The sequence below is a fragment of the Pseudoliparis swirei genome, chromosome 4 (assembly GCF_029220125.1).
Source record: "Pseudoliparis swirei isolate HS2019 ecotype Mariana Trench chromosome 4, NWPU_hadal_v1, whole genome shotgun sequence".
Classification (NCBI taxonomy): Eukaryota; Metazoa; Chordata; class Actinopteri; order Perciformes; family Liparidae; genus Pseudoliparis; species Pseudoliparis swirei.
In genome coordinates, this window is record NC_079391.1 from 25,703,803 (window position 1) to 25,847,981 (window position 144,179).

General features: G+C 41.8%; 6 protein-coding genes, 1 long non-coding RNA gene and 2 other non-coding genes across 15 annotated transcripts in view; 3 read left to right on the forward strand and 6 right to left on the reverse strand.

Moving 5' to 3' along the window:
* Window positions 1-3,788: 3,788 nt before the first annotated feature.
* Window positions 3,789-19,023, forward strand: zgc:158785 (uncharacterized protein LOC791214 homolog). The gene is given in 4 exon segments (XM_056413679.1): window positions 3,789-3,816; window positions 6,006-6,241; window positions 18,141-18,347; window positions 18,865-19,023. Coding segments are annotated over 4 exon segments (630 nt in total).
* Window positions 8,800-10,308, forward strand: LOC130192565 (calcineurin B homologous protein 1-like). Its single transcript, XM_056412648.1, has 2 exons — window positions 8,800-8,886; window positions 9,638-10,308. Exons 1-2 carry the CDS (start codon window positions 8,800-8,802, stop codon window positions 10,076-10,078), a joined length of 528 nt encoding a protein of 175 aa, XP_056268623.1. The 3' UTR covers window positions 10,079-10,308.
* On the reverse strand, window positions 9,051-9,122 carry trnam-cau (transfer RNA methionine (anticodon CAU)). Its single transcript has one exon. It is a non-coding gene; the product is annotated as a tRNA-Met (tRNA).
* Window positions 9,326-9,397, reverse strand: trnam-cau (transfer RNA methionine (anticodon CAU)). Its single transcript has one exon. It is a non-coding gene; the product is annotated as a tRNA-Met (tRNA).
* Window positions 19,024-19,479: 456 nt separating the features above from the next.
* lmnl3 (lamin L3) lies at window positions 19,480-32,223 on the reverse strand. 4 transcript variants are annotated; one of them, XM_056412603.1, is made up of 12 exons: window positions 30,902-32,219; window positions 29,375-29,531; window positions 28,628-28,753; window positions 28,333-28,503; window positions 27,987-28,112; window positions 26,826-27,046; window positions 26,507-26,726; window positions 25,554-25,661; window positions 25,305-25,421; window positions 24,655-24,765; window positions 24,476-24,527; window positions 19,480-21,282 (listed from the first exon to the last, which is right to left on the reverse strand). In XM_056412603.1, the coding sequence occupies exons 1-11, from the start codon at window positions 31,264-31,266 to the stop codon at window positions 24,489-24,491; spliced, it is 1,761 nt and encodes a 586-aa protein (XP_056268578.1). In that variant the 5' UTR covers window positions 31,267-32,219; the 3' UTR covers window positions 19,480-21,282; window positions 24,476-24,488. The 4 variants fall into 4 exon arrangements, with proteins under 4 accessions (XP_056268578.1, XP_056268579.1, XP_056268580.1 ...); XM_056412604.1 differs by lacking the exon at window positions 24,476-24,527 and having other exon boundaries at window positions 30,902-32,220; XM_056412605.1 differs by lacking the exon at window positions 30,902-32,219 and having other exon boundaries at window positions 29,375-29,961.
* A 3,802-nt stretch (window positions 32,224-36,025) lies between these two features.
* adamtsl3 (ADAMTS-like 3) lies at window positions 36,026-84,514 on the forward strand. Of its 4 annotated transcripts, XM_056412510.1 has the most exons (13): window positions 36,026-36,257; window positions 43,591-43,696; window positions 65,133-65,343; window positions 65,463-65,641; window positions 66,078-66,231; window positions 66,674-67,408; window positions 71,844-72,084; window positions 72,718-72,845; window positions 73,264-73,401; window positions 73,564-73,656; window positions 74,058-74,223; window positions 74,364-74,489; window positions 76,262-76,366. In XM_056412510.1, the coding sequence occupies exons 5-13, from the start codon at window positions 66,216-66,218 to the stop codon at window positions 76,284-76,286; spliced, it is 1,668 nt and encodes a 555-aa protein (XP_056268485.1). In that variant the 5' UTR covers window positions 36,026-36,257; window positions 43,591-43,696; window positions 65,133-65,343; window positions 65,463-65,641; window positions 66,078-66,215; the 3' UTR covers window positions 76,287-76,366. The 4 variants fall into 4 exon arrangements, with proteins under 4 accessions (XP_056268485.1, XP_056268486.1, XP_056268488.1 ...); XM_056412511.1 differs by lacking the exon at window positions 73,564-73,656; XM_056412513.1 differs by lacking the exons at window positions 73,264-73,401; window positions 73,564-73,656.
* Window positions 81,263-81,702, reverse strand: LOC130192490 (uncharacterized). The gene is made up of 2 exons (XR_008831395.1): window positions 81,622-81,702; window positions 81,263-81,524 (listed from the first exon to the last, which is right to left on the reverse strand). It is a non-coding gene; the product is annotated as an uncharacterized LOC130192490 (long non-coding RNA).
* A 2,450-nt stretch (window positions 84,515-86,964) lies between the features above and the next one.
* tollip (toll interacting protein) lies at window positions 86,965-93,220 on the reverse strand. The gene is made up of 6 exons (XM_056412516.1): window positions 92,779-93,220; window positions 90,596-90,754; window positions 89,273-89,455; window positions 88,483-88,635; window positions 88,242-88,326; window positions 86,965-88,076 (listed from the first exon to the last, which is right to left on the reverse strand). Exons 1-6 carry the CDS (start codon window positions 92,809-92,811, stop codon window positions 87,853-87,855), a joined length of 837 nt encoding a protein of 278 aa, XP_056268491.1. The 5' UTR covers window positions 92,812-93,220; the 3' UTR covers window positions 86,965-87,852.
* Window positions 93,221-100,404: 7,184 nt separating this feature from the next.
* The window catches only part of celf1 (cugbp, Elav-like family member 1), a 44,172-nt gene continuing 397 nt past the window's right edge, over window positions 100,405-144,179 (reverse strand). Inside the window, exons 1-15 of the mRNA XM_056412518.1 lie at window positions 140,627-144,179; window positions 134,913-135,026; window positions 126,647-126,834; window positions 125,884-125,966; window positions 122,208-122,256; window positions 120,902-121,036; window positions 118,046-118,125; window positions 117,648-117,809; window positions 117,468-117,537; window positions 113,895-114,026; window positions 113,428-113,541; window positions 112,978-113,163; window positions 112,104-112,124; window positions 106,282-106,425; window positions 100,405-105,346 (exon numbers count right to left, since the gene is read on the reverse strand). The exon at window positions 140,627-144,179 is cut by the window's right edge and continues 397 nt beyond it. Of these exons, the coding sequence (XP_056268493.1) occupies window positions 105,219-105,346; window positions 106,282-106,425; window positions 112,104-112,124; window positions 112,978-113,163; window positions 113,428-113,541; window positions 113,895-114,026; window positions 117,468-117,537; window positions 117,648-117,809; window positions 118,046-118,125; window positions 120,902-121,036; window positions 122,208-122,256; window positions 125,884-125,966; window positions 126,647-126,834; window positions 134,913-135,010 (1,590 nt within the window). The 5' untranslated portion in view covers window positions 135,011-135,026; window positions 140,627-144,179 and the 3' untranslated portion in view covers window positions 100,405-105,218. The remainder of the gene's footprint in view (window positions 105,347-106,281; window positions 106,426-112,103; window positions 112,125-112,977; window positions 113,164-113,427; window positions 113,542-113,894; window positions 114,027-117,467; window positions 117,538-117,647; window positions 117,810-118,045; window positions 118,126-120,901; window positions 121,037-122,207; window positions 122,257-125,883; window positions 125,967-126,646; window positions 126,835-134,912; window positions 135,027-140,626) is intronic.

The following is a 144,179-nucleotide window of genomic DNA, read 5'->3' on the forward strand; positions in this document are numbered from 1 at the left end:
ATTTGGCGCACTCACTCCTCTTCAGTCTTTGGGATCCATTTTAAAACAGAGACCGTACCCTTACTCTACTGGAGGACATGCTGATAGTGCAGACTGATAGAGCATTCTTCACACATTAGTGCTCTTCCTTTAATGGAGCAGCATATTCTGAATGATGATCAGTGCAGAAGAGTATGTCCATTGCCAAATTGTGTATAACACATGCTGGACAGTGTTATAGAGAGAAAGAAGAGGTGAAGAAACCCAGCTGTGAAAATTAATTAAGAAACCAGGTTTGGTGGAAATAAAATATTTTATAGTTCAGTCGAGTTTCTAGTAAGGTTTTCTGTTCCAGGGCTTGTTTTGACTGCTCCTCTCCAGCCACTTGTCAATCCTCTTATCTGTGTTTTAAAAAAAGACCCTTGAAAGGTCTGCGAACATCAAATCGTTGTGTCCCCAGATAAAACAATCAGTGACCCCTTTCCTTACTTCAAACAGTCCTGGCAACAGTCGAGTCTCCGTCTCAGAGCTCTGCCCTCAGGCTATTTGTGACATGACCAGAAACATTTGGTGCAGATAAAAATAACATTTAACTCACAATACACACTAATTATTGTCACGGCCTCAAGAGGCTTCAAACAAAGTGCTAGATGTATATTTTAGCAGCTGGTGGCAAAATCAGATAGGTTGAAACAGACAATTCTTGGAACAATCCTAAATAGGTGTTTAGAGGTGTTTCTGTATATAGGTGTGTTTTTATCTTTCACTACTTCATCACTGATTAGTGCACCACATGTGTCTCGAAGGGGAGACTGTCTGAAAGGGCCCATTCAACCCGGTCTTCAATAAAATCATATTCCCATACAACTGAACTATATTCTCAATTACTTTATGTTTCTCCCATATAACATAAGCAGTTTTTAAAGTTTGGTAATTGTTAAAGAGAAACAAAACAACAAAATGGCCTGATTATTTTATTGGCAACAAAACTACTACTAAACATCATGGTTTGGCTGACAATGAGTACCCTGTTTTTATTACGTTATTAATTTCTTTAAGTTCTCGACGAAAATTTGAAAAAATATAAAGTTGACTGACGGGACACATTATTAGAAAAGTATTTGTGGAAACGTAATCCCTCGAAACATAATTGATAATGATGTTTCGTTGTATGGGAACATAATTCTTAGGAGACCATGCTGTCCAATTGTTATGATTAATTTCGGCATCACAACAAAGCCTACTAATGTAGAAATGTAACTTGCTTCAGCCTTTTCCGACTTATATATGCAAAGTTGTGTCATTATGTAGACCTGCAAACATGCACATACACAAAGTGCAAATCATTGCCTTCCTTATCGCCTCCAGAGGTCAGGGTGAGGCTGTGTGTGCCTGAGTAACTGGGTGGGTGAGCACATCTGTGTCTATCTATCTCATTGTGCTGCAGCAAACTGCACATATTGTTGGTGCCCTCTTGTGCTTCATGCTCAAGGCCCTCTCGTGGTTGCCTTGACTCCCGTTCTCTCATTATACCTTTTGGACCTGTTTTACTGCCACTGCCTGCCTGCTTATTGCTCACACTACTGTATGTATAGCACCCAGGATGGTACAGAAATGGATTATATTCACTTAAAGTATACAATCTGTTCTTGACAAGAAAATAAGATTAAATGGAATATATTTATTTAAGGGAAACCACTTCATTGTTTGATTTTTGCTTTCTGGTATGTCAATTAAATCAATAATATCTGACAACTACTGATACATTTGATTTGAAGACACCTCTGACTATATTCAGACACAAAATCAAGAATTCTATAAATTCAGAGATTTTCCAATGTATAAGGGACAGAAGCAATATGTTTTATACTTGTTAATATAGTTCAGTTGATATTATTTGTATATGTATTTTACACATACCCTTGTTAGTATCTCCAAGGAACAGCTGTTGCAGTATCTACAGCAAGATGGTAATGGCGTACAGGTAAAGCATAAAGCATATGTAAGAGTTAATGTCCAGAAAGCTTCCAACAGTGCTTTTGTCCACGATCGATCCAGACCGAGGCAAACGCTAGATTAACATCTTTTAATGGCTGTTCGGGAACCTGATGAAGTGAGGGATCGATAGACTGGAAAGTGGCCCCTCGCTCCTCCTAGGATTAGAGAGGGCCCCAGTCCCATCTAACACAATGCAAATGGAGAAGGCGGGGTTAAAGAGTCCGCCGACCCAAACAGACCTTGACTAAATCCCAGACACAACATCAGCCGACCCAAACCTGCAGCCACAGGCAGCTTCAAACAGGCGGCGGCCGCAGAGATGACAGGAAGTTGCTTTCCTCCAGAGGTGACATATCGGGGGCCCAGTGCGTTTACGTTTTCACCAGCACGTCTGGGGCTCTGCTCGCTGCTGGCCCCTCAGTGTCAAAGAAATTATTCACCCTCTCAGTCTGTTCATGAAGAAATTCCCAGTGATGTGCGTTCCTTGTGGGCTTTGTCAGGAGCAGCTTGGGAATGAATAACAGACAGGATTAGAGGCAAGAGAGAAACTCGTTGTTTCTCCCCTTTTATCTGAGCTTATGTGTGGAACAGACTATAAATATGAATGGAAGTCTGAACCTGCTCCACACAGACATGTTTTAGTCATTGTAACTCAAAAACAGTTTATTTAATTTCATGATCTAAAATAATGATTGCTGTGTAAAGATATCACCGTTTTAATTTTAATGTGGCGGATTATGTCTCGAAGGTAAAAATATTTGTAGGAAATGCTTACAATAACCCAAATTAGGCCTGGTAAGACACTGGGATTCAGCCTTGTATGAGATGTGGAACATGATTGGGGACAGCCACACAAGTTTGTTCCAGGATTCTGGGATAAAGACCGGTTCAGAGCTACTGCTCCAGTTTGTTGTATTCAGGGGGGCAAAATAGGCCAAGACTTCAATAAGTAAATATGGCATTAGCAGGCAGTGAAGCATGATTCACTGCAGCACTACTCTCTCTGAAATCTGAAGACAACAAACTTTGGAAGTGAAATACGTTCAAGAGAAAAACCAGCGCCGGGAAGAACAATATCCAGGGCACCTTAAACTGAGGAATGGTGATTGAAACATTTCTATTTGTATACAATCCTGTAAAGTTCATTATTGAGTGAACCCAGAATGCAGCACACAGCCTCTGAGAGCAGGTAAAAAGGTTTATTGACTTCTTGTGCATTCTAATAATTCCCATACTGCAATATTATTTTGTATACAAGGACAATATTTAGTATGTCCCCGTGTCTAATGCAGTAATGGCAATAACCAGAATGTTCTACTACATCCGGACGCAATTTTGCAGTATGCAGGGAGAGCATTCTTTCCTGGCTATTCTGTCCCATAATCGACGGCGTGGCAGATATATTAGCAAGAGGATCAAACTTAAAGGGGTGATGATTGTCACAATAAAATGCTACTTCATGACTTAGGGTGTAATTTGTGAGGTCAGCTGCAGTACGCAGTAAGAGAGAAGAGAAAAATGTTTTCAGAGATAAGGATAGATGAGGGGCGAGTTTTGAGAGCAAGAAGCTGCATTTGTCAGCTAAGAGGGAGCAGAGAGGCAGGAGACTGGGAATCCAGCTGCAAGAGTTTGATCTGAGAACAACACTCCATAATACCAGACAATACTTGTGATGTCTGCAGCTATCAACCTAGTAGATGGAAAGTTCTGGCAAGGACTTGAGGGAAAGCCAAGCTTGATATATTGCAGCAGTTGATTAGATGATGAGCCTGAGGTGTGCCAGCTGATGGAGCCGAGGAGCAGGAGTAGCCATGCCCACATATGATACACAGGAGACAAGTAGTGGCAGAAAACACACAGAAAAACATAAGAAAGAGGCCATGAGAAATCCATAGGAAAATAGGAACCAGAAGGGCAGCGTACATTTACCGATGCTTAAATTACCTTAGAACTCTAACAAACTAAAAGTGAGAAATTCAGAGAATTCTTTAATAAAAGAAAAGTTAGAGTGTGTGTATGTGCATATGTGTTTGTGTGGGGGGGTACTTATCATAAAAATGATCAATTAATCTAAAGAAATGCATTCAAGAAAGTACAAGGACATTTGAAATAATCTACTTGTATCTCAGCCAGCCCAACTCCATGAACTGATTGTTGAAAATAATGCATGCGTTTCATTTTACGCCACCTGGTCTTATCCAATTTTCTGTAAATGTAACCAGGGGTGTTACGGACCCAGATGCAGTACGACAGTATTCCAGAATAGTTACGATTCATTTTATTCCAGGAAGATTCAACGAAATACAAACAGTCTCTAGACCTGCAGTCAAACATGATGGGGAAAATCTGAGGCAGCTCTGTGATTAGGTGAGTTCAGCAGGTGAAAATGATGGAGCTGACGAGGTGGGTGTGACTAACAGGTGCACTGAGCTCTGATTAGGTGAGTGCAGCAGAGTGGGCAGGTGAGAGTGATAGAGCTGTTGAGGTAATACAGAACGGACTGACAGCTGAACTGTGACAGTAAACATAAATAAAGGTATTTGCTAGAGCTATGACTTGGTTCTTCTCCACGGTGCCACTCCACCACCCTTTTACAAATAGGTCAACAAGGAAGAATGTTGGTCGTGTGCAACATACAAATCTTGCTTTCTCACATTATCCGCCATTTTCATTCTGTATATTAATTGTTGTATTTAATACAACAAAAAGACCACGCTACTACCACCAGCATCAGCAATGACCACAATAATCATATTTATGATGGTGAAGAAGAATGTAGCGCAAAGTTCTTCACACACAGGAGAATGAAGAAACACTTGGAGTTTAGTGAGCTGGGTTGAGAATCCCTATCAATATTGGAAAATAGCATATTTACAAACATGGTTCAGGCTTGTAATTCAATTCAATTCAATTCAGTTTATTTGTATAGCCCAATTTCACAAATTACAAATTTGTCTCGGAGTGCTTTACAATCTGTACACATAGACATCCCTGCCCCAGAACCTCGCATCGGATCAGGAAAAACTCCCAAATAACCCTTCAGGGGGGAAAAAAGGGAAGAAATCTTCAGGAGAGCAACAGAGGAGGATCCCTCTCCAGGATGGACAGGTGCAATAGATGTAATGTGTACAGAAGGACAGATTTAGAGTTAAAAAATACATTCAATGAATATGACAGAGTGTATGAATAGTTCATAGTAGGCATATTCCACGATGGAGACCTCCACGATCCATCAGGCAGATGGCGGTGGGGAGGAGGAGTGGGCGGAGTCTCAACAGTGATGAAAGGGAGTCCACACAAACATGTCAACAGCCAAATAAGTTAATTTAATTAAGCTTGATGGGATGGTCTAAATTACGTGTGGATGAATGTCAATCTGTAACCCACACACATTTACATCAGCTTTCCTGTGTATTCACTGACTGTGGTGCTGCTCCACTATTCACCAGTTCATTTCCCACATAGTAAAACTGAAAGTGAGCTTGAACCCACTTCAGTGAATGTTAGGTTTATGTTTTTGGTTTGTTTTATGTTTACTAATATATCAGTTGATATATATATATATATATATATATATATATATATATATATATATTTAGTAGTTCATATTTCTCTCCCTATGAAATGAGACATGAACCTGTGTACATGTGGCCATGTCTGTGTTCTCTGGGATTGTAAATGTCTTAGTAGTGTGCTTTTGTTTTGTTGAAAGGGTTTTTATTTCCATATGAATAAAGTATCTGTGCGATGATGTATTATCTGATTGTGGAGGAGTTATATTGAAAGGACAGTGCTCAGTGATTGCTTCACTAGGGGCTCAAGGGACCTCAAGGGGTGACCCTGTTGTTATTTCACAGACATTTGAATCAATTAGAATTGAATCCAGTGAGTGCACATACACATCTTTCTGCTATGGGCCCCCTATTAGTCATATCAAATTGGAGGCCTTGAGTCTTTCTGAAAGAGATCACTGACATGGAAACATCTGAGAAGGCTTCTCATAGAGCTAGCATCGCAACACTCTTCAGGGAAATGTTTACAGAAGGGAAGCTGTCTCTCTCTGTGCAGGGAGGAGCCGTTTTGTAGGATCTGCCACGAATGCAGCGCTTCAGGGGAGCTGCTGTCCCCCTGCCAGTGCTGCGGTAGCCTGGCCATGGTGCACCGGGCCTGTCTGGAGCACTGGCTCACCGCCTCCAACAGCAGCCACTGTGAACTCTGCCGCCACCAGTTTGCATTCTAGCGCCTGCCAAAGCCCCTTACTGAGGTCGGCCCTTTTCTGACCATGCAGCTCATAAACAATGAAAAGGATGTATTTGTCATATTTAGAAAACGGTCTATGACGTCTTTGAGCTTTCTTCCTTCGCCCATGTACAATGAGCAATGTGTCAAAACCCACCCATGATGAATAAAAGAGGCTCGACACACAGCCGGGATGATGTAAAATTATAAACTGTACCTGTTCATATTGTTTTCATAAATTGTCGTTATTTAAGATGATCAAACGTTCCGCTTTTCATCGTTAGTAAGCCGTTAAGAGAAGATCTAACCACATTTCACCTTGATGACATTTCATCTTGGTGTTACCTTTTATTATTTATTTTTGTTTGTATGTATATATATACATATATATATATATGTATATATATATTATTTTTTATTTCAATTACTATAACTGTAACACTATGTGTATAAGTGCAAACAGCAACTTGCTGTTCTTAAATTATATCAAATATACACGTGTATATATATAGATACCTATATAAATATACTGTGTATATATACACTACCGTTCAAACGTTTGGGGTCATCCAGACAATTTCGTGTCTTCCATGAAAACTCACTTTTATTTTTCAAATGAATTGAAAATTGAATAGAAAATATAGTCAAGACATTGACAAGGTTAGAAATAATGATTCATATTTGAAGTATTAATTTTGTTCTTCAAACTTCAAGCTCAAAGGAAGGCCAGTTGTATAGCTTATATCACCAGCATAACTGTTTTCAGCTGTGCTAACATAATTGCACAAGGGTTTTCTAATCAGATATTAGTCTTCTAAGGCGATTAGCAAACAATTCAATTCAATTCAGTTTATTTGTATAGCCCAATTTCACAAATTACAAATTTGTCTCGGAGTGCTTTACAATCTGTACACATAGACATCCCTGCCCCAAAACCTCACATCGGACCAGGAAAAACTCCCAAATAACCCTTCAGGGGGAAAAAAAGGGACATGTCAGTACACACTGTAGTGGTCGTTGATGGAAATGGGCCTCTATACACCTATGGAGATATTTCATTAGAAACCAGGCGTTTCCACCTAGAATAGTCATTTACCACATTAACAATGTATTTTTGATTAATGTTATCTTTATTGAAAAAACAGTGCTTCTCTTTGAAAAATAAAGACATTTCCAAGTGACCCCAAACTTTTGAACGATAGTGTATATATATATATATATACACTTTTATTAATCCCCAAGGGGAAATTAGTTCTCTGCATTTAACCCATCCTTAGTTATTAAGGAGCAGTGGGCTGCAGTGATGCGCCCGGTAAGCAACTGGGGGTTCAGTGCCTTGCTCAAGGACACTTCGACTTGCAACTAATGTGGAGAGCGGGGATCGAACCGACAACCTTGGGGTTGCAGGACGGCCCTCTTACCCCACTGAGCTACATATATATGGAAACTAAACCATGTCACTGTTGTGTTATATTTTTGTTTTGACGGCTGTGAATAATTTGTGTGATATGTAAATATAGTTATTATTTTTGTATTATGGTATGCAAGTCTGAATATTATTTATAAAAGCATCGCTGAATATGTTTGGAAGCTTTAATATCCGCCCGAGGCAACTCGTTGTTTCAAATCCCTGACACCAAACAGTTCACTGGACACGAGATGTGACATTAAGAATAGCTTTTTAAATGTCTTATACTTTTGTGTTTACTCGTGGTGCAATCAGAAGCACCAGCGATGAGGAGGACATCAGCTTTTTTGCTCGACAGAGATCGAATCCAGGTCGTTGCGATCTTTCATAAAAATACGTTCCTACATGTGTTTCGTCATGTGTGATGTGGTGCTTACTTGCACAACTGTAAATAGATGTGACATGTGGCTTCAAGAGCTCCAACAATATGTTCTACATTGTTTTGTAGATAGAACATTACTAGTATTCCATTCTTCCTGTTGCTCAGTGTTCGCAATGTTTCAAATTTATTTTCACAGTACCATCGTCATTGTATACTCGTCACGAAAGTCAATTAGTTGTTGTCAAAATGCGTCGGTATTGTGTGGTTGTTGCGTTGCGAACAAGCATCGCTAAACATGTTTCAAAGTGGACATATCCGCTCAAGGTAACCAGTTGTTCCAGATCCCTTCGACCAAACTGTTCCCATGAAAACATAAGAAATGTGACTTAATGGATCAATATATAAATTACTTGACTTGAAACTAAAATCTGGTGGCACAGTGCACAGACTACGCGTCTTTGAGTGCAGTCTCCTTTTGCGTAAAAGAGATCGAAACCAGGTCGGGCGATATTTTTATTTTTTCGAAAATGTATTTCTTCATACGTGGCTGTGATGCACTGCTCACTTATACAATCGTAATCGCCGAAATGGATATGAACGGTGGCTTGAAGATCTCCAGCAATATGTTTGTGAATGTGTGACGAATCTGGTGAGCGAGACAGAGCCCCGCTGCAGATGTTAAGAGAACACAACGCACGCACGCGTAGGGAAACCAGTAGGTTTGAAAACCAGTAGTGGTGTAACACCGGCAAGTTTCCTTTCGCGTTATAACTCCGACTGACATTATTCCACCATGGGATCCAGAGCCTCCACGTTACTCCGAGATGAGGAAATCGAAGAAATTAAGAAGGAGACCGGCTTCTCGAACCCACAATCCCTGGCTTAGGAGGCCAGTGCCTTATCCATTAGGCCACTGGGGCTTCATGTTCATTGAAAGTGAGGCCATGTTTGCATTATCGACCTATGTTACAAAATTCTACAGTGTATACTGACATAATTAAAGAAAATAACCCATGTCACTGTAAAGCGCCATTACATTTCTTTTAGCAGAGGATGGTTTCGATCCATCGACCTCTGGGTTATGGGCCCAGCACGCTTCCGCTGCGCCACTCTGCTGTAAATCACCCCAGACGGGACTCAAACCCACAATCCCTGGTTTAGGAGGCCAGTGCCTTATCCATTAGTCCAATGGTGCTTCATTTTTCTTGAAAGTGAGGCCATGTTTGCATTATCGACCTATGTTACAAAATTCTACAGTGTATACTGACATAATTAAAGAAAATAACCCATGTCACTGTAAAGCGCCATTAAATTTCTTTTAGCAGAGGATGGTTTCGATCCATCGACCTCTGGGTTATGGGCCCAGCACGCTTCCGCTGCGCCACTCTGCTGTAAATCACCCCAGATGGGACTCGAAACCACAATCCCTGGCTTAGGAGGCCAGTGCCTTATCCATTAGGCGGCTGTAGCTCAGTGGGGTAAGAGGGCCGTCCTGCAACCCCAAGGTTGTCGGTTCGATCCCCGCTCTCCCCATTAGTTGCAAGTCGAAGTGTCCTTGAGCAAGGCACTGAACCCCCAGTTGCTTACCGGGCGCATCACTGCAGCCCACTGCTCCTTAATAACTCCATAAGGATTTCCAGAAGATCCCGGAGTTGGCCATCAATCCGCTGGGAGACAGAATCATCAACGCGTTCTTCCCTGTGGGAGAGGACCAGGTGAACTTCCGGGGCTTCATGCAGACTCTGGCTCACTTCAGACCGATCGAGGACAACGAGAAGAGCAAAAACGCCGCCGTCAGCGAGCCGCTCAACAGCAGGACCAACAAGCTGCTCTTTGCTTTCCGTCTGTATGACCTGGACAGAGATGACAAAATCTCCCGGGACGAGCTGCTGCAGGTCCTGCGGATGATGGTCGGCGTAAACATTTCAGACGATCAGCTCGGCAGCATCGCCGACCGGACCATACAAGAGGCGGACACGAATGGAGATAACTCCATTTCCTTCACTGAATTCATCAAGGTCTTGGAAAAGGTTGACGTGGAGCAGAAAATGAGCATCCGGTTCCTACACTAAGTATCTTTAAAAAAATATATTATTATTAGTCATCATTTCTTTGAGTTGAGCTTCAACATGTCAGTTGATTTCAGAACACGACCCCGTCCAGCCTGCCGGCTGCTGTGGCCCGCACGCCGAGAACACGCCGCCAGACCGGGCGCTGCGTAGATAACGTCAGTTTCTGCCGCTGCTCCCAAAACAAAAGGGGGAAGCCGCGTGCCTCGGGTTGTTTTTTTGCACCGTCACTATGAATTTGTTCTCCTCCGCAATGGGACGTTATTTATTTGAAAATTTTTAGGGGGTCACAGTCGCCGCCGCCGTTGTTCCACTTTTCTCGTGAAAATGTGGTTTTCCAGCCTCGGTACATGAAAGCGTTTTGCTTTTACCGTAAGTACGTCTATTTTATGTTCACTCGTGCCGTCTGATGGAGAGATGGCACATGATGTGTCCTTGTCGATGTGAATATGCAATGGCTCAAGGCAAAATTTGTGAGGTGTTTTGATTCCACTTAAAAAAACAGTGTTTCTCACGCCAACCGGATCTCACGACGGAAAAAGTCGGACCCGTCGGCTCTAAGTTTGTCTCTTGGAGCAAAGCCGGACCTGCTCTACAGATTTTTGTTTCACTCACTGAAGTGCCATGGCTTTGGTTCCCCCTTTGTAAGTTATTGTCTCAACCGTGTACCAGAACCTCTCTCTGTGTTTGTGTGTTTTTATTTTCCAAAGGAGCTAATGTAGCTACTGCCAATATGTTGTAATTACCCGTTTCATTTGTTGGCCTTGAACCAAAGTGAGTTTCAAAGCCAATCGCGCCAACACGTGTATATTGTGATATTTAAAGAACTCCTTATTCAGTTACAACAACAAAACTGGCGGTAAGAATGAAGATTTCACCAAAAAAATGCTGCCGTTTCTTTGGCCCGTGGGCGTGTGCGTCTTCTCTCGCACACGTTCTTGCTCATTTGCGAAATGGTATTGCTAGTATTTAGCTGCCACCGTGGCCTGCTTTCCAGATTTAGTCTTGTCGCCCTGGCGAACGGCGCCAGGCCCTGTGATGGAAATTGTGCTGTCGATTTGTTAGTTCGTAGACTTAGAATGGGTAAACTTGTGATTTTGGGGTGGCTGTAGCTCAGTGGGGTAAGAGGGCCGTCCTGCAACCCCAAGATTGTCGGTTCGATCCCCGCTCTCCCCATTAGTTGCAAGTCGAAGTGTCATTGAGCAAGGCACTGAACCCCCAGTTGCTTCCCGGCACATCACTGCAGCCCACTGCTCGTAACTAAGGATGGGTTAAATGCAGAAAACTAATTTATTTATATATATACAGTCAGGACCATAAATATTTGGACATTGACACAATTTTCATCCTTTTGGCTCTGTACACCACCACAATGGATTTTGAATGAAACAATCCCGATGTGCTTTAAGTGCAGACTTTCAGCTTTAATTTGAGGGTCTTTACATCGCAGATGGACAATGACCCGAAGCATACTGCGATAGCAACCAAAGAGCTTTTTAAGGCAAAGAAGTGGAATGTTCTGCGATGGCCAAGTCAATCACCTGACCTGAGTCCAATGGAGCTGCATTTCACTTGCTGAAGACCAAACTGATGGAAAAATGCCCCATGAATCATCAGGAAGTGAAGACAGTGGCAGTAGAGGCCTGGCAGAGCATCACCAGGGATGAAACCGAGTGCCTGGTGATGTCTCTGGGTTCCAGACTTCAGGCTGTCATTGACTGCAAAGGATTTCCAACCAAGTATTAACATTGACAATTACAATGATGATTATGTTAGTTTGTCCAATTACTTTTGATCCCTCAAAAAGGAGGGTCCACATATAAAATGTATTGTAATTCCGACACCATTCACCTGATGTGGATTTAAAGACCCTCAAATTAAAACTGAAAGTTCAGGATGAATTTTCATCTCTCAATCACACGTTACTAACTCTGCTTTCTCCCCGGAGTCCTTTTGACTTCACGTCTCATGGGGTCATCGGACCCTATGAGACGGCATAGATCCTATCTGCCTGATGGATCATCGAGGTCTGGGTCGTGGAATTCCTGCTCCTGACTACGCCACTGTCCTGTTGAGACTCCGCCCACTGTTGAGACTCCGCCCACTCCTCCTCCCCACCGCCATCTGCCTGATGGATCGTGGAGGTCTCCATCGTGGAATATGTCTACTATGAACTATTCATACACTGTCACATTCATTGAATGTATTTAAACTCTAAATCTGTCCTTCTGTACACATTACATCTATTGCACCTGTCCATCCTGGAGAGGGATCCTCCTCTGTTGCTCTCCTGAAGGTTTCTTCCCTTTTTTCCCCCTGAAGGGTTATTTGGGAGTTTTTCCTGGTCCGATGCGACGTTTTGGGGCAGGGATGTCTATGTGTACAGATTGTAAAGCATTCTGAGACAAATTTGTAATTTGTGAAATTGGGCTATACAAATAAACTGAATTGAAAAGTCTGCACTTAAAGCACATCGTGACTGTTTCATTCAAGTCTACACAGAAGCTCGCTGTGCATCAACCACTTCACGTTTCCAACCAGTTTTCCCTGCTCAGCGACACACCCGCTGAGGAACACACCCTGGTTATCGGGAGCTCGATTGTCAGGAACGTGAAAATAGCGAAGCCGCGGACCACAGTCGTGTGCCTCCCGGGGGCCAGAGCGGGCGACGTGGAGTCTTGTTTGAAACTGCTGGCTAAGGACAAGCGGAGATACAGTCAGATTGTAATACACGCCGGTGGTAATGACGCCCGAGCCCGCCGCTCGGAAGTCACTAAAATTAATGTGGAATCCGTGTGTGCTTATGCCAAGACGTTGTCGGACACCGTCGTTTTCTCTGGCCCTCTCCCAAATTTGCAGACAGACGAATTGTATAGCCGAATGTCGTCTTTCAACCGTTGGCTGTCGAGGTGGTGCCCAGCGAATAATGTGGGCTACGTAGACAACTGGAAGACTTTCTGGGGAAAGCCTGATCTGATGAGGAGAGACGGCATCCATCCCACGTTGGACGGAGCGCGTCTCGTTTCTCCAAACATAACCAAGTTGATCAACAGACAGCCATATCTGTGACAACGCAGGGTTAATGTCATAAAGCAGAAACAGAGTAGCCCCACGCCCCTGTCATCCCTGTCACCCAATGTCCCCCATAGCACATCCCTCCCCGGGGCATCCGCCCCCTCACCCAGTCCCTCCCAGAGCTCCATAGAGACTGTGTCTGTCCCACGGCCACTTAAACTTAAATTAATTCTATCAAAAGAAAGCAGAAGAGGAGTCGTACACAATAACCTTATTCAAGTTAACACCATTATTTCAGCAGTGCAACAAAACAGGACTATTAAATGTGGTCTCCTAAATATTAGATCTCTGTCATCTAAAGCTGTGTTACTAAATGATTTAATATCAGATAATCACATTGATTTATGTTGTCTAACTGAAACCTGGCTGAGCCATGAAGAATATGTCTGCCGAAATGAATCGACTCCTCCAAGTCATATTAATACTCACATTCCTCGAGGCACCGGTCGAGGAGGTGGAGTAGCAGCCATCTTTGAATCGAGCCTATTAATTAATCCTAAACCTAAATTACACGACACCTCATTTGAAAGCCTTGTTCTTAGTCTTTCACATCCAACCTGGAAAACACTACAGCCAATTCTATTTGTGATTCTGTACCGGCCACCAGGTCCATATTCAGAGTTTATATCTGAATTCTCAGAATTTATATCAAGTTTGGTTCTTAAAACTGATAAAGTTATTATTGTAGGAGATTTTAATATCCATGTGGATGTTGATAATGATTGCCTAGGTGCTGCATTCATCTCATTGTTGGACTCGATTGGCTTCTGCCAGAGAGTACAGAAACCCACTCACAGCTTTGGCCACACGCTTGATCTTGTTCTTACCTATGGCGTTGACATTGAGCATTTGAAGGTCTTCCCACAGAAACCTCTTCTGTCAGACCACAACCTCATAACTTTTGAATTTATACTACCGGAGTGTACTCCGTGAGTCAAAAGTTTCTACACCAGATGTCTAACTGACAGTGCTGTAGCTAAATTTAAAGAAGCGATTCCTTCTGCATTTGATTCAATACCACGTCTCAATATAACAGAGGACTCCTGGTCTAACTTTAGTCCGTCCCAGATTGATCATCTTGTTGACAGTGCCACAGGCTCTCTGAGAATGACACTGGACTCGATAGCCCCTCTGAAGAAGAAGACAGTGAGGAAGAGGAGGTTTGCTCCCTGGACCCTCAGACCCGCAAACTAAAGCAAACATCACGAAAGCTTGAAAGCATATGGCGTTCAACTAATCTGGAAGAATCCCGCTTAGTTTGGCGAGATAGTCTTAAAACTTATAAGAAGGCCCTCCGTAATGCCAGAGCAGCCTATTACTCATCAGTAATAGAGAAAAATAAGAACAACCCCAGGTTTCTCTTCAGCACTGTAGCCAGGCTGACAGAGAGTCACAGCTCTGTGGAGCCGAGTATTCCTATAGACCTCAGTGGTAATGACTTCATGAACTTCTTTAATGAAAAGATTTTAACTATTAGGGACAAGATTAATAATCTCTTGCCCTTAACCAGTGCCAATCTGTCCTCAAGTGGAATGGCCTTGGAAACCGCTGTATGCCCTAGTGTATATTTGGAGGGCTTTTCTCCCATCAACCGTGACCAATTATCTTCAACGGTTTCTACTTCGAACACGCCTACCTGTCTCTTGGACCCCATCCCGACAAGGCTGCTTAAAGACGTTTTGCCTTTAATTGGCAGCTCTCTATTAGATATTATCAATGTGTCTCTGCTAACAGGCCACGTACCACACTCCTTCAAAGTGGCTGTTATTAAACCTCTCCTGAAGAAGCCCACTCTGGATCCAGAGGTGTTGGCTAACTACAGACCGATCTCTAACCTCCCTTTCCTCTCCAAGATCCTTGAGAAAGTGGTCGCAAATCAGTTGTGCGACTTTCTACATCATCATAGTTTATTTGAGAAATTTCAATCAGGATTTAGAAAACACCACAGCACCGAGACGGCACTGGTGAAAATTACAAATGACCTCTTAATGGCAGCAGATAAAGGACTCCTCTCTGTCCTGGTCTTGTTAGACCTTAGTGCTGCATTCGACACCATTGACCATGACATCCTATTACAGAGACTGGAGCAGTCGATTGGCATTTCAGGCACGGCACTAATTTGGTTTAAATCCTATTTATCAGATCGATCTCAGTTTGTATTTGTAAACGATGACGCCTCGATAACCACCAACGTTAATCACGGAGTTCCACAAGGTTCTGTGCTTGGACCAATTTTATTTACCTTATACATGCTTCCTTTGGGCAATATTATCAGGAAACACTCCATAAACTTTCATTGTTATGCAGATGATACTCAACTATATCTATCGATAAAACCAGAGGAGAGCAACCAACTCTGTAAAATTCAAGCATGTCTTAAAGACATAAAAACATGGATGACCTGCAACTTCTTGATGTTAAACTCAGACAAAACCGAAGTAATTTTAATCGGCCCTGAGCACCTCAGAGATCAATTATCTGGTGATGTGGTTTCTATAGACGCCATTGCCCTGGCATCCAACACCACTGTAAAGAATCTTGGCGTTATCTTTGATCGGGACTTGTCCTTTAACTCCCACGTAAAGCAAATCTCATGGACTGCATTCTTTCATCTACGTAATATTTCAAAAATCAGGCATATCTTGTCTCAAAAAGATGCAGAAAAATTGGTTCACGCGTTCCTTACTTCGAGACTGGATTACTGCAACTCCTTATTATCAGGCTGCTCTAATAAGTCTATTAGGTCCCTCCAGTTGATCCAGAATGCTGCAGCTCGTGTTCTCACTAAAAGTAAGAAAAGAGATCACATCACTCCTGCACTAGCTGCTCTGCACTGGCTACCCATAAAATCAAGAATCACTTTTAAAATTCTTCTCTTAACCTACAAAGCCTTGATTGGTGATGCACCATCATATCTTAAGGAGCTTGTTGTACCATATTGCCCCACTAGAGAGCTACGCTCACTAAATGCGGGACTACTTGTAGTTCCTAGAGTCTTAAAAAGTAGAATGGGAGCCAGAGCCTTTAGTTATCAAGCTCCTCTTCTATGCAACCAGCTTCCACCTTCAGTCCGAGAGGCAGACACAGTCACCTCATTTAAGAGTCGACTTAAGACTTTCCTCTTTGACAGAGCTTATAGTTAGGGCTGAATCAGGTTTGCCCTGGTCCAGCCCCTTGATATGCTGCTATAGGCTTATAGCTGCCGGGGGACGTTTTAGGATGCACTGAGTACCTATCTCCTCTTTTTTCTCTCCTTAAGGATGAATTTTCATCTCTCAATCACACGTTACTAACTCTGCTTTCTCCCGGAGTCCTTCTGACTTCACGTCTCATGGGGTCATCGGACCCTATGAGACGACATAGATCCTATCTGCCTGATGGATCATCGAGGTCTGGGTCGTGGAATTCCTGCTCCTGACTACACCACTGTCCTGTTGAGACTCCGCCCACTGTTGAGACTCCGCCCACTCCTCCTCTCTACCGCCATCTGCCTGATGGATCGTGGAGGTCTCCATCGTGGAATATACCTACTATGAACTCTTCATACACTCTGTCACATTCATTGAATGTATTTAAACTCTAAATCTGTCCTTCTGTACACATTACATCTATTGCACCTGTCCATCCTGGAGAGGGATCCTCCTCTGTTGCTCTCCTGAAGGTTTCTTCCCTTTTTTTCCCCCTGAAGGGTTATTTGGGAGTTTTTCCTGGTCCGATGCGAGGTTTTGGGGCAGGGATGTCTATGTGTACAGATTGTAAAGCACTCTGAGACAAATTTGTAATTTGTGAAATTGTGCTATACAAATAAACTGAATTGAATTGAATTGAATTCAAAATCCATTGTGGTGGTGTACAGAGCCATAATGATGAAAATGTTGTCAATGTCCAAATATTTATGGTCCTGACTGTATGTATATATATATACAAACTGAGGGATGGTAGTCCTCTGATGTTTCTCAATGAGCCAGCAGAAGTCAGTGGGAGGAGGCCTGCTGCTTTCATGTTGGAGGACCTGCTTGTACCCCTGAAGCCACTTAGCTTGGGAGTCAGATTAGATGGTATTTCCTTCCCTCACTGCTCTGCAGTGCACAGTGCAGGAGAGCGTATAAATATGCCTTGTCGTCTTCCTGCTGCACGTGTGGTCACAGCCAGTAATCTGCTCATGAAGCAGCATGCTCTCAACCAGGTTAAGCGTAAGCCTGCTGTGATGCAATGCTGGACACATGCGCTCTCATGCACAGAAACACACACACCATACTTTACATTACTAATACAGCAGAACGTGTCGGCTGTGAAGGGCGTTAGACGCTTCTCTCTGAGTCCATCTGAACAGCAGGCCTGTTGGTTTGGGCGTTTTGTCATGAAATACATGGGCTTGGCGACTTCACTCCTACCCGCCCTCAAGTAAAGTCCAAGTCTAAACAGGTCAAATAATTTGTTTTGTCTTTAATATTGGTCATCAAACAAAAGCGTTCTCACACTGCAGGTCCCTTGTCATAGCCAATTGTAATTATTGGACTCGGGCTGTCAATATTTCTATCATCTTTGTTATGGACCGGTTTGATATTACTATGCAATTATATCATGATATATAATAATAATGTTTTATCTTTTTTGGGGGTTATGGGTTGTAAAGTAAAATTATTAAAAGCCAAAATGCTTGAATAAATTATACATTTGTCTGATATAACATAATGGAATAGTCATGCAAATGCTATTGACATATGTGAATTGTATAATACGATAGTAATAAAGCATTTCTTTACAAGGTATTTTAGGGATCTTAATTGTGTTTATTACTAGTTTTTTGCAAATGCTAGTTTCTGAAACTAAGGCTCTCAAATAGATACTGTAATTTCCACCCCAGCTGTACCTACATGTCCACATTTGGGTCAAATCGCCCCACCTACAGTGTGCACCATCATGCTCCTGGGTTGTGCTTTAACATGTTTTTCACCAGCTTTTCCCTCTCTTCCTTCTTCCCTTCCAGTGGTTGTGTTCTCCATCCGTGCAGCAGCAGAGGCGGACGGTGTGTGGTGATGCCGTGTGTTTCCTGTTCATCACACCACTGGCCAGCCTGTCAGGATGGCTCTGTGTTCAGGGCGCCTTGGACCTCTACTACACCAACGGCATGGAGGCCTTGGGGCTACTGGTCCTCACACTGGCCCTCTTCACCATATACGTCTTCTGGACCCTGGTACGTTTAGGGTCTACACTTGTCATGGTTCTGCTTATTTTACCCTCTATAACTTTAAATGCAATCAGCCTTGTGTAAAAACATGTTGACGATAGGTCTCTGAAGACGTTTTCTTTGATTTGGTTAACATGAATATGTTGGTTAGCAACTTTAACTTTCTAGTTTGTTAGCTTTGAATTACAAATGAATCACCCAAAAAATGTAAAACTAACTTTGAGTGGAAGTGCTTTTTGGGGGGGGGTCAGCCACTTACAATCTTATATTCTACATGGCATGGTCTTCCTCAGCCAGTGGACCTAATGGCTCATTTCCAATGCATGGTCTAGCTCAGCTCGCTTCAACTTTTAGTACCAGGTCCTTTTTCGATATTGTGACATTGTCAACGTAACTCTTGCTATCAACAACCAAACAAAAGTTGAGCCGCATTGTAAATACAGCATGTATGAAACTTTGATCACATTAGATTTGACCATTAACGATTACCAGCTGCACTAAAACATGCTTATTTGGTTCTCAGGTATCGGTGCGCTACCATATGAATTTGTTCCAGACGTGGAAGACCACCAACAACAGAGTGCGATTGCAGATTCCATTGCCTGCCCACAGCACTCTGACCCAACAGACCCTGCCCATAAAGACCTTCTGCAAAGGCACCAACAAAGAGACTATAGTGTAGACTACAGGCTCTACCAGTCAACTCCTTCAAAAGCTGGAGGATTGTCGCCTTTTGTCACTCTCCGAATCAGAAAGGTCATCTTGGCAAGTGTGGACATTAATATTTATCTGATTTATTGAAGGGACGGTAATGTCTAGGTTCCGGCAAAACATCAGAAGAGACGGCACTTTGCCTGTGAGGAGACAGAGATATTGTGTCTGCAGCTCAAGGGTAGCTACACGCCTGACAGTATTCAACCTTCACACGTTATCAGTATTTACACATACCAAGAGGGGCGCACGGCCAACAGACAGCCCCCACCCGGGGGTAAGAGTGAATTCTCATGAGAAGATAAGTCAAGGAGATCTCAGGGGGGGTGGGATATGCACCTGTGACGAGATCTGTGTATAAAAGATTGAATCGTGTTGTGCTAATGTAACGGATGTGAAACGGGCATAGAAGAACTTGACTCCGATGGTGGATTTTCCCAGCATTTATTTATGCTGCAGAAGACAATGAAACACACTTATTGCCTTCTGGTCCGTCTTTGCACTTCCGTCAGCAATACCAGACCATTGTGTGGGAGACAGGACCACACTCAACACAAATAACAATTTATCAAAAACATGTAACATACAAGGGGAAAACAGCGACCCCCAATGGACAAAACAAATAACTGCATGAGCTAAAGTAATTTAAACAGAACCAACGAAAATTCCAACCTTGAACAAAAGGGAAACACATACCTGCAGAAGACAATGAAACACACTTATTGCCTTCTGGTCCGTCTTTGCACTTCCTATACAAACAAAACAACATTTATACAGGGAAAACAGACGTCGGGGCGACCGGATGTGGCCAGACAAACGGCGCCAAAGTGGCTCAATGAGACCGTCACAAAACGTTTACTTTGACCGTTCAAATCACACAACAGCTGGACACCGTGATCGTATCAGCGACCGTTAACGTGTGTAACATAACTGGTCACTTTTCATTAAAGAACAGAGCCAAAACAGTGCGACAATTTTCCACTCGACTCACCGTCAGCAATACCAGACCATTGTGAGGGAGAGACGGACTCAGGAACAGGAAGTGCAATAGATGGAAAGCAATTTCCGCAGGTAACAGAATTGTAAAAATACCGCTAAATTAAATAAAAATGGCTCATTAAAATAAAATTCACAAACACTCAACAATATTGTTGAACAACAAACAAAAATACAACACATTGAAAACAAGAAATAACAATGTATTTCTAACTCCGTTACACTAAGGAGGAGTGTGGGTTTCTGGGCCTCTGTTGAGAGCTCCCCGTGTGATCGCAGGTGAGCATTTGTACTTTGCTTGTGATCAGTGAATAAACGTCTCCCTAATGGAGAGAACTACAGCAGACTCGTATTATTGTAGAAGCTCTTCCAGGCTGCCAATTCTGAATTACGTAAAGTACTTTTTTATTCTACATTTAGAATAAGTATCATTTCCTGGACAAAGCATTTTGGACGATGTGGCGATCCAGGTATTTATCCGAATGGCTTGTTGAATCGCCTGTTTTCTGATCATGGGGAGCTTGCGTTTACAGATTGTGGGTTGGTAGGCACTCCAGAGTGTGACAGCACATGTCTCTTTTAATGAATTGCTTTCATCCACATGAAGCACAGTTGCACGAAAGGCTCTAAATGGTACAGAAATGCATCCTTTCTCAAGCATAAGTACACCAGACTCCTTGGAGACTTAAATGTTGCCGCAACTGTGGAAGGAATAAAAACACACTTTACACAGCGTCAAGCGTGTCACTGCTCATTATCTACACGTTAAATCGATTAAAAAAACAAAAAGTGTCACGTCATTTAAGTGCAGTGAAATTCTCATCTTTTCCATCCTACTTCCTCCTGCTATTAAATTGGTATATCAAGTGTCATTGTTCCTGTCAAAATGCATTTTGTAATGAACAGTCTTAATACTTTGAGGCAGGTGCCTGACAGCACCATGTTAATAACTTTATTATGTCAACAGTTTTATTTCAGACAAAACACATTTAAAATTCGACCAAATCAAGGCAAAGCCCACATCTCGTCTTCTGCAGAAGAGCCATAAAAACAGATAGGAATACTGAGGTTGATACTGTTGCTCCAAGGCATCCAAGCACTTCACAGGCAGCCCACCGTGTTAAAGTCCTGCTGTAGTTTGGCAGAGAGGAGTTTGTGGTTTAGGCCGATGCTGGAAGGTCAGAGCGGACGGCAGCAATCACATGACGGCACAGCTGGCCTCCTTAGACAGATCCTGAAAGCCAATAGCAGCAGTGTCATCATATTTATCAAATGTACAATTATAGTCACAGCATACATGCTAGTCCGTTTAGTGCTCAACATGCAGTGAGGGGAAAGTATGACAGTCTGGAGCAGGAGGTTACTGATGAGCAATAAACATGGTAGAACACAGGAACTCTAGATTAGTGGATTTTGATGTTTTCCCTTTCAATTGAAGGATTGTTGTTTGGTTGTCAAGTAATGAGTCTCATGCATTTTAAACCGAGGGGGGGGAATTAAAAACATGGTAGTTAATTAGTACGGCACATTTCTTTGACATTGCTGCATCCTTTGTGAGTTAAACATTAAAACACCAAGTTAAACATTTCGCCCAATGGTTTCTAGAGCTGCATCTTGTGTGACGAGTGCAGTGATTCTCAACCATCAGGCCACGCCCCCCTGAGTGGGCAGCGACCACCACCTAGAGGGCTGCAAACAACTACAGCAGGACTTTAACACGGTGGGCTGCCTGTGAAGTGCTTGGATGCCTTGGAGCAACAGTATCAACCTCAGTATTCTTCTCTTAACCTACAAAGCCTTGATTGGTGATGCACCATCATATCTTAAGGAGCTTGTAGTACCATATTGCCCCACTAGAGAGCTACGCTCACTAAATGCGGGACTACTTGTAGTTCCTAGAGTCTTAAAAAGGGGACGGCATAGATCCTATCTGCCTGATGGATCATCGAGGTCTGGGTCGTGGAGTTCCTGCTCCTGACTACGCCACTGTCCTGTTGAGACTCCGCCCACTCCTCCTCCCCACCGCCATCTGCCTGATGGATCGTGGAGGTCTCCATGGTGGAATATGCCTACTATGAACTATTCATACACTGTCACATTCATTGAATGTATTTTAACTCTAAATCTGTCCTTCTGTACACATTACATCTATTGCACCTGTCCATCCTGGAGAGGGATCCTCCTCTGTTGCTCTCCTGAAGGTTTCTTCCCTTTTTTTCCCCGTGAAGGGCTATTTGGGAGTTTTTCCTGGTCCGATGCGACGTTTTGGGGCAGGGATGTCTATGTGTACAGATTGTAAAGCACTCCGAGACTAATTTGTAATTTGTGAAATTGGGCTATACAAATAAACTGAATTGAACTTTCAGTTTTGCACTCGTGGGCCGCGAGACACCAGCGATATTACTGGTTATCTATTACACTCAGTTATGGGTTCTTACATTTTGACCAATACATTTCCATGACCAAACTGAAATCTCGGTGTAAACATGAAAAAGTGAGAACATTTTTTGTTTAAACAATGAGAATTCCAAAGCATACCTTAAATGAAACAAATTAGACAATAGTTTGATTAAGAACAAACATTAATATACATGTTTATTCTTATAAACATGTATATATTCTTCTAATCAAACCATTGTCCTTTATGTGCAAATCCATCCGTTTGGACTGTGAATAGAGGTTTAGGCTGTGTCACACAGAAAGACATCGGCCCTTCAACACGTCGACACCCTGAGACTCTTGAAGTAACGGAGCCCCGATGAGCAGAGAGATGAGCATTTGCTTTCAACACAAGCGTCGAAATAGCGGGCTGGCATCTTCGGATGATTTAAAATAATACTGAATTGGCAACCTTCAGTGGCCACATTACCTCCACAGGTAGAGCGTCACTTTGTTACAGCATCGGTTATCAACGCTTGCTTGTCTAAGGAAAGAGAGACGCGCTGCTCGGAGCAGTTGCCCTCGCTGTGGCGAGTTAGCCGGTGATGGAGGAGCCGTAGCTCAGCGTTTTGATGTCCGCTTCCTTTAGCAAGGCTCGGTAATGTCGCCTCTCCCATGTTTGACACGTCTCATGTTTCGCCACCACACAGAGTAGCCAAATCTAGAATATCCCGACGGCTTCCCGAGCTACTGTTGCTATGGCCAGCGAACTCTTCACTTAAGGTGCAACTTGCAACGTGAAAACAATAATTGCACCGCTAGTATGAGAGCGTATGCTGGCTTATATTTTGAGCATCATGCTTTCAAAAAAATATATTTTTAAAACTCTGCGTAAAAGAACATGCGAATATAACGAATTTCCATGACTTTTCCAAAACTTGAGATTTAAGCCTTTTCCAGGCCTGGAAATAACCATTTTAAAATGCCACTTTTCCAGGTTTTCCATGAGCGTACGAACCCTGTCAGTTACAATATAGCTTCCCACCACTTGGTGTCAGTCAGTTGTTTTACAAGCTCTAATAAGCAGAAGACGACTGCCAGTATTAAGCATTAAAATGATTTTTCAAGAGTCAGGAAAATGGGCTCCAGATGGGTCCATGTACGTTTTGTTAGTTTGGTTCATTCAAAAATACCATAGTTTTTTTTCTCTTGTTTGAAACCACACAAAAAAAAAACTCTAGCTGTCACAGATATGAAGGGCAACTTCCATTTCTGCCATGCTGAAGCATTTTATTTAGCAGATAAGGCTATATTTCATTTGCACATTTAATTGTATTTAATTTGAAAGTATTTTGAACGTATGCTCTTTTTTCTCTAGTAAAACCTGTTTTTTAATATGCCCGACTAGAGCCTTTATTCTTGTGAGCTTGATTTGTTCGCCTGTTGGGCTTCTCGTCATCGTGCAGATTTACATACACATGATGAACACACGTCTTGATGATCACATAGTCACGTTTTTGCTTGTTCAACTGTAAGTGGATTTGATTCATTTAATACAAATCAAACGGGAGATCAATTTAGTTAAACCAATAAGGTATTGGCATTTTGCCCCGAGGCCAAACGGTAAGTACCCCTGGTCTAGTGGATATATTTAACCACCATGAACGGGTTTGTTACCTTAAATGTGTACCGTTTCCTCTCCCATCAAGGACTCAACCCATTGATCTGATGAGGAAGCTTATCAGGATGCACGCTGTTGGGCTCAGTGAAGCTGGTTAAAGGGAAACCTTGGTATTGGTCAACCTGGACCCTATTCAACCATATTCTCAGGTCCAACCAAGTATTACTGAATTAATTGGGGCAAGCTTGCCCCATCATTTACATCCACTTTAAGTGCTCATAACACAAGTTCAAGGCATGTTTCTGACTAAACACAAAGGATGGCGCCAATCCAACACGTTTGGAAAAAGCCATGCATCTTTACACAGAGCCGTGCACACGAGGTTCAAGCGGACAAGCAGAGGGGGAAGCTGAACCACCCTCCTCACCTGTACAGCACGCTCACGAGATAGAACAACACTTCCTCTTCTTCCTCTTTGGCTTCAGTGGAGGCAGGGGAAATAAATGGAAGTCAAGTTTCATGTACTAAAGCATTTGAACCAGTTTCTGGAAGAGCACTTGACAATGAGGTTATGGAAGTCGAGTTGCTGGCCGTCATTGTCTTTACCTGTCTCCGAAAGTGCTGGATGTCACTGCCCACGACATATTCTTCATCAAACTCCAGGTCAGTCTCCTCTTCACCTTTGTCCTGCATATAGACCCTGTGCTCTGCCATTTCCTGGGAAGGGATCACATGGAGTTACATCCAACATTGGAAGATTATACAATTGTATTATATTCCAACATCTACATCCAAAGCAACATTTTGTAATTATTGTTTGACAAAACAGAAAGGAACATTTTAAATTGAGATTCAAGCCATAACATTTTAACATACCATTTAAAGTCTATTTCACAATATGCTTAAAGGTCCTCATCAAAAACTGAGCACAATTACTTCTCAACACAGTGCATCCTCTAGGTGGTAAAGTATCATCTGGTCATCATTGACATGAAATAAATGAATCAGTGGCCCTCGAGTTTATTAAGTTTTTTTTTTAGCTTTGATTGTAGAGATGAATTCTCTGCAGTGAAGGATTTGTGACACCATGAACCAAAGTAATCTCGCATCCATAAGAAAATGTGGACTAGTTTGAATTAATCGCAAGATTCATTTTCTTAAAAAATAAAAAAAAGCAACTCAAATGTATTTTTCAGTAGGGGGGGGGGGGGGGTATGTGCTTCCCAGAGACAGAATGCACAATATGCTCCACTAACCTCATGGTTGGGGTCAAAAAGAACCACCCTCACATCAGTGACAGGGCCCCAGCTCCTGTGGCCCTGCAGAACCAGGTCCCCAGAAACAGCCTCCGCCTCTTCACCTGCAGCCCAGATCTGACAAGCACAGCCTTTAATTCCATTTCACTTACACTCCCCGTTAAACTGGTCAACGATTCTTGTCGTCCGCCTAACAATGAGGCGTCTCTGCAGCAGGGCTGAGGGAAGTCAAGTTAAATAACTACTCACTGTCAGCGTCTGCCCACTAGCCAGGATGCAGGAGGAAGGGATGTTGAAGGAGAGGTCTCCCGAGTCTGAATACATCCTTCGTACCACCCAACCACCAAGCGGCTGCTCCTGGAACACAGAACAAGAAAATAAATTGGAGGAGCAAATCAAATGTTTGGCGTCATAGCTGAATAATTGGGGAAGAAAATTTAGGTTTTCTTGATCTTCAGACTTTTAAACTGGTGCAGTCATTCACTTTGTTTGGGAGTTGGTACAGTCATGTTTCACATTGGGGTTTTTGCTGTCAGTTTTAGAACGGATCTGGCCAAACGAATAAAGCAGAGTAGTCTTCTGTATAACAAAAATACTGTAGTTCAACGTCCGACTTTCTCAGCTCTTATGGACACAAGTCTGTTGTATAAACGATACGCATCCACAATAATAATGCAGACACCCTCTCATAAACGAGTGGGGAGAATGACAGCTGCTCTGCTGCTGTTGGAGAACTTTGAGGGGAATGGCACAGGACAGTTTCACAAATGGGCCGAATGAGGATCTACAATACATCATTCACGGCCAACTGTGGGAGAGGAAACATTCCACCATGATCGAGATTTGAAACAGAATAAGGCGTACAAACAACTTTATGAATCCGATGATTATACGTATGCATTCTGAGAAGTGGCCATTTGACTAGTAGGCGATCTTTATTGGCATTAAGAAAGAAAGTGAGATTACAGCGGCCACAACTCCGACAGACGGCTGGTTAGCACCGGCGCTGGTTCTTCTTTTCAATGGGAATCAAGGCCACCAGCCCACTGTCCGGCTTATTTTATGCAACCAGTGTAGTAAAGAGGAATAAACTATTCCTTAGTGGCATGATGAAGTGAAAGGCAAACAAATTATTGATACAGAAAAGAAAATCAAGTCAAACCTAAAAACAAAACCATGATCCAGCTGCATTACAGCCTTACCGCCTCAGAGTTGTTCTTCAGTCGGACATATCTACCGTCGATGTCGACCTCCGCCACGCTCACGGTAGCGTGCTCTGCCGAGCGGCTGGACATTTTATAGGCGGGCGAGTGTCCAGACGCTCCCTCGTGTTTCCGTTTCTTCCCTCTGAGCTTGCGGATGCCGTGTTCGTGAGTTCGAGATATAGCTGTGTGCTGGGAAGGGCTGGGTGACAGCTGCAATCTAAGAAAATGACATTTGGATTTTTATATAAAAAGTATTCACTACCAGAGATCCAGGTATCATGCCATGTGTGGAATTACAACCAGATCACCGCCCAACCTCTGCTCCTCGACCTCTAGCATCTTCCTGTAGGCATTGATCTCCATGTCCAGAGCTAGCTTCACATCCAGCAGGCTCTCGTAGTCCTCCAGCTGGGCGAACATCTGGCTTCTCAAAGTCAGCAGCTCCTGCTCCTTCTGACTGAGTCTCTGTTGCCAAACCTCCCGCTCCCCGTCAAGAGTCCTCTCCAGCTCTTGAAAGCGGCTCTCCAGGACCAGTTTCTGACAGAAAGAAGAAATGCTTTAAAGAAGAAACGGCTTTGAGCAAATTACCAATTTATCAACACAATAAGTGTTCAAAGAACAAGAAAAACAAGTTGGCTCAACATCAAAAACTATAAACAAATATTACCAACATGTAGCAATTTTGTTGACATGTCATACATATGGAATATTTATACCATATGAAGCAGACTGTTAGTTTAGCTAATCACAAAGATATAAATGCTCTCATTTATGGAGACTGATCACCTCTACGGACACTGACATGGTACAAACATTCAGGAAATTAGCAACACAGATTGTGAAGCGAAGCCACATTGTATAAATTAAATGCGAGAGGCATCAATGCAGGTATAATGTCTCACGTGCATGTTAACCTCATATCACATCAGACTTTAGCACTTTTAGATCCTCTTTACCATCAACATTCACACCAGCAGTGTTCTTTGTGCTCGTATGCCATAAATAGAAGCACATTTCAATTGCTAAAGATACAACATGCAAACCTCTAATCAAATTATTCCTAATCATGGTGCCATAAGAAAACATAAAATAAATAATGTTGCCCGATCAAACTTGCATAAACATTCTTTTTTTACCATAGTCATAATCATTTAGTGTGGATCAATCAGTCCATTTTAGAAATTAAACCCCAGAAGTTTAGAAGTTGAATCAATACCAGGAAAGTTTGAACCTTTAAAGTTATTTGAGGGTCCATGTGGACTGAAGAGGTATTGTTTCCCCTTTAGAAAACCTCTATTTTAGCGTAGCAGGTGTCCGATCCAGTCCGTCCTGGATGCTTGGACGACGACGCACAACACCTACCGCTTAATTTAAATGCATTGGAGTCGCATAATTGGAAACGTTGCCCCAGTCCAAATATTAACATAATGTTAAAGACACCGTGAAGAACCAATACGTTCATGTTTTCTGGCCTTACATCTTTCTGGTACTGCTGGAGCTGGGAGCTGAGGCTCTCCACTCTGAGCTTGGTGGTTTCCAGTTCGTCTTTGGTGGCTGATGCAACATTGTTGTTTTCCAATGCAGCCTGCTGGGCATTCTGCAACTGGAATGCAGAATAAGAAAAAAAGTCAATATCAGAAAAAGGAAATGGGCAATACGATATGATATTCCTTTATTCGTCCCACAGTGGGTAAATTTCAAAAATCACAGCAGCGTTGTGCAGAGTTGGCCAGGATCTCCAGCGATCTACTGCAGTGTGTTGCAGCCTGACAGAAGCAGGAAGGACTTGTGGTACATATGGAAACTAAGTTGAGCGGCAGTACCTTCGAACTGAAGGTCCTGTCGATCTCTTCTTTGTATTGGTGCACTTGAGACTCATGGTCCTTGCGTAGTTGCTGCATCGTCTCGGCCAGTTTACTCTCGAACTCTCTCCGCCGGCCAGAGTCCAGCTCCACTAGAAGACTCTCATGACGGCTTCGGCTCTCCAACAGCTCCTTCAAAACATAAATGAAAGCCATAGAGTTGTGCAAGCAACGCAAAAAAAAAAAAAAAACTTTAGAGAAAGTGCGCCGAGAATTATTTCTAATCAAGATGTTCATGGCATCGTGTGCGCTTTACCTGCTCACTGATATTCTTCTGGAGTCCCATCTGTTCTTTGAGTGTCTGCACCTGATTTTCAAAGTCCACCCTTCTCAGGATCTCACAGCTCAGCTGGTTCTTGGTGTCAGCCAGTGTTCCCTCTACCTAGTGAAACCGCCCCACCCCAGAAAGTTAAATAATCTGATTATATTGGCTTAATCTGTTAGTCATGCTTTGGAACAAGTGTTGCGTGACAGCGTGGAGCATTTAGGTGGATCTTCATCCTGCAAACACTCTGCATGCATCAGTCAAAGTGCCTCAACAGATGATCTTTTTATAGTGTGTAGGGATATTCTAGAGGGGAACAGACTCAATCACAAGACTGGTTCATTTATTTTCTCACTTGGTAAAATAAAAATGAAAAAACAGGGCCAGTCTGAGCAGTTTCCTTCCACCCGTGTAGGTAACCACTTGTGGGATGTCATACTTGCAGATATTGTAAAGCCTTTGCAGGCAAATTTGTAATTTCGGGCTATACAAAATAAACTCAATCGAGTCAGTTTATTTTGAGAATACAAACATTATTTCTGGGTCATTTTACTTAGCTGGGAACCTTCCTAAAAAAATTTTTTTTTAAGTGTTTGATGCAGCCATATTTCTTTACAGAAAATGTAATATGCCAGAACACTTTCTAATCCCAGAAATGGGGTTGGGGCTGTAAAGACCTCACACATGCACATTAGCTCTGTGTTTCACGCAGCATGTTAAGCCAGCCTCAGCTCATACGTTCTCCAGCTGTCCGTTCTGCTCGGTGAGGTCGTCTGTGAGCCTCCTGTTCTCAGACAGCATCTTGGTGAACACAGCATCCTTGGAGCTGAGGCTGGCCTCTGCTTTCCTCCACTGGGCCACCGCTGTCACCAGGTCACCCTCCTTCTTCTGGTTCCTGAGTGGGAAGAGCATCGGGACAATTCTGAGCATCACAGTAGACAACCGATGGTCCTTTTGCATCATGGCAAACGTCTAGGACTTTTCTTCAATATTACCTAAACCTTATTAGCTTATAAACCTAATGTCCCCAACCGTGTGGACTTGGTTGCAGTCTTTTTGCGTATTTTTTTTCACGTGAAGAAAAAAATAAAAAAGGAGGTAGGCCTACCTCACAGAGATCAACACGAAGAATACAACATGCATCTGCTGTGGGTAAAGTGGTACGGGGTAGAAGATGGAACAAAGTCATTAAGGACCAATGCTGCGTACGAAACGAATAAAGGCTTGGATTAAATGTGGAAAGAGAAGTTTAGGTATGCAAGTGAGCAGGGCTGGACTGGGACAACAATTAGGCCCTGGCATTTTTGGCCCAGACAGGCCCACCCCAATCGGTCGGACACCCACCAGCACAAAATAAATAATACTTATATATATACTATTATATATATAGTCATATATATAATATATATACAGTATTCCAAAACCACTACAAAAGATGCAGTACCAGTAGTGCATGGTACCAGTCAGTGCTAATCCTCACTCTTGACTCTCGGTGGTGGGTGGCGCGGTGGGGCCAGCGCCATAGTCTGTAGCTATATTTTCCTGCTATATATCAACTAAAGGATGACCGGGATCAGCTGAAGTCTGTCTGTGTTTGCTTCCTGCTTGCTCTGTACCCTGCTGCTCCTGCTCCTCTCCTGCCAGCTCCTTCAACCTGTGTTGCTGCTAACACGCAGCAGCAGCAAAACTTGTGGCAGCAGCACACACAAATGGCAGCATTAATGTTGACACTCTTTTCTTTTCTCTCTCTTTTTTTTTTTCTTTTTCTCCGTTTTTTCCTCCTTCCCCCTCATTTTTTTTTCCTCCCCTCTCAGCATCTCCAGTCAGCAGGAGGCTCAGACAGACCCCCCCCTCTCTCTCTCTCTCCCCAACCTCTCTCTCTGTCTGTACTGTAATGGACTGTGTCTGTATAGAAAATGGACCAATGGGCCGCTGTCCCCGATTATGGGCCATTCGGGGGTTGGTTTTTTCCGGGCCAACATAAAATTTTTTTTTTTTTTTTTTTTTTAAAAATTTTTTTTTTTGGGCCCACCCCAGCGGGCATTTGCCCGGTATGCCAGATGGCCTATCCAGCCCTGCAAGTGAGCCAGTTGTACTAGTTCTAATACAACGGAGACACCTGCCGCTTGGAATAGGACTGCGAGGAGGAGACCGGCAGATATGCGTCAAACAGAACTGCATCAAATAAGCCCTTTGAGCCGAGTCTGGCGTTAAGCTTCCCCGGCACCTGCGCGCTCGTGTGTGTCCGTGTCATCACGCTGCTACCTGGCTTGGAGCTTCCTGTAGTCATCGCAGATGTTTCCATAGTCGATCTGCAAACGGGCCCGTTCTCCGGCCAGGCCGTCCAGGGACTTCCGGACGTCGGCCAACTCCTCCTCGTACAGCCGCCGAACGTTGCCCATCTCCCGGCTTTTCGACTCTTCCTTCTCCTCTAGCTGAAATAATATGGAGGACCGTTCATTCTCCAGCTCCTGGACCCGCTGGATGTAGTTGGCGAGGCGGTCGTTGAGGCGTCGGAGATCATCCTTCTCCTGGATGCGGTACATGCGGGACGGGGCGGCTGGGCTGCCGCGGCGGCTGGCGGATCGGCGGCTGGAGGCAGCAGCGGGGGTCGAGGTGGCAGAGGCCATGCTGGTGCCCGCAGCTGGTCCAGATATTGTTCAGTCGCTTCTGTAACTGTGGGCCGCAGCTAGGTTATGTTAACGTGACTGCCGGCCACACGAGCCTATAGTGGTGGATGCGTTGATGTTTCGAACGCAAACAAGTCCCAGCGAGCCTCTCCTGTAAAGGTCCCCGGTCACCGCAGCAGATGGAGGACCTGGATCTGCAGGGGGCTTGTTAATGGGCTCTTTTTCCTGCGTTTGCGACGTCCACGGCTGAAAGTAATCACGTTTGATGAGTTGACGCTCTGAAAGTGGGGTGTAAAGAGCGCGACAATATATTTCATTACGCAATACATTTCCGGGTGAGATTTTCAAAATAAGATGACATTTTTGTATACGCGTGTAATACCCACCGAAGTAACAATTCATATTGTATTGAGGGAACATATATACACGGTTGATGCTCATTTGTTTGCAAACATTCTTATTGTCCCCATGGGCGTTAATGTCACCCTCCAGGATGTTTACAATCCTACTACTTTAAACATACATTGATGGTATTATTTTGCAAGTACATATTAATTCCTTAAAATCCAGTGGACATAACACACAAGTGTATGCTTCCAAATATGTGAAACTTTATGATACAATTACATAATTGTAGTGATATAGTAGCATATGAAATGATCACTATCACAAATAAATACCAATATCAAATACATACATGTGCCTTTATTATACTGGATAACATTTCAAAATAACAATTTAATTATGTTTCACACATAAAGGATGCATTGAGTGAGCCTAATCCTGTAAAATGTCATTACGTAATTGTGTTTGGTACAATATATATAGTGCTTTGTTTTTCAGTATGTGAGGTTTTGGGACAGGGATGTTTATGTGTACAGATTGGAAAGCACTCCGAGACAAATTTGTAATTTGTGAAATAGGGCTATACAAATAAACTGAATTGAATTGAATTGTATTGCTTTGGACCAGTATTGCTGCCTGTAAGTATACATAGTGTGTTCTTAAAACTTAAAAAAAGAATGTATTAATTATTTATTTATTTATTTGACAAAATACACACAGCACATGAGAAGAAAGACCAGGATATAACTGATGCGTTTAAAAAAAACTGTAAGCCTTTACAAAAGTAATACACTTTGCTTTTTTTTAATCAATTGATTTATAAGATAGATATTTAGAGAAAATAAACATGTCATGCACTGAGAAGAAGGAAGAACAAATGGTGGAAATTCGTGAGATTTTTTCCACACAAATTCAGTGGTTCCCATTTACAATACCAGATGTATTACAGGTTCAGTTATATATAGATTGATTTACAATATGACAAAGTAAACTGTATAAATGAGCGCAGTTCTAAATCTTGGAACATGTAACATATTTGGTATTGTAAATGGGAACCACTGCATTTGTGTGGAAAGAATGTCACGAATATCATTTTGTTCAAAGTAAAAAAGATTTCCTGGACGACATTTACTCTGAAGGCAGAAATGGACAGCTTCCGTTATTTTATTTGGTGTTCTTCATTCAAGCTTGATTTAAATGGGGCTCCTGCAGGACATCAGCTGATAGCGATGACTAGCCAAAAGTGTGTAGTTGATGTCACTCATTACAAGACGGCCTTTGTTGTTCTTCATCTTTTTAATCACAATATTCTTAACCCCATGTGTGTTAAATATAAACCGACACACGTTATGTTTAGGTCTGCCAAACTGAAAGGGCTCAGTAAAAACAGATGTGCGTGCAATCTGTGCATGCAATATTGTGACCAGATCAGCTCACAACATTTTCTGACACATTTCAAATTTGAAATAAAGTGAAATGTGTGAAGTCATGATTGTGGAGAGGATAATTGTCTCTTAAAATGCTGTTGCACGTGTCTGGATAAAAGTTGGGGCCAGACCTCCATCACACACGTTTTTTTACGAGCAGAATAATAATAATAATAATAATAATAATAACACATTGTATTTATATAGTGCTTTCAAGAAGACTACAATACACTTTACAGACATTAAAACCATAATAAAAGAGCTATACACTAAAAACATAGAACAAACATTATAGCCACAGATGGTGATTTGGTTTCTACATGTGGCATTCATCTGTTTATACTGATTAAACAATGAGCTATATTTACGGGCTGCCTCTGAGTGAGTATACTGGCTGTCATATTGACTGTGTGGTTTATAATCTATACCGTATAATTGCAAATACAACACCATTTTTCAATACAGGGCACAGTTGTGCACAGATGGGGACCTTGAGGTTATTTGCTGACTGAAGCTTTTTGATGTATTCATAAGTCAAAGTCCAAACCAGTCCCTTCATACACTGCCAGCTTCTATTCATCACCTCATAATAGACGCCTTGCAGTGGTGGTGTGTGAGTGTGTGTGTGTGTGTGCCACCCCAGTCCACACACACACACACTCACACTCACACACACACACACACGCACACACACACTTTGATCCCCCTCTCGATGGTGAGCTATATTATCAGGGCGTGTGTATTACACTCAGGTGAATGATGGAGGCTGACAGAAACCAGGCGACTGGATGTGAAACCGGTTCACTTGTGATGTTGAAAAGCTTGAACTCTGACTTCTATTTCAGCGCTCAGCTGTTTCTGCATTTCATGTTGTACATACATCTTAGTGTAAGTTACTTTTTAGACAAGGCTGGCCATATTCAATATTCATGGTATTGTCAACAATCCCGGAGTCTTTGTTCTTTGTCCCCTCACAGGTGTCCATGGATCGTGATTGTCTGCATGGAAGCAGATCTGCCTCTTGGGTCCTTCCTTCTGCCCTGGCCCTCCTGAAGCCCACCTTTCTTTATTTCCTTCTGTGTGAATTAATTACAAAATAAAATAAATTGAATTGGAGAACTCCCTCTCTCAATAAATGTTGTTTCCAACACTGTGTGTGGCACTTAGCCCGAAGCACATAGGTTCCTCCTGAAAATATTTACAAGAAATCAACTTTTCAAAAAAAAATTAACAACTGAAAATTGCTGATCGTTAATTGTAGTTTTCAGCAGATGGTACTCGAAGAAAATAAAGTAGTGCATTTCTTGACGTGGATGAATCCATATTTGGAGCTTTGAGTATTTGTGGCAGAAACTTGGATGGTAAATGATTAATTCAATTCATTTTATTTTATACAGCCCAATATCACATGTAATTCATCCATTCACACTCTACCATGCAAGGTGCCTCTATCCACCAGGGTCAACGAAGCACTCCAACCGCTGTTCTTCTGATTGAAAGACGGCCTGCTCTCACTCTGAGCCACAGTGCACATAAGGAATACAATATATCATGTTTCGATACATACACAGCAGCATTTTCCACGTTGTCATTGGTTGAGGTATAGCTTCACGACAAAGTATAATGCATATAAAATACAAATTATACATATATTTTTAACATTTTCTCTTTTTAAATTTACATTTTTAGTATTATACTATATTATGTTGTATTTGTATTTTTCGTTCTCTGTCACACCTCCTCTGCTCCTCCATATCACATGGCACAGGGGTTGGTCGTCAGACTCGGCTACGCAGTGATGCATCAAGCTACCAGAGACAGACCACGGCGCAGCCAGATATTAGTTGAATATCCCTTCAGAATTAAAGCATGTACATTACCATTAGAACATTTGGGATACACAGAAACAAAAATGTAATCTTAGATGCTTATTACAGCTGCTTAGTCAGTAGACAAACCAATTAATTTTCTTTTTTGATTCCCCAATAGAATCAGAGACATTGGCCTCCACATTGATGTGACGTGATAGTAAGCCAATTCAGACACATTTGAGCTCTACAGACTAACGTTAATGGTATGCTCCAGGCCACAACAGCTATCACTAATTTGGGGTCGGATTAGTTTATTTATCGTGACGCCTCTGAGACGTTCATTGTTCGGATATGTTTTTGTAACAGTAGGAGAAGGGAACACGATGAGTCTGTTCCCTCATCGAATAGCATTTCATTCCCCTCTGTGGTTTGGGTTAGATATAGGGTGAAGTGTAGTTCATGGGGGGGGGGGGGGGGGGGAGACATATCGATTGATAAAATACTTTTCAACACCTCGTCAGGAGGTTTTCCTATTGCTGCACAAGCATTTTCAAATCAACGTTTTTTTACATCACAAATGACAAAGAAAACAAAAAAATAAACCTGAGGATGCAGCTTGTTAGCTGTCTCACCACCAAACTGAATCGGCTAAGCCGCTGAGTAAACTATCCCTTCAATCAGCAGTGTACAGGTATGTATGACCCGAGGATGGAAATAGTTTTTCAACAGAATGTTGCCCTGAGCTGATCTATGACATACAAATGTCTCGTCTGAACCCACATTAATTCAATTAAATTCTATATATTTAGTATATCCAAAAGTCACAAACTACAAATGTGCCGCATGAAAGCTTTAAAATCTGCACACATCCGACATCTTTTGTCCCTAGACCTTATATCGGATCAGAAAAAACTCCCCAAAAATAACTATAACGGGGTGAAAAAGGGAAGAAATATTCGGGAGAGCATCACGATGGACACAAGTAAAAGAGTTTAATTTATTTAAATAAATAAATACATGTACGAATGAGAGTCATGTCAACAACAACAAAAGCGCGTTCGTTTTATTGTGTTTTACTTTGAAATGAATAACCGGAAGCTGTATATCTGTGTGTGACTTGATTGTAGACCCAAGTTGCGTGTCAGGCAGGCTGACGGGTTGTCCGCTGCCCGGAGCCTGGAGACACTTTACCGGAGAAACGCTGAATCTTCTGCGACGACACCGCGCCGGTATCTCTATATCACTTTTCGGACGCGTCTGTGTGTTTCACTCGGGGCGTGGACGCCGGGGGACCTGGGTTCGGTGGAGAACTGTACTGTTTGTGGAAACGAACTGATGTTGCATTTCCATACAAGCGCATAGGTAGCGCAGGACATCGCCCCTCCACCCCTCCTCGTCCCCTCTGAAGGTAAGGTGCTTATTTCGCTCCTTCACGAGCCCTCACGTAAGGCGGGAAGCGCACGGGTTCACGGCGGCTCCTTGTTGCCGCACTCAGCCCGCCGGGGCTCGGCGCTGCGGATGATTCCGCGAACAGCTGCGGCGCGTGCAAGGCGTAGAAACTTCGAAAGTCGCTGTGATCTCTGCACGCGCTTCATGGTAATTGGACGCAGGTGGATTCCTCGGCCACAATTATTTTGATTTCACCAGATGGCTGGGACTTTTCAATTGGTTCCATAAAAAAAAAAAAGCCTGAAAATAATGTAATCGAAAAGCCTGAAACCTGAAACATAATCATTCCAAATTGATGTTTTTTTATTCATAAGAAACAAAATAATAAAGTCCCCTCTATGACACTAACTATTTTTGATGTTGGCTTTTTCTTTTTCTTTGTTATGTTGTCGTCAATATGATGATTCATTGAGTTAGTATTCATTAACAATATAGGAGTAGGCTATAGTCTTGTTCGCCCTAACAGTGGCGGCTGGTGACATTTTTTTGGGGGGGGCGCAGTGGTTTAAATATCACTTAACAATGAGAAGAAGAGAGGTTTTGAGTAGAATATTGTAAAAAACAAAGCTTTATTTCAAGAACACAGCGTGCTCAACACTGTCCAACAACAACTATCAACACACTGTAACTTTGGGCATGAGAGGTTCAGAGCAGCTTTAAGGAACATGGGGTTGGGTTTCAGAGGTTTGCAAAATAAAAGAGTTTCACCCTCACATGAAAGAGATTCAGAGCAGATGTAACTGATGTGGAACGGGCATGGAAGAAGTCGGCTCAGATGGTGGATTTTCCCAGCACTTATTTATTCTGCAGAAGACAACAGAACACACACATTTGCCTTCTGATTTGTCTCTGCACTTCCACTTCCCTCAGCAATAAAAAAAACATTGTCCATGGAAGACAGGACCACATTAAATCTAAATAATAACAATTCTCATCAAAAACCATGACATGTAACATACAAGGGGAAAACAGAGACCCCTAATGGACAAAATAAATAACTACATGAGCTAGAAAGTGGCTCAATGAAACCGCCACCAAATGTATATTTTGACAGTCTAAATCAGTGGTTCTCAACCTTTTTTCAGTGATGTACCCTCTGTGAAATACTTTTTTCAGCCAAGTATCCCCTAACCAGCGCAAATAATCTTTGGTAAGAAAAAAGTAGTAATACACAGCACTGTGCCATCAGTGTCGGATTTATTAAACTGTCAACAATGAACATTGCATTAAACTGAATAAAAACTTGTGCTTGTGCTTCACTGAGGATCTTTGTCAGTCTTGGTGGCAGCGAGGCCACTGCTGTGATGAAGCTCTTCTCCAGGCACAGTCTGTTTCTTTGCTTTGTTTTGATCACAGTCATTGCAGAGAAGGAGGCCTCACATAAATATGTGGAGGCAAAGGGCAGCAGCTGCTCCAAAGCTTTCTGTCCCAGGTCAGGGTGCTCCTGCTTCACACACACCCAAAACTGTGTGAGTGTGGATGTGGCAAACTTCATCTGGAGGCCACGGTCAGATGACACTTCCAGGAGTTTCTCCTGATAAGTGACAGGTAGCTTGCTTCTCTTTGCTTCAGACAAGAGAAATGGGTTTCTCACCCAATCCAGCTGTACAGATTTATCCTCCAGGTCAGGAAAGTAGGAATGAAAATCTTTAATCACGTTGATCAAATGTCCCACTATGACCGACTTGACTGGAGCTCTGTCCACATCCTCACGAGAGAGAAAAGCATCCACCTGGGGAAAGCAGGTGAAATCTCCCTCTGCAGAGGACCTTCTCCACAGCTCTGCTTTCTTCAGGAAGCCACCCACCTTGTCATACATGTACAAATGCTTGTCTTCTTGCCCTGCAGAGACACATTCAGTTCGTTCAGTTTGCTGAATATATCTGCCAGATAGCAGCTTTGCAAGCCAGTTTGTGTCCTGGAACAAGGTGGCATGGGGAGACCTGTGCTCGATCAGAAAGGTGTGTACTTCAGATCGTAATTCCAACCGCCGGTTGAGTATTCTCCCTCGAGAGAGCCAGCGTACTTCTGTGTGCAGTGTTGTGTGTTCAGCTCCCATGTTTTCACAAAGGCGGCGAAACAGGCGTGCATTGCGTGGCCTTGACTTTATGAAGTTGATAACTTTGACGCTGTCGTTCAAAACGTCATGTAACACAGGACTCAATTTCTTGCACGCCAACGCTTCCCTGTGTGACACAGTGAGTCCACTTCATGTCGGGGTTTTCTTTTTTAATGCGCGCTATGAGTCCTCTCGCGCTGCCCGTCATTGAGGCCGCTGCGTCCGTGCAGGGGGGGGGGGGGGGGGGGGGGTGCTCGTGAGAGTGTGCTCACCTTATCTCTTGTTCTATTTTGTGGTGCCCCCTCAGGACTTGGTGCCCGACGCGCAGCGCGTAGCGCGCGTTATGGGAGCGGCGGCGCTGCGTGGACGTAAATCCCATTAAAACATAGTCATCTGAAAACTGATGGGATTTTGCCGGCTCTGGTTTGGCCTTCTTTGGCACTTGTCCCTCCGTGTTTTCAGCAGCATTGCTGCTACGCTTCAACCACGACTTCATTATTTGAGTTTAAAAGCCGGCAGTGATAGACGGGTCAGGACCGTTAAGCGTGTGCCACGTTGGGTCAAACCATCCTGATATGGGGGAGACTCTGGGTTTTTAGGATAATTAAATTAAATTGCCTACTTAATATACAATTCAGTTTATGAACTTACACTTGTGTTTTATTGAATATTTATTAAATAACTATTTTTAAAGGATTTTTGAATGGATGCTAATTTTAAATAGATTTTTTTTTAAATCTCACGTACCCCCTGGAGTGCCTTCACGTACCCCCAGGGGTACGCGGACCTCCATTTGAGAACCACTGGTCTAAATGACACGACAGCTGGACGCCGGGATCGTATTAACATTCGATTACTGTATGTAACATAAACGGTTAATTTTTATTAAAGAATATAGCCAAAATAGTGCAAAATCGTTTTTCACTCAACTCGCCCTCGGCAATATAAAACCATTGTGACGGAAAGACGGACTCAGGAGCAGGAAGTGCAACAGATGGAAAGCAATTTCCGCAGGAAACAGATTTTTTAAAATAACGCTAAATAAAAATAGCTCATTAAAATAAAATTCACAAACACTCAATAATATCGTTGAACAACAAACAAAAATAAAATACAATACATTGAAAACAAGAAATGACAGAGTGCATTTCTAACTGTTTGACAGAGTAGATATGTAAAGAAAAGTAGCCTCCTCTCTTTAAAGTGGTCAAACTTCTCAATAACTCTGGTTAAAGTCAATCATGTCTGTAACCAGCCTGTTTCCATTATTCTGGAGGGAATGTGTCTGTTTTTCAGAACTTCTTCGTTGTGTTTTCGATGCCAGTTCGGTCTGCAAACAGGGTTAGCTTCATGCTGTTAGCGAGTTAGCTCCATGTTCTTAGCTAGATAACTGCGGCAAGATTCGTGCTTTACACTTGTCTGAAGCTCTGTAGATCCCTCACCCCGTTGTAGTCCAGAGAGTTTCCGTCCCAGGACTTTGGAATAACAGACAGGGGAAACAAAAAACGAATTACTCATGGAGCATTCAGCTAACCAGCTCCGGTTAGCATATAGGCTTGAGGAGAACCTCCGGGTGTACGTCCTCCCGCGGTCAGCGCTTTGCTGCAGAATTTTTAAATCCGGATGTTCGGGTCCCAACTCTTTCAGCCTCTTCTTGTCAATATCTGACCGTCGATTGAAAGGTGTTTGGTGTAGAGATACCAGAGTTTTCAGTCGCCGACGCCATACTAACATAAAGCTTCTGCTAGCTATGTTGCTCGCGTACCTCCGTGGAGCTCTGGGCAGCAGGGTTGCCAGGTCTGTGTGACACAACCAGCCCAAAAACCAGCCCAATATCAGAACTCAAAATATGCCCGTGCCAAACCATATACACTGCTTTTAAAGTCCAACAGCATTGCTATCATTGCCAAATGTATTGTAATATCTACAAAGTAACAACATATGTTTAGTTTGCCAGCATTAAAAGCAGTTTTCCCTCAAGTTATTTCACCTAGGTCCTAAAATGGCCTTGTGTAATTAGATACAGTATATTATCATAAATAAAATGTGTGTACGTGCTGATCTGGAATCAGTTTGGTAGGATTTGGGTATGAATAAATTATTTCATTTAAAATATGGATTTTTATTTAAAGATATTCATGTAATTTGCATGCAAAATAGGTCTACCCGAACCAAGGACAAAAATTCAACCACAGAACACTTCAAAAGTGGCCCGATTCCGCAGGAAAACCGCGGACCTGGCAACACTGCTCTATGGGCTGAGGGAACATACGGGTCTCTGATCTGCCGAATAATCCAATCGCGTGCGCACATTTGTGCGCCCCAAGATTCCCGGTTTCATCCGCCAATGTGAAGCCGGTCAAAACGACTGAAATGTTGTATCGATGCTGTACACACACGTTAGACCGCCTCGGAAAAGGGGAGGGGATTCTCTCCGTGATAATGGCGATATATTATATTTTTTCACATTAACTTAAGTGGTTGTTGACAGGGGCTTACGGTCTCCCACACACATTTAGCGCGTCAACACGGTATATTTACTATTTAAATGATTTGGCATATAATGTTTTTTGACAGGATTTTTTTCCCCATTTTTTTTCATCTCCAAATTTTAAGAGGGGCGGTGCCCTAGCGCCTCCTATGGATGAACCGCCACTGCTCCCTAAGGTTATATTTTGTGGTTATGTAATTTTTTTGGAGATGCTGTTGATTCTTAACTGAGACCATAATAAATAAAGTAGCAACTTTATTTTGACATCATCTTGAGGACACATCATTCTTAATGGGGGTAATAGTTCACATTGTATAGCAGCTGGATCCTTTAGAGTTCACACCAGAGAGGTGTGGTCAAATTGTAACACACAAAGATATTTTGTCCAGTGTAGGTATAGAATGCTTGGAGACCCGTCTTTACAGATGATGTCACACATTTTAATTGGCTGTATGTTGGAGAGAGTAAACTGACTGGCTGGGTGTCACGATCCCCTAGTCTTTTTTTCTGATTGGATGTACCCTTCTATGTTGCTCAATGCTAATGTTAGCCTAGCTATGATGCTAAGTGAGACTACAAACAGTCTCTGGAAGAGAGCTGTTGTTCCTGTTGTCCGAAAGTAGTCGCAAAGATGTTTGAGTATTAAAAAAAAAGTTGAGCTTGGAGCATAGCAGACCGGAGCAACAAAAAAAGAGCAGAGTGGAGGTAGAGGAAAGACCATAATGCTGCGTTGCGAAAGCCAATCAGCGTTGAGATGGTCCACTCGTCATCACTGACGTTGTGCCCTTGGTTGAATCTAATTGTCTGCTGCTACGCTAGCAGCGCTGATGTTATTAACCAAGACACTATTTGATGTTCCGACGTGTGTGGGAGTAGAAATAGTGCTTAATTATTACATGGTGGATGGCAGAAATGATAATGGTTTCCACAGAGATAAGCCACGCCCCCTCTCCGACACAAATAAACCACAAATAGTTGTGCGAGTAAACTCACGCGAGTAAACCACTATCTGTTCTGTTTTTGAATAAAGGGTTGTGTGGCAGCTAGAGGGGTCTCTAATTGGCCTCGGCTGCTGGCTGATTGGCGATCAGCCAGCAGCTGATGCTGCTCCAATAAAAGGAGCAGTACAGAGTGAGTTTGGGAGAGTTAGCAGAGGTGCAGTCTTGTGGTCTGCTGGTAAATAAAGAATGTTGCCGAACAGAACCTAGGTATTGTCGAATCGTTGGTGCTTTGGGGGGAAACCCACGGGTGACGGCCGTGGAGCTGTTACAGATGCCTCTTCCCCTTTTTGACCTCCATGGGTCTCTTCTGGATCCTCTCTTGTTTACTGTGAATATGCTTGAAGAACTTCCTGTTGTTTCTAATTACCCCTTCTTGCCCAGCCAAAGCAGCATAAGGGGGCCTCATCTAATGATGTTAATAATGAGGTCCATAACGTCTCGGTGTACCACTTGACTTAAATATGTCTTTTGATACTCAGGAGAGTAATGTGGTGCTTTCCTGCTTTATACATACTGGGACATTTAACTAAGATCAGGTCATCCATGCTTTTATCTCCTCCAGACTTGGCTAATGCACCACACTTCATTCTGGTATCAGAGGACCAAACATCCAAAGACTGCATCTAATAGCAACCACTGCTGCCAGGATGTTAACTCCATATCACACCACCTGTGAGGTTTAGATACAGTATACCGATTCTAATTTTTAGTACGATATTAAACTTGCACTGCTCATTCATAATAATAACTTTGCAACATAACAATTAACAACTCACAATTAAGGCCCACATCAATGTGTGGCACTTTAGCAACTTGTGAAACAAATAAGCGTACATTTACAAAATGACACCGCCGCACTGCTGGGTAAGGTTACAGCTGTTAGCTAGTAACGACATGTCTGTTGGCAGCTTTGAGAGGCTCTGTGGCTGCTGCACATTCAAGAAGAGGAAAGAGAGATGCAGGATAAAGAAAGATAAACCATAGATGCACTCGAGAAACTTGTGTCAAACAGAAGAGTGGTTGAGGCACCGTTTTGGCCAGTGCTGCTAACACTTGCAACATCAGTCACCTCGGCACCAAACATGTTGGAGAGTGCAATTATGGCATTTGCCTGAGGCACTGCATATGACATTAAAACAACAGAAAGCACTTTTTATAACAGATCTAACTTCAATATAGCCTTCAATTTATACATGATGACATTAAAATGTTTTTTTACGTATTCAATTTACTTCTGACTCTAGAATAAGCCACCATAAACCGGTATTACAGTCATACAACAAATTATATACAGAGCTAGACCGTGAAACTGGCAATACAAAAACAAATAAACTTGAGGCGCGCGCAAATATAGCCACGCTGCTTATTATTATTAGGGCCCGAACACTGACAGTCTGAACGGAGGACCTATTGTTCTCAAAATATTTATTATTACTGTACGTGTAATAATCAAATGACGTGGACGTAGTGGCGACTCACTAAAAGGTGATCTGTGCAAATTTGTTATTCGTGAAGTTTATTTCAAACAAGTAACCCTTCGTTTTATTTTGCACCCTTGAAGTAGCTCTCAGTTTTCAAAAGGTTGGCGATCCTGTTCTAGAGTCTTTATTGATTGAGATGTGGTACTCAAGTTATGTATCCTCTAATCTCTTCTTAAAACTCACTTGTTTTATATTTGATCTTTGTGGTCTAATGTAGTGCAGAAACATTTTAACATGATGTGTCTATGTTCTGCGCACAGGTTGGGGCTCACCCAGCTGTAGAGAGACCCAGACCTCCTGATGCAGATGGAGTCACTTATCTTCTGGAGGGCTGTCTTCATCTTCTTCACGCTTCCCTTTGGCCAGGTACTGAAAATGGATGAATGGATCGACTGATGGATGGACGGACATGATAGATAGATAGATGGATAGATGGATCGATAGATGATAGATAGATAGATGACTGCACTATATGTGCCTCTCTTTACTGACTCTATGACATATTGGAAACACCTTCCTGATCTCAGTGTACATCAGACAGAAACTCTTATTATATTTTTGTATATTCATAGATCTTTGCTTTGATGACCTGGCTCACATGGCGTATCATCACAGTCTTTGGTGAATCAAATGAACGTTGAGCCAATTAGAGGAACCAAGTCTGGGTGGACACACTGCATACCCAGCCTGTGGCTTCTCACTGCGGCTGCCTTCAGCTCCGTGGCCTGATTCGATCTCCCCAGTCCGAATCAAGTAGTTTACATAGGTCAAAAGGCAGCTGGGCAGCTTGCCAGTCTCTGTGCATGTGCATTAGCTTGGGTGAATGACACCTTTATGAAGCGCAGGATCTTCTCTGGCAAATATAGCAGATACTTAATCCCTGACAACGTGCTGCTGTGGACCTGGTGTTGTTCATGATCGACCCAGCAAAGACGCCTTTATTTGGACGGCATTTGTTAATAAAGGCACTGAACCCTTTGGAGCTGCAGGAATATTTCCTCCATCTATTTTCAGCGCTGGGACTTGCTATTGTGGTGAGCTTTGGATTGTGTTTGAAGTTTGATGGTTTGAATGTTCCCTGCTTATGACCTGTACAGAGCCACCTAGAATTTGGGCTTCAAAATAAAGTTGATTCACCACCTGAAAGAAATGGTGTGAAGGTCATACATTTGGAGTGTTACAACACAAAATATTGGCCCGTAGTGATTAAACTCAAAGTACTTAGTATCCAGTATCAGCACAAATACGAAACCAGTTAAGAGTAAATATACATGAACAAAATGTGAAACAGATCTAATTATTAACTTGAAAAGCACACAGAGTGCATACCTCCATCAAGGTTACCCCTTGGCCTTTGATACACCATTCCACCAAGTTTAATTAATCATGTCTAACCACTATTATTGCTGTATTGTGTTATTCTATTTTGTGTATCCAAATGCCACCATGTGTAATATTTTGAAATGTATGACTTTGGCACTATCGGTCGGCTTGTGCCCCAAATGTGTTTAGTGTAGTCCTAAATATCCTTTTATTGTGAAGCGCAACAATACATTTAATGTGTATGAATGTTACTTTTGAGGTATTATAAGCTGCTGAGATCTTGTGTGAGGAAGTCAAATAAGTAATTATCTTTCAAATATGTATTTTATATTGATTTGAAAATATCTCTTATTATAAATTATACATTCTTAGAATATTATAATTATATATTACTGTGACAGGTTTGTGGCCCCCCCCCCCCCCCCCCTAAGCACCAAGGATGAGCAACCAGAGGGATATTCATTAATATATATTGTTGCTTTCAGACCGAGTCTCTGCTCTCCAGTCTTCAGTCCCTCCCGCTCCTTTATGGAGACCGACTCACAGATACACAAACACAGATTGTCATCAGCTGGGCTGATGGTGGCGGTCTTGTCCACCTGAGGGCGCACCTGCCCGACGCCCAAGTGGTACCCCAGATACCATACCTCCCTCCGTCCAACTGCACACTTCCCCGGGTTGGCCGTAAGCCCCGCCCACGCCCACCCGCTGCACATGCTTCGCCCAGGTGGTGCTGTGTATGGTCACATCATCCAAGTAAGCCGGAGCATATGCAGCGTGCGGACGCAGCATCAGCAGAAAATCATTTCCCGGTGGCTCTTCGGCACCAGGAACTAGGTGTTTTCCTGCCCTGTTTGAGTGTCACGGCTCACTCTGTAAAGTGCGGATATGTCTGCGCTGCGTCGGGGCGCACCAGTAGAGTATCGTCGCGAGACTGCTCGAGTGGCGATTCTTCCATGGAGTGAAACTCAGGAGCCGGCGTAGTCTCCACGTGAGGCACCCCCGCAGCCTTCCCCATTAATTTATCAAACCCTGGTCAATCTGTTCCCAAGATTAGGGGGTGCGTAAGGCGGGAGCTAACCGCAACCTTCACGTTGTCTAATTTCCGCTGACATTATAGCAAAGGTCAGGAACCTTTTTGACTGGGAGAGCCATGAAAGCAAAATATTTCTAAATATATTTCATTAAGAGCCATATAGTATTTTTAACGTATAATAAATTAAATATTCAATTCAATTCAGTTTATTTGTATAGCCCAATTTCACAAATTACAAATTTGTCTCTGAGTGCTTTACAATCTGTACACATAGACATCCCTGCCCCAAAACCTCGCATCGGACCAGGAAAAACTCCCAAATAACCCTTCAGGGGGAAAAAAGGGAAGAAACCTTCAGGAGAGCAACAGAGGAGGATCCCTCTCCAGGATGGACAGGTGCAATAGATGTAATGTGTACAGAAGGACAGATTTAGAGTTTAAATACATTCAATGAATGTGACAGTGTATGAATAGTTCATAGTAGACATATTCCACGATGGAGACCTCCACGATCCATCAGGCAGATGGCGGTAGAGAGGAGGAGTGGGCGGAGTCTCAACAGTGGGCGGAGTCTCAACAGGACAGTGGCGTCGTCGGTAGCAGGAATTCCACGACCCAGACCTCGATGATCCATCAGGCAGATAGGATCTATGTCGTCTCATAGGGTCCGATGACCCCATGAGACGTGAAGTCAAAAGGAATCAGGGGAGAAAGCAGAGTTAGTAATGTGTGATTGAGAGATGAAAATTCATCCTTAAGGAGAAAAAAAAGAGGAGATAGGTGCTTTCAATGCGACTTCTGGTGCTGCATGATGCTACGGGGGGGAGGGGGCCGAGAAGTGTTAAAGCGACACGTAGAAACATAAATGACATGCTTGTGTGTAGATACGATCAATAACAGACGGTTGTTTAGTTTAATAAAAGAACAAAGACGTCTTTAAGAAAAGGGACCTTAATTTACTTCTGATGTAATCTGGCGCGATAGAGAAAATTACAGGGGGGCCGGCGGAGACTTTGTTTTTTTTTACTCAAAATTGTCTGGGAGCCATATGCCGTCACCGGAAGAGCCATATATGGCTCGCCAGCCATAGGTTCCCGACCCCTGCACTATAGGATACTTGGAAATGTCCCCATGCACACACCTTATCTTCACCCACAATGCCTCCACCAATGCCCCTGGTCAAACCAGGCTCTGGTGGATCATAGACTGTGTACAGCCGGAATCCACCATTGCCTGATGTATACCCCCCTGGATTCTTACCGGTACGCCGCGTTGGAGAGCCGGCAACCCGGATCACCTGGCCCACCTCCGTCAGCGGACACTCCCACCGAACGTGTCCGGGCTGCCCGCACCTCCCACACTCCTGCCCTGGTGTTTGAGGGACTACCTGTGGGTTGGGAACAGTGCCGGTGTTTGCTGGGGCCGGTATGGGTCGCGTCAGGAGCTGCGTCGGCCTGGCCGGAGCCAGTGCGCCGCCGCTGTCCACCTGACACAAACACAGATTGTCATCAGCTGGGCTGATTACAAATCAGCCCAGCTGATGACAATCGGACATCGTTCCCTGAACCACAACCCCGCTCCACCCACTCTGCAGCCAAGCCTAAACACACCCCGCTGCCACAATTACAAACTACATTTTACAATGTTTAAAAACATCGGAACACATTTCATTTTTTTTTTAACTGAATGGAGCTAAATGGCTGTTAACGTTATCAGCTCCCCTCTTGCCCTTTTCAAAACACTTTAGTGTTCACGATATATCATTATGACTAGCAACTAGAAAGTAGCAATGCCAATCTCCAGATCACATATATTTACCTAAAATAAACTGATAACGATAGGCAGCTTTTTTTTCTGACGATGTTTATGTAATCAAACCGCAATTCACATTAATCCCTCGCCATGTACTTTATCCAAAAAGCTCCCACACTGCCGATATAAAGCACTTTTGGCAGATATAATGCTTTGAATGTAAAGACGGTGCCAGTGTGAATCAAAAGGATGAAATATAGATTTTTCATCTAGGGTCGGAGTCTTTCTACAGAGGTCCAGGCTAAGCCCACAATGTCCTTAATTCATGTGTGTTTGTTCACCTCTATTCAATTCAATTCAGTTTATTTGTATAGCCCAATTTCACAAATTACAAATTTGTCTCGGAGTGTTTTACAATCTGTACACATAGACATCCCTGCCGCAAAACCTCGCATCGGACCAGGAAAAACTCCCAAATAACCCTTCAGGGGGGAAAAAAGGGAAGAAACCTTCAGGAGAACAACAGAGGAGGATCCCTCTCCAGGATGGACAGGTGCAATAGATGTAATGTGTACAGAAGGACAGATTTAGAGTTTAAATACATTCAATGAATGTGACAGAGTGTATGAATAGTTCATAGTAGGCATATTCCACGATGGAGACCTCCACGATCCATCAGGCAGATGGCGGTAGAGAGGAGGAGTGGGCGGAGTCTCAACAGGACAGTGGCGTAGTCAGGAGCAGGAATTCCACGACCCAGACCTCGACGATCCATCAGGCAGATAGGATCTATGCCGTCTCATAGGGTCCGATGACCCCATGAGACGTGAAGTCAAAAGGACTCCGGGGAGAAAGCATAGTTAGTAACGTGTGATTGAGAGATGAAAATTCATCCTTAAAGAGAGAAAAAAGAGGCGATAGGTACTCAGTGCATCCTAAAACGTCCCCCGGCAGCTATAAGCCTATAGCAGCATATCAAGGGGCTGGACCAGGTGAACCTGATTCAGCCCTAACTATAAGCTCTGTCAAAGAGGAAAGTCTTAAGTCGACTCTTAAATGAGGTGACTGTGTCTGCCTCCCGGACTGAAGGTGGAAGCTGGTTCCATAGAAGAGGAGCTTGATAACTAAAGGCTCTGGCTCCCATTCTACTTTTTAAGACTCTAGGAACTACAAGTAGTCCCGCATTTAGTGAGCGTAGCTCTCTAGTGGGGCAATATGGTACTACAAGCTCCTTAAGATATGATGGTGCATCACCAATCAAGGCTTTGTAGGTTAAGAGAAGAATTTTAAAAGTGATTCTTGATTTTATGGGTAGCCAGTGCAGAGCAGCTAGTGCAGGAGTGATGTGATCTCTTTTCTTAGTTTTAGTGAGAACACGAGCTGCAGCATTCTGGATCAACTGGAGGGACCTAAGAGACTTATTAGAGCAGCCTGATAATAAGGACTTGCAGTAATCCAGTCTCGAAGTAACGAACGCGTGAACCAATTTTTCTGCATCTTTTTGAGACGAGATGTGCCTGATTTTTGAAATATTACGTAGATGAAAGAATGCAGTCCTTGAGATTTGCTTTACGTGGGAGTTAAAGGACAAGTCCCGATCAAAGATAACGCCGAGATTCTTTATAGTGGTATTGGATGCTAGGGCAATGCCGTCTACAGAAACCACATCACCAGATAATTGATCTCTGAGGTGCTCAGGGCCGATTAAAATTACTTCGGTTTTGTCTGAGTTTAACATCAAGAAGTTGCAGGTCATCCATGTTTTTATATCTTTAAGACATGCTTGAATTTTACCGAGTTGGTTGCTCTCCTCTGGTTTTATCGATAGATATAGTTGAGTGTCATCTGCATAACAATGAAAGTTTATGGAGTGTTTCCTGATAATATTGCCCAAAGGAAGCATGTATAAGGTAAATAAAATTGGTCCAAGCACAGAACCTTGTGGAACTCCGTGATTAACGTTGGTGGTTATCGAGGCATCATCGTTTACAAGTACAAATTGTGATCGATCTGATAAATAGGATTTAAACCAATTTAGTGCCGTGCCTGAAATGCCAATCGACTGCTCCAGTCTCTGTAATAGGATGTCATGGTCAATGGTGTCGAATGCAGCACTAAGGTCTAACAAGACCAGTACAGAGACTCTAGGAGGCCAATGGAGCTAATATAGTGAAAGAAAAAGTATGGGCATAACGCTGGTATATGTATTAAATGTTCTTTTGTTCTAAAAGAAAGTTATATAATAAAGCCTTGGAGCGTCCAAGTGTATGAACCAGTTAAAAAAGTTACTGCCATTCAGGGAGACTCATTGGTCGATGCTACACCTGGCATTGTATTGGTTGATAATTTAGACCAGAAAGTATAAGAACAGTAGGCTTTTTAACGAGAACATGATTAAAGATAGAAAAAAGGGCCATACTTCTCAATACCAATATCTTTGTAAGCCACTTCAGTACATACACATTACAGACACAAATCCTTCTGCAGGGCAAAACAATAAGAGTTTTCTAGTGGCTTCAGCATCCAAATCACGTTTTGTTTGTTATATATGTATCTCCCAACAAAGTCCCAAATACAACATTTAAAAAGGAACAGTAATTGCACATTATTCATTATGCATAAACAAGTATGATTGGTTGGGCTGCACAGTAGTGTAGTGGCTAGCACTATCACCTTACAGCAAAGAGGGGCCCGGGTTCACAATGACAGCTGGGATCGACTCAACATGCCCACGCAACTCAAATAAGAGGTTTAGATAATGGAATGGAATGTATGATTAGGAAGTATTATGAGCTATTCTCAGACGAATACTGCTGTTTGTTGTGTATAGAGAATCTGCGTATGTGTGCTGTCCAGGGTGCTGAAATGGCGCGGTGGAGATCGATAGACAAACAAAGTCTCAACAACGCCAGGTATTAGGCCTATGTGTTGGCATTGGCTACAATATATGCATTTATTCATTTGTTTATTGGTCACATGAGAGAAAATTTGTTTTCTGGGCTGTTGCTGGCATTTTTTCGAGGTGATTATTGCCCATTTTGTAGCCGTTTTCGTTTCAACATTTTGCATTCTCACTGTCATCTGTCCTATCGTTGTAATGCACAGACCTACGGGGCCTCATACAGCATGGCTCCACTAATAAAGACACAACTCCCACACAGCATTTTTTATCTGTCTGAGGTCTGTTTCTCTTCGGGTGAGAGGCGATTGACGCGTGTAAAGAGACAGTTGTGTGTGTGTAATGGAGCATGTGTGTGAGAGGGATTGATACAGATACCCTTTTGTAAAATGTTGTCGATAATTCCTCACCGAAGCTTCAAAGCCCGACAATAGTATTCAGAGCAGCCCTACATTTTACATATACACATTAATTCGCCTAGGGCCGAGCAGACTGGGGTCAGTTAGTTACTTTTTGTTACTCAAAGCTCTTCTTCTCGTACTTTGTTCACTCTGCATCGCGGTGCATTTCCACACCTCCACTGTTTTGGTTGCTACACTGCTGTAAATAGTGGACAAAACTGCAGCTACTTCTCTGTCCTATGTTTTGGGGGCGGCTTTAGCTCAGTGGGGTAAGAGGGCCGTCCTGCAACCGCGGGGTTGTGGGTTCGATCCCCGCTCTCCCCATTAGTTGCAAGTCGAAGTGTCCTTGAGCAAGGCACTGAACCCCCAGTTGCTTCCCGGGCGCTTCACCGCAGCCCACTGCTCCTTAATAACTAAGGATGGGTTAAATGCAGAGAACTAATTTCCCCTTGGGGATAAATAAAAGTGTATATTCTTATTCTTATTCTTAACCTTTATCTGCCTGTTCATTTCCACACCAACCTCCTTACATCATCCATGTCCAGCTATACATGTCTGACCCGTCAGAGGGATATGGAGGGATTAGCAGATGGAAAAGACCAGTTACGGTAGATAGACATGTGTTAAACCCTGCCTTCCAACTAGTCAACCCCCCCACCCCCCAAACACACACACACAGGCCTCTGACCTTACTCTACCCTCACTCTCTGCTACCTGCCAAGCCTTGTCGCACACCTGTGGATGAGCTCACATCTGAGAAAAAGGCACAAGGTGTGTGTGTGTGTGTGTGTGTGTCCTCCATAAATGGAAAAGCTACTGCAGCTATGTCCACATGCATTCGTAGCTGCTCCAAGTGAAGTGTGGTAGATTTAGGTATTTGCTTGTGTATTCTTTTGGCAATAATTAGACATGATCGCAGCACACTTCTGAACATTGGAATTGATTCACCAGTCTTCCTGCATTTTGTACATTGGTCAGACCCCACTGGCAGAGGTTCAGTAAGACACTCACCATGCCAACAATTAAACTTTATTTCAGACACATGGGTCCATATCAACAACAATAACAAAGTGAGCGTGTCTCTGCAAAGGTAAGAAGACATTTGAGGAGTGGATGAGTGAGTCTCATTTCAAACAACAATTAATGCAACTCTAACTATTTCCTGCACTTTCTTTCCTAGCTTTGAGCATCAGACTTTTTAAGTCCATCCATTCAATCTGCTCCTGTGGTTCACTTTGGTCGTCAGGCCCTCTGTGTGCATACCGCCACACACAAATGCTGACACAGCATGGATGAAGCTGCATGGTATTCTGTGCTGGCACTGGACCCAGACTAGTTTTGGCACGGCAAACAATAAAAATGTTCTGCCAAACTTGTTTCAACACATGAAGGGTAGGACTCTGGACCATCTGTACTCTCAATTCTCTCCCACCATGCAACAAGTCAGATTACCGCCACTAAATTCATCCTTACGGAATACTATCAAGTTGTACGGTGACCAGCCAGGTCAGGCCTTGGACTGTCCAATGAGAGGCTGTGCTGCGAGTCTCACTGATTTAGACTGGGAATATATAAAACAGGTCAGACCCAGCCGATCCATGACCACCTTGCCTATGTCCGCGTAGCAGTGTTGGGCTGCCCAGGGCAATCCCAGGACTGCAGTCTGCAACTCCCCGGTGAGCAGGGGCAGGAGGCGGACTGCTCACTCTGCCGCTGGCCAGCCGCATGCCTCCGCCACCGCCTCGGAAGTCTTAAAAACGACTGCACGTGGTCCACCGCCGCCATTTTATGGACCTCCACTCCTGCCAAAGGGAAAGGATTCGGTGGAGCTGCAACTGTCTGGTCGACGAGCCGTTCCAGGGCATGAGTCTGCATTTCTGCCTGGGCCAGGAGCGTCCCCAGGATCTGTCGGTCCGCTTCCGCCTGGTCCCGCTGCCATCGCTCCCAGCATCTGCCCCAGCGCAATAGCTTGCCGGGCCGGCAGCTCTGGGTGCCTTTTTTTTTTAAGGGGAGCCTCACTGTAACAGGTTCTCCCCCCTAAGCACCAAAAGACAAGCACACTAAGGTTACGGTTGTTAATATGCTTTATTTGGCTGCAGACTGTGGCTCTGTTCTCCCTTCCTCGTGCCTCCATCCCTATGCCACCTCATATAGGGTAGACGCTCATCAGCTGATCCCCTGCAGCTGAGGCAAATTAGGCATATTGCCAGTAACTGTTCCCTGAGCCACTCCCTGACACACCTCCACAGCTGATCCTAACTACACCCAGCCACCACAACACAATTAATGTAATGTTAAAATTCTCAGATGTTTATTTAAACAGCATATATGGATAATATTGGTATTGTGCTGTACAGAGTAATAATGACTGAGATGGACGGACAGATCAACTCCACCCATATGCTGGTTGCACTCTGCAACTGGTGTGGGACATGGGACTGCTGCCCTTTTCCACAAGCCATCTTGCTGCTTCATCCTCTTCACAGTTTGACCGCAGTATGCCACGCGATTTGTGGAGCAGGCCGATACTTCCCTTGTCTTCATCCATTTCACATAAACGATAGGGCCATCACGGATCCATCTCATGGAGCCTCTCGCTGACTTCTTTGGGAGGTGTTCACATCAGTACCAGGGCATTCCTTCCGGTACTCCCTGTACGTTCCACAGGCAGCAATTTTAGTCATGAAGAACCTTGAAGAGCGTGGGGCTGGTATACAAATTGTCAATTTATAGGTGGTAGGCTGTAACCGGGTTGCACTAGGGACATCACATCATGATATGACAGGCCATGACCGGAGGGCATGTTACTTTTGCCAGTGTAAATAGAAAATGTCACTGTCCTAGAGTGAGACAAGACAAACAGCTTGAATCCCGAGCTTTTGGTTTTGTCCTTCATGTACTGAGTCATCCCACTATTAGCCATGGAGGCGACCATTCTCTCATCCACAGCTTGGGCATGGTAAAAAGCGTGGTGTCCATCAGGGGTTTCAGCCTGAATAGTTTATCGTGTTCGACTGTGCCCTTTTTACCGTCATCACAGGAAGACAGATCTTGTAAATGAAACAGTATAGCCTAATAATTGTACTATATATATGTATATTATATAAACACATTCAGGACCATACATATTTGGACATTGACAAAATGTTCATCCTTTTGGCTCTGTACACCACCACAATGGATTTTGAATGAAACAATTAAGTGCAGAATTTCAGCTTTAATTTGAGGGCATTTACATCCACATCAGGTGAACGGTGTAGGAATTAAAACACATTTTATACGTGTCACCTCTTTTTTTAAGGGACCAAAAGTAACATAATCATCATTGTACTTGGTTGAAAATCCTTTGCAGTCAAGTACAGCCTGAAGTCTGGAACCCATACACATCACCAGACGCTGGGTTTCATCCCTGGTGATGCTCTGCCAGGCCTCTACTGCCACCGTCTTCACTTCCTGCTGCTTCTTGGGGCATTTTCCCTTCAGTTTGGTCTTCAGCAAGTGAAATGCAGCTCCATTGCATTCAGGGCAGGTGATTGACTTGGCTATTGCAGAACATTACACTTCTTTGCCCTAAAAAGCTCTTTGGTATGATTTTGCTTATTTTTTGTATCGATACTTCATTAAAAGAGCGCGCGATCAGAGCACACGCGCTGCTCCGTGTCATGCTGTCTGCACGTTTTACGCTGCGCAGCGCTCTCACAGCGAGTGGCGTCAAGTGAAAAAAAGTACTTTGTCTACGATGCAGACAGTCTGTAAAGTTATGTAACTCTACAGCTGCTCATACTGAAGGAACTCTGTATCATCTGGTCAGATACAGATAAAAGGCCACATAGTGTTTAATCAATGTTAAGATGGCACCATGTAGTTTTATTAATATCTTGACGTAGGCTAATACGAATATCCCTGCCATTTGTTAAGTGTTGAAAAAGCTTGTAAAAAGTGAACCATACAAATGTTTTATTTATTACTATTATAGATAAATATACCAGTATCGTATTTATGGTACCATATCGTTTTTATGGTATTGTATCAAATTCTGGTATGATATTTATGGCAGGTATCGTATAGAAGTTATGTGAGTATCGTGACAGCCAGGTGGAGACAGAACAGACTCAAGGAACAGAGTCATGGCTAAGCAGAGCACACAAGTCACCTTTTTCACCCCTCGTGAGTTTGCAGGTATTAGGCATCTTATCGACTCTTAAATAATAACCAATGCTAGGGGAAGGGGCCAAATCACACTTTTAGACAGTCTCCTGGAGGGCATTCATCGTGTTGCATTCTGTTGTTCACATGTACAACTGTGAAAGAGTCGTGGAATTAGAAGTCTTTCAATGAAATGAAAGAACACATTTTAAACATGGCGGCATACTCTCTTTCTGTCCTTCTCCCCATGTGCTTTCATTCTAGTCCCTGGCTGCTCTCTGCATTGTCACCACCTCTGTCATCATTGCACACAATGGCAACAGCAAACTGCATTCCTTGCAGCCATACCTCATAGATTGTTGGCATCACAGACGATGCTGTTTTTAGAGGAGGGTGAAAGGAAATTCTTGGAGATTTCGTCCGGTTGTTGTTTGTGAGTACAGGGAAAGAGGAAGCTGGTGTTGGTGAGGGATTGTGTTTGAACAGCTGTGAGGCTGAAAGATGACAGGAAGAGGCTGGCACTAGGAAGGCCGGGCCAACAGGAAACAGACAATAGACGGAGGTGGAGGAGTGAGGCTCTCACTTTGTCAATACTCCCCTTACTGTTTTTGTATTTCACTCTCTCCTCGACCACTCCCCTATCCCTCATGTCTCGGCTCTCCTCCTGTTTTGTGCATTAATGCCAACAAACAAGCTTTGTCTTCTTCTGAGGCATTTCCCCACAATTGTATTTTTAGTTACAAAACAAGGTGACAAAAAAAGGTCAATGAAAACTGAGCTCTAAAGCTCTAAGTCTCGCAGCAAGTCTGGAAAAACACCCGGACCATAAAAAGCAATCAGGCGTGACACTGATCCCACATCAGCTTAAGATAATCAACGCGGCCAGCCAAGCCATCATCTCATCTACACTTAATCACACGACTTTTGTCCACTGTACAAAAACATTCCTTTACTTCTCAATTCCTTACACAAAGTCAGTGTGAAGAATTTAACTCCTACCTGACCAGCACCAACCACTCCTGACTTTATTACACCTCCACACCATTCTGTCCTCGCAGAGGAGCTCTGATTAATTCTTTGTGCTCAACCAAAAAAATACAAAACACCGATTTTCACTTGAATTTCTGTATCTTTTCACACATGTAAACATGTATAGGTATTTGTTTGCTAAAATAGGAAAAAGTTCAGTTTTAATTATTGCATTCTATGGATACACTTAATAGTTGAATATGCTGTTGAATGTATTAGTATGCACCTATTAACAGTTACATATGCCACAAAGAGAACATTCGATAAATCATGGCCTCAAACAGGCCTTTGAAATAGTAAAAGTAATATGTAGTATCTTTCAACGTTAAGGTGAATTGAAAATTGTGAAAGACATTTTTGTAAAATACACAATGTTTTTACTTTCAGAACGTCTTCCTCCATGTTATGCTACATGTTATTGTTGTTAACACGTTTCTCATAATCTAACAATAATAATAATGTTCTTGATGATATAAATATAACTTCTAATGTTTTAATTGCACACAATAACGGTATTACACATCTTAAAAGGATTTTAACTGGCTCTTTGCCAATTAACTCGCATTACAGCGACTTTAACACAAAGCGCTACTGAAATGGGTTCTGTTGCTCACTCCATGGCTTTCTGTACCTTTTAGCTCAATTAAATATGCCGTTGAACCATTGTAATGCCTCCACACCAACACTGCTAACTTTCAACATTTACAAAGTTTAGAAATAGAGAATCAAATATAGTGTTTTAATAAGGAGCCCGGATATAGATGGGGGGATGTATTGACCATAACAGATAGCAGAACTCCAGTAGCCCCCTCCTCATAGTGACACTATAAGGACAACAAGATGGAGTCTAAGTACACTTTAAGAACATCCCCCCTATGGTGTGCCAGGAATCTCTGAGTAGTACAAAACTGTCTGTGATTCCAGCCTGCTGATAAGACTCTTATCGGGGGTGTACGGGACAGGATTACTTTGAGCGAGTCTCATGAGCCTTTAATGTATTTTATTGTCTTATCGTTGGATCTTTTATTCACCTCTAGTGTAAACAAATAAATATGAAGAAAATAAAGCCTAGGCCCCGATTTTTCATTAAACCGTAACACATTTAGTCCATTTGATCCTCAGCAGCAATAGCACCAAAGCCAGGAATAGGCTTCCAGTGTCCATCATCCCGCTCCCTGGACCTCTACACTTTCAGAGGCAGTTCTGTTCAAAGGAAACCCAAATCCATCTGGAATAATATAATGTTGTCCATGTGGCCTGCTGAGCATGCCCAAACCGCCACTGTTATTAGCTTTATTATTTATACACAGCATGGTTCATGTTTATTATTCAGTTGTGGATTCATTATGCCTAGGATCTTTTCATGTCTTCCTAGTGGATTGGAGTTCTAGAGTTTGTTATTATTTGAGCCCTTGTCACCACTTCCTTCCTCCCCCCCATTCTCTCTTTCCTTCCTGGCCGGTAACAAGAGCTGGTTGATGGATAGATTTATTAAGTTTTAGTTGTCATTAGCTAAACTGTAATGTCCCCTGACCACTCTGCTCCGCGGCCTCAGATTTATATCTCCTAAAGGAGCAACTAAAAAGCAGCGGCTGATAATTGCAACGTTGCAGGTACAAGTTTGAATCACTGGTACGTATGAACGTCTCTGTGGAAGCCTCTGAAGAGAAGCAAAATAAGTTTGAATTAAATGCACACGTTTCTTCATTCTTTTCTACATGTTGATATGACCTCGGCACTCTTTTTATATAAAGAGTCGGATTTCACTAACATCACAGGATGAGAGTAAAGCCGTGGTGATATTTTTCTGCAAGGATGGCCAGCTGTCCTGGTGCGGGATCCAGAGAATCAAGAATATGTTTGAACCTTTTACTCTCTGTGCTGGTTTCTCATCGTGGCAAAACTCGTTCTCACTGCAGTTCTTAAAATCTCCATTTTATACTTGGAAAAAAGTTTTAAATGTCTTTTCACAAGTGTATTAACCGGTGGGCATATTCCTTCACCGTCCCTACTGCCTGCCCGGTTTCTAAAAATCTGTCAGATTCATTGTGTAATATAACATATCAAACCGATAAAGATTCTTAATCTGAATGAGGCCAGTACAGATGTCAATACTTTGATTGATTATTTATTTATTTGTAATTTTTGAGCCAAACTTGAACAAGAGAGGTGCCTGAAAAGCTCTTTCATACACACGGACAGTGAGGCCTTTCACCCCAAGCCCTCAGCTCTGTTTCTCCTCCGCGCTGGGGCTCTGCCAATCAGCTGGCTTCGATCTCTCCCCATCCTCTCATTTTCCAACTTATTCCTTCCCACTCTCTCTTTACTTCGATTTCCCCTCTGTTGCTGACTTCGATTTACCCTGAGCTATGTTGGTTGTCTGTGAGGAGCAGCCAAAGCTCTCCAGCCCAACAATGGATGACATTCAGACGCTATATCAGAAGTGGAAGCAGTGACTGATGTCCCTTAATGGTTTGTGGACGACAGTTCAAAATTGGCATTTTGTCTGTTGCCATCTGTTTTTTTTTTGGGAAACAGAAGTCACATTGAGGGTGGAGCTAAGAACAACCAAACGCTGAATTAACATCTTTCTACAATCAACATGATGCTATATTGACAAAGACTTGAGACTAGAGATTGAGACATAAATTCACTTTACTTTATTTTCTCATATACGTTTATACAGCCAAAGGTTAATAAAGAGTATGCAGGTAAAAGGCACTTCTGCATTGGCTTTACTTTTCAGTACCATAAACCTGCTCCCCTTTGTTAAACCAGCACATGTGGAACATTTCTTATCAGCAGCACAACGAACCCAAAGCGAAAGCATTGAGCACTTTGGCAAGATGGCAAGATGGCAGCGGAAGCAAGACAGTATCCTGTGGGACTGTGGTTCAGTGGTGAGCGGGGTCGTCTTTCAATGAGAGGATCAGCTATCTGAACCCCGACTCCGCTAGCCCATGTCGATGTGAGGGCAAGACACTTAACCCCAAATTGCTCCCGTACCTTAGCCACTGCCATCAGTGTATGAATAGGTGATAATGGTTGAATGATGTCATGTGGTGTTAAAGCACCTTGAGTGATCGGAAGACCAGAAAGGCACTATACAAGAACAGTCCATTTACTTTGTGTCCCCACCAAAGCATGATCCATCAACAGGCTTTTGTGAGTCACTTAAAATGGATTTTCTGAATGTTTTATGATTAACTAATTTTACACACCGTTTGTACATTTGTAAATAGTTTGTTATTTCCCTTGCTCCACATGGATTCAAAAAGAGATTTGATTATCTTAACGGCATACTACAGTGATGACATTGTTCTATGTCATAACCAATTTAAGTTTGAAGTCAAGTACACAAGTTAAATTATTGATTCTTAAGTTCTTGGAAAGGCTAGCAGTGACATGTAATGTGATTAAATAATCTGTGTAAAAGTATTACATTTAAAGTGTTAGAATTTCTTAGGACACGTGTCTGAAGTCTTAAAACTGTTCACATAGACCACTCAGCATTCTCACGACCTACAGTGTCAGTCAAGTTTGATTGTAGCTCAGTGGATCACCATGAGGAAGTTAGGGCAGACTAGGCCTTGAGTAATCCTGCACTTCTTCTGCACCCGCTCTGCTCTGAGTTCTATTTCTGGTGCTCTCTGGGGTTCTCATATCGTCGAGTATCTTCTAATTATCTGAAGAGATGCACTATGTTACACTTACAGTGCAGCAGATGTGGCCTAGACCCAATGAAACAAAACCACAGGAATACAGCACATCTTAAAGTGACAGCTCAAGTGAACTCAAGTTTAAAATCATATTTAGAAATCCTAAAGGTCTGTGGTCATCCAAAACGTCAGGAACATAGGTGTATATTGTGTGATGAGGAGCCTCAAAATGTTATAGGGAGGTGCGTACAAGTGGTTTCCTTACCAACAATAAACTTTGGTTTCTGTGAAGGTGATATACTTTACAGTCCTTACATGAGTTTATGAGTTTTACCCAAGTGTCTGAAATGTTCTTTATTTTTGATAACGAGACAAGAGTGGCTGAGGGCAGGTGCAGGGAATTAAACGAGAGAGAAGACACAGAGGAGACACGGAACCGGGTGTTACAGGGATGGATACCAGACGTCCCAAAGGATCAACAAGGGTGGGTGGAGGGGAGCCGGCGGAGGGACCAAGGGCATGGCAGAAGCAGTCTGGGGGGTGGGCCGGCGGGCGATCACCAGGCAAAAGGCGCGCCAGAGGGCGGGCCGGAGTACAGGGATGGGTAGCTGAGGTACCGGGCACAGGAGAGGCCGGGGTCTGAGCCAGCTGGGATGGTGACGGGACACTGGGAACTGGAGCAGGATGAGATGGCGACAGGAGACTGGGAACCAGAATCGGGAAAGGGGATGACTGCGACGGGACACTGGGAACTGGAGCCGGATGAAATGGCGACGGGACACTGGGAACCGGAAGCGGGCAAGGGGGGAACGGCGATGGGACAGACGAGAGTGGGACAGGGGAAACGGCTGGGACGGCAGTGGAACACGGGGAACTACCACCGGGCGGGAAGGGGACGGAATAGGAACAGGAGGGACCAGAGCCGGCCGGGGCAAAGACGGGGCACAGGGAACTGGGGCCGGCCAGGACAGAGATAGAGCACGGAGAACTGCGGCCGGCTGGGACGGGGCAGGAGGAACTGGGACCGGCCGGGACGGAGACGGGGAAAGAGGAACTGGGACCGGCCGGGGCGGAGACGGGGCAGGAGGAACTGGGACCGGCCGGGGCGGAGACGGGGCAGGAGGAACTGGGACCGGCCGGGGCGGAGACGGGGCTGGAGGAACTGGGACCGGCCTGGACGGAGACGGGGCACGGGGAACTGGGACCGGCCTGGACGGAGACGGGGCACGGGGAACTGGGACCGGCATGGACGTAGATGGGAGAGAGGGAACTAGAGCCGGCCGGGACGGTGACGGGGCATGGAGAGGTCGGATCGGCCGGGACTGCAGCACGGCGGAGGCGGCAGTGGGAACCGGTGGCGACTGCGGCACCGAGGCGGCAGCGGGAACCGTCGGGGGCTGCGGCACCGGGAACCGGTGGCGACTGTGGCACCGAGGCGACAGCGGGAACCGTCGGGGGCTGCGGCACCGAGGCGGCAGCGGGAACCGGTGGGGGCTGCGGCACCGAGGCGACAGCGGGAACCGTCGGGGGCTGCGGCACCGAGGCGACAGCGGGAACCGGCGGGGGCTGCGGCACCGAGGCGGCAGCGGGGGTTGCGGCACCGAGGCGGCAGCGGGAGCCGTCGGGTGCTGCGGCACCGAGGCGGCAGCGGGAACCGGCGGGGGCTGCGGCACCGAGGCGGCAGCGGGAACCGTCGGGGTATGCGGCACCGAGGCGACAGCCGGCGGGACACAGGGAATGCCGGACAGGAAAGCCTGCGGCTGCCAGGGGGCAGTGGAGAACGGCCGGGGCTCCGACAGGTCACGGGGAATGCCGGACAGGAACGCCGGCGGCTGCCAGGGGGCAGTGGAGAACGGCCGGGGCTCCGACAGGTCACGGGGAATGCCGGACAGGAACGCCGGCGGCTGCCAGGGGGCAGTGGAGAACGGCCGGGGCTCCGACAGGTCACGGTGAATGCCGGACAGGAACGCCAGCGGCTGCCAGGGGGCAGTGGAGAACGGCCGGGGCTCCGACAGGCACGGCGAGGGCTGCTGGGGCTTGGGCTGGTAGCCAGACAGGGCTGGCGGCGCCGACCCATCAGGCGGCCGGGAACCGCAGCCGGCCCGACACGGCTCGCTTGAGAGTTGCAGATCCCTCAGTTGTACGGTCAAGGAACTCTGTTGGTCGTGGAGCTGCTTGTACTTTCCAGAGATTAACCGCTCAATTCTTAAAAGACGCTCCTCTTGCGTCTGGAGAGCTGAGCGCACACTGTCCTCTGCTGAGCCAATCATGGTCGGATTGTTCTGTCACGGGGAGTGTAACAGGGTGAGGCTCAGGCGCAGAGAGACAGAATGGACAAAATATAAGTAACAAAAAGGCGCTCTTTAATGAGGCAAAACAGTTGAAAAATAAACAAGGTCCAAAAGGGGCAGGCAGAGGATCATCGGTCAGGGCAGGCAGGGTCGGATCGGCCAGGGCAGGCAAGCAGGCAGGATCAGGAACACAGACAGGACGACGGGAAAAGGACACGGAACAAGAGACGACAATCCGACAGCAGACAAGGGAAAGACTGACACAATATATAGGGGGGGAAACAGGTGTACGACATCAGACAGTAACGAGACAAGAGTGGCTGAGGGCAGGTGCAGGGAATTAAACGAGAGAGAAGACACAGAGGAGACACGGAACATAGGAGACACGGAACCGGGTGTTACACAGACGAGTCAAATTTTAATGCTGTCAATTTTGAAGGTGAATAGAAATGCCAGAAACAACTGTTCATCTTCTATTATTTGAGATGGGGATATAACTTCTCAGAACTTCAATCTTTTAATTTTGTATTGGTACGTACAGTATCCATAAAAGCACTTTTGTTTGTAGAGGGTATAGTTAGGGTATAGAGGGTCATAATTTGCTTAAATGTCCTTACAGGTGCTTAAGAGTGTTTTGCACAGTTTATGGAGTTAATGTATCCTAACTTTGAGTGCGTAATAAATTATTTAAAATAATAAAAAAGAAAATGTTCTGAAACTATTCTGGTGTTTGTTGTCCATGCACCATTTATTGTTGAACTGCAATGTAGAATAGTAGAATTATAAGAACTACTATGTAAAGCAGTTAAGTTAATATATGTCTCTTCAGTTATGTAAAGTATTGTGTGTGGGGGGGGCACAAAACTCAATCTCGCCTAGGGCAACCAAAGGGTTCTATTTACATATTTGCTACCATGTTACCCGTCTCGTGACCCCTCGGATTTGTGTTGGGAACCAATGCAACAGATTACCAGCTCTTTAGCATGTTGGACAAGCCAGCATGGCACTGTCACATACAAATGATCCGATAACACTGGTATGAAGAAGCCATTTGATTCATTTGACCTGACATCACAAAAGATCAAAGGTTACATTTAGCCTGAGTACAGTATTTTGGCCTTCATAGGGGTTTAAATGATTAGATCTCTTCCAGGTAGCATGTGTTTGTGATTCTTTACAGGCAGCAGGACACGTCCTTACACACACATGCATGACATTACTTTTCCAGGCAGGCTCACACACTCTCACGCACAACACACAGGGTACAGTCGGCTGCTTGGGTTTGGGAGACCAACAGTGAGAACACAGTAAGGTGTATAAACTCACATATTTTCTTCTCTGTCAATGGACTTGTAAGTGTTTCGCAATACAAGTCCCTTTACTATACAATTTCACTTTCTGTTTGATTTACTTTTCTGTTGACATTACGTATGTCAGACTGTGCTGGTATCATGAACTGCATCTGCTACCCCTGTCCAGCCATGAGTGCATTTACAATATAATTGAGCAAAAAGTCATACTATTTTAATTTGTGATCTCTCTGACCTAAAATGTAATATTTAGATTTACTGAGCCAATTAACTGTGTGTGTAACACAAACACTGTGTAAAAGAAATGGACACAGCCATCATGACATCACCACTGTTTTTTTGGAAAACCAAAAGTGGCCAGGTAGTTAAGTTACATGTTAAAGCAACACTATGTAACTTTTCACTTTTGGCGCCCCCTTCAGGTTTTTAGGTATTTAGGTATCGATTTCAGTGTCGTAAATACCCAGTGACGATAGATGCAGCCTCGCATACACTTGTATTGAGTTGGGATCATGTGTTGTCCTGTATTATAATATTATTATTATTATTATTTGTACGTGTCACGGGTTATAAAAGGTGACGAGGGGGAGGTGACGCGAGGGTTTTTTTGTTTGGAGCGCTGACCGACGGCGGACTCAGAACGGCAGCAATCCGGCGACTTTCTATTTTGGATTCATACCAACGGGCGGGATCACTACTAGAAGACTGCGCAGGAACACTGTGAACTGGCCCAGCACCTACCGGACTAGGGTGAAGTAGCGCGACGATTGAACGCGCGCCCGCCAAGTCTCTGCCTGGTCGATCAGCTGTTTGTCGGCTTTTGGGAAGGCAGTCATTTCCTTTTGTTTTGGGAGACTGCAAATGTGGAGTACGTGTGATCGAATACAATATTGTTGACAACACCAAAAAGCTACATAAAAAAGCTACCCTTATACTGGAGCTGCGAGCGTGGAGTGGCACTATATGACATTGCGTAATCACTGCCAGAAAGCAGGTCGAGTACATCCGCCGGATATACCGGGCGGCTCCAGAATCTTACATAGCGGAGTTATTTCCCCACAGACCCCCGATGGCAATAGCGGAGACGCAAATCGTCATATTAAAAGTCATTGTAGCGGCACAATTTTTTTCAAGCTGTTATTTTAAGGTCCAAAAGTTACATAGTGTTGCTTTAACTCTCAGTTTAACATGTAACTTACATAGCTGACTTAGTTGGCAAGGTAAATCATTAATTCACAAATACTGTGATATTATTTGGAATGCTTTTCTTGGTTAGCCGCAAATTATCAGTTACCACTGTGGTTCCTAACATTCCTGTGCACTTTCACTTTGAAGGGTCAAAGTTATAAGTTGTAAACGTCCAATAACAAGTTCACGGAGAGGTAAATGCTACCTACACAGTCATGGATACACATTGCTACACCTCTTTCCTGATTCACGGGTGTTGGTGTTAGTGACCTGCTTTATCTGCGTTTTACCAAAAATGCAAAACACACTGACACTTCATTGACACTTTCGAGTTTAGACCCATTGAAAGCCTCAATAGCAACATGTCAGTCGGTCTCTAAAATTATAATTCAATTATTTGTCACCTTCAATTGTCTTTTTGTGTAGGGTCCGAGTGCGCGCATGTGTGAGAGAAGTGTAGTTAGTTGCTGCATTTTGTTTGTGATGTGTGCAAAGTGTGTACAGCCTAGGTACCTTGGCTTGCATCCATGATTGCCACCGGGTATTTTGCATTCTGAATGGGACCATACTTTACTAAATATCATCATAGATTATTAAAGGAGAATTAAAAATAGTGATTAAGATCATAAACTCATGTTTACTGAAGTAATAAATCATGTCATTTTTTTCATCTACTACTACTACTCTGTGTCAACTGTGTGCACAGAATCCTATTTCTATGTAATTATTTCATAGTGCACTAGTGATAATGACTGTCTGTCCTTGCAGATGGGAGGTGACAGCATGGACTAGCTGCTCTGCGTCCTGTGGCGTTGGCATTCAAACCAGGAGTGTGTTTTGCATGCGTCTGTTGTTCGTTGACCAGCAGGATATTCTGACTGTGTCAGAGGATGAGTGCAAGGAATACAAACCTGCCATCCTGCAACCCTGCAACCAGGTGGACTGTCCTCCAGCCTGGGAGACAGAGCTATGGCAACAGGTGGAGACTTTGTTTGTGTGTATGTGCTTATGCATGTTATTGTGTGTGTGATAGGAAATCTGATACAGAATGCTCCTCCATTCATACCTCTATCTTCTTCCTCTGCTTCATTTATCCAGTGCTCCCAGTCCTGTGGTGGGGGTGTCCAAGTGCGGAAGGTCTACTGTCAGCAGCTCTTGTCCACAGGGGCCCAGAGAAGGCTTGGAGACGGGCCTTGCTGGGGGGGAAACCTGCCACTAACAGGAACTGCTGCAACATTGACTGTCTGCCCTATTTGTCAGAAGGAGAATGGGGAAAGGTGAGCTCCAGCAAGTGGAAATAAATGATGGTGTAAGCTTAAATAAAAGTTGCTGTTTTAAATTTTGCAATGTTTCCATAGGAACAGATCAACTTTGAACTAAGGCCCAAGCAAATCTTCATTTATAAAAGCAAAATTTTTAGCAAGATCAGTTCAATGGAACCACAGCCAAAGATTTTTGTGACTAACAAACTTAGGCAGGCACATTGGTGACATTAACCAAGAGCAAAATGCCTCGACAATGCTGACATCTGAGGGAAAGAAGAGCCGGAGAGCCCTGAGCTGTTTTGCCTAATGCTCCAAATACATCTCTTGAATACACTGTTTACCTATAGCGAATTGAACAAGTCAAACCAATATAATTGTGTTTTTCAATGAAAATATGGAGAAAAAAAACATTCCTGTACTATGCAAACAAATATATTTCAATCTGTAGTGTTCGGTGTCCTGTGGTTTGGGGATCCAGCGGCGGGTGCCACTGTGTTGCTAGTGGACAGCAGTGGGCAACCAGGTGACGCTGGCTAGGGAACTGTGCTCAGGATTGCCCTCCCCGCCACTCGTACAAACCTGCCGCATGATGGCTTGTCCCAGTAAGAACACACACACCTCTTGTCCCACTGACCTTTGACCTCTCAGCTGAGAGTCCATCACGATGAAGCTCGTTTATGATCCTCATTATGTTTGAACACAACTTTGTCCTCTTTAAACTTCAGCTTTTTGTTTAAAAAATACATTTTGTATTATATGTTCACATGACATGGTTAGATCAATATTAATGAATACACACAGAAATATGTATTAATTTGTTTTTGTTTATATATAATGATAACTCAATTTCCATACATTCAAACATATTTAGTAATTTATATGTAAACAAAATGCTTATGTAAATCATTTTGTGTGCATTAATTAATATTGAGAATGATCTGACCCCATAATCCAATATTAGTTTTATATATCAGAACTGGAGAGTTAAATTGTCATCTGCATTAAAAAAAAAAGTACCTCTCACTCTTCTTTTTTCTACAACAGAGAAAGAGATGAGACCCAAAAAAATCCAGAAGGTTCTGGTGAAGAACCAAGTTAGACAGACACTTGGACGTCATCCAAAGCGCAGAGGCTATGAGAAGGGTTTTAAACAGTGTCCACAGTTCCTGGGTATGTACAAAATCTACATCCAAACTCGCAAGGAGAAGCGCCTCCACCTGACTGTTGGTGGCCATGCTTACCTCCTACCCAACACCACCCTAGTCATCAAATGCCCCGTCAGAAGGTTCCCCAAAGCCAACATCCGCTGGCTCAAAGACGGACGCCCCCTCCCCAGCTCCAAACACCTGGGAGTCATCAAATTTGACTCTCTGAAGATCCAATTTTTGACTTCAGAGGACATTGGGGTGTACAAGTGTGTTGCTGGACCCGCCTCAGATATCTTAACCCTCCAGCTTATAGGTGGTGACAGCAAATTAACTGGCAGACTGTCTACTGCCAGTCCTCCCAGGTGGGACTACATGCTGCCTGGTTGCCATTGGCATCACTCAGGCATGGAGCTGATTTGGCCTGGCATTAGTGTGTCTTTGCTGCCCCCTGGTAACCATGAGGCCGTACTGCAGCCACAGGTGAAGGAGAGACTGATTAATATCACCCTGAAAGCTGATAGAGGAGAGATCCAACAGGAGCAGGCCTCGTATCTCATCTCCTCACTGCTGACCCACATGTCTGCCTCCCAGCTCTGGACCATAACTCCAGGAGGTGGAGGACAAGCTAAAGGTAATTATAACCCCAGCTGCCTATGCCGTGCAGTGTTTCACTTTGAAGATCTTGTTAAATACCTTGTGGTGCTCTTCTTATTCTCCTTTCAATGTGTGTTTATGTCATCAGTTGCATCCATTTATTAAACTTGTTTGTAAATGATTCACAATAACAACAACAACAACTTATATTTTGTATTCAGACCCCTTTAAAATGTTCACTCATTCTTTCATTGCAGCCATTTGCTAAAATCAAAAAAGTTCATTTGATTTCTTATTAATGTACACTCAGCACCCCATCTTGACAGAAAAAAACAAATGTAGACATTTTTGCAAATTTATTAAAAAAGAAAAACTGGAATATCACATGGTCATACGTATTCAGACCCTTTGCCGTGACACTCATATTTAACTCACATGCTGTCCATTTGTTCTGATCCTCCTTGAGATGGGTCTACTCCTTCATTGGAGTCAAGCTGTGTTTAAATAAACTGATTGGACTTGATTAGGAAAGGCACACACTTGTGACCTAACAGCTCACAGTGTATGTCAGAGCAAACGAGAAGCATGAGGTCGAAGGAACTTCCCAGGGAGCTCAGAGAGAGAATTGTGCCAAGGAACAGATCTGGCCAAGGTTACAAAAGAATTTCTGCAGCACTCAAGGTTCCTAAGAGAACAGTGGCCTCCATAATCCTTTAATGGAAGAAGTTTGGGACCGCCAGAACCCTTCCTAGACCTGGCCGTCCAGCCAAACTGAGCAATCGTGGAAGAAGATCACTGTGGCTGAGCTCCAGAGATGCAGTAGAGATGGGAGAAAGTTCCACAAAGTCAACTATCACTGCAGTCACCAGTCGGGGCTTTATGGCAGAGTGGCCCAACGGAAGCCTCTCCTCAGTGCAAGACATATGAAAGCCTGCATAACGTATGCCAAAAAACACACGAAGGACTCCCAGACTGTTATAAATAAGATTCTCTGGTCTTATGAGACTAAGATTAAACTTTTGGGCGTTAATTCTAAGAATGGAGAAAACCAGGCACTGCTCATAACCTGCCCAATACAATCCCAACAGTGAAACATGGTGGTGGCAGCATCATGCTATGGGGGTGTTTTTCAGCTGCAGGGACAGGACGACTGGTTGCAATTGAAGGACCGATGAATGCGGCCAAGTACAGAGATATCCTGGAAGAAAACCTCTTCCAGAGTGCTCCAGACTCAGACTGGGCCGAAGCTTCACCTTCCAACAAGACAATGACCCTAAGCACACAGCTAAAATAACAAAGGAGTGGCTTCGGAACAACTCTGTGACCATTCATGACTGGCCCAGCCAGAGCCCTGACCTAAACCCAATTGAGCATCTCTGGAGAGACCTGAAAATGGCTGTCCACCAACGTTCACCATCCAACCTGACAGAACTGGAGAGGATCCCCAAATCCAGCTGTGAAACACTTGTTGCATCATTCCCAAGAAGACTCATGGCTGTACTTGTTCAAAAGGGTGCTTCTACTCAATACTGAGCAAAGGGTTTGAATATGATATTTCAGTTTTTTCGTTTAAAAAAATGTGCAAACATTTCTACATTTGTTTTTTTCTGTCAAAATGGGGTGTTGAGTGTACATTAATGCGAAATAAAATGAACTTTTTTGATTTTAGCAAATGGCTGCAATGAAACAGAGAGTGAACTGTAAAGGGGTCTGAATACTTTCCATACCCACTGTATATATACAGGTCCTCTCTCTATATATATATATATATGTGTGTATGTATGTATTGTGTCTATATATATATATATATACATATACTGTATATGTTTACATAATATACTTAATGCCGAGAATGCAAACACAGCCCTTACTGCAGGCGTACAGAGACCGGATAACCCGTAGCAACGAGTCCGGAACCCCATACTCCCGCAGCACCCCCCACAGCAATCCCTTGGGACCTGGTAGTAATCCTTCTCCAAGTCAAACTCTCTTGGGCAAACTCCCAGTACCCCTCGAGTATTCTTGCGAGGGTAAAGAGCTGGTCCACAGTTCTTTACAGTGAGAAAAGTCTGGGTAGGCCTTGCTTTCCCTCCTGAGCCGTCGGATGGTTTGCCAGAACCTCCATGAGGCCAACTGAAAATCCTCCCTGAACTCCTCCCATGCCCGAGTTTTTGCATCCGCGACCACCAAAGCTGCAGCTCTTCTGGCCTGCCAGTACCTGTCAGCTGCTTTAGGAGACCCCCGGGCCAACCAGGCCTTCCACATTATGTTAGAACATGGTGTTCGCTATGGACAAACCGTGGCTAGCACAGAAGTTAAATAACAGAACACTGCTCGGGTTCAGATCGGTCAAGCCGTTCCTCCCAATCACCCCCCTGCCAGGTTTCTCTGTCATTGCCCACGTGAGCGTTGAAGTCTCCCAGGAGAACTATGGAGTCGGCAGGTGGTGCCCTTTACAGGAGCCCTCCTACCGATTCGCGACCCTCTCGTTCTTCGGGGACTTGTGAGTATCCCTACTCCCGCCCGGTGCCTCTCACCCTGGACAACCGGAAGACGAGAAAAGAGCTCTCAAGTACAGGTCCAATTAGCTGTTGTTCCACTGAACCTGTGGCTTTCACTCATCTCCTGATCAATGCAATTGTGATACCCAGGGTATTCACAATAAGTTCCTTCCTGTTTTGCCTACATTTTTAGTCTTCTTTACTTTAAATATTAATGTGACTGCAATTTTCAGTCTCGTCCAATCAGAGTGATACTTTTTGAGATGAGGAGTTGCACCACTCCACTGTACTCATTTACAGAGATCTCCTTTGTAAGGGTTACAGATACTGGAACCCAAAAGCATGACACGTAAACAAGAATGCAGGAGGAGGCTCTTTACTTGGTGATTCAGGCAGGGTCAAAACCGGGTGGTCCATCAAATAAGGCAACAAATTCAAAAAGGGGTAGGCAAAATATTAAGTCGGGTCAACAGGCAAACAGGGTCGTAACGGGCAGATCAGAATTTGTATTTAGGAATTCGTTGGAGAGTTTGGCACCAACACACAAGACAACTAGAACGGGCACTCGGTAGAGCGCATACCTTCGCATATCACAAGATTGGGCATTGAATTATGAACATGTTGGCATTAGTTGCATGCCAATTGGACAAAAATGTATCGTGCTATGGTAAAAAAAAAATGTTGACCTTTCCATGACCTTGACCTTGACCTTTGACCCGATTGATCCCAAAATCTAATCAAATGGTCCCCAGATAATAACCAATCATCCCACCAAATTCCATGTGATTCAAGAAGATTTGACCTGTTCATGACCTTGACCTTTGACCCGATCAATCCCAAAATCTAATCAACTGGTCCCCGGATAATAAACAATCATCTCACCAAATTTCATGCGATTCGGTTCAATACTTTTTGAGTTCTGCGAAAGATTTTGACCTGTTCATGACCTTTGACCTTGACCTTTGACCCGATCGATCCCAAAATCTAATCAACTGGTCCCCGGATAATAATCAATCATCCCACCAAATTTCATGCGATTCGGTTCAATACTTTTTGAGTTTTGCGACTAACACGCATACAAATAAATAAATAAATAAATAAATAACTAGATGAATAAATAAATAAATAAATACACGGCGATCAAAACATAACCTTCCGGCATTTTCAATGCGAAGGTAATCAGAGGACAGAGGACAAAGTGGAACTGAGGGAGCTAAATAGTGAGGGACTAATTGAGGGGATGGGCTGCAGGTGAGAAGGGCATGAGGACCAGGTGAAGGGAATGAGAGACAATCAGGTGAGGATGACAGGATCTGGAATGACCGGAGAGTTAATTAAGCAGGCAGGCAGGATGAATATAACTCTGAAGGTGGGGAAGTCGTGACATTCTTGACTTTTGCATCTCCTTCATCAACAGTGCCCACTGCAGTACATCTGTGTTTCCTTTGCTTTCCACAAGACTTCTGAACCTGTTAACCATGTCTTGTTGTTTCGAAGCTTGTGGACAGCCACTCTAGTAGTGTCGTCTGCAGGAATATGTGATGTTTGGAATATTTCATCCTTTCCATTTTCCTTCCTCTTCTAATAAGACGCTGTTGACACATTGGTTATTTGGCATGTTCACCTCTGGCATGTTCACCTCTTCTATGGCAGCTGTAAACTGTGATGTGGAAAATACTAGGGACTTACTAATTAGTTCTACAACATATATGCACATACTGTAAATTTATGTTGACTTTATATTTCTTATTTCCACCAAATAAGAAAAAATACAGGCCATTATCTTTTTTTCACATTACACACACTGTCATCTTGGTTAATATAGGATACGTGAAAATATGATATATTAAAGAGTATAACATTTAATAGAAAGACAATATCTGTTTATGTTATTTGCAAACCAGCGTTTCTATCTTGGTCTCAAGTAGGGAATAAGCTTTATGTTGTGTTTGTACCTGATTTGTTTCACAGACAAAATGCCCAACTGGTCAGAACGCTCCTCATTGGAAACATATGCGAATAGACCAGTAATTAACAGACAGCAGCAGACTCAACCACTGGCTTTTCAGAAGAACATCAACATCAGCATTGGACACAGCACCCACCTAACCAATACTACCCAATCACTGACCATACGCTGTCCTGTAGAGGGCTTCCCTCCTCCCAAAATCAGCTGGACCAAAGATGGAGCTCTGCTGCGGCATACTGACAGGTAACATACTGCTGACATAGTCATCAAAGTCCTTTCAAACTTGGATGTATTTTGATCAGGATATCATAATATGCCAAATAATACAACCCTGGGCAGTATATATATATGACACATTGCTTTCAATGAGCTCTGTGTCATAGAAACGGTCAAATCCAAAACAAAAATATATATAATTATCATCTGAAACAGTGGCCAAAAACCGTTCTTATTCTATTTTATCTCGAAATTTGCTTTTGAGAGAAATAAACTTTGTATGATTTCAGATATTGCCATTTTTATGAAAATCTTGTCGAGCAATGTTTTTTCATTTACATTCGCCACTCGTTGATGTCTTATCCCACCATGAGCTGTTAAAATACAATGTACAACACCCACCCCAGCTCTTTGCACACAAAGCACACAATCTGCACTATGCTGCTGGCAGTTGAGCACATAAATATGGGTGATTTATTTCTGACGTTAAATGCAAGAGACTGCTTCATACAGCATTGCACAGACAATGACAGACAGCTGCAAAGACTACACGTGTGTGTGCGTGTGCGTGTGTGTGCGTGTGTATGTGATAACTTAGCCCCTCCTTTTGTGTAAGTTGTACTTCTCAGAAAGTATTGCAAGCTTTTTGTCTGTCTGCAGGGTATCCTGGGATATCGCCGAAGGACTCCACATCACCCAGCCCAGACTGTCTGACGGAGGCCATTACAAGTGCATAGCTACCAACACACATGGCTCAGACTCAGAGACATCTCAACTACTTGTGGCAGGTATATGTCCTAAATGTCATTATTTAGCAAATCTCTAATTGTGATTTAATATTTCTGTCAACCTAAAAATTAATGTACCTATTACCTTCAAGCATAATTGTATACAAAGAAAAACACATACAGCCCCTACTTTCACGGTAAGCCATCTACCTTGAATATAAGTGTATATTCAAGGTGGAAGGGGGGAAAGACAAATAATAGATCAATAAATACAAACGTTCTTCTCTTTTGGTATATTTCTTTTACATCCCACAACTGTTTTTGTCCAGTCTAGTTTTGAAGGTTTTGAAGATTAGCATCAGTAACTTAAAAAGTAAAAAATGAACTTAACCAAGATAACCCACAAATGACGAAAGCAGAAAAGAGATTCATTACCGCAGAAGTGACTGACACTGTTTCGCTGTGTGTGAAACTTCAGAGCCACCAGCCATTGCAGTGTCATGGAGAAATATTTCAGACCATGGGATGGTGTTAGGCCACAACTTCAGGTCCACGGTTGGGGGGCGAGTCAGTGTACGCCCTGGCACCAACCTTACGCTGGACTGCCCCGTTACTGGTAGGTCACAATAACGTATTGCATAAATAATGTTATTTTAAATGGCCAGTTCACCCAAATGAGGAAAAATAATATTTTCTCACTTGATGGACTTGAATGGATTGCATTCATTTTCAACTTTTTTTTAAAAGAAATTTTAATTTTTTTAATTTTTTATTCAAGGCAATGGCAGCAAGCTACCCTCAAGGCACTGGCATTGTGGAGTCTTAAATTGGAACAGGATGCGCACGGGATTAAACTGCTCAACCTTCTACAGTATGTTGCAATGAAATCTGAAGTAATGAAATCAGGTGTAACAGTATCACTCATATTTTAAGTCAGGTAGTGACCGTTTGCGATATTGCAGGGCAAGGTTATGTATGTCTGCAAGGCAGTTGGAATGGTGAGGCTCACAACAATGGCTCGAAACTACATTTTATTTGGAAAATTGAGGTGAATAAAAAACATTTGTGTGGCTGTGGCTCAGTGGTGGAGCAGTCATTCTTCAATCAAAGGATTGGCAGTTTATCCCTGCTCCTTCAATGGGTGTGAATGGTCAGATAGTGCTGATGGACAGGTGGAAACATGCATGGTAGGCCCTGCCATCAGTGTAAAAAGTAAAACTATAATAGCTATAGAATTATTGTACATACTGCACTTTTTATTCTGTCTGTCAGGCGTTCCTCTGCCCACGGTCACATGGAGCAAAAAGAATGGACCATTTGGTGCCCTCTGGCTCATTGTGGATCCGAAATGTCTCTCTGCACAACCAGGGCATCTACTCATGTACCGCTACGAACGCCATTGGAAAGTCCACTGCTTCTACTGTTCTGCATGTCTATGGTGGGTTCACACACACAGGTACAACACTTTTCATGAAATACCGAAAATATCAGTACACACAAAAAGCTGTTTATTTTGATCATAGTCTTTATCTGAAATACCACTTATTTATGTGAACGTGTGTGTTTGTGTCTAATCAGGTCAATATCCTGCTGGGGGAAGCAAGGTAGTTCCAATCTCACAAGAGATGAACAGAAGAAGGCTCCTGATGGCGTCACATCGGGGAACGAGTGTCTTTATCAAGCCTGGAGACATTCTACGTATAGGTACTCCAATAAGCATACATACCAACACAGCCACCCATCCTTATGTTTAAACTATAGCAGACAACCTCGACACATTCACCACCATTTTACTTCCATGAAGCTATTATCTCAGAGACAAATATCTCCAAACTCTGGGGACAAATAAAACAAGTTAGAATTGTAACTACGGTTCTATAAGTTTTGTATGACTGCGAGATGGTGGTGGCACTGGATACATCCATCTCGTAAATGAGGGGGTTGAGTCATTATACTAAAATAATTCCCCTGTGATCATGCGATGATGCAAGGCACACACCCCAGTACAAAACCCTCACGTCATCACGCAAGCTACTCCTTCAGAATCCTCTTGCCCAGACAACTCTGGTAGTCTAGTCATCCAGAGTTCATAGAACCATAATTCTATGTTCTATTTAATTCTTCCTGACCGCCAGATGGCGTCGCATTAGCACTGGATGACTTATGGAAGCTAGGTCACAAGGAAGGGAAGATGTGGCATGAGGTGCAGCCACATTGACATGGGAAAAGCGAGCAACGGTAGGATAAAGTAAAGAATCTTGGCGTTATCTTTGATCGGGACTTGTCCTTTAACTCCCACGTGAAGCAAATCTCAAGGACTGCATTCTTTCATCTACGTAATATTTCAAAAATCAGGCACATCTTGTCTCAAAAAGATGCAGAAAAATTGGTTCATGCGTTCGTTACTTCGAGACTGGATTACTGCAAGTCCTTATTATCAGGCTGCTCTAATAAGTCTCTTAGGTCCCTCCAGTTGATCCAGAATGCTGCAGCTCGTGTTCTCACTAAAACTAAGAAAAGAGATCACACTAGCTGCTCTGCACTGGCTCCCAGTAAAATCAAGAATCACTTTTAAAATTCTTCTCTTAACGTACAAAGCCTTGATTGGTGATGCACCATCATATCTTAAGGAGTTTGTAGTACCATATTGCCCCACTAGAGAGCTGCGTTCACTAAATGCGGGACTACTTGTAGTTCCTAGAGTCTTAAAAAGTAGAATGGGAGCCAGAGCCTTTAGTTATCAAGCTCCTCTGGTAAATGTGATACCAAGCGCTAAACTGGTCTTGATGACATCTTTGCGTGTTGTGTTATAGTGTGCATGTGCATGTGTGTGTGTGGGGGGGGGAGCTCTTTTTTGGTGTCTTCAGTTTATTTTATATAGTCCACATCACAAATTTGCCTCAGAGGGCTTTACAATCTGTTCAAATACGACATCCCTGTGCCAGTACCTGACATCGGATCAGGAAAACCTCCCAAGAAATGGATGTAGATGAAAAAATGCAGTCCTTGAGATTTGCCCCAAGTGGGAGTTAAAGGACAAGTCCCGATCAAAGATAACGCCGAGATTCTTTGCAGTGTTGTTGGATGCCAGGACAATGCCAATCTACAGAAACCACATCACCAGATAATTGATCTCTGAGGTGTTAAGGGCCGAGTAAAATAACAGTTTTGTCTGAGTTTAACATCAGGAAGTTGCAGGTCATCCATGTTTTTATGTCTTTAAGACATGCTTGAATTTCAGTGAGCTGGTTGGTCTCACACTAGTGAGACCAACCACAGGTTTGACACCTGTGATCTACATTATGGCTTTCCCATTTATATTGTTTGGATACAGATATTTTAGTTTTAACATTTTAATCTAATTATGTCATTACTTAGTTATTTTCCTATAAACAGAGTTCCACTTGAAATACAGTATTTTCAGCAGTCGATTATAATGAGATATTTACATTCAGTCTGCTTTGATCTATCAAAAGGGTGTCCAGTCCTTGCTCACCATAAACTGCCAGTGATGTGGGATTACAACAATCTGACCCTGAAGGAGGTTTCAAGTCCAGAACACACCGAGGGATCTGGTCCGAAACAAGGTCCGCAGTACAGGATGCTAGTGGGAGGCCGTGTCATTGAGGTCAATACACTCCAGGTTGAGTTCTCAGGCCGATACCGATGCTGGACCCTTATCAACAGTACCAGACAAATGTTGTCTGCTTGGATGTACGTTCAAATTGAAGGTGAGCATTATATATGGACTTTACCTGGATGGTGGTTAAAGTTTAACGCCTCCAATGGTGTTCAGAAATCCTTCCATTGTCGTTTACTTTATGCTATGGATTATGTTGTACATTTGGGTCCACAGAGTTGAACTGGCGTTTTGGAGAATGGACCAAGTGCAGTGCTTCTTGTGGGAATAGAGGAACTTGGCTGCGGGGGATTCACTGTGTCAATCTGAATGGAAAGGCTGTTCAGTCAACCATGTGTCAGCACATACCAAAACCAATCACTTTGCCAGTCACCTGCAACAGACAGAACTGCCCTCCCAGGTACACTTATATATAGACATCATGATGTCATTTCTGAAAGCAGATCATCCAACCCAAAGCCAGATCCTGCACACAGAGTATGGCAGGGTTTCAAATCAAATTCAGCGAGGTACAGTTAGAGAGAATTTCCTCATACAAGGTGATGATCGTCATTAATAAAAACGTAAGTTCGATAGCAGAATAAAGAGATATTAATTCTGCATTATTAACAAGATACCATGAGGTACTTTTGTACACCAGACTATATCTAACTAGTGCTATGATATTCAATTCAGTTTATTTTGTATTAGCCATTCTCACAAATTACAAATTTGCCTCAGAGTGCTTTACAATCTGTACACATAGACATCCCTGGCCCAGAACGTCACATTGGATCAGGAAAAACTCCCAAACAACCCTTCACGGGGAAAAAGGGGAAGAAACCTTCAGGAGAGCAACAGAGGAGGATCCCTCTCCAGGATGGACAGGTGCAATAGATGCCATGTGTGCAGAAGGACAGATTAGAGTTAAAACACATTCAATGAATATGACAGTGTATGAATAGTTGGTAGTAGGCATGGACCACGATCCAGATGATAAAAGCTGAGCCCAATGATAAGCTCTCTGACACAATCTGACCAGTCTCACAACAACACTGCTATCCAAACAACAGAGTAAAACCAAATACGATGCAAAGAACTATTTAGATTATTGGAATGAAGAAAAAGAAGATTAGAATGCTATCTGGCACTCAAACGAGATGATGAATTGTTGAGCTATCTCCCATCTTGTTCTGTGTATTTCTTGTGTCATGCCATCATTTCAGATGGTTGGCATCAGAGTGGTCGAAATGTTCTGCCTCATGCGGAGGTGGCTGGAAAAGGAGGCAGGTCTCCTGTCAGCAGTTAGAAGCCAGAGGTGCAGTGAAGACTCTGACAGCAGCTGCCTGTGAGAGGACCAGCCGGCTCTCAAGCTCCGAGCAGTGCACCGCCAATGACTGTCCAACCTGGGTAGCCAGTGCATGGGGAAAGGTATGCACTCAGAATTATGTGTTTACAATGTAGAAAATGTAGCCTTATGTGTCAATTATATGTTACTCAATTTCAGTGTTTAGGGAGGTGTTTGGGCCCCGCTGCCACCATACAGAAGAGATCTGTCATCTGCCATCATGCGAATGGCTCCTCGTGCACAGACTGTGATCTCAGAGACAGGTATACACACACATGTTCAAACGCAGATTATTACCTTCGCATTGAAAATGCCGGAAGGTTATGTTTTGATCGCCGTGTATTTATTTATTTATTTATTTATTTATTTGTATGCGTGTTATTCGCAAATCTCAAAAAGTATTGAACCGAATCGCATGAAATTTGGTGGGATGATTGTTTATTATCCGGGGACCAGTTGATTAGATTTTGGGATCGATCGGGTCAAAGGTCAAAGGTCATGAACAGGTCAAAATCTTTCGCAGAACTCAAAAAGTATTGAACCGAATCGCATGAAATTTGGTGGGATGATTGTTTATTATCCGGGGACCAGTTGATTAGATTTTGGGATCGATCGGGTCAAAGGTCAAAGGTCATGAACAGGTCAAAATCTTTCGCAGAACTCAAAAAGTATTGAACCGAATCGCATGAAATTTGGTGGGATGATTGTTTATTATCCGGGGACCAATTGACTAGATTTTGGGATCGATCGGGTCAAAGGTCAAGGTCAAAGGTCATGAACAGGTCAAAATGTTCTTGAATCGCATGAAATTTGGTGGGATGATTGGTTATTATCCGGGGACCATTTGATTAGATTTTGGGATCAATCGGGTCAAAGGTCAAGGTCAAGGTCATGGAAAGGTCACTTTTTTTACCATAGCACGATACATTTTTGTCCAATTGGCATTACATTACATTACATTACATGTCATTTGGCTGACGCTTTTATCCAAAGCGACTTACAATACTGTTACATTCATTCACCATTCACAAGACAGCTACAGGGAGCAAACAAGTTAAGTGTCAAGGAGGACACACATCGACTAGGGCGGTTTGAACTCAACCCCTGATTGAAGGACTGACCTACCCACTCAATGCAACTAATGCCAAAATGTTCATAATTCAATGCCCAATCTTGTGATATGCGAAGGTATGCGCTCTACCGAGTGCCCATTCTAGTTATAAATAGATCAGACTAATGATGAATATTACTTTCAAATCATTGTTCTCACAACTAAAATAGAAATAGAACACCTCTTGCAAAGTTGTAACCAAAATGTGCGATTAAAAGCATTGTACAGATGTGGCAGAGCTTTTGTATTGGATGCATTAGATGTGGCCAGCATTATTTAAATAAGATAAGCATGAGATTTTCTGTTCACAAAGAATTGAGTTTCTGCTAGGATTCCTGTTGAATATGTTTCTTTTAAGCCCATTTGAAGGAATACGATTACAAATGACTAAATGTTTTTATTTTCAAGAGGGAGGTGAGAAGATGATATCAACATCATGTCAGTGTGTTGTATTGAGATGGATCCAGGATGTGGTTATCCTAGTTTAGCATAGAGACTGAATGATATGTGGAAACAGCGAGCCCAGGGCTGTCAAAGTTCACAAGTACCTCTACCAACCTCTAGATTTGACCAATTAATGTGTTATGGTTTGTCTTCGACCCCAAGTGCACGACAACAGACAGTGTTAATGCTTAGCCGAAAAACAAGGCGTAGTTTATTTAAATAACAAAGGGAGCGGAAAGTTCCGAGAAAACGAAAGAAAACTGCCTCCTTAATTGGCAGAGGAAAACACGCAAACAAAAACTCACTCCTGAATAATCCACGGGAAAAAGTTAATCAATGGTAACCCACACGAAACAAAGCTCCGACACAAAAAACTCCAGGGGACGAACGATCTCTCTTCATGAGATTCTGGAACGAACTCGCAGCAAACTACTGGCAGTCCTGCTACTTCACTCCCCGTGTAACGAGCTACGAGGTGCAGCTGTGACGTGGCAGGTGTGCGCCGAAGCGCGCCCGGCTCGTCCTCGTCGCCAGGTGCGCAAGTCTCTGGCAGCGCACTCCGAGGTCCCGGGTGTCTCAGTGCGATCGGGCTGAGGTGGGACCCCGGCTGGCTGGTCCTAACATAATGGTTTGATTGAAAAAAATGTAATGCACTTTAAAATCGTTTTGTCTGGCCATTACTGATCTATTCATGGACATTATGAACGTTATCTCATTTCAATATTGAACAAAACCCAAAGCCGTGGTAGAACTGTTCTATAAAAAAAGTTCATTTTTTTTGTTTACAGGATTTCTTTTTTTACTTTGGATAGACCCAAACAAGCTGTTTCCCCCTGATCCAAGTCTTTATTCTAAGATAGGCTAACTCAAACTAATTGACTGCTGCTCTGCTTAACAGACTGATATTGATTTCCTCACCTGATTTATGGGAGAGAAACAATTCTAAAGGTATTTTCCAAAATGTTGAGTGATTCTTTTATATTGTGTTTTAAACTGTCTATAACATTATAATAAACATGAGCAAATATATTGATGTTGTACATTAAATTAAAGAAAATAACTTGGGCTACAAGTATCAGTGAGCCATTTCAACACTCAAACTCAAACACCAACTTAAGTAATAATTAGAAAATCACAATCATAATTTTCTCAGGAGTTGGCCCACTCAATATGTTTCCGGAACTAGCGACATGTAGGTGTTAGAAAGCAAGAAGACTTCACACAGATTCTAAATATCTTTACAGAATCCTTCGGCACCAAAGTATCATGGAGATATGAGCCAAAGAACACAGAAATATTAATCGCTTCATAGCTTTACAGCCAGCAAATTTAACTTACTTTTGTCCTTGAAAAGAAGAAAAAACGATTTTCTCCCATGGAATAAAGCTGGCATGGCTTCCGTGTGTGTGTGTATGTCTCTTTAAAAACCAGTCAGCTGTCAGGAAGTTCAATTTCAACTAATCGGATTTCACATGTTCAAATATGGCGACACCTTTTTGTCTCCTATTAGCTCACAGTGCTGTCAATCTTGTCTTTCTGGATACCAATCGATTCTATTGGCTCTAAGGATTCCAATGACCCTTCCCTGGTGGATTCAAAAAAACGACAGATATCTGCGCGCGCAACAGCTAAGAGAAATAAATGGTTTGGTACTTGAGAAAAGTCAAATGGCACAGATGTTGCTCCAATGTGCCCAAATGCAAATTTTAAAGACCTCGCCTAAATTCTCTTGACTAAAAACTCTCCAACTATTGTTCATACTTTGCAGAGAGTCTGTTTACAAGTTGTGTTATTATCTTGGTGATTTTAGGCCTTTGCTGTGCATCCATCCAGGAGATATTTATCCTGAAAGTGTGTGTTTTTTTTATTGAACCTGAAACTCCTATTTTCACAGAAGTTTCATCTTTATTTACTCTTAACCAGTAACATATATACAACTATTTACACATCTGAACAAAAGCTCACATGTGTTGCCTTTATTATCACACCAACATTATTCAAATAGCTTTTGTGGTTGCAGAGCTAAACCCTTTTTAGTTTGGGTATGTCATTTCGAGCAGAAAGCTCAAAAATCGGGTAGGGCTCAAGAGGTTAAGAATGTGTCCCTTAGTATCAAAAAGAGAATGTTAAATTTCAATGAAACTCTTAATGGGGTTCCAGGTTTTTTTTCTCCAGTGTACACATTAAACCTGCTTTGTGAAACAGGTTCCAGGATATCTATGAAAAATGTGCAAAAGCAATGAGTTAAAAAGTAATGACAAAACCAAAACATCTGTCTTACAGGCCTGTGTCGGTACGCAACTGTTCCTCTGACCTGTGTGATGTCCAGTGGCGTACGAGTGCGTGGCGAGCATGCACTGTAGTCTGTGGGAGTGGCTTTCAGTCCCGCAGGGTGGACTGTGTTTACCGCAGGAGTGGCAGGACTCTGGCGGACCACCACTGTGTCTGGCTCCAGCAGCCACCCACCTGGCAGCACTGCAACACCCCCAGCTGTGGGAGTAAGTGTGTTACGTTTTTTATCAAGAAACTATTTGATTTTAGTTATATACCAGATTAACAGTGTACAGTTGTATATTATTTCCTTGAATGAATGACTGAAATCAATGTAATCCCAAGTAAATACTAAGTTATTATTGGAAAATGAATGCTTCATTGTAGTTTACAACTACAATGGTGTGCAGTGACAAATACAACATCTATGTAACAGTTGCATTTTATTACAATCTATTCATTAGAAGTGTTCAAATTTATTAGTCTGTTTTTCAAATAATTAGGCTGGATTATCAGGCCGGGGATCCCCCAATTAACCCTTGTGTTGCCTTCGGGTCAATTTGACCCGATTCAATGTTTCACCCTCCTGTCTCCTTCGGGTCAATATGACCCGATTCAATGTGTAACCCTCCTGTTACCTTTATATTTACTAACATATTTTACCCTTGAGGTCAATATGACCCCAGCTATTAAAATCTCCAGAAAATTATTAGAATTAATATTGTTTTCCAAGTTTAAGTGTGAGGTACTTTATGTTTGTTTGTTGACTCCCGAAAGAACACCGACATTAAACATTGAATCGGGTCAAATTGACCCGAAGGCGACACAAGGGTTAAGATGCCATAGAAATAGCTATAGAAATACCAAGTTGCTGATATATAATACACATTAAATGATGTTCCAATTTCCAGTATATAATGTAATTATTACCAAATTAAGTATGTGACCTGTAAAATAACATTGCAAATACAAATTTCTTTACTGATTATATTGAATTTTTGTTCACATGCAGGTGAATGCAAGGACACCACCCAGTACTGCAGTGTGGTGAAGAGACTGAAGCTGTGTTACCTGGATATGTACAAACAAAGATGCTGTGGGTCCTGTTCACAAGATTCGGACTCCCCCAGTGAGCAGCCACAACCACACTACATTTTATAAAACGGATGGATGACATGAGGACATTGTCGATGAAAGAACTGCACATATTTAAACTGGACGAAATTCAGTGTATTATTTTAATTTCTTCAAAGGAATCTGAACAGCTTGAAGAGATGCAGGAGCTTTATTTTTCCAAATTTGGACCTGACCTCCAAGTATGAGAATAAGTGTTCCTGATGTGAATCAAATGGACATTTCCAGTTATATTCATTGATTATATTATTTGTTGGTGGCCCAGAAAAATTTATTGTACACGTACCACCACACCCGTTTAAACAACCCTGAGGTATTGGTTCGACAGTATTGTCCTTTATTTGTTATGAGTCATCTCATCCACTGCTGTTATAATTGGGGCTCATCAAATCTTCATGAAAACAATCTAGAAATATTGCAGTATATTTGATTTATTTATATGTGAAAAACTTGTTTTTTGTTTTTAGAAAGTTAGTATTAAAATATTAAAGCTCATAATTCTGACCATCCTTTCTACTCACCAATTTTCTGATATTTTGTAAAAGTATCACAAACACACTTATCACAAGACACTTGTGATACTATTTCTAAAGCTTTCCATCCTGATAAGTTTCAATGTTTGGTAGACATACTAAAATTATTTTAATTCTTTGACAAGAACATCTTCCAATTTAAAGATATTGACCCAAAAAACATTACCATCATAGGTGAGTTTGTTGGTCTTGATGACGTTCTGTGCCGACACTTTTGAAAGGATCTATTTCTACTCTGTGTTGCAATTATACAATGGTTATGGAAAATAAGCAATGGCTGACATTTGGTTAAAGGATAGGCAAGTCTTAAATCATGGTTTCGTCAGGTTTCGGGTGAGGTAAAGAGTGTCCATCGACTAGGGCCAGAAAGAGAGTCCTAGATTCAAAAAGGCTGATTAAGATTAGAATGAACCGGTATAGTTAAGGACATAGAAAGGTGAACCAAGGTGGGCTTAGCCATTGAGACAAGGATGGGTTAGGCTCACAAACGTCCATCTTCTGCATTAAAGTTAGATATGCTCCACACCCATTGACCACTCCAGCCTGCACAACCTAATAAACTACATGAGAACAGAATGCTTCTTGCACAAATTGTCCTGCAGTGTCTAGTATCTGGAATGAACATAATCCCTGGGGTTGCTGGGCTGGTAAAAATCTGATCCACATACAGAATCAACCAGTGAGTCTTTTCTTTAATTTACAATATCAATATCAGGTCATAGATTAAAAAAAAAAATTTGAATCAAAATCCCTACAGACTATTCACTTCTGTGAAGGCGCTGGGTTGTCGTCAAACATCACTTATAAGAAAAGAGCGTTTTCAAAAAAGGATTATTTACATATTTATCAACGCCACTTTTTCTCACCCGTGACAATACTGATATTTTGATATTACACTTGAAGAACAGAGGCCAAACTGACTACATTCACTACCACAACAGTAGTTTTGACTGAATTATCTGAAGATCTTAAACATAACGCATGAGTATCTGTCGGTATGGTGGTATGTTAGCTGCCATTCACTGTTTTATTTGCATGTGTATAAGCGATATCTTCGATGTTTTATATCTTAATTGTGAAAGCCACACGGTAACATGCATTCGTCAAGGTTTCTGGCTATACAGTACATCTGATGTGGTAACTTTATACTGCTTGTAGACTTGCAGCGGTACTGAGGGAATATGATGATTCTAGTACAACAAAGTATTGAGGTGCTTTAGATAACATGGCAAAGGAATAAAGACGGTTTGATCACTTCATAAATATGGACTTTGTTTTTGCCTGCATTATTTTTGAAAAAACATACAAAACTAACCTTGATCCAGCTCTTAGGGTAAATGATAAGGATTTACCAAAAAATCCGTATTTGAAAGTGGGATGTATATGATTTAGTTGAGTTTGTGGTAGTGCAACAACAATATTTTCCAGTCTGCAAATTACATAAACAAGATGTAGAAACTCCAAGGTACTTACAAAACGTGCAACTCAACTGTATTTGTCTAAGTGCTACTTAGAATGATGGATGTTTTCCTGCAAGACACCGGCCCAGGGTTAATTTCCCTACTACATTTGCCTTTCTTTTTCTATATATCACTATAACCAGTCCACCCAGTCTCTCTGGCCCCAGTATAACCAGTCCACGTGGCCTCTCTGGTCCCAATATAACCAGTCACTCAGCCTCTCTGGTCCGACTATTATCAGTCCACTCAGCATCTCTGACCCACTATAACCAGTCCACTCTGCCTCTCTGGTACCAGTATAACCAGTCCACTCGGCCTCTCCATGTTTTCAGTATCATACCTGCAAACTCATGAGGGATGAAAAAGGTGACAACGGGGGGGTGTAGGTGACTTTTTTTTTGTCACCACACCACATCCACGTTGTCTGAAGCCTCAAAGCTTTTAGAACCACAACTAGTCATTTTATTGTTCTGACCACAAATCTAAATGATAATAAACAGTTTAAGAACAAAAGGTCCTCCGCTCTGACTCAGCCCTATAATGATAGTAATAACAAATATACATTGTCATTATATATAATATGGTTAAAGTCATTCATGAACCAACTTCCTTTTTTTTGCCTGAACAGTCCTCATGGACTTTTCCCTGAATCTGTTCTGTCTCTACCTGTTTGTCACGATACTCATATTATAACTTCTATACATATTACATACCTGCCATAACTATCATGATACCCGATACCAGAATTCAATACAATACCATAAAAACAATATGGTCCCATAAATACGAGATTGGTATATTATCTATAATAGTAATAAATAAAACATCTGTATGGATCACTTTTTACCAACTTGTTCAACACTTAACAAATGGCAGTAATATTAGTATTAATACAGCCAGATATGAATGAAACTACATGGTTCCATCATAGCATTGATTATACACTATGAGGCCGTGAGTCTCTGACCAGATGATACACAGTTCATCAGGATGAGCAGCTGTAGAGTTACACAACTTTACAGACTGAAACATTTCACTTCTGGCATCTTTTTATTTGTTAAGCCGAAGTCGGTCTCTATAGCTGCGCCACTTCTCTCGCTGTGAGCTGCGCAGCGCAGTGTGCGCAGACAGCTCGACACGGAGCAGCGCGTGCGCTCTGATCGCTCTCTTAATGAAGTATCGATACTAAAAATATGCTAAATCACATGGTGTTTAACGTACGGGTACTTTGTTAGCATCGCTACACCGTGCAGCGTGACAGCAGTAGATGTAGCGGACTAACATTCAAGCTAACCTAAACCACCAAACGCTGAAGACATCTGAACGCTGATTGGCCGAGACGCGACACGTCCCATCAAAGATGTTTTATTGCGAAGAGCACCACTTCACATTTTCTCCGCGTCTCACTGCAATCTCAACGGCAGCGGGCCAGGTGACCCCCCCCCCCCCAAAAACAAAAACTCTTCGGATCTCCACGATTCACGTGGCTGACCTATTTTGAGTTCAAAACGGTGAATTTCACCGAAAGGTGACAAGTTTGCAGGTATGAGTATGATGCCATGGCGATCACAGGGACATTGTGAGCAACCAGTCTGTCCCTGTTAAAGCAGTCTAGTCTGAAGCCGCCACTGTCACCTGTCAGATGTGTACTATTTCATGCAATGCAAATGTTTTGAGAAGCTTAGTGTCAAATCAGAAGCCATTGATTCAACATTGTTGAAGCCATAGTTGCCTTTCTATGGATTATATAATTGTTTTTCCCAACAGGACTTTGTATCAGAGGAAATCCATTTTGCTGACCTGTTGATGAGGCTGCTGAGCAGAGGTACTGCAGAGGGTCATACTGTACTGAAATGGGGGGGGGGGGGGGATTAGGGTCAGGAATCTTCAGACATGATGCAAGGCATTTCATTTCTTCAACCATAAATGTCTCTAAAATATAAAGTAAGTGTTGTTACCAAACCGGCAAATTCCTGACAAATATATTCATGGCACTTGGATGAAGATGAAACGATATTCTATCTATATCTTGTAATCATTGTGATGTTCCTTTAGACATTGTTATATTTCTCCGGGCTGAAGAGCTCAAGTGGCTTGAATTAAGCTCCTGTTGACATTGGACATGTAGGGAGGTCATGCTGTGTAATTGGCTCACAGCAAACCTTTCCCTTCCCATAGCTATCACAGGAGCCGATCCCAGTACATTGGTCGATGGCAGGGATCCTCGCCCCTGGAAAGGTCGCCAGACTATCGCCGGGCTGACATTATAATGAATTTAATCATTTGACCATGACAGAATAACATGACAATGGTTTTGGAATCACAAGCAAAAAGACAACATCTATTAAATGAAACCTTTGGCATACAGCACATTAGAATAAAGATTTTTGGTGAAAATGAAAAACTGAATGAATAACAAGACTAAACATGTAGAGCTTTGCTGTCAGTGTTAGGATATGCAGCTTTTCATGTCTCCACTTTAACCCGGTCCTTGTGGAGTGTTACAAAAGTGCTTTAAAAGCCCTACGGACAACATCCTGCTGAGCATCAAAACACGGACATCATTTGAAAGTTACTCCACAGAATATAGCAGTATTCAGATGCTACTCTGATTGAAGTGGGTTTAATCTAAACTTTGCAAATAATGTTTCCCTTTAGTTGATTCTCAACACTTTCATCGCCATATAGAATTCTATATAATTTAATACATAAATTATAATCTGTCAGATTTTGAATGCACTAAACATTTTACAGCAACATATTAAACAGTAGAAATTCACTGCAGGTTACGACAGAAATGTTCTACACATCAAATGAAAAGCAACTTCAACATGAACAGAAGATGAGACTCTGAATCACCACAGCTCAAACAGTGCAAATCAAACCCTGCATCAGCTCAATGTTTAAGTTGATGTGATTTAAACCTCAATCATCCAGACGTGACTTTCCCAAATACATCTGCTCCTGATATTAAAACCAAGAGTCAGGAAAGGGAACAGATCTCCAGAGTTACATTGTGTGGGTGAGCTTTGAGTCTGTGTTTGCACAAAGAGTGGACAGTCTCAGAATAAACTGATTGTTATATATGTCTGTGTGCATGCGTGCATGCGTGCGTGTGTGTGTGTGTGTGTGTGTGTGTGTTCTGCATTAGAACTCCTCTGCCATCTGCAGCAGAGAGTTGATGGCGGCATCCTTGTTGCCCTGCTGTGCATCGAGCACAGTGCGAACCACCTCTTTATCCAAGTTGGGGAACATGTCCTGCAGGGCTTTCAGGTCCTCCTCGCTGCACAGCTGCACCTGGCTCCCAACAGCTGGCACGACTGCTGGCATTGTCATGGGCACCATGCTCTGGTTGTAGACTGTAGGCACTCCTAGCAACACAGGACACGGTTTGGAAATACACATGAAGAAATGCATCAGTATCCAATTGCGACACATAATTATTAAAGGTGTAGTATTCAAGCATAAGCTCATCTTGACCCACAGAATATATTTACACATGTTGTCACAGACTGGGTGGTTTGTGTGTGTCTGACCTGCAATGGGCACGTATCCGACCCCTTGCTGATACACAGACGGCATTAGGACCACAGGCTGAGTCATCATCCCTGCTGGTACAGACTGGTCAGAAAACACAGACAAAACAGATGTAGAGTCAAATAGAACGTCTGGGTAAGTCATGTGATGCCAACGGGCCCAAAAATGTGTTCTGCCATAGTCTTACATTGGGACAGAGATATCTGTAAGATGCCTGACAGGCTCTCTGGATCTACTTACAGCAAAAGACATCACCAGGTTGATCATGCCCTCCTTGTCGTCACCCTGCCTGCCACTGAGGCTGAACCACTCATCCACCACACTGCTCTCCCGCAGGCCTTCAGGGATGGTGACATGGGTCCATGCTATCCTGTCGTCCATAGAGAACGCTCTCTGGATGGGAAAAAATACATGAAAACAAACAACATGCTCACGAGTGTGATATACATGCAAAAAGCAGAAGTTTGTTGTCTGCACCGGAACATGACCCTTAAACCTGAATGCCATGTTGTCAGAAACTGTGGTTAATAGAAAAGAGGTGGTTTAGTTTAAACTCAGTTAGTGTAGCTTGAAGAAATACACTAACTACCACTAGAGGGCAGTATCTACAACTAAACGTGCTGCACCCAATAGAACTGTAGACATTTACATTTACATTTTACTCCGATGATTGAGGCTAAATGAAGAGCAGTACTATACTTGTTTTTGAATTACTGATGTAAAATAAAAAATGTAAATACAACGAAAAGTTGTTAGTTAAAAGAATACATTGAATACATTTCTTCCAGCCTTGTAATCACCGATGAGTGGCAAACTGTATTAATTATGTAATATTCATTGACAGGGCAACACAGCTGCCTTATCCATTTCATCAACCACCACATTTATTGATCATCTGACACATTCATCAATTCAACAAGTCTATGACATGAAAAGGGAAAAACTAGTTTTCCCATTTGTCATTAGGCAGGTTTACAACTTTGGTATAGACACACAAATCTGGCCCGTGCAACCCTATCCACCTCCTCACCTCATCAAAAATCTCCAGATAGAAGGAGTCCACCCCAGGAGGTACCGTGCACTGGATCACCTTGTTCCAACGCGGGTTCTTAGCTCCGTTGTGAGCGGTTGGTGTTTCGTAGACTGCGTAGCCCAGTCGGATCCTACAGTACGGATCCATCCGAGTCATTCCATAGTTTTTGGCCAACTTGGCCTGTAAAGAAGAACAAACAAGGTGGTAAAAATTATTTACAGTGAATAATTGGAGTAAACTCATTCAATTTGGCTACTGTTACAGTTCAACTTGCCTGTGGCTGATGGTATTAGGGAGGTTACGAGGAACCTATTTTTCCATAAACGCAGTTAGATAACGTCACAGTCACATAACGGTTTCATGATCGTAAGAATTCTAGAAGCATCGTTTGTTTACCTGTGAAAATGAATCTCAAGAGTCACATTGTGAAACCTCTTCTTGTGTGAGTCAAGTAACATATGTGTGGGTTGCTTTGTTTCGTGTCTGAGAGAGTTGTGTATATTGGAGATACATTATCCTTCTTTCACATTAAAAGGCTCATTTAGAATGTGCTACACTTTAGTGTTTGTGGAAACCAATATATGTATCTGATGTTTCTATACCTAGAAAGTATAATAGTTATTTCATTTAAATACCCGTAATTAGCATGGTAATCTTAAAAATAGCCACTGGGACAGTGATGACAATTTTTGAGCTATTTTAATTTTCATTCAATGCAACTAGCAAGCTAATCTAAATAATATATAAGGCACTGCCATTCATGTGTTTATAAGTTGAAGTACATGTTATTTGTACACATTATTAATTCTGCTTCCTTGTGACTTCACATTTCATAGGGTCCATTGGACCTTGCTGGGTCTGATGCCATGACGCTGCTGATGCCCTGCCCACTCCTCCTCTACCTCCATCTGCCTGATGGATCATGGAGGTCTGGATCGTGGTCCATGCCCACTACCAACTATTCATACACTGTCAGATTCATTGAATGTGTTTTAACTCTAATCTGTCCTTCTGTACACATGGCATCTATTGCACCTGTCCATCTTGGAGAGGGATCCTCCTCTGTTGCTCTCCTGAAGGTTTCTTCCCTTTTTTCCCAGTGAAGGGTTGTTTGGGAGTTTTTCCTAATCCGATGTGAGGTTCTGGGACAGGGATGTCTATATGTACAGATTGTAAAGCACTCTGAGGCAAATTTGTAATTTGTGAGAATGGGCTATACAAAATAAACTGAATTGAATTACGTTTTACCACAGCCAACATCATAACATCCATATTGGTACAAATATTCAAATAAGACAGTAATATTTCAGATATGCTTACCTGGACCACAGTAATGCTGAGTCGCCCTATAGTGCCTACGGTGCCTATTGAACCTCCAAACTGCAGCTGCCTGGCTGCCTGAGCATCCAGATGGACCTGCTGTTGCTGCTGTGTGGGAGCGATCCGAAGGAACTCCTGGGGAAGCTCCCCAATATACACCTGAAGGCACACATGAATAAACACAGGAATTTACAGTACTGACAATGCTAAGACCAAAAACACACAGACAGATGAATGGTTAAGACTTTTTACACCTTTTATGAAATTAGGGTTCAAAATTAATACCTGTGACTCCATCACATTAAAAGCTTTAAACACCTCTCTTCTGGTGCACCCTAAAGACAGGACTGAACAGACACAAACATCTTCAGATGTCCAAAGTGATAAGCACATTGCTGATTGCAGAAAGCAGGAGGCGTGTCTGTTCTGTTAATGCTAACTAGTAATAACAGAAATACACAGTACATCGTTCAAAACTGTGATTCCTTTCTGTCATCATGTAAATGTGTATTATTACTACCTCATAATCATTCATTGAGTCTGCTGCAGCAAAACAGAAACGTGTGGAGCAAACTGTGCATGTGAAGAACGCGGCATTCATGTAGAAATAACGGACATTTTTCAACCAGATAGTATTTAATGGGAAATTCATGATGAAATATCACCTCATGTCACAATTATTAGCCGCAATGAGTCGTTTCATAATGATATTTTCAGTGAGATAAAGCACCTATGTGATGCGAGAGAAGTGGATGTGGTGGGCTCACACCTGATTTGTGGGTCTATATATATATATTTAAATAATTTACTTGGACCGTGTGTGGGCTTACTAGTTTACGTTACCCACAGTATGTGGGCTAGACATCTTGCTAAAAATAACTTTAGTGTACAGGAAAATAATCTCAGGAGTTAGACAACTTGTATTCGCAGAGCTGCCAACTTTTCAAAAAACCTTGGAGTGAGATTTTGTCGGGGGTGACCAAAATGTTGCCGCGCACGCAGCCACACACGTTGGTGGCTCAAATATCAGGAAATTTGAATTAATGTGGCGTTGTACCCATGTTATACCCTGCATTCTGGCCTGGCAAAGGTCTTTTACGAGGCATCTTTGCTACCTTAAAGAATTTAAATGTTTTTTAATAACTCTACTCTCATTTACAAAAACATGCCTAATTCTATTACACAAATGTCCTGTCTTTATGTTAAATTATTTATAATACATCTTAGGCTACTTGTTCAAAGAGCTGTTTGGAAATTTTTTGAGAGGGTCCTTTTCGTAGGCCTGCAAATAAAGTGATAAATGCTATGTGGCCAGCCTTGTTTGTTCAAACAATGCTATGATGTTTTGAGCATGCAGTCTACCAAGAGGTTAACAAGGTGCTCTCCTGCTGCTTGTTATGACAGCTGAGTTTACATCACCACACAAAATCACACGCACAAACACAACACATTATTTCAAGATTTAAAGTTTAAGAGAGTGAGTACTTAATTGAACCACATGTCATTAACAGGGCTCTTAAGTTTTGAAGACAGGCAAGAGTGACATATCTATCCAGGATGCTTTATTTTCATTGATTGCTGGATTAAATCCCCAGATACAACAGATACGGGTTTTTTTCTGATTGGCTATTGTGTAGCCCATTTCATTTTTTTGATTGGCTTATAAGTGGCACCTCACAGCAGAACTCCAGGGGAGCGCTTGATTCCTCCACGGTGAGGGCAGCGCGGCTCATGTTTGCGTGCTGCGGCACATTAAAACATTAAATAGCCGAGAGTTTTTTCAGCGTGAGAAATACTATGTGTGGCGGGAGTGCGTGACTTAGGACCGAAATGCGTGAGTGTCCCGCTCAATGCGTGACACTTGAGAGCCCTGTATTCGTCGATGTTGGCAATTGAATCGGTGCACGAGCTATGTGATGCGAGTTATTGACGTTCAGGCTAAACCCAGAGACCATGACCATAGCTAACCTAAACTAACCCCCATTAGCTCGTTGTACCTTTGGGTGTATTGACTAACTAGCTGTCGGTAGGTGACCGTGTACGTGTTGTCCGTGTCCTGGTTGCTAGTACAGAAGTGTGTTATTATCAGGCGATGGGAACCTGTAGTCGAGGCTAGTTCCGCCTAGCTGCCTGCCCGGAACTCTCACAAGTGAAGTAGCGCATAGACCACTGTGTGGCGTTACCTGCCCCCGCTGAGTGCTAATAGTGGTTGCCATGTTGACTCCTGGGTATCTTCGGGATCAGATTCAATGCTTGAGTCTTCTTTTATCCAGAAGTGTTAGCACATCAGTACAATTGTTCGCTCAGATTAATTTAGACTTGAACCGGAACTGCTTCTCTTTTTTTCTCTGGCTATGGGCGTACATGTTCCAATTCAAGCCGTTTCCCAATTCCAAGTACACTGAGTACAGACTTGTGTTCTTTTGGAGTCCGGACTTGGGAGTTTGGTCTTGGGAATCCAGACTCTGAAGGACGAGAGGACGGTCTTTCTGCGATTGTAACGGCACCTTACGTGATTACGTCACCACATCAGCTGTTCTTGCTCATGAGTTTACTCCAATTATTCACTCTAAATTATTTTTTACAGTCAAAACAAATATGACAACCCTTTTTTTTCTCCTCCGCTATTGTTTCCGGTTGCTGGTGTGAAATGCATTCTGGGATATCGGCTGGCCAGAGTACGCACAAGTCTCTGATGCATCCTCTGGAAAGTGGGAGGATCAAGTCACAATCCGGGTACTTTGACCGTGCTTTGCGAGAAGCGGATTTTGAATTGGAACATGTACTCGGGCTGAGACTAATGACGTTACACGAATCCACGAGGACAGAAGTACAGGGAAGTACGGACACAAACGCATATTGAGAAACAGCTAAAGATATGCGCGGTACATTTAAGGTTCTGCTCGCGGGACCAGTGAGCTCCGCAGCGCCGGGCGGTCAGCGATCAGTGTGGCCGCCAAGAACAACCTGATCTCGGCAGGACTTTTTTAAATGCGTTAAACATGAGATATTATAATTGGGTTTTGGGAGATTTAACGAGCACAAGTTAATTATTTATTCACAGGTAACGTTAAATCAGTTTGACTGACGGTTAAGATGCATAACTTAATATTTTAATTAAACTTTAACGTTGAACTACAGCAGTGTCTTGTAAATAACCCCCTTAAAAGGTTTATTGTTTCGTGTTGATTGCCTTATTTTGTATCTGCTTTATTGGTTTTGATGTATGCCTTTTTATACTGTATTGTTTTAATGATTTTTTTCTATGTTTTAATCTACTTCCGTTTTGAGCTAAATTTGACTTATTTTGAAATGTTAAAAGGAAGCGCACCTTTATTTTATGTTAATATACAAACTTGACGGTACGGCTAAATGTTACGGACGCATGCGCATTTGATATAAAGTTTTCATAGTTTTAATGGACCCGTATGAGGCTAATGCTCTTACGGTGGTGACAAGGTGGTTTTTATTCAAGAGTTTTGGTTCATGTTTATACAACGAAAGAAAGGAAATAAAGAAGTTCACCAGCAGTAAAGTCTCACGCCGATTGATATACGGGGATCCGTTAGTCTTTTTACCGAATTGTTTGCAATTACGTGTAATATATATATATACAACTATATTTATATACACAAATATATGTATGTATATACATAACATATTTATAATATATATACATATTTGTATATAAACTATAAACACTATATATGTTTATATTTTTTACACAAAATATACAATTGTGTGTATAATTATTTTATTTTGAATTGTGTGTGTGGATATATATATATATATCCACACACACAATTAAAAATAAAACAATTATCTGTAAAAGATAATGAAAAAGGCAGGGTTGTCATATTTGTTTTGACTGCAAAAAATAATTTACAGTAAATAGTTGGAGTAAACTCATGGGCAAGAACAGCTGATGTGGGTTCCATTCGCAGAAAGACGGAGTCTGGACAAGTCCAATCTCCAAAAGAATAGAAGTCTGTACTCAGTGAACTTGGAATTGATAAACATTTTGAGAAGATACTGTAGCGATACCAAACATACAATTGTCTCAACGTTTTCAGGGCTTGTTGAATTTGAGGGAGGAGATGCTAGATCTAAAGACCAAGCTGATGTGGCTATCCTGGAGAACAATTTCTTAAGAAAAGAGAAATTCCTGAGGATAGTGACTAACAATGCCTCCGCTTTGAAGGGGTTTAACAATGGGGTGTATAAAGTGCTGAAGGAGGAGTATGGCCTTAAAGATCTGGTTCTTATTCGCTCAGTGTGTCACTCTCTGCAGCTTGCTGCAAGTCATGCTTCAAATGACATCATCCCCCGTAGTGTGGAGTACGTGGTACGGGAAACTTATAATTTTTTTCAGTGTCTTCAAAGCGCACAGAGGCCTAAAGGGCCATGAGAGACCATCAAACAACCCTAACAAATAAACAAGGTGTGTGCCACACGTTGGCTCTGCATTTCGGCCCTCCAGTTGCAGGCGCTTGAACTGCATTTTGGAGTCAATAATTCCAGTGAACACTGCTACATGGCTGAGGTTTTGTACTCCATGTACAGTATCCTCAAAACATCTTGTATCTGACTTTTTTGAAGTCAGTGTTGGGTGAGGTACAGTTGGCCATCAAGGTTTTTTAGGGGTAGCAGGTAGATCCTCTTAAACATCTTGAAAACTTGGTAGCTTGATAACATCTGTGAGTAGCAGAGTGCTGAAACCACTGGAAAATATTGATGTAATGAAAGAGCAAATTGATGTATACATCCGACCCAAACCGTACATTGGTTACCTTTTTGAGTCAGTCAGCTGAGCTTCACCTTGTGTCTGAGAAGAACTATGTCAAAAAGCAGTGTGTAGCCTTCATCATCTCTCAACAACAATTTGAGGGACAGATGGCCAGACAAAATCGAAACATTATAGTACATGTCAGTTTTCAATGTAGAGGAAACTCTAAAGCACAATAAGAACCTGGGAGAAACAGAAACAATAGCCATGCTCCTTGGCTACTCTCCCACAAAGATAGACATTTCCAGCAATGACGTGCCCTTAACTCCATCCTGTATGTCCGATATGGTCTGACGCTATCTGGTGAAGCTTTATTTTTTAGCCAACAATACAGATACACAAATCTCAAACATAAATGACATCATATGTATTATTATCTTTATTTAAAAGGGACCATGTAGAGTTAAAACATAAATGTTACCATTCGATGCACTGTATATAGAGTGTAGCTTCAGCTAATTTGCATCTGTAGTCCCCTGACAGAACTTACAACATAACAATAACTGTTACGTCTCCTGGTGGCTCGAAGTGGGACGCAACATAAGGGCAGCAGGTTTGCTTAAGTGAGGGTGCGGTCACACCAATTCATGACACGAAAAGTTATAAGAAAAGTGTTTATTAACAAGCAGCAACACAGGGACCAACAAGGACTGTCAGTGGCACCAAAGAAAAGAACATAACAAAACCCACGCCCCCCCCTTGACAGGTGCTGTGCACCCAAAAGTACAGTGGGTGGTGCTCACTCTTACCTGAGGTATTAACAACAAGTAGTGTTGTTACGAGATGTGCCGACGCTTCGAAGCGTGTGTCGAGTAATGAAGGGGGCGTTTCCTCGAAGCGCGTATCGAGGCTTGCTTCATTTAGGGGAGGAGCCAACAAATTATGACGTCAGAAGCCTCGCTGCCCGGCTGTACCACGTGACTGCTTCGGGAAGTGGTTCAGATATTGCCGGGAGGTTTGACAGCAATATAAACCCCTCAGGCTCCATTCAACATGTGGGTTGTTGGTTGAGAGTTTGGAGAGTTTAGAGAGAGAGATAGTTTGGAGAGAAGGATAGTTGATAAGATGAAACTGTTGAGAAACTGTTATTTCTGAATAAAATGTCCCTTGTCCTGTACATCACTGTCCAAGTTACAAGCATATTCAGTCCCCTCTTCCTAGTTACACACACACGTTCACTGTCCTCTGCCTGCTTAAGCCCATGCCATTTTCCTAAAGTGACCCTGTGCACCCAACAAAAGGGAATTAAACAAGACACAACAAAAGTAGGCTGCTACCAAATGAACCAGTAGAGTTTACCAAAAAGCTCCACAGCAACCAAAGACCACACTCCACTCTGAACAAACACAGGACTATTTAAAGGGGAATGGGTGATCAGGAACAGGTGTGATGATTTGATGACTGGAACCAGGTGTGCACGTCTGTGAAGTATGAGAATGAAAACAGGAGGGGGAGACAAAGCAACAACACAAAACAAGACCAAAACAGAACACAATACAATACATGTAAACCAGTGTACTTAACAATAACAAATAGTATATTTGTTAATAGTAGGATAAATATATAGAAAAGATATAGAAAATATAATCTCTATTAATATGCTTCCTTTAATACAAAAAATTAGGACTAACTTCGACAAATGGAAAGTGTTAAATCTTACCTTATGGGGGGAAATTAATATCATTAAGATGGTGGTCACTCCACAATTTAATTACATCTCTATGATGATACCAGTAAACATCTCCGAAGAGATCTTTAAACAATATAACCAGCTATGTAAAGAATTTTTATGGAAGAACAAAACGCCTAGAATCAGTATGAAAAAGCTCTGGGCCTCAAGAGATAATGAGGAATTGCCTCTTCCATATGGAATTATATAGCATAGCATTCAAAATACATAAAATCTCAGAAACACACAACAAAAACAGACAAAAGAAATCTAGTTGTACAACACTCCAAGTGGGCATGGGCAAGGGCACATACGATTCTGGGGATTTCTCAATATAAACAAAGCTATTCCTCCACTTGGAATAACCCTTACATCTGCTTAGGGAAAAAAGTATTTTTATGGGATACATGGCTGGCAAAAGGAATACATGTTCTCAAAGATCTCTACAGAGATGGCTCATTTAAATCATTTGAGAATCTTAAAGAAATGTTTCATTTAGATGAGAAGGGGGATTTCTGGAAGTATTTACAGTTGAGGAGTAGCATGGGGGGTGGGTTCGGACTGAAAATAGAAAAGAAAGAAGAAAATAAGATTCAGGAGTTCCTAAATGCTTCCCGGACCCAACAATCTGCCTCAGAATTTTATCGAAAATTGTCGAATGTTCAAGTTGGAATGTGCGATGGACTGAGACTAGTATGGCAAAAAGATCTTCATACTGAGATAAGGGAAGATGTGTGGCAAGAAATAATATCAAAGGTAGGCTGGGCTACAAGGGACGCAAGAAGCAAGTTTACTCACTATAAAATTGTACAGATATTATTTACCAGAATCCCCACAACTGTGTTTATTAGGGGACACATCACTGGTGCCACCAGCCCTCACCAAAGCAGAGATTAGACTGTCATTAACAGGTTTCATGGTGGCAGCAAGGCTTGTTCTGTGAAATTGGAAGAACCCACATAAGTCCACGCTCACAGACTGGCTCAAACTCATGACGGAGACGGCTGCTTTTGAAAGTATGATTGCCAGGGTGAAGAACAGTTCTAGCCAAACTGACCAAGCATAGCAAAGTCTGATCGCTTTTATTATAAATTAGAGGAGGGGTCAAATACTCAGGGTTCAGATTTGGGTTTTGAGGGAAATGCAAATATAGATGCAGGGTGGTGTATACACACTTACAAGTAAAAGATAATTAAGGGGGTGCCGGGGTTACTTTTTTTGGTGGTATGTATGTATGTGTGTATGTGTATATATGTGTGGGTATGTATGCGTGTGTATGTATATCATTCGTTCGCATGGCTTCTCCTACCATAGCTATGCCGATGACACCCAACTGATCTTCTCGTTTCCACCGTCCGAAACACAGGTGGCGGCGCGAATCTCTGCCTGTCTGACTGACATCTCTCAGTGGATGTCTGCTCACCATCTGAAAATCAACCCTGACAAGACCGAGCTACTATTCCTTCCAGGGAAAGGCTCCCCCACCCATGACCTGACTACCACCTTCAACACCTCTGTGTTGGCCCCTACCCTGACTGCCAGAAACCTCGGGGTGACACTCGACAGTCAACTCTCCCTGACGGCCAACATCACTGCGACAGCGCGTTCCTGTAGGTACATGCTGCACAACATCAGGAGAATACGGCCTCTTCTTACTCAGAAGGCGGCGCAGGTTCTGATCCAGGCTCTGGTCATTTCACGCCTCGACTACTGCAACTCCCTCCTGGCTGGTCTACCCGCTAAGGCCATCCGACCTCTGCAGCTCATCCAGAATGCAGCAGCTCGACTGGTCTTCAGTCTCCCGAAATTCACCCACACCACTCCGCTCCTCCGCTCTCTTCACTGGTTACCGGTGGCTGCCCGCATCCGCTTCAAAACACTGGTTCTGGCGTACGTGCTCTAACGGATCGGGCCCCGTCTACATCCGGGATATAGTCACACCGTACACCCGGCACGTTCGCTCCGCTCGGCAACAGCCAATCGACTTGTGACTCCTGCACCTCGAGCTAATCACTCGAAATCCAGACTGTTTGCTGTCCTGGCTCCTCAGTGGTGGAACGAGCTCCCCACTGACATCAGGACAGCAGAAAGTCTCTACATCTTCCGTCGGAGACTGAAAACACACCTTTTCCGACTATATCTGGATTAAAACACAGATTTGCACTTCAGTGGCTCTTAAATAGCACTTACTTATGGTACTTTTGTAGTTCGACTATGTTGAGGAAATGTTACTTCCTGTATTCTTGTTGTTCTTAGTTTGTACTCTAGGTTGAAATGCACTTATTGTAAGTCACTTTGGATAAAAGCGTCTGCTAAATGACATGTAATGTAATGTATGTATATGTGTGTATATATATATATATGTTTATGTTCATGTCTGACATTTTTGTACTTGTTTTATGTCTAAACGAATAAAAAAGATTAAGTGACAAAATAAATTGTAGGATAAATACACAGAATGCAAAGTTACAGTACATCATTTTAAATTTAAGAAGAACATACCATTCAAAAGTAAGTATTAAAAACCATTAAGAGTAATACACACCATTAAAAGCAAGTAATAAAAACCATTAAAGGTAAGTAATACACTGTCAAATGTCATGGTGGAATGCCTGGTAAAGTGTGTGAGTGTGTGTGTGTGTGTGTGTGTGTGTGTGTGTGTGTGTGTGTGTGTGTGTGTGTGTGTGGTGGGTTGTAGTTGTATGTGTGGTCTGAAACCAAACAAACAATGGACCTGAATTTGGGCCAGCTTAGTTACTATAATTTTTCTCACAGCCAGTTTTTTTCTATTGTCTCTTTTTCGGCCATTTAAATTGTTAATGTTGTCATTATGGCAAAACATTGTCATGTTTTACTGGAACTTGTTGTAGGCTCCTATGGAGCTCAAGGTTAGGAACAAAACCAAACTTAAGAAAAAAACTCTTTTTTTAAAGAGCTAGCATTTCCACTGCACATAAGTCTTTTGATTACATTTGATATTCTAACATTTAACAGTAGACAAAATGTATTGATGTAATGCATACTTTAAAAATACAGAATTGTGCGCAACATGACATAATATACGCGTTGCATGCCAAGTACCACGGTAGTGTGGCACTTTCTGACGTTTAGAGGAATTCATTTAATTAATGTTATGTGTTCACTGAGAATATAGATTTGTGTCAATCTCAGTCAGTTTAAGCTTTAAGGCATCACATTTCTGTGGAAACCATCCAATGCCAACATTGCTTTCCTAGAAACAATCCACGCTCAAATCCCCTGTATTGTTTTATGGACCTTGGCAGTAGCCTACCTATCTTCAGGAAATACACTAAAATCACACTGCTGTAGTTCTGACAGAAAACAGGAAATATGAAGGTTTCTCAAACATTTTATTTGTACAGAAACTAAATAACAGAAATCACATTGTCGTCTCACAGATATTGTAGCTGGACTGCACATCAGCTTATTGTGGCGCAGAAATCAAAACATCCAAAGCTTTAAAAAAATCAAAACACACGATAGACAGATTCCACTCTAAAAAATAAATAACATGCATGCAATGGAGTAAAAGGTAACTTCACAGAAATATTGAAAACGTTTGGATCGGTTTGTGGTCACAGGGTTTTCACCTTGAAATAGTTGCAGTCTCAATATGTAGTGCTACTGTAGTTGTTCACTCAAATTGCACCAGAAATACTTTACCCAATATTTTACAGGACAGGAGAATTCACCTAAATTAACCAGATGATTGTTCTGTCTTGTTGCAGTGGGAGCTCGATAGAAAATATATCTAGTCTCGTTGGTCATGCAATCACAAAAAAGACGACAACCATGGATATATTGTAATGATGGTTATCTTTTGTGTGGGGACATTTTGCTCCTGGAGGAATACTAGTCCAATGTCTTTAAAAAACATGAAGTTCATCAGTGCACATGCATCTCCCCCTCATTTGTATTATTGTTGCGTCCTTTCCAGGTCTCTGTCATTTTCCCACCTTCCAGACAGCAAGTAAAGTCAACTTTTTGGGAAATCTGACGGGCTGCAACTATGCGACTAACAAACAAACCGATGACTGTATTTGATGAGGTTGTGATGCAGTTGCAAGAGCTGAATCATGAACATATCTTTGCCCCGCTATTCTAAACATTACTCGCATACTACCATACAGGCATGATGGAGGCGCTAAGAAAGTGTCTCAATTCTTAACTTCATAGTGTTTGAAGATTTTCAATAAACATAGCGTGGCACTGGCAATGTTGACAAATATTTAGTATTTTAAGTTGTAACACATGCTCAGATTCATACTTCCGTATTTATTAGGCAGTTGCTGATTTGACATATACTTTTAAATATGTAATATAGTTATTGTGTTTGGATTATTAAACTGGATTGTGGAAAACATGAATGCTACAAATAGTAATACTTTTGTGAACTGAAATACTTGTATGATCGTTTAATTATATGTTTAACGATTAATCTTGTGATGCTTAATTTGAAAGTCTGTAATTTCCTACATTTTTTAATTCAATTTCCATATAAGATTCCCAGAGAGATTAAGTTATTTAATATTGAGTGTGTTAGTAGATAGCCATTAATTATCAATATCGTGACCTCGGGAATAATAATATATCTGCGAAGGCTTTACAGAAGGCAACCATTTTTGGGAAAAAAAGTTTACTTCAGTTTAGTTTTTCTTAGTTGTACTACACAAGATCAAAGTATCAGCAATTAGCAAGCTATAAAATTGAATGTATCTCGGATACATACATTTAAAATAATAAATAATGATAACATGAATTCCTAATAGTAGCATGATCTGTGTAATTAACATAAGTGAGCTATCTAGCAGGATGGTTTTAGCTTGTAACTAGCTAAAGAAAGTAAACAGTCAGTGTCATTTAAAAGGTCTTCCATAAGCTGCCTGTCTTGTACTGTGAAAGGAAGCCGGAGAACCCACAGGGAACCCACTGGTTGCAAGTTACAACGGTTTTTTTTTAAAGTTAAAAAAGAACATTTACATTTCAGACCGCATATTCAAGCAGGATGAGATGATGGGTAAATTGTAGATTACATTCAGGATAAGTCACACTTTTGGCCCACTGGTCAGGGAGACAGACCGACTGCACCCTGAATTAGTGTGGGTCTGTAGGTCTCTGGATTATAATCAGCGTGTACATGTAGGCCACTTGTGTTTAATATTGGATTGTTAGCACACTTCCACAATAGAAAGGTTTAATGTTGGAGTACTCGAGCTGACATCAAACTTCAGTCAGTTCTTTAGAAAAAGTATTGTGCACAAATAAAATCCCATTTTGCCAAGAATTTCAGTGCAGTTATGTAAAAAAACAAAAAAAAACACACACATACCAAATTAGCCATGACAAAAGTCTCCTCTCAGTAGATTATGTCTGACTCAACACAAACAAAGAGCACAGCAGCATGTGCCTGTAGTGGTCAGTCAGGCTAAAAGTACAAATGGATATGTACACCGAAAAATATAACTTTCTTATAACAACACTGAAATGGGAACGGCCACAGATGATCCATTGCCTCGCCTCCCATTAAAGGAATATCTAACAACTCTTTATCACTAAATTGCTTGATAAGTCATTCTAATCACTCACACACACACACACACACACACACACACGCACACGCACACACACACCCAGAGGATGTGGGAGGACTGCTCCACAACACAATATAAGAACACTAGTCTGTTCTAGAAAAATAGATTCTCTCTTTTCTTGTAATAATAGTGTCCATGTTGCAATCACAGAGGAATTATGGGAAACAACAAAATAAAACCTCCTGGTAACTAATGCCAAACATAAGGTTAATGGTGAAATTGGGAGCATCAGAGAAGTGCAGAAGACAAGGACTGGACGATGAACTGTGATGCCACATCAACATGCTAGGGCAAACAGGAAGAGATCTAGAAAAAGAAAAAGACAAACTCAACAGGGAGACAAACGTAGGTTAAACCACAAAGGAACACAGATAGGAAAAGAAACCAAGAATGATCAGAACACAGAAATAAAAAGACTCCACAGAACCAGTGACAACATGCAGGTCTGGAGCAGCAGCTACAGTCCAGCATGCTACCTATACACAGTCAATCAAATATGGAGAGTGGCTGTAATACACAACCAGACTCTCGAGGGGGGGAGAGAGAGAGAAAAAAAAGACGACTTTCAAAACTAGTTATAGTACTGTTAGATACTAGCTAATCTGTCCAGAACTTTGCCTGATGTAAAATTCACAATATCACTATATTTACACATAGAAAGACAGGACCCATTAAAAAATGTTAGAATTCACTTTTACAATAAATTATGCTCCCTTTGTTTTTGGAAAATGTATGTTTTATTTGGATGAAGGCATGTATGACAGACAGGGGGTTCTATGAAGTCTGTAGCAGCACTGATGGATCCATGCCACAATGACACAAAGTGCACGTCACCAAAGGGAAACAAAACAAAACAGAGCACACACACACACACACACCAGGAGATCAAATGGAATTGTTGGACTTTACGTTTGTCTTTCAAAATCATTTAAATTCAGATAAATAATTAAGGCAATAAATAGTTCCCCAACACACAGAGGAAGTATAAAACCTATATAAAAATAGAAAAGGCATAATAGTTTAAACATACATCTCAACAATTGTCTCAGTTCCTACTTTAAAAAAAAACATGTCTTGCCAGTCTTAGCAACCAACAGGTTGCCTTAAGCAATATGAATTATCCAATCATAGAAGAGATTCAGTGAGAAACAGTGGTGTAGCCCTCTTTAAATTAGCTAGCTGCTAGCTAGTAGGACAGTAACTGAGGGATGGGGATGACCAGACCTCTGACTTGTCACTCAGAGTGCAGGAGGAGCACCACTAAAACATGTTTTGTTCAGTCCTCGAGAAAAGTCTATATTTACATGCAATTTCAACTGCATCAGTTTTAACCTGATAAAGAAAAACATAGTAAATGCAATGAGCCGACTACTTGACAAAGCTATTATATCCATGTCATTCAGAAATGAATTCCAGCCAATGTCTGAATACAACACAACCCACATGCACTTGTATCACCATCCACCAGAGGCCACATGGGAATTAGCACTTGTAGTAGATCCTCATGTGCTCCTAGGCACCTTGTATGGTGCCCTCTGCCATCAGTGTTTCAAGAAGTGAATGTTAGCATGAAGTGTCAAGCACTTTGAGCTATATGCAAATCCATTTTCCATAGCCATCATGAATATGTCATCCTCAGATGGAATGCAGAAACAGGGGGCAGTCCTGTCAGACTGCAGAGCTCAGAAGAGAATAGTTAACACAGCAACTATTACGGGTCCAGTGGAAACCCCACAGAACAGAACAAGATGTTCACAGCATCAACAGGTTTAGTCTCACGTCACCAGAGCCAATGATCTAGACTCCGTCTGCACAACACAAACAGTGTACAAATGCAGATCAGGACAAATGTATGGATGGCAGGTGTATGTTGAAGTGGGGCTCCTCCTCATTAATGATGGAAACTTTTGTGGCGTACTTTGAACCGGACAACTAATTTCTCTACATATCACATACAATACCTGTTTCAAAGTATAATACAAGTATTGAATACAAATGTAAGGGAAACCCACCGACTTTGGTTTGTGATAACATAAAAGAAAACCTGTTCATAATTTCGGTTTACTAACGAAACATGGCTCTATCTGCTGCCTTATTTCAGGAGCGCTTCCCCCCCTCTTTCTGGGTGAAAGAGGGGGGGAAGGAGAACAGGAAGTAGAAACTAATCGATTTGGCACCTATCTGAACTGACTGTAAATGTGCAACATCTAACAATCAACTCATTTGTGTATTATGTACACAGCACACAGTACACAGCAAACTGATAACATTTCAACTTTAAATGAAAATACACCTGCTTCTCTCATTTGTTTCAAAAGGAAAACAAAGTGCATGAACCACAACATAACACAGGAAGAACACAGTCCAGCCTGCAAACTCTTGCACGTATAGCTTCATGTGAATTGTTTACTGGAAAGGTATAATAACCAGAAGAGGCATAGCAGACATCACCCTGTAATGCATAGATAGGTTTCTAAGTGGACCGGTCTGAGTTATTTATACTTAACTTACCACAACACCACCCTGCCTAACCAAGTCTGCAGTGCCTCAGCACCTTCAGTAAGGCTTGCTGTCATTCTTTGAGCGCTTCAGCTGCACCTTCAGCCTCTTCATACCAATTTGGAACCCATTCATTGACTGGATGGCTGCCTGTGATGACACTGGGTTGTCATAGCTCACAAAACCTGGGGAAGAAATACAACAGAAGATAACTTAAAACGCAACTTAAAGACGTCAGATTCTCTGCAGTCCTCCCAACAACAACTGAGGAAGTTGTTGAATTGCAAATATTTTTTAAGTCCAGTTCTTCCCCCTATATTTTCATAGATGGGCCGCCAGGCCATCAAGAACCCTGGCCAGGCCCAAAAACTGTTTTTATGCCAGAAGTACAGCTTTATTTAATGAATAGTAATCGTTAACTTAGCTCACCACACGTTCCGAGTAGCTCGTCCAACACTGCTAAAATGAAGATAAGATTCTGTGTTTTTGTGTTTATAGCCGAGTTAGACCAGATAATATGTGGTTACAACATTTTAAATGTGGTTTTGCTCTCATTCTTTTTGTGAAGTTTGCTGGAAGTGATGTTGTGTAGCCCTGAGTAGTTTAATGTGGAGTGAGCGTTGCACTGGATTCATATTTTAAAGACAGTCTTTGCTATACTATTCATCAGAAAGTGGTCATATTTGGCTTTGTGTGCTCTGACAAAATCCACAGATGCTGTTGTGTGCAACAATGTATCCTAGCTTTAGTTACTGAAATGAAGAGTACAGTCTTTTCTGTATGGTCTCAACATGAAAGGATTTTGGACTGGAAAGACAGTAAGTTTGAGGGTACTCACTTGATTTGTCTCGCTTACGACTGCTGTAGCCGTTTAGCTTTGATATTTTTGGCCACTAAAAATGTTACATTTTATTTATTGTTTTTACAGCCCAGTTGTAATTATGGTAATGTGACTAATAAAAATGAACACCTAATACTGAGTAAAGTATACAGTACAATACTGTCCATCTGATCATACTCTCCAACTTGAAAGTTTACACAATAATGATTATGGGGGACCTGATTTAAATATTTAATTGATCATAAAACGTTTTCTAAATAGTGGCTCGCATGAACTCACCAAAACACTTGCTGAGGTTTGTCTGTTTGTCAATGAAGACTTTAGCAGAGATGACATTTCCAAAGGGCATAAACATTTGGAGCAGGTCCTGGTCTCCAAATTCCTGGGGCAGGTGGTAAATGAACAGGTTGGCACCTTCTGGACCTGTCAATCAATTTGTTTATTTTACCAATCAATCAAACATCAAAGATTAAACAGTCACATTTGCACAAATTACTTATAATATATGCATGTACTTCTTTCCCCCAGGGCTCAATAAGTTAAAAAGTTAAAATCTGGGGGGAATTGAACAGTTTGATCTGTGCATACTGGTAAACCGAGCACACGGATTGCTAAACCAGTCGGGTTTTTCACAATATATCTCTTTTGACGATAACCGCAATTTTAAAAAGGTATAATCTGCAGGAATTTCCTGTAAAACAACATATAGACCCCTAAATCAACACTCAAGACCCATGAGGAGTGTGTCTGTATCTGCAGAGGCCCTGCCACTAATCATACTGTGGGGCCTTCAGTAAACATGGACACAATATCACAAATTGGACATTGACCCCCCCAATATTTTCATGTATTTCTTATTTTTATTGATTGTTAATTGTTTCATTTATTTCAGTTAATGCTGGTTAGGATGAGTAAAGCTCATACAGGCACTTGGTGACCTAAGTGCTCAGGAGTCCTTCAGGAAGAAAGCGAGGGAAAACGCTATGCTAGTAATTAGCTAGTTATAGACCAACAGCCGCCTGCGGTGGAGTTGCTGAGTGTGATGTGTTTTTCAGTTGGTATAAACAATCATTCTTTCTCCACCTCCTTACACTCATATTTTGAGTGGAATTCATTTGCCAAAAAGCGAAAATAAATAAAGGTTATATACAAATGTTGTACATAGAAGGTTAAAATAAAAAGCCTAACTATTAAAACGTGATATAATGTAATAATTCAGTCAAACTTTATAGACGGTATGAATTAAACAATATTTTCAACTGCATTTGAAAGGGTATCAAACATGTGTAATCTGACAAATATTTTACTGAATAAATATGGCAATAATGGACTGAAGATTTAAAGGGAAATACATCTATGTCTTATGCAGTAAAACATGGACATAGCACAGTCCTAATAGTGGGTGCTAATATTTTAGTTACCGAGCCGATTTTCTACATAAACAGAATAAATGTATACATTCTGCCTTTAGTTATGTTGACATGTTACAGGATAAAGTTGTTTCCACACAAGTTGATGCTTCATAATTTTAAGTGTCAGTCGTCTGATGTAACCAATGGATAACACATGAAGTCAGTTGCTACAGTAATCACTTTATTATTTCGATTACTTGTTTACCTTTACCAGATGTCTTTCTATAATAAATAAGGAGCTGGGTACCGTTTCTCACCTTTTATCCTTTCAAATCATACTTCCCATCTACCCTTTACTGTAACTGTTTACATTACAAACTGCAATATGCAAACACATTACCCATTTATCTCTTCAGAACAAATTTGATTTTCAGTTTTTTAACCACCAAGTTTGTAAGTGTTTGTCAATAACGTAGACAATTTTTTATGAAACGGAAAGTTTGGCTTTGCTGTTGACTTCCCTAATTAAAAAAGAAAGAGCAAGCGAGCAGAATGAGTTTTAAATGTTGTTACATTCTAATAATTCAAAATATTCAAATAATCATCAAACAGATTATTTACTTAGACTATTTATTTAAAGACGGAGGCTCTTTGTATAGTTTTTCCTCCTCTGCATTGTATTCATTACATCCAACGAGCATCAGTAAATACTATACTCTAATCAGATAAAATTCAAGCATGTCTTAAAGACATAAAAACATGGATGACCTGCAACTTCTTGATGTTAAACTCAGACAAAACCGAAGTAATTTTAATCGGCCCTGAGCACCTGAGATCAATTATTTGGTGATGTGGCTTCTGTAGACGGCATTGCCCTAGCATCCAACACCACTGTAAAGAATCTTGGCGTTATCTTTGATCGGGACTTGTCCTTTAACTCCCACGTAAAGCAAATCTCAAGGACTGCATTCTTTCATCTACGTAATATTTCAAAAATGAGGCACATCTTGTCTCAAAAAGATGCAGAAAAATTGGTTCATGCGTTCGTTACTTCGAGACTGGATTACTGCATCTCCTTATTATCAGGCTGCTCTAATAAGTCTCTTAGGTCCCTCCAGTTGATCCAGAATGCTGCAGCTCGTGTTCTCACTAAAACCAAGAAAAGAGATCACATCACTCCTGCACTCGCTGCTCTGCACTGGCTCCCAGTAAAATCAAGAATCACTTTTAAAATTCTTCTCTTCAAGTACAAAGCCTTGATTGGTGATGCACCATCATATCTTTAGGAGCTTGTAGTACCATATTGCCCCACTAGAGAGCTACGCTCACTAAATGCGGGACTACTTGTAGTTCCTAGAGTCTTAAAAAGTAGAATGGGAGCCAGAGCCTTTAGTTATCAAGCTCCTCTTTTATGGAACCAGCTTCCAATTTCAGTCCGGGAGGCAGACACAGTCACCTCATTTAAGAGTCGACTTAAGACTTTCCTCTTTGACAGAGCTTATAGTTAGGGCTGAATCAGGTTCACCTGGTCCAGCCCCTTGATATGCTGCTATAGGCTTATAGCTGCCGGGGGACATTTTAGGATGCACTGAGAACTATTCATACACTCTGTCATATTCATTGAATGTATTTTAACTCTAAATCTGTCCTTCTGTACACATTACATCTATTGCATCTGTCCATCCTGGAGAGGGATCCTCCTCTGTTGCTCTCCTGAAGGTTTCTTCCCTTTTTTTCCCCCTGAAGGGTTATTTGGGAGTTTTTCCTGATCCGATGCGAGGTTTTGGGGCAGGGATGTCTATGTGTACAGATTGTAAAGCACTCCGAGACAAATTTGTAATTTGTGAAATTGGGCTATACAAATAAACTGAATTGAATTGAATAGATCAACCTTTAATACAAGTGGAGGTCTGCGCCAAAGTTGAAGCAATTCCCTTGAGATGTTCCTGAAATATAGCGTTCACAAAACCAGACAGACAGACCTCAGGACAGGCATGGAGGAGTGACATCTGGAGTGATTGGCAGCGAATAGAAAAAGTGAATTTCTATGTTACAGACCATATATGTATTTACAGTCAAAGCCTGCGGGAACAAGGTTAAAAAAGTCGAAAGGTGTCTGACAATCTAAATCTCAACCAGAGATGGGCAGTATTTCTATTACTTGTATTTGAAACACGTATTTCAATTACTTTTGAGTAATTTGTATTTGATTGGGCTGACAAAAATCAAATGTAATTTATAACAAAATACTTTAGAGTGGAGTAATTTTGTATTTAAAATACGTAAAATACTTTCTCCACGAGTTCAGTCTTCAGGTCTTCAAGTTCAACACATTGTCTGTCAAGGTAAATATTTAATCTGAGTGTGAAAGTTTAATATATAATTTATGTCTGTGTCTGGCTACATTGCCTATTGTAGCTAGTAATAGTAATAGCTGGATAGTCAAGCTAGCGATTGATGCTAACATGGTAATGATGCTAGCATCCTGTCTAGGCTAGTGCATAGCCAGTGTTTAGCAAGTTAGCGTATAAATCGAATAGCTACCTCTCGGAAGCGGGAGATTGGGAACTTGTATGATCATGGTGTGTAGTATGACAGTGTATGTCCATTTGTTAACCTTTTAAAACCACAGCCTGTTTTCCACAAAAAATGGTTAATATACCCATGCTAACTTCCGATTAATGCCTTAGGCATATGGCCTATTTGAATAATTTAAATGGTATAATACACATAGTGTGTGCACAATTATTAGGCAAGTGAGTATTTTGACCATATCATCAATTTTATGCATATTTTCCAACTCCAAGCTGTATAAACTTGAATGTTAATTGGATTTAAGCATATCAGGTGATGTGTATCTGTGTAATGAGGGAGGGTGTGGCCTAGGGAGATCAACACCCTATATCAAGGTGTGCATAATTATTAGGCAGCTTCTTTTCCTCAGGCAAAATGGGCCAAAAAAAAGATGCAACTGACTCTGAAAAGTCAAAAATTGTAAAAAGTCTTTCAGAGATGCAGCACTCTTGAAATTGCTAAGATATTGGGGCGTGATCACAGAACCATCAAACGTTTTGTTGCAAATAGTCGACAGGGTCGCAAGAAACGTGTTGAGAAAAAAAGACGCACATTAATCAAACGTGAAGCTACCAGGAACCCATTATTCTCCAGTGCTGTCATATTCCAGAACTGCAACCTACCTGGAGTGCCCAGAATTACAAGGTGTTCAGTGCTCAGAGACATGGCCAAGGTAAGGAAGGCTGAAACCCGACCACCACTGAACAAGACACATAAGTTGAAATGTCAAAACTGGGCCAAGAACTCTCTGAAGACAGATTTTTCAAAGGTTTTATGGACTGATGAGATGAGAGTGACTCTTGACGGACCAGATGGATGGGCCCGTGGCTGGATCAGTAACGGGCACAGAGCTACACTTCGACTCAGACGCCAGCAAGGTGGAGGTGGGGTACTGGTATGGGCTGGTATTATTAAAGATGAGCTAGTTGGACCTTTTCGGGTTGAACATGGACTCAAAATCAACTCTCAAACCTACTGCCAGTTTTTAGAAGACTGGTGGAGCCTTCTTAAACAGGAGATGTACAGTGCAGGAAAACAGTACACCTCTCTGAACAGTGTCTGGGAGGCTGTGGTTGCTGCTGCACAAAACGTTGATCGTCAACAGATCAAGAAACTGACATGAATGGAAGGCTTATTACTGTTATTGAAAAGAAGGGTGGCTATATTAGTCAGAGGTTTTTTTTTAATGTTAGAAATGTTTATTTGTTGTTGTTTGTTTATTATTCTCACTAACAGATGGAAAATAACAAGTGAGATGGGAAATTTGTTGTTTTTTATTTAGTTGCATAATAATTCTGCACACTAATAGTTGCCCATTAATTGTGCACACATAAATATTCTCCTAAGAAAGCCAAAACCTCACTTTTACTTTCTAAAATATTCCGGTTTGAGGTTTATTGACATTTTGGATTGACTGAGAGCACTGTAGTTATTCAATAATAAAAGGAATCCTCAAAAATACAACTACTTACTTTTGGATGTGTTGTTTTGATGTGTTTATATATTTGGATGTCAAGGATTACTCTGTTTTGTTGAAAATGCTAAATAAAAAGTTATTAAAAAAATAATGCACATAAAACACGTGTATGATTAGTTCAGGTGTGTATATAGCAGTATATGTGTTAATGGTTTATTGGTTGTTGATAGAACACAAAACAAAACAAAAAATTAACTTCCAGAAGTCTAAAAGTTTAGAAAAAAACATGAGGCGGTAAACACCAGAAATATATGAAAAGTTAGTTGTTCTAAAGGCAACTAAACTGGCTACTGTGGTTGGATCTCAAGAACCGAAATGGAAGGATTATTATTGTTATATATTTTATGGGCTGTTAAGTCCCATTAATACAAATATATATAAATCAATCAAGTTGTTGTCTTCTAATAGCTTTGCTTAGTTATGCTGACATTATGCGACTGTTCTTCCTTTTTGTGGGGTTCACCAGAGCTTTGTGTACATTATATAGCCCAAACCTGAATGCTCTGCTATACCAAATTGTAGTGTCTTATAAGACATCAATTATAATTTATTTTTTACGGTGTATACTGTACATATTATAGTATATATAAGGACTCCTACACAAACCAGAACAAGCCTTCAGTTATGGACTGGAGTTTGTTTTAAAGTGAAAACTGTGTATCAGACCCTGTGTCAAAGAGAAGGTGGTAACGTCTTACCGGTGCTGCGACTGTTGCTCGCTGAGGCAGCAGATTTAAAACAAGACAGAATTCTTAGCAGACGGTGAGGTCAAGACACAGGACACAAACATTTTTACCAAGCTCATGTTTTCTTCTCCCATCAACTTTTATTATGGCTAAAAATAAAGTCAGAGAGAGCAGGAGAGACTGCCTGTCTGTCAGCCACAATTCCTTTTTACATAAATTACCTTGATTTCTATTCAGTCATGTGAGGCTGATAACTCCTGACTATGGGGTTTAATATGAATTACATAATTTAAATTTCCCCAAAACATAAAGCCTAATAAATAATTTCTAGTGTTTGATATACATCATATCATCATATTCTGGGTTTTTAAATAATGACTTAAAATGAGAATATTAATAAATAAAAGTGCAAATAATGAATAAATAAAATAAACGCATTCTTGCAGCATAAATTATTCCTGTGCCTTTAAGCAGGACACAGTGTAAATACAGAATGCAGGTTGTTTTTCATGTGCAGGGCTCCAGTTAAGTAGTAAATTATCCAGCTGTGATTATCATTATTGTTAAGGTGACGTTTCAAAGGAAAGTACGTCTTATTTCTCTAACACATTTTCTTGTTTCCTCTCTCCTCCCATGGGTTCCTATATAAAGGCACAAACAAAGGACACAAGTGAGGAAAACTTGATGCAATTAAGAGACTTGGAATGTAGTGTTTGGTAATTTGATTCCAAAATGTGACTGAAGAAAGGAATACTTAGAAGCATGCTCTATATAGTAAATACCCCCAGCTCCTCCTGCTGCTCTCTTTTCAGACCTTTAACATAATTTCATCTGAACTGTTCCCATGTCATCTCTTTTTTTCTGATCTTAGCCCAGCAGAACCCACCTTCCTTTTGGCTGCCTGCGGCTGAGACGCTCTGCTGAGACAGCAGGCTCTGGTTGTAAAGGCTGGGGAGGGCAGCAGCAGCATACTGTTGGATGCCTGAGTAGGCCTGGCTCAGTGCCTCCATGGTGTTTCCTGATCCATTAGACAGGCCTCCGGAGCCAAGGCTGCCATTCAGTGCTGCCATGCCTGGATCACAGTTACATGAGTGGAAAGGTAAGATCTTCTCACTCATACTTGTGTTGAACATTCACTGCAGCTCTGTAAGGCGCTGTATGTTTTTTTGGTGTTGCCCAATGGCAGTCAGAGGCAGCTAACATCAACACACTACATTAGATTTAAAAGACAACCGTGTCTGCTTTGAAAATCTTTACAACAAAGATTTACACCAAATACACTGCCAAACAGTAATCTTATCAGTGGAAATGTACAGTTCCAGCTGAGGTTTAGTACCTGCCAAGGAGCCCATGTTGAGGCCAGCTCCAGCACTAGCAGCCAGAGACTGCAGGGCCCCCAAAGAAGCCATGGGGTTCATTGAGGAGTTGCTGCTGGAGTTGGGGGAGGAGCCTGCTCGGGGAACATTTAGGGTTAATGTTGTGATATACTTAACTGCACACAAAAATAAAACAAAGTGACAAGTCTCTAAAACAAGAAATCATCAAATAGAAATAGAACAACTTTGAGGAATGAATGTTTGATAAGAAATGGTTGTCAATACCTGGCAGCCTTTTCAATAGTTTGTTTATATTTTATAGAGTTAATATATGGTTGTATCAACATGTACATTATATAGTTGATATATAGTTTTATATAAAGGTGTTTAACCATGAGAGACTGACTCACAAGGATGTCACCATACCACTAAACCCTCCTGTATGTAGCTTGGCTATGAAACAGTACTGTAGTTGTAATTTGTTTACCTGAGCTTGTTAGAGCACTGAGTGGGCTACTAGATGTTGTCATGGCGCTGGAGCCTGTGGGCGTGACCTGTGTGGCAATTGCTGCTGCTGCTAAAGCAGCCAGGTTCTGCATGGCATTAAGACCTGACAAACATACACACGGTTAAGTTCAAGAAAACACCCACAACACCCACCTTGTCCTCTGACAACTATTGTATAAAAAAAGGTACATGTGTTCTCCCCTGGAGTCGCCAAGCAGTACACAGAGATGACATGAACCTTTTCCAAACTTAAAAACTATGTTTGATTATTTTTCAGCCAACAATACAGACACAAATTCAAATCTCAAAAAATAAATTAAATGATATGTCATGGTGGAATGCCTGTTAGTGTGTGTGTGTGTGTGTGTGTGTGTGTGTGTGTGTGTGTGTGTGTGTGTGTAGTTACTATAGGACTCGTTCATTCATGTACCGGAACCCCTCCTCTGTTATCCTTCCCACCCGTTCTACTCACACCCAGCACCTGGTCACAGGAGGCCTCTGGAACTGTCAGTCAGCCAACCGCAAGGCTGACTTCATCTCTGGCTTTGCTGTGGAGCAGTCGCTTGACTTCCTGGCTCTCACTGAGACCTGGATCACAGCAGACAACACGTCTACCCCGGCTGCTCTCTCCTCGGCCTTCTCCTTCAGCCACACACCCAGACCCTCTGGTCGGGGTGGAGGTGCAGGTTTACTCATCTCACCCACATGGTGTTTTGCTCCCTACCCGCTTCCACTCTTCATCCCACTGACTTTTGAGTTTCATGCTGTGATGGTTACTCATCCGGTTCAACTTCACATTGTTGTTCTCTACCGTCCCCCTGGTTCTTTGGGAGATTTCTTGGAAGAGCTAGACGTCCTCCTATCGAACTTCGCGGAACACGGCCCCCCGCTCATCCTTCTGGGTGACTTCAACATCCAGACAGAGAAGTCATGTGATCTTTTATTCTTACTGTCTTCCTTTAACCTCTCACTCAGTCCCTCCCCTCCCACTCACAAAGCCGGCAACCGCCTTGACTACATTTTCACAAGAAACTGCTCTACCTCTAACCTCACTGTAACTCCTCTCCATGTCTCTGACCACTTCTTCATCTCTTACTCTCTCGCTCTCTGGTACTGACAACCCACCCATATCTACAGACTCTGCACCTGTACGCCGCAACATTCGCACCCTCTGTCCCTCCTCTCTTGCCTCCTCTGTCCTATCTGCTCTCCCCTCAACTGACTGCTTCTCACTCATGCAGCCTAACTCTGCCGCAGACACTCTCCTCTCTTCCCTGTCTTCATCTCTTGATTCTCTTTGTCCTTTTAAGACACGACCGGTTCGGAAATCCTCTCCGGCTCCGTGGTTGTCTGACTCGGTGCGCGCCGAGAGAGCCACCCTGCGAGCGACGGAAAGAAAATGGCGCAAATCGAATCAAGCGGAAGACCTGCTCTTCTATCAATCTCATTCTCTACCTCTATCTCTGCAGCCAAAAGCTCGTTCTACCTGACCAAAATTCAGTCTTCCTTCTCTAACCCCAAAAAACTCTTCTCTATCTTTTCCAACCTCCTTGATCCCCCCTGTCCCCCTCCTCCTGCCACCCTTTTGCCGAGCCACTTTGTCGACTACTTTACAAACAAGATAGACGACATACGCTCCTCCTTTACTGATCCATCTTCTATCACCTCACGAACACTAACTTCTTCATCCCCCTCTCTTTCCTCTTTCACCCCCCTGTCTCCCAATCAAGTTCTTAGCTTGGTGACCTCCGCCCGACCGACCACCTGCGCCCTTGACCCCGTCCCGTCTCCCATTCTCCAGGCTATTGCTCCTGATCTTCTGTCCTTTCTCACCCATCTTATTAACAGCTCCCTCTCAACTGGCTGTTTCCCCAACCCTCTCCTGAAGAAACCCACGCTCGACCCGTCTGAAGTCAGCAACTACAGACCGGTCTCTCTTCTTCCTTTTCTCTCCAAAACTCTGGAGCGAGCTATCTTGAGCCAAGTGTCCTCCTATCTCCACAGTAACAAACTTCTTGACCCTCACCAGTCTGGATTCAAGGCCGGCCACTCAACAGAGACTGCCCTCCTTGCTGTCTCTGAGCAGCTTCACACTGCTAGAGCAGCCTCTCTCTCCTCTGTCCTTATCCTTCTCGACCTTTCTGCAGCATTTGACACCGTGAACCACCAGATCCTTATCTCTTCTCTTCAGGACCTGGGGATCTCAGGCACTGCACTCGCGCTTTTCTCTTCCTACCTTAAAGACCGCACCTACCGGGTAACTTGGAGAGGATCTGTGTCTGATCCTTGTCCTCTCACTACTGGGGTTCCTCAAGGCTCCGTCCTGGGTCCCCTCCTCTTCTCTCTGTACACAAATTCTCTCGGCTCTGTCATTCGTTCGCATGGCTTCTCCTACCATAGCTATGCTGATGACACCCAACTGATCTTCTCGTTTCCACCGTCCGAAACACAGGTGGCGGCGCGAATCTCTGCCTGTCTGACTGACATCTCTCAGTGGATGTCTGCTCACCACCTGAAAATCAACCCTGACAAGACCGAGCTACTATTCCTTCCAGGAAAGGCTCCCCACCCATGACCTGACTACCACCTTCAACAGCTCTGTGTTGGCCCCTACCCTGACTGCCAGGAACCTCGGGGTGACACTAGACAGTCAACTCTCCCTGACGGCCAACATCACTGCGACAACGCGTTCCTGTAGGTACATGCTGCACAACATCAGGAGAATACGCCTCTTCTTACTCAGAAGGCGGCGCAGGTTCTGATCCAGGCTCTGGTCATTTCACGCCGACTACTGCAACTCCCTCCTGGCTGGTCTAACTGCTAAGGCCATCCGACCTCTGCAGCTCATCCAGAATGCAGCAGCTCGACTGGTCTTCAGCCTCCCAAGTTCACCCACACCACTCCGCTCCTCCGCTCTCTCCACTGGTTACCGGTGGCTGCCCGCATCCGCTTCAAAACACTGCTTCTGGCGTACCGTGCTCTGAACGGATCGGGCCCCGTCACATCCGGGATATGGTCACACCGCACACCCGGCACGTCGCTCCGCCGGCAACAGCCAACCGACTTGTGACTCCTGCACCTCGAGCTAATCACTCGAAATCCAGACTGTTTGCTGTCCTGGCTCCTCAGTGGTGGAACGAGCTCCCCACTGACATCAGGACAGCAGAAAGTCTCTACATCTTCCGTCGGAGACTGAAAACACACCTTTTCCGACTATATCTGGATTAAAACACAGATTTGCACTTCAGTGGCTCTTAAATAGCACTTACTTATGGTACTTTTGTAGTTCGACTATGTTGAGGAAATGTTACTTCCTGTATTCTTGTTGTTCTTAGTTTGTACTCTAGGTTGAAATGCACTTATTGTAAGTCGCTTTGGATAAAAGCATCTGCTAAATGACATGTAATGTAATGTGTGTGTGTGTGTGTGTGTGTGTGTGTGTGTGTGTGTGTGTGTGTGTGTGTGTGTGTGTGTGTGTGTGTGTGTGTGTGTGTGTGTGTGTGTGTGTGTGTGTGTGTGTGTGTGTGTGTGTGTGTGTGTGTGTGTGTGTGTGTGTGTGTGTGTGTGTGTGTGTGTTGTGTGTGTGTGTGTGAGGCTGACTGCTGCAGCAACTGTAAGTAGAGCTAAAGCCAGGAGATATGAAAAACAGCATGCTAAAGTGGAAGTGACGGAGAAGCAGGCTAACTATTTAATGTTGCATAAACACACACAGGACCTTTAGACTGACACTCACTGCTAGGTACTGTGGCCCCAGGCTGTTAAGCCCAGTGAGATTTCCCCACATGGAAGCAGCACTGAGCTGCTGCATCTGCTGCTGCAGCTGTTGGGCCATACGCTTCTGCTCCTTGTCCTTCTGAGTGTCTGCAAACTTCACCACAATAGGCGAGGAACAGCCCTAAACACAGACGGTAAACGTTTATTTCACTGACTCGGTGTACTGATATAAATAATGATAACAATGTAATTCACTTTAAACTGAGAAGCAATAATTTAGGTTTTTTTTCTATAAAAGCTCTGCTGCTTTTAACCAGTTTTCTGTGTAACAGCAGACATTATAATACAGCAATCTTTAAATCAGGGTCACAATTTTAAAACATCACATATTGTTTTAAGTGTAAATTAGAAGTTCACCTCCATGGTTTGGGACTGGTGCATGGATTTAATGGCTGACTGGGACATTTGTCGAGCTGTAAATGTCACAAATGCACAACCTAAAAGAGAAAAACACAATAAAATAGTTGTTTTAACTGTGCATGTTCCTGTATTAGCCTAGGGCTGATGTTTACTGGGTAATTTTGTTTTTTATTCTTGTGTTTTTCTGTCATGTCTCTGTACAACTAACCCTGGCCCATACCCAAGACCCCACAACTGGGAAGCAGAACTCAAAGTTGAGTACTATCTGATGCTAACATTTATCTGAAAATTGACAGTACGCTATAAATCAGTTTAGAGCTATAGAGATAATCCACCACAGAAAAAAGAATACCAATATTGCCGATTAGGTAGGACACATATAGGATGAGGAGCATTGTTGCTGGAACATGTAAACATATCAAAATGATGGGGTCAGATCAGTCTCAGTATTAATGAAGATTCACAAATGTATTCGGTAATTTATATATTCAATTACTCCTGAAAAATACATTTCAATGCACACACAAATATATAAATCTAGGTATGGAATGTGAAATGTAAAATCCAAATTTTGTCTTTGGACATTAGGCTCAACTAATCATCTGGTGTGGTTGTAATAAAATAATAATAAAAGAAATGTAATGTATCGATACAGTTTTGCGAGTATGAGTACATAAGATTGTCAGTATTGGCAAGATATCGATACTGTTGATATATATACTTTGCTCAGTTGTCGTAGGAATAATATATCTAATTTATATTAGATTAGATTATTTGTCCTCTGCCAAATAGTGAGTTTAGCATTTTATTGGGACTGCGAATGTTGGATAACGTTAGCTCTGCTTTTTATTTGTTTGCCAGGTGATATTTGTGTTTGTCAGACTGTACTGTAGATTTCCCTTTAGTTTCAGTCAAAGTTGAGGGAGGCAGCACTATAGCACTCACGGCAAAGTCACAAATATTAACTGACAAACGACCGCCTCCAAAGCTAATGTTTCCTTCTTTTGTTTTCCTCCCTTCTCTAACCAAACCGAAGATACATCCTTGTGGTGGTGTGTTCATGTGATTTGTGAGCATTGAAAAATATTTTTGGGAAAGTCATTGATATAACATTTGTGAATCCCTCAGTGTGCATTCGTTCATATTGAGATACAAAAGTGATGTTAAAAAAATTATTCTAAATATCCTAACACAATTAGGGAATGCCAGTAGATGACTACGAAACAGGATCCAACAAAGACAGAAAGATTAAATTGTATTTTAATAATTTTAAGGCAAATACTGGTGCAGTATTCAACTAATAAGTGGTTGGCACCTGTGACAGGAAGTAGTGCTTTTATTGTTCCTGTTTTTGTGACAAGTTAGCTGTGTTCTACAATTGTATCATTATTCATCCAGTATTTTCTGTTCAATTGACAGTGTGTTTCATTATGTTTCATCTTGGGTGTTTTTCCTGATCCGATGTGAGGTCTTGGGACAGGGATGTCTATGTGTACAGATTGTAAAGCCCTCAGAGGCAAATTTGTAATTTGTGAGAATGGGCTATACAAAATAAACTGATTTGAATTAGTTTGTTGTAAGTAGAAAGACTTTGATGGCATACTGGCTGAGACAATGTAGCTCCTCCTTCGCTCTTCCTTCTCTACCAGTCAGCAGAGGGTGAAAAACAGAGGACTTATACTGATCGATCCGCATTCTTCATAAACACTCAGAAATGTTATAATTGTAGTGCCTTAAGATGTGTTTCCACTTAGATATGTATGACTTTATGGAATGACTTTGCTGTTGTAAACATTCCAGTTCTGCATTAGCAACAATATTTAGAATATTCAGAAATTCTTTTCTCATATTCTTAATGTATTCGTTTTTAAATGATATCCATGTTTTTAAAAGCAATTACCTAGACATGAGGAATAACAAAGTATTGAAAAGAGTAGCTCCTAGTCGTAATACAATTCTTGAAACACCGATCCCTGTAGTTCTTGGAAGGGACAAGTGAGCGGAGGTGTATTTAGTTGGTTGCCTTCAGCACCTTACACTAGATGCCACTGAATATTACACACTGGGCCTTTAAGTAAGAGTATGAATACTACAGTCTGTCCTGCATTCAAAATACTCAAGCAAAGTACACAAGTATTAGCATCTATCTATACTTAGAGGCCACCAAAAGTAGATTTTTCTATTGCAGAATCGTAAATATTACATTAGAATCATTATATTCAGGGGTGCACATAACTGGTACGCAGGTACGCATGCGCGAAAATAATCAAAAATGCGGAATGCCACTTGTGTTACTTCGCGCCTTTGCGTACTTGACCGATCTGATATTGATCGTCTTTAACCAACAGCATGTCATTTCTGTCTCTACGTGTCGCGTTAACACTTCTCGGCTCTCCGTCTCGCGCGCCGCAGAGCTCCGATGCCGGCGTGTGCGCGCACATCGGGACGAAAAAAAGTCACTTGCACATTTGTCTCTCGGCCAACTGCTGAGGGAAATCTCATAGATGCTCGACTAAGTTCATTAGCAAACTCTTACTGTGCTGCTTGCTGCTGAGCAGCTAGTAACAGTCTGCTGATAATTCTCTGGAGATTCCTCACAATGACATTTTTTTTTTTAATATCACGTACAGCCATTTCATTCTGGACTGTTAACATAGACTTTCTGACCGTGCAGCTATTATTCTCTTTAACAACACCACTGTACGTAATTGTTCTCCAAATACTCTTGTATTGGTTTTCTTTTTCTTTCTATTCTTATTTTAGTTAAATATACTTTCTCTATTATTTGTATCCTGTCCTTGTGATGCTGCAACAACTCTGTGTGTGTGTGTTAGAATAGAATATTTAGATTACCACGACTGAGTCCATCAGGGCCTCGAAGGATCCGGCACTCCTCTATCTGTCCGTATGGTGAGAACATCATTCGGATGTCATTCTCATTACACTTCTTGGAGATCATTCCAATGAACAGCTTCCTGTCCTCCACTGCTGTATTCAACACAACACAACACCACATCAAACACACCTGCTCTGTGTCAAGCTAAATGGTTTAATGTAACATTCAACATGCACATATTTGTAATTGTGTCTCTTTTGCAATTCATCCCATCAAAGTGACATGAGTTAAGTTTGGGACAACATCTTGTTGTTCTGGTTACCCGTGGCTGCCCGTATCCATTTCAAAACATTGGTGCTGCGAACAGATAAAGTCCAGTCTACATCCAGGACATGGTCTAACATTACACCCTAGCACTTCACTCCGCTCGGCATCTACCAATCGGCTTGTAGCTCCTTCACTGCGACCTAACACTCAACAAAATCACGATTGTTTGCTGTCCTGGATCCTCAGCGGTGTAATGAGCTCCCCAAAGTCTCTACATCTTGCGCCGCAAACTAAAATCACATCTTTTCTGATTATAGCTTAAATAACAAAAAAATAAAAAGATATAGCACTTTGTAGTTTGGCTTTCTTGAATAAATTGTACTTTATTGATTCTTGTTGTTCTGAGTTTGTACTCTCATGGTTGAATGCACTTATTGTAAGTCGTTTGGATAAAAGCGTCAGCTAAATGAAATGTAATGTAATAATGTTCAAAATAGCCATGAAAAGATCCTGTCCTACAGTAATGTGAATCAAACTTAAGTGATGGGGGACTAAATCCCCACTTCCCCTTCTGTGAGACTCATTTTGTTTTCTCAACAGCATTGATATTGCCGTTGTTAATTTTGTAATTCAGCTCTTTACACTGGCTACATTGGAAAAGGCCAGTCTTAAGTTGTAGAGTGGGTGAGAAAAACTAAGAGAAAAAGAGAGGAAATATAACCATTTCTTTGTTGGTTTTATCTTTTAGCATGTGGAAGGAACCCCACTAGACAGACGGTGTTTTGCGATGTATTCACATTAATACGGACACAGTTCAGATGAATAAAAAGAGTTCAAATGAAAAACATCCAATCAGTAACAGACATTTTACAAATATAGACTATTCCTTGTTTAGTTAATCGCATTACCAGTCTAATTACTTTGAAAAAATAAGATCATTTAAAAAATTTGAAACAAAGCTTTTTTTAGGCCAGTCATTAGAATGGAAATAGCATAGCTGTTTGCTGGTATCAAAAGGACAGAGAAGACAGCTGAAAATGCGAGAAAAATTCTTACCATTGTTTTTCTCACTGTCAGCTGGCTTCATCTGAATTGGATGGTGCATCTGAACAAAGCAATAAATAACACATTAGTACTCATAATGCCGAATTTGGATTTCAGCAATGTTAGCAGGACTGTGGCTCAGTGGTAGAATGGGCCATACACAAATCACCGGCTACTCCAATCAGCATGTGAAGGTGTCAATGGGCAAGATTCTCAACCCAAAAGTTTTTCTCCAAATATTTGCCATGGGTGTGTGAAAGTGCATGAAAGAGCAGTCAGTTTTAGAGGGACCGGACCTTTCATGGCAGTCCCTGCCTTTCATAAAAATACTTTTTTCATATCACCTGTTTAAATAGAGTATTTATATAGAACCATTGTTTAAAAACACATGTTATTTGGTCTCATACCACAAGATTATTAATTGTACATTTTAAAATGACAATAAAATCCTCCTTAAAAATAAAGCTCTTTATTCATAGACTGATATAGTACACATAATGAAACAAGTAGCAACGCCATAACTCATATGTAAACTGTCCAGATCATGTGATCCTTCAGGGTTGCTTGTAGGCTGAAGTTGTGTCAGAAGCTGGTTGAGCTCTCAGGTCAGAGGTCCTCCTGGATCATCTTCTCATACTATGAGGAGAATCTGCTGGGTTCAGGAACACCTAATCAGACTGGAGCTTCAGGACCGAGCAGCAGATCCTGAAGATCCACATCACCTGTTAAACATGACATTCACTGTTACATAATACTATTACATAATATCATGTTATAACAGCAAGGTGTACGACAGGACGTGCAACAGGAGAAAAGTTAGAGTTTACTACAATATCACAATCTTACATGTGCAGCTATGGCAACATCTACAAATAGTGTAAACATGATAAATCAGTTGTTCAGGTATGAAGGAAGAAATTAATTACACAGAGCATTTGACTGGAATGTAACTGGTGTTATGTAAACCAAAAGCTTGTAAACTCAGTATATAGGGCAAATAGTGACAGTGAGACTCAGAAACTGCTCCAGTGTGTCACTAATATTACAGTGCGTCTGTGAATCATAATGATCATTCAATTCAATTCAGTTTATTTAGTATAGCCCATTCTCAAATTACAAATTTGCCTCAGAGGGCTTTACAATCTGTACACAGACATCCCTGTCCCAGAACCTCACATCGGATCAGGAAAAACTCCCAAACAACCCTTCACGGGGAAAAGTAACTATTTGGAGTAATCATAGTAACCATGCATTCTGTTCAGCTGATCACAATATACAGTGTTATTATAGGTTTGTGTTTTATTTAGCCTGAGACAACATGAAACTGAAACATGCATTTCGGTAGCAAAGTCTTTTAATCGTCTCTCTGTGTTAGGAAAGCACCAATAATATGTTTACAAACTTTACTAATAATGTCTCCTCTGTTCTGATAAACAGTTCTTTCCTCTGAGCTCACCCACTGCTCTCATTCACTCACTCAGATAACAAAAATGTAATAGCCTAGAAACGTTCGCACAAAGAAGGAAATTGAGTTGGCGAATCACAATTTAAAAAAGTCTGAAGACAAGAGAAAGACATCTTAGCTGGTGTCTCTTTTAAGGGAGCTGAGATCCACCAGCCTGAACAAGTTAGTGACTGTTGCTAACAAATCAAAGCTAATGTCTAAAATCCAAGCAAAGTTATAACAGTCATTTGTATTCCATACTCTGTCAAGTAAAACCTACACACTCTATAGAGCAGCAACACACACACACACGCACATCTGGATCTCTGAGCAGGCAGGACTAACAAAGCAGCGTTGCATCATGCAGTACAGTTTCACAAAAGGCCACATTAAAATCACCATTTCCGCACATCCAACCTACTACTGAGGTTATTTAACTGGCTTCAAATGAGAAATTAATTAATGTGCACTTATACCTAATGTTACTATATTACTCCAATCTGTGGACCCACAATGCTAAAAGTAACAGTCTGTGTAATACACAGTAACTGTAATAACATAAAAAATTGTTCAACTTACAGTTAACAAGTTTGAAGGTGCGGTCCAGAATCATCCAGATCTTCAGTTTTGAAGTTTTCCTGTTGTTGTGAGGACATTTCAGTAATAAAATACAAATGCATAACACCTGTAGTGGCCATTTATCCAATAAATCAAATAAAACCACTTGCCACTGACGCAACGTTGGTTTTGGAGTTGACGGAGTCAAAAGAAAGTAATGTCCATTTCCGTATTCCATTATTCTTAGAATTTATTTACTAAACAAACAAAAAGAACAAACAAAATGTTGACACTGCCTCTCGTGTGCTGGTAAAAAGCCATAGGCCACCCCGGTGCATGCTGGTCCTGAAGCTACCGACACCTACATATAACCACAGGTGCCCAATGTTACCCAATCAGTGAACCAATCCTAAAACTAAATCCCTTGGTACCAGGCCGCACAAAGTCTTGATTGATTATCAAGGTCGGAAAGATGTTTTATTTTGGAAAAATGACCGGATAAATACGCCTGTGCCTCTGAGCCTCTTGACAGATGGTAAAAATGAAACTTACAATCAAGTGACTGACGGTGACCTTAAAAGTACGTTTTACATAATGAAAGCCAATTAGCGATAAGATACTCTGTCTGACATCACTGACGTGATGCCGTTGAATCAGAAACTATGGAGGATAAGTTGATTTTCTGGAAGTGGCCGTCATCCAGACGCAGTTCCTGAAAAAGCTGTCTCCGGATAATATTATATATAATATATCATATTAATATTAAGAACCCAGACACGAGGGCTTGATGGTTTGAGATTTGTGGGACTTGCACAACATGTACAAATAGTGGTTATTTCTTCCATGGTTAACGGCAGTAATAAACTGTTTTCATGGCTATCAGCCACGCCCCCTCTCCGGCGCTTCTTTCTTGCGCGAATGAAGCGAATTATCACAAATAGTCTGGCGAGTAAACTCACGCGAGTAAAGCAACGCGAGAGTTTGCTTTAATTTCTTTTGGTGTGAAAGCAGCATGAAGGAGAGTGAAAAGACGGCAGGATTTTTTCTTACATTTTTTTAAGAAAAGGCAATAGCTGTTGTGGGCCCCATAAAATGACGTGGCGGGCCGGATCCACGAATTCTCTAAACGTATAAAAGAAAAAAAAGACCACAGTCCGGCCAATTTGTATAAAATGTGACATGCTGAATTGCAGCACCTTATGGATGTGCCGATTATTCATGCAATTTGAATCTTCTTTCTGTTGGTGCTTGACAAAGATTCAGAGAATGAACCCAGACAAGTACAATAAATGGGTTTAACATATTTCGGTATATTTTGTGCTAGAATGGTGAATGGACATTTGTGCAGCGGCTTTCTTGTCTTCCGACCCCTCAAAGCACTGTATACTACTATATATTATCACCGATTCACACTCGCATTCATACACTGATGCCAGAGGCGACCATGCAAGGCGCCTCCTGCATACATTAAGACTAAACTACGGGGTCGGAAGTATTGTGACCAGATTGAACACAAGTGTGAATCTACGTTGTCTCACGCAGTTTAAGACGACCCACTCCACCTCTGAGCCACAGACGTAAATTACTTGAATGTGTGGTTCATTTTTATCATAGCCCCAAGAAGTCCCAGGCTTCCATATGAACAGGCATGCATTGAAAGGGCAGATTAAGGAGGCTGTCACCTACCCCTGGCAGAATCTTCATGTTGTGCAGCGCATTCTGGGCTTCCAATGCAGATTTGCGAGTATAGTACGTTATAAAACAGCAGCCTGGCGAGGATTGAAAAAGACAGCTGTGTCACACACCTGACTCAGTTCCTTAATGTGGTCTGTAAAACTCATACATCTGTTATAAGTAGGCTGGTCCCACAACAGTTTGGCAGCACTACCACCAGGCCAGTACAAGGTCCCCATCAATGCAAACTATAAATTAAAAAGAATAATTTGACACAAAATGGGTTTTTCCCTGTCCTCAAAGAAGACCTCATCACATCAGCTCAAAAAATGTTTTATATTCGAGTTATATGGAGGGGTTTAAAAAAAAAAAATTTCAAGCCAAAGTTTTGGAAAGGTGTTCAAGAAAAGTGTTTGGTCCAGTATATAACAATCGTAAAAGTACGGTTAGTATTGTAACAAAGGAATTCAATTAAATTCCCTCTTTGTTCAGAATGCTATCACTTTATCACTTTAGCTTATCTCCATGAAATGTTTATAATTAGCATAGTTAGACCTCACAAAAACATGTTTTGTGAGGTCAGTGACCTTGATCATTGAGCACCAAATTTGAATCAGTTCAACCATGAGTCCAAGTGAACACTGTCCACAGAAGCTGCTGCCGCCAAGATGGAGGCAGAAACCCAGTTACATGTTATACCACACTAGTAAATATTACAGATTCAAAGTAAATACTTCTGAGTGTGCACAGATAATTATCTCACTCGTAAGCTGACCTTTGCTCTGTGGTGGATTCTGACTGCGGTCTCGGAGAACATTTATCTCATAGACTGCTCCATAAGGCTCAAACAGCTCGCGAAGCTGCTCCTCGGACCAGGACCGCGGAATCTGTCCGACAAACATCTTAATGGCATCAACATCTGGTTGGTCAGGGTGTTCCAGAGACCCATTCATCTTCTTCCCACTACAACAACATGTACAGGAAAAATGGAGGAAAGTAGGGGAGAATGTTTTATTTTCAGTATTTATGATCTGGATTATAAACGTTTAATAACAATAATCACACATTTTCCATCTTCTATCATATAAGGATACTAAAGTAAAGTTTCTGTTGGGATACAGACACATACAAAAAATGTGATCTACATCTAGAATTTCTTTTCTTTGTACAAACACTACACATGATATTTATTAAGACGTAAAAACAGTCAAATGTAGAGAATAATAATATGAAAGGCTATTATGAACAAAAGAAGCTACAACCACTTTGCTAAAGCCTTCTGCAGTTTTTTGTAGAATATGCCAGTAAGCACAAACTTCCACTTATATTTTTTCAATTATGTCATGCTACTTCTAGCATGCCAGGTACCACCTCCCAGCAGAACGTCATTTAAAACACAGAAAACTAGGGCATAAATAGAGCACAGACTCCTTTCCCATTGGCTGTAATTACGTTTTTTTCTTCTTCTAGTGTGTCAATGTTAATGTCCTGAACACTCCGGAAAATAGAGTTAATAAACAGTTGAAAGAAGAATAGAATCAGTGCATATCCGATACTTATTAAATCTCTTTTCAAACAACTAACTAACTATGTTCGAGCATTGCTTTGGAGATAGACCGACTTTGTGACTGAGATGAAAGAAGGCGCCAGAAAGGGGTCGCAAATGAGCGGGTCTACGCGTTATAATCACTCCCAACTGGAGTTGAAGCCGATAAATACCTAGGACTATTGCAGTCAATTGTCCCTGGAATGAATGCAGATTGTAAACTTTCCCACTACATACCAAAGCCTGTTGTTAATGTTTTTTTTGTCCAGTGGGTAATTGGCTAAACACTGGGATGCCAATTGACTTCCACCTTCAACTGTTCAACCTGCACAGTTGACACACATTGTCCACTCGATATCTGCATGCACTATGTATTGGTGGGTCACTATATAGGAATCTAAAAAAGAGAGAAAGAAGATGAGCCTGATAATGCATATCATCGGCTACAACCTAGAGACGCCAATCAAAACATGGCTCTATCTGTATAGTGATGCCTCTCGCCTTCCTTTTGAATAGAGTGGTGCAATGCATCATAAAACTCACAGATCGGTTCACAGATCGAATAAGCAGAGAAGAAAAAAAGGGAGCAAAATAGATTTGTATGCTTTTTATAAAAAAATGGAAGTCAGTAGCCTGAATGTTAAGTCTGAGTAATATCTTACTTTGTAAAATAGTTCCCCAGACTATCACATTTTTATATTTTAAAACTTCTGTTCAGCTTTTTGATATCTTTTATAGTTAAAAAAATAACTCTTTACGCCTTTCAACATTTACACTTCAACTTATGTCAACGTATGTCAGGTCTTATACTGAAACTGACAGTGCTTTAAGCTTTAATACTTGAAAATTCCAAGATATGTTAGATTAACAGTTTACCATTTTTAATCGCAATGCTCTGAGCAAAAACAGCCGATTCCAAAGGATTCCTTAATCTTTGAATTGTGTGGGTTTTTTTCAAAGAGTTACAAAGAACTGTGTATATGGTCTGGATCAGTTTCATGCAACATCAATGGCAATCTGATATTACATTGTCAATATGCGGACAATAGTATGAATGAAAAAATATGTCATTATGTGATCAAATGTATTCATCATAGTTTACTATCAAATTGTACTTATTTAGCGAGGTTTTAAAAAACTATTACTATTAATATATTATACTATACTTGTTTTAAATATTTATACTATATTCAGTGTAACATTTATTTTATCTAATTACGTTCCATTATTTTTTGATGACTTCAATATCAAATATGAAATTAAAGATAAGAGAAAATAAAAATGCTGACATTTTGCCATGATTTTACATATTTTGTATGCTATTTAAGAAAACAAGGGGAACAACAGTGCAAGTTCTGCCTTCAACATGTGAAAATACTGTCATCATCCAAGGACTTAAACCCTTTGGGACAATTGTGATTTTGCCTCGGAGCAGCAGCAGTACCCATATTAATCTAATAATGCCTCTCGGCAGAATGAACAATCGTTCTGCTTTACATATAAAATAATGGGGAAAGCCCTTTTTTCACTGACGTGGGCTACACTGTCCACCTCTAACTGACAGTGTCCTTGTTGATCCGCTGTGGTTCGTTTGTGTGAGGTGACTTGTGTCATGAAGTGTTGAAATGTGTGTGCATCTGCACATCATATCATATTATTTAAAAATTGTAATCCTGTTATCGATATTTTTATCAAACGTCTCTGTCTCGTAATCTGAATATACGCCAACAGGCGGCTTCAGCTCTGCTGCTGTCACAAGGACAGATACAGGAGAACATTCCTGCCAACTGTTATAAGACTGTATAATAAATCACCTCTGGTCAGATCCTCCTCAAACTGAATCAATAACCCTCACACAGCTTTAATTATATATACACTTATATATTTTGCATATTTAGTAATTCTCTTTATTATTTAATTGTATTAAATGCAATATGTCCTGCTCTGCTATTTTATTGTTATTGTATATATTGTAACCTTGTTTGCTGCTGCTACAAACACATTTCCCTCTGTGGATGAATAAAGTATGAATCTATCTATCCATCTATTACATCTTCTTCTTCTGTAATTGCAATGTGAAAGTTATTTTTTATTCGTATCCTAATTACATAACACAATTCATGTATTTTGTTAATTCCCAGCCCTGTCCACACTGTCTTAAAACCCAATTTGCGCATTGGCTCTATTTTAAATGTGATGGGACATTTCATGCATTTAAGAGGTAGCTCATCTTCCAAAGTGTACTTATGGGATAGCAGTATGAACTTTTGCAATAGGGACTGATAAACTAAACTAATGAAGTTTGTTACAACACACAAACACATGTACACAAACAAACAAAGGCCTGATACTGAGTTGTTGCAGGGCACTAGTGAAAGTCTAAAATCAAAACAACTGTGATCAACCACATTGAATTAACTATGACACTATGCTAGGGGTGACAGTTGGTGCTTTCATGGAATTAAGTCTGTTTAGAGAAAGAAAAATACTGATAATGCGGTTATTGTGACTGAAAGGGGAGAGACATTTATTCTGAAGCACAGAACTCCATGTCACGTCTCTGTTTCTTTCAGATAATATTCTAAGAATCAGGGACAGGTTCCCTTAAGTTCAGGAAGTGATTACAACCTGAATTGTAATTAGACTTAGTCTGAAACAATACCAACCTTTAAGAAAGGCATATAGGACGCTACCACATTCCCTTTTAGTACACTAGAGTGCTGTGTGGTTAGAAATTACCTATTATCATCCTGACGCACTACAACATGGTAATCACTGAATGAAGACCTCCATCTCAATAAAGAACGTAAAGCAGACCAGTGCATTCAATGAGACAGAACAACCTTAGGAACAGAAAAAATGTCCAAAGCGAGTTACTTACACAGGACTAGAATTCAAAGAGCAATGGTCCACCATCATCTTGGGGAGAAAATCCAACTTAAAAGAAGCCATTATGGCAAATCTGTTTTGTTTTTCTTGTTTCTTCTTCTTTGAATACACACGACAATGAAGCCTAACTGACACAGTGATCAACGGGTGGTAGTAGACTCCAGTTCACACACTTGTTGGTAAGTTCCTGGTGAAGGGTGTACAGCAGCCGACAGTGCACAAAGACGAAAAAACTGTTTGTCGCAACTAACCAATGCACATGGAGAACCTGTCCACTGAAACACAAATACAACAAACAAAATGTGGCCTTCGTTTGAGATAGAAGAAGAGCATTAATGACAGACAGACAGGCCTTCAGATTGGCTTTCCAGGTTCTGGGACTAACCACTGCATGGGGATCATGGAGGGCTGCTGGGATCACTGGGGCCAGAGAAAGTAATGGCCATTCGGGGTCCTACAATCAAAGTGCTGATGATTCATGGCCTTTGTGAATATTTCTCCTAGGCCAGCAGATCTGGCTGCAGCGTCAGATAAACATGGTGTCAGATTGATGGTGATAAGGCCCAGTGGGCAGAGGGAATGAAAGAGGGAGTGAATAGTACTCACCAGCCAGTAGGTAATCCCTGGACTAGCCACTCCAGGGGCTAACAATTAGGTTCCGGCCCGAGGGGGGCTGTGTTTACCCTGTTGTCCTAAAGGCTGCACTAGTTTGTGTGTGATTTGTTTGTTTAAAAACAGAAGTGAGCCAATGCCAAGGTCTTTGTGTACCCCACAGTGCACACAAAAACACATTCACACCTATGCAAAGCAAAAAACTCCAACGATATGTGGAACACAAAGCTGCCTTCAGGTAGTTGTCGGCTGAACTCAACAGAATAATTTACTGCTGATTGCTTTATTATTTGCCTATTCATTGTTGCAGCATGACAGCACTCCATCTGAGCAAAGCATGTTTATAATGCCACAAACACAAGTCTGTGAAGTAACACAAAAAGGAAAGGAGGTTTTCTGTTAAGCAGTTTACTACATTTAGCCAAAGTCCAACATTTATGGGTGGACCTCTTGTTATCAACAGGTACTTTCCCATTACAGTGCACACTATGGGTTGAAACTGAGATGGCTAGCTTAAACTGTGTTTATTACATCTGGCAGATGGGAGTTGGAGACATCATATGATGACACTGCTATGATAACAGACATAAAGTCCAACATGCAGTTGGTGAACACGTTCTTGCCCTCCATCATATCTAGCTACTCAGCAGCTCTTACAGTTCAGGCAGAGAGACAGCAAATCAACATTAAAGACACAGTGTTGACAAAGGCTGACTGGAGCTTCTTCACATTGCCCGTGTCTGGCCAGAAAGATTGAACTTGTACACACAAAAACGTCTTAGTTTTTGTGTGTACAAGTTCCTGTATACACACATACAGTGCCTGTATACACACATTGCAAACTATGGTGCAGGTTGGACAAGCTAAAAGGATGTTCAGATATTGTGGTTTCTAGGGGTGCAACGGATCATAAAACTCATGGCCTGGAACGGGTCACAGATCAGAACAAAAGAAAGAAGGGAGAAAATATAACTGCACAACATTATTTGCCAGTGATACTAATTGTTGATCACTGATGATCCATATTGGCAGATACAGATCCCTAAGTTGTTTGAGGAATCTTATAGCAGCTTGTCGACAAGGATAGACTATTTTTGTTTTTGCAACCGTCGCAAAAATCCTTTCACCTGCTCTGAAGTCTGTTAACCATCAAAGATTCTAAATGTTATCCTCTTTTTATTTTTATTATTATTATTATTATAGTAATTTATGATACAGCTTTCTTTATAAAAACACACAATTCCATTAATAAGAAAAGAAAGATTGTATTTTTATGGATTAAAACAAATCTTATCATTTGTAGTTTTCAAAGGCGTAGTGGTCCGTTTGACCACTATATAACAACAGGAAATTAGTTGTTTATAGAGTCTAGGTCCTTATCATGCATTTAAAATCATGGAGCCAGTTCTCATTATGTATAAATACCATTAAAGTCACATACATTTGTACTTACCACAGTAATGTAGGTACCGTATTTTTTGCACTATAGGGCGCACTAGATTATAAGGCGCACTGTCAATGAATGGTCTATTTTCGATCTTTTTTCATATATAAAGCGCACCGGACTATAAGGCGCATTAAGCGGAAAAAAAACAGTCAGATAAGTCAGTCGATCAAACTTTATTAAACGCGTTCACAATAATTCTCAACATTATTCAAACGTTAATGAGCGTATTCACAATAACTACCAACCTTATTCAGTTGTATTTTGGGATCCTTATACACACACTGTAATATTATGGTGAAGCACAGTATTGTAACGGACTGAGGGAAATGTTATGTCCGGATGTAAGTGAACGCCTCACGAGCTGGTAGCTGTGAGGCGTGTCTGTGATTGGACAGCGAGTGATGTTGTTGTTGTGTGTTGTTGTGTTCCGCGGGTTCGGAGCAGAGCTATGACCCGGAGCAGACGTGAAGCTGGTTTTGAGGTTTCACGGCGGTTTGTTGTCGTTTTGGCGTAGGCTACGGCCAACAGTAGCTTGTTCTATGTTCCTTGAATAAACACCCTATAAGCCATCTACGTCTCGTAGCGTTCCTGACCCAGGGTCGCTACAGTATGTATTACTCATGACGCTCCTGGCTACGGTAGCCGTAATGCTGCAAGCGGTGCGGCTTTGTAGTTTACCAAAGTCGTACTAAAACATTTTGATTTAGCGCCGTGAGCGCCTTGTACCACACAAAATCGCTTAGAGGTCAGTAAACAAAACCAGAATTGATCCATATATACGGCGCTTCGGATTATAAGGCGCACTGTCGTTTTTTGAGAAAATTAAAGGCTTTTAAGTGCGCCCTATAGTGCAAAAAATACGGTATACGTGATTTTGCTTATAGTTACCTTCGCATTGAAAATGCGGAAGGTTATTTTTTGATCGCCATGTATTTATTTATTTATTAATTTGTATGCGTGTTCCTCGCATAACTAAAAAAGTATTAAACCGAATCACATGGAATTTGGTGGGATGATTGGTTATTATCCGGGGACCATTTGATTAGATGTTGGGATCGATCGGGTCAAAGGTCAAGGTCATGAACAGGTAAAACTCTACTTGAATCGCATGAAATTTGGTGGGATGATTGGTTATTATCCGGGGACCATTTGATTAGATGTTGGGATCGATCGGGTCAAAGGTCAAGGTCATGAAAAGGTCAAACTCTTCTTTCTACCATAGCGCAGTCAATTTTTATCCAATTGGCATGCAACTAATGACAACATTTTCATATTTCAATGCCCAATCTTGTGATATGCTTAGGTATGCGCTCTACCAAGTGCCCGTTCTAGTTTTCTATGTTTGATTGATTGAATGACTGAGATGCATGGCTGCATGTCGTGGGCACAAGGCACTGGGTGTTGGACAGATTTTCTATAAACAGGGTTCTTACACATTTCGACCAATGGATTTCCATGACTTTTCCATGACTTTTCCATGACTTTAAACCAAATTTCCATGACCAAACTGAAATCTCGGTGTATACATGGAAGTGAGAAAATTTAGGATTTAAACAATGAGAATTCCAAAGCATACAGTATACCTTAAATGAAACAAATAAATGAGACAATAGTTTGATTTAAAAAAGAAACATTCATATACAAGTTTATTCTTTTAAACATTTATATAAATGTTTATTCTTTTAATCAAACTATTGTCCTCTATGGGCAAATACATCTGTTGGACTGTAAATAGTGGTTCAGGCTTTGGTCAGACAGAAAAACATCGGTCCTTCAACACGTTGACCACGTGACTCTTGAAGTGAAGGAGCCACATTGAGCAGATATGATCGTGTGCTTTCAACACAAGCGTCAAATATCAGACTGGCATCTTCGGATGATTTAAAAGAACAATGTGAATTTTTAACCTTCAGTGGCCACATTACCTCCACAGTTAGGGCGTCACTTTGTTACAGCATCGGGTATCCGCGCCTGCTTGTTACCGAAAAGAGAGAAGTGCCGCTCAGCCTAGCAGTTGCCCTCGCTGTGGCTCCGCTAGCCGGTGATTGAGGAGCCGTAGCTCCGCTAGCCGTAGCTCCGCTAGCCGTAGCGCCGCTAGCCGTAGCTCCGCTAGCCGTAGCTCAGCGCTGTAACGTCTGCTTCCTTTAGCACGGCTCGTTAATGTCGCCTCTCCCATGTTTAAATGTCTAATGTGTTGCCACCACACAGAGTAGCCAACATGGTTAAATCTACACTTCTCTGGCATAGTAGAATATCCAGACCGCTTCCCAAGCTATGGCCAGCGAACTTTCTAGTTAAGGTGCCTTCACTTGCAACGAGAAAAGAGAGCGCCGCCAGTAAGCGAGCGTATGCCGGATTATATTTTGAGCGTCTTTCTTTCAAAAACATTAATTATTTGAAACTCGACGCAAATGAACATGTGAATATATCAAATTTCCATGACTTTTCCAAAACTTTTGTGATTTAAGTCATTTCCAGGTTTTCCATGACCGTACGAACCCTGTATAAACCGCTGCAGTCATCCAAACTGCCAACAGAACTTCTTACCCCACTAGGGCCAAGTTGGAGACCTCTGAGGTGGAGAGGGTGATTTGCCCAGTCTGCTCTGGAGAGACATACAGGGTTTCAGGGTCCAGGCTATCCATCCAGGGCTGTGCAGTACTAAAAGTAACACACAAACACAGAAAACACAACGAAGAATGAGACACATAGAACAATTACTAATAAATACACAACAAATTATGTATACATGCAACACACAACACATGCACGAGTAACCCCAGCTAAAGTGGAACACAGACGGGTGGTGTGTGTCATAACTCCAACCTCCATATATAATGTAGGTTTGTTTTCTTTTCCCGATGTAGCAAATTTGGACTACAATCTAAATTGTGTTGCGCAACTCTGTCATACAATGACAAATAAAAATCTTGTAGCCACAAATACCAGGGTCTGGTTGCCCCAACAAGACTTAGACCTGGTCTTAAGCTAAGCAGGTCATGGCTATGCCTTTCTCTGCCTTCTTCCTGCTTACAGGTGGAAATCTTTGAACTAGTTAGTAGCCGGTGTAGTGTCACTTTTATGTTACTCTAATTATTTCCTCAAAAAGAAAACGCGTCTTCTTTCTGCATTTGAATGACATGGAACCTCTTTAAAATGACCACTATCTATGCAGCAGGTGTTGAAGGTGAGTTGAGAATGCATGCAACGGCAGCAATAATTAAATCAATGAACATTATTGACACTCTGTTCTGCAAGTCTTAAATGAAATATTAAGCACAATATAATTGTATATTGGAGTTAGCTTATATATTTTACAATCCAAAGAGTGCCAATGGACTACTTATGGCTCACTAGCACATACATATGAGGCTGCTGGTTTGAACATATTTATGATAAATCAGATCTAGCCTGCACTTAAGCGGAGGCGGTGACGTTTTTGTGGACGATAAGATACACAATAGTAAAATTGAATGTCTGATCAGAAGAGTCATTACATGATGTCCTTGTGGCAGGGTTTATCTGTTACTCATTTATGTGTCTTGATGTCCAAGAGATTTTCTTTTTTCTGATCCTCCATAATAATGTTGCTGATAAATGATAAGCTGAGGAAGACAGTTAGCAGGACAGTGGGAGATTGTTAACAATGTAGCCTAGCAACACACGTCATAGTTATTAATGCGTTGTTTTTGATACTGACTGATGTCTGTGTTCTTCATTCTTTCTAAACCGCACTCAGGGATATTATTAATTTTATTGACATTTATGATATCCAAATGTATTTAGAAACATTCATTAATAAGGATGTAGCTTTAGGCTTTCTGACAGGACAAGTCAACTGGGACTCTTTGCTACTTTTCTCTTTAATTTCCGCTCTCTGACTTACAACTAGGGATGGGTACTGAAACCCGGTATCAAACATGCACTGGTGCCAAGATATGAAAGGCCGTAGTATTTATAAGCTTTGACATTACCACTTCTTTTCTTGGTACTTTTTAACTTTTTGGTGTAATGTACATTGCAGCCTCTATCCGGCTGCAGCGTGATTATACATTACATCAAAACCATGTGTTGTGGCTGAGCCAGAGAACAGCAGAGCAGTGTATGCGGTGTCAACAGCGATGTGAACCAGGTGAAGGTAACTATAACAACTAGGCTCATTACTGTAAGTGCGACACCACCGTTGTGAATAAACAGCCAATACTTTATCAATACACCTGCTTAACAAGCTATGATACAGTAACGGGCCATTGGGAGCAACCTGTTGGCCAAATGTTTACAGTGTATGCCATACACAAACAAATAGATATTCACTGTTGACTGTCTACTGATAATACGACTAATAATCTTTATTTTAAAAAACTAATAACTACATGCAAAGAGGGTGATAATATGGTGGCTCAGTGTGGTTATCTCCTGTAGTAAGCATGTGAGCAAGTGGTTAAGCTGGACAGACTGAACAAGCTCCATCAATATCACAACAAACAGTTGAAGTCTATTGTGTTTAAAAGGCCTAAACAACAGTTACTAAAAATTGGTTCAACATCAAAACCTTCTCCTCTAACTAAAACATGTCTGTTCTGCAGGACTGGCACCCTTAATTGTGTTTTATTAGTTATGTCTTCACCTTCATGCAATGAGCAAATAAACATGAACTACATTTACAATTTTAGAAATGGTATAACATGTAAAATTGGTGGAGTATATTAAGCCCCATTAACTCTCAACCTATGTCTTTTATAAGATGCCAAGGCCCTCTCAAACATGTCTTGGTCCCAATGATCAATCTTTTGCATCATTAATTGAGGACAGATAGGTTATAACCCCCCCAATATGTAGACTTCTGTCCTTCAGGGAAATATACAGTGGAATCGGTTTGGTCAGTCACTCCGTTTTTCACTCAAGCACATGAATGTCATGGATTGAGCTCTTTGCCTTGACTTTTCTCAACCTGAAAGAAAGTAGAACTCTGGAAATAACCCAGAACACATTATATGCTGCGAGTGCAAGTGTATGGTACGTTTCATTGGCTCAGAAGAGCACACTTTATCTGCACGATGACATGCCCATAACTAGGGATGGGCATCGAGAACCGGTTCTGTTTTAGAACCGGTTCCCGAAACGAATTGTTGGGATCGATCAAGCCATTCTTCTTCAACGGTCTGCTAACTTTCCTCTGTGGCGTTGCGCATGCACTAACATGGCAACGAGGCAGAAGCGCTCTAAAGTTTGGCTCTATTTCACAAAGACAAAATGACAAACTACGCCACTGTAATAAAAAGTCTATTTCGTCGAAGGGAGGAAATAACTAATATGAAGAAGCATTTTTGAACACAAATGGAATTAAATGACGAAGGTGTCAAGTGTTCGCAGCTCAGCTAACGCCCACGCTTCAACCACTCACTGTGTGAGCAAATTTTGCTTTTGTGTGTGGTCGATCGTTATCTTTATCTCTCGTTTGAAAGCACAGCACACATTTGAGCTCCGGTCTCCCATTCCATCATCACACACGTTTGGATTGAAAAGTTTTTGAAAATTTTGAAAAATGTTTGTATTAATTATGTAAACTTAGCATATAGCTACGCTAGCTTAGCTAGAATCTTCCATTGTCAGCCCCTACATTGAGGCAGAGGTCGTTTTTGCTCCCTCTCTTACAACACTAAATAACAGCAAAAAAAAAATTGCCGCTACATGACTAAAGTGCCACTCACGCTCGCAGCTACAGTATAAAGGGTAGCTTTGTTATGTAGCTTTTGGTGTTGTCAACAATATTGTATTCGATCACGTACCCACATTTGCAGTCCCCAAAACAAAAGTAAATGACCGCACGCGCGCGGCGCACGCGCACCCCCTCACTGTATTACACTGTACGAAATCGATGTGGCTTTATGTCAGCTCAGCAAATTCAGCGATTTTTGTTATTGCCATTTGTGTGTGTGTGTAAACCAGCTATCACTATAATAAATCTTGCCATGACCGGGTTCAGAGGCTGGTCATGGTGTCTGGAGTCAGCTACTACACGCCTTCCTACACCTCCTCTATTATCTTTGTGTTCATCCTCATCCATCTGAAGAGAGCACGGCTGAACGGCTGAGACAATAATAAGATCTGAGAGATCGCTGATCCTCGAGCAGACAGCTTTATTTTTTTTTTTTTTCTTGTTGAAGAGTAATATCTATAATGTTTTTTTTTTTTAAAAAAAAATGTTGAATAAACCCGTTTGTGCTCTTTTTTCACCCCCCCCAAAAAAATCGAAGAAGAGAGAATCATATGAAATCGAATCGAAGCAGGAATCGATATATCGTATCGTAAAATCCCATAACCACATATGTGTAAATGGGCGGCCCACAGCAGGAGAGAACACTGAGCCACCATATTATCAGCCTGTCTAAGAGCAGCAGGGCCAAACCATAATTGTCTCCCTTATATGTGGTATACACTCCTGTTCAGGGTATACCACAGTATATTAGTACTACCTTATCTTAGAGCAGAGGTACCCCCACATAATGAGCCCCTGCACTGTCCAAAATAGCATAACCTTTTAAAACAATGATGTAAGTCAGCCCAGTGAGTCAATATTGCAGAATACACAGCAGAGCAGTTGTTATCAATCAGAACTAATGTTTATTTTGACAGATGATGTCTGAATGATAGAGCCACCTGGTGATGACTGCTGGTTAACAAGAATGAAGAATACGATGAAATTGCTCATGATTAATGACTTCATGACACGTACAGTGGTCTCACAATAGAAACTACTATGGATGTCTGCTGTGTTAAACACAACATATGAGTGACCACATAGAGCAAGAGGAGGCTGGGCAGACGTGTGACGGCCTGGCACTGAGCAAACTCACTGTGACCTGAACACAGCTGTGGTCAGACAACTTGTGACAATCAAATAATGCTTTGGGGCAGTTACCCATTGCTAGATGTGGTCAGTGATGAATTTTTTACCATCAACATGACGGGTGTTTCCAAATTGTTTGGATGTTCACTGTGGACAGAGGTATCTGCTCAAGACAATCTTGAGGCACTAGTGTAGTTCACACAAGTGCAGCATTTTAAAAATGAAAACAAAATGACAGTAGGGTAAAATTCTAGGTCAGAAACTCCTAGCTTCTTGCTGTTGCTTCTCCTATCCAGCCAAAATGTGTCTTTGGTACTTTGTCTCTTCCAACAATGCCTCTAATACATTTTGGGTTGGGTGATTGTCTTCATGACCTCTCAGAGGGATCCTCCTCTTTTGCTCTCCTGAAGGTGTCTTTTTTTCCCCGTGAATGTTTTTTTTTAGTTTTTCCTGATCCCATATAAGGTCCTGGCTGGGACAGGAATGTTGTATTGTGTACAGATTGTAAAGCCCTCTGAGGCAAATTTGTGATTTTGAGATATGCAAAAATTATAGAATTGAATTAATAGCCAGGTGGTCAGAAATGGTAAGGTTGATGCTGGTTAAATTGCTGATGGTCAGTGATGCATTGTTTATCATCGACATGACGGGTGTTTTCAAATTGTTCAGGTGTTCACTGTGGACAGAGGTATCTGCTCAAGACAATCTTGAGGCACTAGTGTGGATACAGATACATGTTCACACTAGTGCAGCATTTTTAAAATGAAAACAACTTCATGTATTTGACTCACTGCTGCTGTGCTGTGAGACAAGCTCAAAGCTGTGTGGTCCTGTTGGAATGTGTCGATTTCATAGAAGTCAAATACCTTATTGTTGTCAGATCATTCCACTGAGATGTTTAATTTAGATAACAGATACACACACTTCACTGAACTCCTCTTCAAACTTTGGCAGCAACGCAGTTTGCCAATAACCTAGACCATTTGACCAAACCTAACTGTGGTAGGAATGGCAGTGGAAACTTCCGCGTGGCATATCTCTTTTCGTATATATAAATATATAGAGCGTTATCTACAAAGCGCTCAAGTGTAGCAACGCCCCGCACAGTTGCTGACCAACGACACCCGAAACATACCGTGTGTCACATCACAGCTTAACGCAACCTGTGCAAAGCATATCAACTCTTATCAAAACGTCCTTTCTTAAGCACATTCACGTCACAAAAGTTTCGCTCAGCCCCAAAAAGTAGTCTGCATCAAGCCCAGACAGCCATTACCACTACTGCTAGCTACACGAGCAGGCCAACGAACACGGCTACTAGGGGAGAAGAGAGGCTATGGCTCTGTGGGTCTGATTTAGTAACGGCAGTTAGCTACAAACAGCGTCTGATAACTTCAAATAACCAACTTACCCGCTTGTTTACGCCACTTTAACTTTGACTTGGGCTTACGTGTCTTTTTTGTCTGTTCGCTCACGACACCGCGTCAGTCATGCCGTACTTTTGGAAACAAACTGGCTGCTACATGGGTAAATAACTTGTGTTCTGTCATTAGAGATTCAGCTAGCAGTCACTGTGTAAAATGGCAGTCTCTCCTGAACCGTTACCAATCAAAGGCTGTAAAGGGAGGAGGGTAAGAAACAACATGAAATGTGCCATTTGCTATAAGATTAACTTAAATTGCTGCGTGCATAGTTTTATTAATAACATAACCCCTCCCTTGACTTTAATGCAATAGTTGGTATGTAGTATTCTAGTGAACGTGCACGTGACTGTTTCCTGGGTAAAAGTGGAACATGGTACAGTCCACAGAGAGGAACCACATCAGACACAATGTCCTAATGTCCCACGAGCTCTTGATGTGGTTTGTGTTTTATTTCTTAGAAAATGAGATGATCCTTCATTGTTTTCCAGAGGGAGTAGGGAGAGTGCCCCAGCGTTTCATGAGAACAAGGGCAGAAACAAGTACATGTACAGCGAAAGTTACAAAATATATTAAAGTGTATACAATTAAAATAGAAACTATACAGACCAATGAGACTCAAAATAGCAATGTGAGCAATACACAAACAGTATCCATGTACTTGCCATAAGTCACGTGAAATGCATGAGCAATTTTACAGGGGAAAAAAAACGCACCAGCTGAACGACACGATATAAAATTGAATACCTTCAGAGTAGCAATATAACAACAACAAAAATAATTCAATCAATATAATGTGGATTTTAAATAATAAAGTTTACAACAAAAATAGATCTGTTCAAATTTTGAGAATTTTTTTTTTTTTTTATATATATTTTTAGAAAAAAGCAATACATGCATGTGGTATGACCAAACCTGTGTTACATTTGTTTTTGTGAACTTTTCAGAGAAAGGGTGTTCTTCTTCTTGGATGTTTTACGGTAGCTTGCATCCTTTTTTTTGCATTACTGCCATCTTCTGGTGTCAGTTTCTATGCTACTAACTACTAAACATTCCCCATCATTCCTGTTGCACACAGGACATTTGTAAAGCACCTTCTTCCCAGATTACTACAGCCCCACTACAGTATATTATTCGGCTTTCTTCCTCTCATCCCTAGTCTTTCCATTTCCTCCAGCATGCCTCTCCTTTCTGAAATGTCTAAAACAGGTGGTGATGACATGTTGTACAGTTCCTGGTTCATGGCAGTGCTCACATAGACTGGTTGGATGCTTCCCTATCATGTGGCGTGTGCTGCGTAGACTGCTTTGTCCAATTTGTAATCTCGATATTTTAACTTCTTCTCTTGTCTTTCCTCCACTCTATCTCCCCCTGCCCAGTTTATTTTGAATAAAGTAATATTCTGGTCTTACTGATGTTGCCATACTCTGTTGATATTTTTCCTAATTATGCCCATCCCTCTGATTTGGATAACTTGATACAGAAGTCTACTCTTTCTTTTTCTTCAGTGCTTGTTTGACTAGATTGTCTTTTTTTATTTTCTATATCTATATGAGCCGGTACCCACATAAATATAACTTCAAGGCCTTGTTCTATTAATCTTGATTGAATTGACAGATATTGTCAAGTATTGGAAACACCTAACTTTAGTGCAGACATGGAGTCAATGCAAATAAGAACTTTGCCTGGTCTGTGTTGGACTACCCACTATAGGGCCAAAACAATTGCATTTGATTCAACTATACACAGATAGCAGTGTGTCCTGTCTGTAGCTGGGTCTTTTGATCCATCAGTAAAACATGCACATGTTCAGAGTATTTTTAATCTGTATACCCATAGAACTTACTCAATAAAACAATATTTCTATGTCTTAATTTGGATCAACTCCATGTCTAACCCTGGATCTTTTAGCAACCACACAGGGGTTACAGGCAAAATGACAGTAGGACAAAATTCTAGGTCAGAAACTCCTAGCTTCTTGCTGTTGCTTCTCCTATCCAGCCAAAATGTGTCTTTGGTACTTTGTCTCTTCCAACAATGCCTCTAATACCTTTTTGGTTGGGTGATTGTCTTCATGACCTCTCAGAGGGATCCTCCTCTGTTGCTCTCCTGAAGGTTTCTTCAATTTTTTCCCTGTGAAAGTTTTAGTTTTAGTTTTTTGGGAATTTTCCCTGATCCGTTGTGTGGTCCTGGGACAGGAATGTTGTATGTGTACATATTGTAAAGCCCTCTGAGGCAAATTTGTGATTTTGGGCTATACAAAATAAACAGAATTGAATTGAATTAATAGCCAGGTGGTCAAAAATGGTAAGGCCGATGCTGGTTAGATTGCTGATGGTAATGCCGTAAGTGCAGACCAGTTTAAGTGTGTGTCCTGTTTTATGGATGGGAAAGTCTACATGTTGGGTGATGTTGAAGTAGTTAAAGAGTAGTTGTAGAGGTTGTGGAGTCAGATGACTCGACGTGTACGTTAAAGTCACCGAGTAGCAGAATGGATGGAGATGGCGCAGAGTTGTGTGAGAAATTCAGACAGATCAGAGGGGAAAGCAGGGTTAGTTTTTTCGTGTGTGGTAAATGACTGCAGTAATCAGGGGTTTGGAACCAGACAGTTTAAAGACACGGTGTTCAAATGAGGAGGGTGGCGGGATGGTTATTGCACTTGCAGTGATGTCTTTACGAAACATTGTGGATATTCCACCACTACGACCATGGTGGCGTGGCTTGTCCATGTATGAATATCCAGGGGATGCTAAGTCATAATTAGGAGATAGTAACTTATAATTACAGGATCCTAATTTTTTCCTCAGTGGTGGAAATGGGCTTCCATATGATTGAGATGACTGAACGGCATCACGAGAACACTCGTCCACGTTCCTCTCAGTGGTCATGTGACGGTGGTAGTTCCATCATAAGCCAATCTAGGATAATGTTGGGCCATGTTATAATACATATCATCAAAACGATATTAAAATGTCTGTCCCTGCTATTTTTCTATATTGGTTTTCATTGAAAAACCAGCGGCAATGTATATTAATTTTCGAAATGTTCTTATGTTGTGGCAACAACTTCGACACAGACCCTTCTCCTGCCTCACGCCAAACCACTATATTGCGCAGCTCTTGTCCAGGAGAAAGATAAATTGACCCCAGGTAACCCAATATCAGGTTCTCGTTGGGTCGTTAAAATAGAGTTTAATAGCGGAGTAAAATGTCATGATTTGCAATGTCAGACTCATAGAGGCCAATAAATATTGTTTAATTCACCTTACTAAGTAATGTACTTTCTTCAGTTTAAAATAATGTAAGTTGATGTAGTTATGAGTTGAAGCGAAAAACATGCTGAAATTTAAATCTTGAATTCAAATTATCATAATTAAGATTACTTAATTATTGAGCATTTAAGCATCTGTGACGTGAGAAAAATGGAGGTTAATATAATATTGAACCACTGGTTGGGTCATCAGATTAAATATATTTTTTTTAATTTACATCATTTCTGATAAAACAGAGAAAGTGACAAATGTAGAGATGTCAGAAGTCTAAC

What these genes read in the sequence shown, in the direction of transcription:
- adamtsl3 (XM_056412510.1), top strand. An exon ending in CTGCTGCGGCATACTGACAG is followed by an intron (nt 72,085 to 72,717) that starts GTAACATACTGC and finishes GTCTGTCTGCAG; the next exon opens with GGTATCCTGGGATATCGCCG. An exon ending in TACTGTTCTGCATGTCTATG is followed by an intron (nt 74,224 to 74,363) that starts GTGGGTTCACAC and finishes GTGTCTAATCAG; the next exon opens with GTCAATATCCTGCTGGGGGA.
- lmnl3 (XM_056412603.1), bottom strand. Translation starts at nt 31,266, where the DNA reads ATGGCCTCTGCCACCTCGACCCCCGCTGCTGCCTCCAGCCGCCGATCC. An exon ending in AGAAGAATATCAGTGAGCAG is followed by an intron (nt 28,504 to 28,627) that starts GTAAAGCGCACA and finishes TATGTTTTGAAG; the next exon opens with GAGCTGTTGGAGAGCCGAAG. An exon ending in TCCAGCACTTTCGGAGACAG is followed by an intron (nt 24,528 to 24,654) that starts GTAAAGACAATG and finishes CCTCCACTGAAG; the next exon opens with CCAAAGAGGAAGAAGAGGAA.
- LOC130192565 (XM_056412648.1), top strand. Translation starts at nt 8,800, where the DNA reads ATGGGATCCAGAGCCTCCACGTTACTCCGAGATGAGGAAATCGAAGAA. An exon ending in TCTCGAACCCACAATCCCTG is followed by an intron (nt 8,887 to 9,637) that starts GCTTAGGAGGCC and finishes TAACTCCATAAG; the next exon opens with GATTTCCAGAAGATCCCGGA.
- tollip (XM_056412516.1), bottom strand. Translation starts at nt 92,811, where the DNA reads ATGGCAACCACTATTAGCACTCAGCGGGGGCAG. An exon ending in TTAGCACTCAGCGGGGGCAG is followed by an intron (nt 90,755 to 92,778) that starts GTAACGCCACAC and finishes GTGTGCCTTCAG; the next exon opens with GTGTATATTGGGGAGCTTCC. An exon ending in ATCTGGAGATTTTTGATGAG is followed by an intron (nt 88,636 to 89,272) that starts GTGAGGAGGTGG and finishes TTTCCCATCCAG; the next exon opens with AGAGCGTTCTCTATGGACGA.